General features: G+C 55.8%; 4 protein-coding genes and 2 long non-coding RNA genes across 11 annotated transcripts; 5 read left to right on the forward strand and 1 right to left on the reverse strand.

Annotated features, from left to right (window-relative positions):
• Positions 1 to 20,200: 20,200 nt before the first annotated feature.
• Positions 20,201 to 31,987, forward strand: LOC120384090. Its single transcript, XR_005588626.1, has 3 exons — positions 20,201 to 23,343; positions 29,305 to 29,415; positions 30,850 to 31,987. It is a non-coding gene; the product is annotated as an uncharacterized LOC120384090 (long non-coding RNA).
• Positions 31,988 to 33,801: 1,814 nt separating this feature from the next.
• LOC120382978 lies at positions 33,802 to 38,156 on the reverse strand. The gene is made up of 3 exons (XR_005588304.1): positions 37,972 to 38,156; positions 36,458 to 36,525; positions 33,802 to 34,046 (listed from the first exon to the last, which is right to left on the reverse strand). It is a non-coding gene; the product is annotated as an uncharacterized LOC120382978 (long non-coding RNA).
• A 10,626-nt stretch (positions 38,157 to 48,782) lies between these two features.
• LOC120383487 (protein FAM170B-like) lies at positions 48,783 to 55,252 on the forward strand. The gene is made up of 4 exons (XM_039501650.1): positions 48,783 to 49,215; positions 49,596 to 49,913; positions 54,196 to 54,809; positions 55,196 to 55,252. The coding sequence occupies exons 1-3, from the start codon at positions 48,783 to 48,785 to the stop codon at positions 54,225 to 54,227; spliced, it is 783 nt and encodes a 260-aa protein (XP_039357584.1). The 3' UTR covers positions 54,228 to 54,809; positions 55,196 to 55,252.
• An 11-nt stretch (positions 55,253 to 55,263) lies between these two features.
• LOC120383518 (maestro heat-like repeat-containing protein family member 2A) lies at positions 55,264 to 67,300 on the forward strand. 4 transcript variants are annotated; one of them, XR_005588484.1, is made up of 17 exons: positions 55,264 to 55,320; positions 55,674 to 55,805; positions 56,160 to 56,239; positions 57,094 to 57,189; positions 57,917 to 58,059; positions 58,802 to 58,930; positions 60,141 to 60,303; positions 60,419 to 60,517; positions 61,449 to 61,600; positions 61,951 to 62,094; positions 63,216 to 63,305; positions 63,779 to 63,857; positions 64,008 to 64,121; positions 64,600 to 64,673; positions 65,141 to 65,287; positions 66,226 to 66,412; positions 67,248 to 67,300. XR_005588484.1 is itself a non-coding variant. In XM_039501686.1 (16 exons), the coding sequence occupies exons 5-15, from the start codon at positions 57,991 to 57,993 to the stop codon at positions 65,240 to 65,242; spliced, it is 1,215 nt and encodes a 404-aa protein (XP_039357620.1). In that variant the 5' UTR covers positions 55,264 to 55,320; positions 55,674 to 55,805; positions 56,160 to 56,239; positions 57,094 to 57,189; positions 57,917 to 57,990; the 3' UTR covers positions 65,243 to 65,287; positions 66,226 to 66,486. The 4 variants fall into 4 exon arrangements, 1 of the variants encoding a protein (XP_039357620.1); XR_005588486.1 differs by lacking the exon at positions 64,008 to 64,121; XR_005588485.1 differs by lacking the exon at positions 56,160 to 56,239.
• A 1,245-nt stretch (positions 67,301 to 68,545) lies between these two features.
• On the forward strand, positions 68,546 to 89,247 carry LOC120382974 (maestro heat-like repeat-containing protein family member 7). Of its 3 annotated transcripts, none has more exons than XM_039500487.1 (13): positions 68,546 to 68,771; positions 70,837 to 70,973; positions 71,978 to 72,075; positions 75,667 to 75,762; positions 77,008 to 77,087; positions 78,486 to 78,609; positions 79,239 to 79,325; positions 81,536 to 81,640; positions 82,797 to 82,932; positions 86,342 to 86,442; positions 87,486 to 87,635; positions 88,268 to 88,422; positions 88,802 to 89,247. In XM_039500487.1, the coding sequence occupies exons 2-13, from the start codon at positions 70,838 to 70,840 to the stop codon at positions 89,061 to 89,063; spliced, it is 1,530 nt and encodes a 509-aa protein (XP_039356421.1). In that variant the 5' UTR covers positions 68,546 to 68,771; position 70,837; the 3' UTR covers positions 89,064 to 89,247. The 3 variants fall into 3 exon arrangements, with proteins under 3 accessions (XP_039356421.1, XP_039356424.1, XP_039356423.1); XM_039500490.1 differs by lacking the exon at positions 68,546 to 68,771 and adding an exon at positions 68,817 to 69,606; XM_039500489.1 differs by lacking the exon at positions 68,546 to 68,771 and having other exon boundaries at positions 70,532 to 70,973.
• A 5,238-nt stretch (positions 89,248 to 94,485) lies between these two features.
• Positions 94,486 to 118,434, forward strand: LOC120383488 (maestro heat-like repeat-containing protein family member 7). The gene is made up of 12 exons (XM_039501651.1): positions 94,486 to 94,619; positions 94,796 to 94,933; positions 95,665 to 95,779; positions 97,052 to 97,192; positions 98,979 to 99,200; positions 101,646 to 101,801; positions 102,640 to 102,741; positions 103,012 to 103,114; positions 103,563 to 103,622; positions 104,629 to 104,925; positions 114,515 to 114,647; positions 117,782 to 118,434. Exons 1-10 carry the CDS (start codon positions 94,486 to 94,488, stop codon positions 104,811 to 104,813), a joined length of 1,356 nt encoding a protein of 451 aa, XP_039357585.1. The 3' UTR covers positions 104,814 to 104,925; positions 114,515 to 114,647; positions 117,782 to 118,434.
• Positions 118,435 to 138,272: the final 19,838 nt, after the last annotated feature.

A 138,272-nucleotide genomic window follows, 5' to 3' on the forward strand; every position in this document is an offset into this window, starting at 1 on the left:
TACACGTGACAGGTGCACCCGAACTGGAATTCCAGTGACCCGGGCTGCTGAAGGAGTTACTAAGAGAACCGGGTGAGGCCCAGTCCAGGCTGGTTCAAAGGTTCGTTTTCTATAGGCTTTCACCATCACCTGGTCACCAGGCTGCACCTCACATATGTCCTCTTTGCAGCCTTTGAGTCTGGTTCAGTTCGGGGGTCCTGTGAGACACACTGCGATAACAATTTGCAATATTCAACAGGCTGGTCACCCATGACATACAATTCCCCCCCTGCAGTGCACAGATTTCCTGGCGTCCTCATCGCCCGCCCTGCCAGCATTTCAAAAGGAGATAAGGAATGTGGATTAGTAGGAAGCATGGAAGTCCCCGTCGGGGAATTATTTCAGTCATCAATAGTTTAACTACATCAGATGCAGTGGTCTTGGCCACTGGGGAAGCTTCTACCCACTTAGTAAAGTGATCCATGATCACCAGAACATATTCTTTCCCTCTGCACCTTGGCAGGGGACCAATTCCATCTATTTGTAACTGCGTGAAGGGCTGTGTTGGTCTTGGCTGATGCTGCATTTTCATTTTCACTGTGGGAGCAGAATTATATTGAGCACACGTTACACGCCTTCTCACATAATCATGCACGTCTGCATTAAGCTTAGGATGCCACCAGGTGTTTGACATACGGTGGATCACCCTCCGTGCTCCATCATGTCCCAACATGTGATACACTTGTATCATAGTTCCCATTAGCACATTTGGTAACACTAATGTGTTCCCTGGACCTCTCCAAGTGTTATCGTCACACAGATTGCCCCCATTATCCATCCATAACCACTTCTCTGCCCCTGGGGCAGTGGGCTGAATGTCCTGTAATTCAAAAAAGTTTGGGGGTTTTATGAGAGGCTGTGTTGCAGCAACCAATTGGGTCTCTTTACCTTCCACTGTTGCTTGTTTAGCTAGTTCATCTGCCCTTCGGTTCCCCTCCCTTCTGTGTGGGCCTTCACTTTTAACACTGCTATGTCAGTAGGTTTCTGCACGGCTGCATGACGTTTCTGCACTATCCCCCCCATTTTGTATTGGGATCCTGTACTTGTCAGGAATCCCCGATTTACCCACGAGTTAATGTAATTATCTACAACCCCAAACACACATCTAGAATTAGTAGCTATGTTTATAGCATGACCTTCCGCGGCTTCACATGCGCAACTAACACCTGCAGTTCTGTTACTTGTGCTGATGCCCCAAGTAAACTGCCAGGTGTCACCAGCTGCCCATCTTGCGTACAAACGGCCCATCCTGTGTGTCGCTTGCCATCCATGTAGGAGGAAGAACCATCCACGTATAGGCAAGGGGCACCAGGTATTGCAGTTTCTTTTACCAATGGAAGGTCCATGGGCTCTTCCTTAAGGCAACACCGATGCGGGTGTCCCTCATCTGGGCTAGGCGTGAGGGTGGCAGGGTTTAGCGATGACGCTCGTTGCAGACGTACTGAAGGCATTAGCAAGCTCATTTCCCATCGAGTCCATCTTGCCACCTGGACTGCCGAAGATTTCTTTCCTGATAAAATAGCAAGGACAGCGTGAGGCACGACAATAATTACATCCTGCACACCAATTAGTGGTGAGGCTTGATTGAGGGCCATAGAAGCTCCTTCCACCGCCTGGAGGCACGGTGGCATTGCTTGAGTGACAGCATCTAGTTTAGAAGAGTAGTGTGCTACTGGGCACTGTTTGTCCCCATGTTTTTGCATGAGCACTGCTGTCATATGTCCCTCTCTGACATGCGTGTACAATGTAAAAGGCATTAATGGATTAGGAAGTCCCAATCCTAGGGCAGTACTTAGCCTCTGTTTCAATGTGGTAAATGGCTGTTCACATTCAAATGTCCATTCAATTTCATCATGTGGTCCACCAGCACCCGTCAGGAGATTATTAAGGGGCTGGACAATCCTTGAATAATTTGGGATTTGAGTTCGGCAGAAATTAAATAGCCCCAACTCTTTCCTAACTCCCCTGACCGTAATTGGTCGTGGGCATGCATTAATAGCCTCAATGCGGTCAACAGTTAAACACTTGTACCCCTTGGATATGAGATACCCCAGATAGGATACTTCCTCCTTTGCGATCTGAGCCTTTCTAGCATTACATTTACCCCACTGTCTGCCAAGTGCTGCAGGATCACTTCTAAGCCTTTCATGTGCGTTTGGCCATCTGGTGAGGAGACAAGAAGATCATGAACATACTGTACAACACAAGAAGCCACGTCTGGCAGCTTTGCCAGCACATCAGCTAACACTCTATGAAACAAAGTAGGTGAGTTATAGAAACCCTGGCTGAGGCGAGTGAAGGTATATTGCTTCCCTTTAACAGTGAATGCAAACCAAAACTGACTGTCAGGGTGCCCAGGAATAGACCAAAAGCCATTGCTAATGTCCAAGGCTGAAAACACTATGTGATCATCAATACCTAACTTGATTAGACGTGAGCCCCACTCTTACCACAATGAACTGTCATTCCTGCTACAGACAAATTTTAACCCAGTCCCTATTATTAGATTTCAGTAATGGCATTTACAACTGATCCAGTGGCTCCTCCCCAGGGGTCTCTGCCGGAAACCCTGGTACTGAGGACACAGCGGAGGAGGGGGTCTCTGCCCCTGCTGGCCCCAGGGACCCAAGCCAGCACCGCTCCGTGGCCACATCCGTCACCAACCACTGCTCAACCCGCGGCGTGGAACCTGTGGCCTTCAACCGCCTGTGTGCGCAGCCGCCATGTGAGCCCCCTGGCGCGGGCGTGAAGAGAAAGCGCTCGGCACGTGGCAGAGAGGCCGAGGAGGAGGCAGAAAAAAAGTGCCTTTACTATATGAAGGTCCAAGCCTTGAACGGTATCTCGGTGGGCTGGGAGACCAGGGCCGGCTTTGGAGCCATTCGGAAGCGGCCTCGCATCTTTAAGGCCAAGTACAGCGGAGGAGAAAGCTTTGCCGGCTCAGACCTGAGCAGCTCCCACACCAAGTCCGAGCTGGGGCACGTGGACCCAGAGGCAGAGTGCGGCACTGGGTCAGCGGCAGAGGAGGCGCCGCAGCAGCCGACGGGAGCGCCCCCAGAGTGGCTCCTCACCATAGAGGAGGGCGCGCGGTGCCTGGCCTGCTGCCGAGTCTTTCCCAGCCTGGAGGCCCTGACCCAACATGTAAAGCAGGGGCTGCGCGAAGGCTTCAGCTGCCGCGTCTGCTACCGGGTGCTGGGGCAGCTGAGGGCGAGAGGGAGGTCCCAGAGGAGAAGAGTCCTGTGCCCTTGGGGTGAGGAGCCTAAGCCAGGGGCCTTGGAGATGGGCACAGCCCGGTCGCAGGCTGCCAGGGTGACAGATGTCAGGGCTGAGGCAGCCCAGTGGGGCAGAGTGTCCATCCCCCCAGGCCAGGGCAGCATGGGCACCGACAGGACGTTGTCTAGGGCTCTGTCCAGCCTAGTTTCCAGTGTGCCCAGCGAGGGGGCTCTGGCCCTTCCCTGGGGCAGCGTGTCGGACCCCTGACCGGGCGCTCCCCTGATAGTCGCACTCAGTGAGTCCCCTTCCCCACCCCCTCCCCCTGCCTGCGGGGGGCCCCTTTGGGCCTGGGACACAGGGCTGGGAGCGGGTGGGGGACTCACCGCAGGGGGCGATGGCCGCAGGACCTGGGCTTTCATTCTGCTTTCAGAGTCGCAGAGATCAAGGGAGTCGCCCCCTCATCAGGGGGTCTCTGCCGGGAGCCAGGTTCCTGAGGACACAGCGGAGGAGGGGGTCTCTGCCCTTGCTGGCCCCAGGGACCCAAGCCAGCACCCCTCTGCGGCCATATCCGTCAACAACCACTCCTCCACCCGCGGCGTGGAAACCGTGGCCTCCAACTGCCTGTGTGCACAGCCGCCATGTGAGTCTCCCGGCTCAGGCGTGAAGAGAAAGCGCTCGGCACGTGGCAGAGAGGCCGAGGAGGAGGCAGACGAAAAGTCCCTTTACTATATGAAGGTCCAGGCCGTGAACGGCGTCTCGGTGGCCTGGGAAACCGGGGCCGGCTTTGGAGCCATTCGGAAGCGGCCTTGGACCTTTAAGGCCAAGTACAGCGGAGGAGAAAGCTTTGCCGGCTCGGACCTGAGCAGCTCCCACACCAAGTCCGAGCTGGGGGACGTGGACTCAGAGGCAGAGTGCGGCGTTGAGGGGCCGGCAGAGGAGGCGCCGCAGCAGCCGACGGGAGCGCCCCCGGAGTGGCTCCTAACCATCGAGCAGGGCCTGCGGTGCCTGGCCTGCTGCCGAGTCTTTCCCAGCCTGGAGGCCCTGACCCAGCATGTGAAGCAGGGGCTGCGCGGAGGCTTCAGCTGCCGCGTCTACTACCGGGTGCTGGGGCAGCTGAGGGCGACAGAGAGGTCCCAGAGGCAGGGCTGGCTCTAGCTTTTTTGCCACCCGAAGCAAAAAAAAAAACCTGTGTGGGGGGCGGAGCGGCGAAGGGGCGGGGGAGAACAGCCAGCCTGGACAGGAAGGGGAGGGGCAGGTAGCCAACCTGCTGGCCGGCCGGAGCAGCAAAGGGCGAGGAGGGAAGGAAACGTGCCAGCCAGTCGGAGAGACGACGGGGACGGGGGTGTGAAACAAACCTGCCGGCCAGAGCAGCAAGGAGGGGGGCGGCCGTGAAACAAACCTGCCGGCCAGAGCGGCAACGGGAAGAAAAAACAAAACAAAAAAAGTACCTGCGAGGCGGCGGAAGCGCGGGTGCAGGGAGACTCCCAGCCCTGCAGACCCCGGCAGCGGAGTGCACACCCCAGCTAGCCGGGGAGAGAAAGAGAGAAGGAGGGTGGCCAGGGCTTCCTTAAGCGGGACGCTCACCATGCGGCCCCTCCTGCCGCGCCGCCTGCCGGGAGGGCTCCGCGCTGCTCCGGGGGGCAGGCAGGGAGGGACGCGGGCTGCTGTGCCGGGCTTGCTGCAGACCTGGCACTGCTCCGAGCAGCTCCCATCCTCTGTGCCACCGCCCCCTACAGGGCAGCAGGAGCAGCAAACCAAAAAGAAAAAACCCTGCAAGGGCGGCGCAAAAAAAAAAAAGGATTTGGCGGGATGCCGCCCCTTGGAATCTGCCGCCCCAAGCACCAGCTTGTTCGGCTGGTGCCTGGAGCCAGCCCTGCCCAGAGGAGAAGAGTCCTGTGCCCTTGGGGTAAGGAGCCTAAGCCAGGGGCCTTGGAGATGAGCACAGCCCGGTCGCAGGCTGCTGGGTTGACAGATGTCAGGGCTGAGGCAGCCCAATGGGGCAGAGTGTCCATCCCCCCAGGCCAGGGCAGCATGGGCACTGACAGGACGTTGTCTAGGGCTCTGTCCAGCCTAGTTTCCAGTGTGCCCAGCGAGGGGGCTCTGGCCCTTCCCTGGGGGCAGCGTGTCGGACCCCTGACCGGGCGCTCCCCTGATAGTCCCCTTCCCCACCCCCTCCCCCTGCCCGCGGGGGGCCCCTTTGGGCCTGGGACACAGGGCTGGGAGCGGGTGGGGCACTCACCGCAGGGGGCGATGGCCGCAGGACCTGGGCTTTCATTCTGCTTTCAGAGTCGCAGAGATCAAGGGAGTCGCCCCCTCATCAGGGCGTCTCTGCCGGGAGCCCTGGTCCTGAGAAAACAGCGGAGCAGGGGGTCTCTGCCGCAAGCCCAGTTCATGAGGAAACATCAGAGGAGGGGGTCTCTGCCGGAAAGCCTGGTCCTGAGAAAACAGCGGAGGAGGTGGGCTCTGCCCCTGCTGGCCCCAGGAACCAAAGCCAGCACACCTCTGTGATCACATCTGTCACCAGCCACTCCTCCATCCACGGCGTGGAACCCGTGGCCTCCAACCTCCCGTGTGCGCAGCTGCCATGTGACCCCCCGGCTCGGGCGTGAAGAGAAAGCGCTCGGCACATGGCAGAGAGACCAAGGGGGAGGCAGAAGAAAAGGCCCTTTACAACATGAAGGTCCAGGCTGTGAACGGCGTCTCAGTGGCCTGGGAGACCGGGGCCAGCTTTGGAGCCATTAGGAAGCGGCCTCGCATCTTTAAGACCAAGTACATCGGCGGAGAAAGCTTTGCCGGCTCGGACCTGAGCAGCTCCCACACCAAGTCCGAGCTGGGGGACGTGGACTCGGAGGCAGAGTGCGGCGTTGAGGGGCCGGCAGAGGAGACGCCGCAGCAGCCAACGGGAGCGCCCCCGGAGTGGCTCCTCACCATGGAGCAGGGCCTGCGGTGCCTGGCCTGCTGCCGGGTCTTTCCCAGCCTGGAGGCCCTGACCCACCATGTTAAGCAGGGGATGCGCCAAGGCTTCAGCTGCCGCGTCTGCTACCGGGTGCTGAGGCAGCTGAGGGCGAGAGGGAGGTCCCAGAGGAGAAGAGTCCTGTGCCCTTGGGGTGAGGAGCCTAAGCCAGGGGCCTTGGAGATAGGCACAGCCCGGTCGCAGGCTGCCAGGGTGACAGATGTCAGGGCTGAGGCAGCCCAGTGGGGCAGAGTGTCCATCCCCCCAGGCCAGGGCAGCATGGGCACCGACAGGACGTTGTCTAGGGCTCTGTCCAGCCTAGTTTCCAGTGTGCCCAGCGAGGGGGCTCTGGCCCTTCCCTGGGGGCAGCGTGTTGGACCCCTGACCGGGCGCTCCCCTGATAGTCGCACTCAGTGAGTCCCCTTCCCCACCCCCTCCCCCTGCCTGCGGGGGGGCCCTTTGGCCCTGGGACACAGGGCTGGGAGCGGGTGGGGGACTCACCGCAGGGGGCGATGGCCGCAGGACCTGGGCTTTCATTCTGCTTTCAGAGTCGCAGAGATCAAGGGAGTCGCCCCCTCATCAGGGGGTCTCTGCCAGGAGCCAGGTTCCTCAGGACACAGCAGAGGAGGGGGTCTCTGCCAGGAGCCCTGGTCCTCAGGACACAGCGGAGGAGGGGGTCTCTGCTGGGAGCCAGGTTCCTGAGGACACAGCGGAGGAGGGGGTCTCTGCCGGGAGCCCTGGTCCTCAGGACACAGCGGAGGAGGGGGTCTCTGCTGGGAGCCAGGTTCCTGAGGACACAGCAGCAGACGGGGTCTCTGCTGGGAGTCAGGTTCCTCAGGACACAGCGGAGGAGGGGGTCTCTGCCCTTGCTGGCCCCAGGGACCCAAGCCAGCACCCCTCTGTGGCCATATCCGTCACTAGCCACTCCTCCACCCACGGCATGGAACTTGTGGCCTCTAAGCACTTGTGTGCGCAGACGCCATGTGAGCCCCCCGGCGCGGGTGTGAAGAGAAAGTGCTCGGCACGTTGTTGGTGTCACTAGGCATAACTGGGTAGCTCGGGGGGGTGGAAGACCACGAGTTTCAATGGAGCCCCCCTGCTCTAGGCCAAAGTGAACCAAAGCTCCTCCATGCTGAACTTTAACCAACCTAAACTGCCAGCAACTGCAGAACAGAATGTGTAACAGTCAGCTATCAACTGCAACACAGCTCAAACTGGGCTAAAGCAGTAGTGATAAGGGGGGGCCTACGTACCGCTAGCTCAGGGACAAAATAACTTGTAGAAGGAAAATTTACTAACAAGCTACAAATTGCAGCAGCCAAGGTTGCTAGGGGAAGGAAGGGGGGAGGGGAGAAAGGGGGAAACTAAGGTGAAGTAAACAACTTGGGTATAAAAAGGGAAAGCTGCTTGTATCAGCGCGCTTGATCTGAGACATGCTGGTCTCCTAGTGCCTTTTCTGAGATCTCGAATAAACTTTTGTCTCTCACCGGCCTTTGCTTCCCGTTTGCCATGTTCCTGTGCAGAACTAATCCTTGGCTGTGAAGCAGCTGTTGGGTGTCGCTGTGTTTATCAGCTGCTGGCGGCTTCCCAGGGGGAGTCTATAGACGGGGCCAAACCTGCTGGAGCTGCTGAGGGGAACAATGGTGCTGTGGGCTGGAGAGCCAGGGTCACAGTGGGGTGGAAGGCGAGATTCCCTCACACAGAAGTGCCTGCGCCGGCTCATCGCTGGGAAGGGAGCCCCCGGAGCAGGGGCGGCTCTAGCACCAGCAAAGCAAGCACCTGCTTGGGGCAGCCCATTTGCAGGGGCAGCAGGGATCCAGCATGGGAGCTGAGAACCAACAGGGGGCTCTGGGAGCTGTAGTTCCTTGGTTAGCTCCCTGCCTATACAGCCAGCCCTGGAGCAGGGAAAGAACTACAATTCCCAGCATTCCCTTGGCCACTACCAACTGGAAAGGAAGGAGGGGACCTCAGGAGGCAGCGTGCTGCGAGTGCTGTGGATGGCAGGGAGACCAGATTTGAACATTCACAAAACAGGACACTCCAGGGGGAGGGAAACCCCACTGTTGGTGTCACTAGGCATAAATCTAGGTAACTCGGGGGGGTGGAGGACCACGAGTGTCAATGAAGCCCCCCTGCTCTGGGTCTACGTGAGCCAAAGCAACTCCATCTTGTGAACTTCAACCAATGTGTTAACAGCCTAAAAGCAAAATGTGTAACAGTCAGCATTTCTAGCAAACAGCTAACAGCTGTAGCTTCACTCAAACTAGCAAAAGCGCTAGTGATAGAAAGGGGGAAAGTCTACGTGCGCCTGGGCCAACAAGGCCAAAGATAAGCATGCAAATGGGAACTTTTCTAACACGCTAAAATGTAATGTTTAACGTAACTGCTGTTGGGAAAGGAGGGGTGAGGGGGAAAACAAAACAAAAGGCTTACACAAACAGCTTAAGATATAAATATTGTAAATACCTTGCAATGCTGGCTACAAAAGTGGCATGCGAACATCTGTTCTCACTTTCAGGTGACACTGTAAACAAGAAGCGGGCAGCATCATCTCCCATAAACGTAAATAACTTGTTTGTCTGAGCGACTGGCTGAACAAGAAGTAGGACTGAGTGGACTTTCTAGGCTCTAAAGTTTTACATTGTTTTATGTTTGTGTCCAGTTACATAGCAAAAAAAAAAAATCTACATTTGTAAGTTGCACTTTCACAGTAAAGAGATTGCGCTATGGTACTTGAATGAGGTGAACTGAAAAATATTATTTCTTTTATCATTTTTACAGTGCCAAGATTTGTAATAAAAATAAGATCAAGTGAGTACTTTACACTTTGTATCCTGTGTTGTAATTGAAATCAATATATTGAAAATGTAGAAAAACATCCAAAATATTGAATACATTTCAATTGGTTTCTATTGTTTAACAATCTGATTAAGCATGATTAATTTTTTTAATCACAATTAATTTTTTTGAGTTAATTGTGTGAGTTCACTGCAATTACTTGACAGCCCCAGTGATTCGTTTTCAAATGATACCTCCTGAGGCGTGTTTTGTACGAACATGATCACAGTAGCGGGGCAGGTCTGAATACAAGGCTGCATTCAGGCACAAAGAGCCTCCCATGGGAAGTCCCATATCCAATGCAGAGGGCAAAATGTAACCGCTGCCAATCGCGCCAGCAGCAACAAGGGCCGGGTCCTTATTTTAGGGGACTCCCTACGATTTCTTCATTTTTTGGCTCAAGACCCCACCCCATAATGCGGGAACCTATAAGCCAGGTGCCTTTGCTAGGCAAATCCGTCCCCTCTTGCAAGCACAGAGGTTTAAACAAACAAACTTTATGGAGGGAGAGCGGAGAAAAGGGACAGGCCAGGCTGACCTGAGACAAATAGTTACACTTTAACCAGTGATGAGCTGCCAAAATCTTAACAACGGGTTCCCTATAAAAAGTTCTGATTTAACAACGGGTTCCCTATAAAAAGTTCTGATTTAAGGGATGTGCGACAGCATGTATTTTTTGTACCAATAGGGTTACCATACGTCCATATTTTCCCAGGAGGTGATTAAGAACCAAAAAGCCTGACATGTCCAGGAAAATACAGATGTATTTTAACCCTACCTAAAGTTCTTTTTTAAAAAGATGGGGCTGAACTAGAAATGAGCTCCGTTTCACATGTGTGGGTGGTGATCAGGGACAGTCTCAATTTTTGGGTCTTTTTCTTATATAGGCTCCTATTACCCCTCACCCCCGTCCCGATTTTTCACACTTGCTGTCTGGTCACTCTAGGGTGTGCACATGTGTGGGTCCCAGCTGCTCCCTGCCCCCCCCCTCATTAAAGCAGGTGTGCAGGGTTACTGCCCTGGGAACTGCAGGGCACCAGTGGATGTGGGGCTGGCTGCAGATAGGGGCGTGGGGCAGGGCTAGCTGGAGGCAGGGAGTGACACGGGCTGGCTGTGGGCAGGTGATGCAGACGGGCGGGCTGCGGGCAGCTGTGGGCAGGGGGTGGCTGCGGGCAGAGGCTGGCTGCGGGTGGCTGGGGGCAGAGGGCGGCTGTGGGCAGGGGCTGGCTGCGGGTGGCTGGGGGCAGGGGGTGGGGCAGGGGCAGGGGCTGGCTGTGGGCAGGGGTGGCTGCGGGCGGCTGTGGGCAGGGGCTGGCTGGGGCGGCTGTGGGCAGGGGCTGGCTGGGGGTGGCTGGGGTGGCTGGGGCAGGGGTGGCTGCGGGCAGGGAAGGCGGGGGAGGGGCTGGCAGGGGGTGGCTGTGGCAGGGAAGGCGGGGGAGGGGCGCAGACACTCACACGGGGCGGGGGGGCTGGGAGCAGCCGGGGACTCACCAGGCAGCAGCAGGAGCCCCAGGGCCAGAGGTCCGAGGAGCAGGAGCAGCAACAGGGCCAGGAGGCAGCTCACGTGGCTCTCGCAGCGCAGCGCAGCGCCCCCCGGCGGCCGGGAGGAGGAGTTACAGGCTTCCCAGGCAGAGCCCATCAAAGCTTCCCTCGCAGGGAAGCTAGTTAACAAGCGGTTCTAAAACCGCTTCTAAATTTAACGGGTTCGTGCGAACCGGCTCCAGCTCACCCCTGACTTTAACGCCTCGCACCCCCGGTTACCTCACGGTGCACAAGTCACAGAACCAAACAATTGGACCCTGAGTGGTTGGTGCCGTTTTTGGCCTCCCCCTCTCAGTTCAGGGCCCCCCGATTTCCTCACTCACAGTCTGGGCTCCCAAGAGTCCAGGACAACCAGGGGCCGGTTTGGTAGCCAGCTGGGGCTCCACCCCCTGCCCTGCTATAATGATGTCGGCGGCTAGGCCAGGGAGGCCTCACCATACTCACTAGGCTGATGTAGCCGGTCGCTGTGAATTCCTCTGCTCCCGCTGGCGGCACCCACCTGCCTCACTCTGACGCACCGTCTGCCGGAGGCGGTGGCCTGAGGCTGAATCCAACTGCGCTTTGTGCTGCCTTCTGGGGGCTGTGGCTGGGCCTAGGGCTGCCTGGCTCTGCCTGCTGCTCAGGGGAGCAGAACTGCCAGACACCTGGCCCCTCTGGTGAGCTCTGCCCGCATGCAGCAGGGACAGCTCATGGCTCAGATCTCTCAGATAATGGGCTCAGTGGCCTGGGGAACCCATCAGGGTCCCTGTCCCCCCCAGAGAGGTGTTCCCAGCAACAAGCCTCTCTCCCCCTCCCTATACTTCTCGCCCTGTTATTTTATCCCTTCCTTTCCCTTTCCCTCTTCTCCCCTCTCTTCCACTCCACTCTCCTTGTCTGAGCGTCTGTGTGCGACAGTTATGGGTGCTCCCAAGATCCCTCAGATCCCCTCCCTTCAGCCAGGGCGGAGGCCTTGTGGCCAAGGTGCTCAGCTGGACTCGAGGAATCTATTTAGCTCCCTGAAGAGAGGAGTTAAGTGGCCACTTGATCTCGGTCTATAAGTACCTACAGAGGGAGGAGGTACTTGACCCTACGGGGAGGCTTTTTAGTCTAGCAGACCAAGGCAGAATGAGATCCGATGGCTGAAGGAAGCTAACATGGGGCCAATATTTTAAAAGAGTTAACAGGCTGACCCGGGTAATTATAGGCCTGTCAGTCTGACATTGATCCCAGGCAAGATAACGGAGCTTTTTCACCACGATGCTCGTGGCTGACCTGCACTGGCCAGGCAGACTAAACTGCAACACCTTGCCAGCAGGAACTGCCCTGAAAGCCAGCTCAGTTCACGTGGTTTAATTTCTGGTGTGATGGGCCCGGGCAAGCCTGGCCTGCTGGGCCTGGGGCCGGCAGAGAGAAGAAGCACAAAGATCTCAATGGTTCTGCATGGCACAGAAATGGGGTGGGAGAAGGGGGAGCCGGGGGGTGGGGAAGAGCCCCCAGATCAAGACATGACAGCCCTGGGCTCCTGTGTGCATCTCCGGGGGCTTGGGGCAGGAGGGTGACACAGGCAGGATGTGGTAGTTTCTGATCGCTCAGAGGAACCGCAAGAGAGGAGCCGAGAGCAGAATCGCTCCTTTGATCTTGGAAACCCACAAATAGAAAAGACACCAGAGTGAGACTCCCCCACCCCAACCCCTCAGGGTGCGAGAAGGGGGTGGTTGATTCACTCGTTCTACCACAGGTGACCTTTGGCAAGTCACACAGGATATGACGACTCTGCACACAAACACTCACAGCTGGCCCCTGCCAGCTGACTTGGGCTCGTGGGGCTTGGGTTTAATTGTGGGGTCCTAGACCCCCATGTCTACAGTGCAGTTAAATAGCCCCTTAGCCCGAGCCCAAGTCAGCTGTCAGGGGGCGGCCGCAGGTGTCTACCTGCACAGTAGAGATACCCTCAGCTGCTCCGTGCCTCAGTTTCCCATCTGTAAAGTGGAGATAATGGCACAGCCATACTTCAGGAAGGGGGAAATTCATTAATGACAGAGAATTGCTATGGCGATGGGGCCCACAGATGGAGCTAGGAGGTTGCACGGCTAGTCTATGAGGATACAGGAACGGGGGCTGCTGCTCCGTCCGGAGCTCAGTATCCCAGCACATACGGCCAGTCCCTGCTCCTGCTCAGCGACCCAGCAGTACGGCCAGCTAAGGACGGGGAGTATTGTTACATGTGTGTACGCAGTGCTGTAAATGCGCACAGCCCTCTGCCAGACACAGCCCCTGCCCCAGAGAGCTCAGATTATAAAGCCCCAGGCCAGTTCCCAGGGCTCTTCCAGACTATCCAGCCTCGCAGTGTTGGGTTCCCTAATTCCTAGGAAGGCAGGTTTGCCGGATCAGCACAGATCTGCTCTGCGGCTGGTCTGGCATCCCAGCTCCTGCTGTACACAACACTCCACTGGCCATCACCGCCTTCTCTGACAGCACCGCAGGCTCCCGGTCTCACCAGCCCACTATCATCCCTCCTCAGAGCCCAGGGACAGCTGCAGGCCCCAGGAGAGATCAGGGCCCCGTGTGCCTGGTGCTGCACGTACACGAGGAGAGGCAGCCCCTGCTCTGAAGAGCTTCACTCTAAGCGATCAGGCAAGGAGTGAGGGGAAAGGACGTGTTATTAATGCCATTTCACAGCAGGGACCTGAGGCCAGAGAGACTAAGGGACTGGCCCAAGGTCATGGAGGGAGTCGCTGGCAGAGCAGGGAATTCACCCACAGCGCAGGGCTCCCACTCCAGAACTTCCATCTCCAGCTCCTGCTGTACCCAGATAGGCCCATATCCCCCTGCTACCGACCCAGCTGATACTAGCCCAGGCGCAGAAGAGATTGATCCTGCTCGTCCGGCATCCACTGATCCAGAACCGCACAGGGGCCGACAGCCCCAGGAGTGTTCCTTGGGCTGGTGTGTCTGCGATGCTGTTCTCAGCTTGACACGCAGGGGGCTGGGCGAAGAGATGCAGCACAGAGTTCACAGCCCAGGGGATGGGGAGGAGGGGGCTTTACGCCACCTTTGCACCCTCCCCAGCCTCAGCTGCTCCACAGGCTGGGGCAGCCCTTGCTTTACCAGCCAGCCCTGGGCGCCTGGCTAAGTTACAGCAGCCTCCTGGGGTGCCCTAAGGGTCACAGAACTGCTCAGAATCTGCCCCGAGACATGCCCGTCCCACCCCATCCTTCCCCCAACACACCCCCTACAAGCGTGCAGCGAGCGTTGGCTGCCCCCATGGCTGTGTAGGAGGAATCGGCTCCGGCTGGATGTGGGGCTTCACACCGCTCCAGCCCTCTCGTGAAACGGGAAGGGGCTCCGGGGAGGGGGGGAAGCAGGGGAGAATCTCCCCCTTGATCCTTTTTTGAGACCTCTCAGGCCCTTTGCCTCAATAATTGCTAGTGGCAGTGAGTTCCACGGTTTGTTCTGGGTTGTGTACCAAGGTGCTTCCTCTTGCCTGCTTTAAATAAGTTGCCTTTTAATGTCCTTGGGGCATCTCTTGTTCTCGAACTGTGGGAAAGGGGAAATTGGCCACCACTGCACCTACCCTTCAGAAATTGTACCCAGCCATCACCTGACACTTCTCCTTTCCAGACGAAACAGTCCCAGATCTTAACTCTCTTCTCTCAGGGGAGTTCCCCACCCTGACTGTCTGGGGCCATGATTCATTTCCCTCCCTCTTCTCTGACCCACTGACATCCTGGCAGCAGATGCACTTCTCTCCCTTCCAGCCGCTGCCGTTACTCAGAACTCCTTCGCTTGTGGCGGTGGTCAGAGCGGGCGGCGAGATCAGGACGGCCAGCCCCCAGCGGTCCAAACTCAGGAGCCGGCCCCAACATCATGAGATTGCCCTATAAACACGGAGATCTCTTTAATGTATAAACGTTGATGTGAGGGGGTGTAGAGATGACACTCTGAGCAGGAAGGGGTTAATGGAAGCCTGTGCCCCTATCAGCCCCCCCCCATTACACCTGTATAAGGTGTCAAGTTTGTAGGGAAGGTTTAAAAGAGGGAAAACCCAGTTCTGCTTCCTACAGAGGCTCTGGGCAGTGTCCCCTTACGAGCCCACCTACGATGGAGGCCTGAGAACCCCAGAGCCAAGGACTGGAAGCAGGGGCGGCTCTAGCACCAGCAAAGCAAGCACCTGCTTGGGGCAGCCCATTTGCAGGGGCGGCATGGGATCTGAGAACCAACAGGGGGCCCTGGGAGCTGTAGTTCCCTGGTGAGCTCCCTGCCTATAGAGCCAGCCCTGGAGCAGGGAAAGAACTACATTTCCCAGCATTCCCTTGGCCACTACCAACTGGAAAGGAAGGAGGGGGGCCTCATGCGGCAGCGTGCTGCAAGTGCTGTGGATGGCAGGGAGACCAGATTGGAACATTCACAGAACAGGACACTCCAGGGGGAGGGACGCCCCACCCTGCACCATCCACTCCCTCGGACTGGGTGGGGTTGGGTGCAGGTGGCAGTGACACGGCACTGGTTGGGGTGTGTCCCTTTGAACAGACAGCACTGAACCTTGGCATGAGTTCAGCCTTGAGAGGCCTTGGTTGATTTGGGGTCTCCTTGGGGGGCAGCTAGATCCTGGTGGGGGTCTGAGAGGCCTCCAGGGGGAGGAAGAAAAGCAGCCAGGAGCCACCACTGGACACTCCTGAGCAGGGGACACGTGCCCCCCATCTCCCCCTCCCCACCTGGAGCCTGCAGCGCTAGTTGTGGGGTCAGGGTGGGGTGAACGGCAGCACAGCGAGCAGGCCTGCCTGGGGCCCGTGGGCAGAGGGGAGTGGTGGTTTGGGGAATTAGAACGGGGGCGGGGGGAGGCATCTCAAAGGAGCTCTGTGCTGGGGCCGCTGCCGACAGTGTCTGTTTCTGTTTGTCCATTTAGACTGGCAGCTCATCGGGAGAGGGACCGTCTCTCACTCTGGCCTGGGCAGCGCCCGGCAATGGCCCTGGTCCTGACTGGGCCTCTCGGCACCACCGTAACCCAAATCAACACTAATATGAATGGTCCTGCTCTTCGGTCTGTGCCAGCGCAAAGCCAGAGGCTGATATGGCTCCACCCTCCCTGATCGGAGCCCGGATGGGCCCTCCCGGGGCTTGTGCAGCATAGACCCAGCTGAGTGGTTTGGCTGGGACGTCATGAACTCGGCCCTCCCTGGATGGGACTCGAGGAGGCTCTGCCGGACCCAAGAGCAGGTGGCCCGGAACTCGGCGTTGTCATCCCAGCTGGCAATGACCTCACCCAGCTCAGAACTTCTGAGCCATTCGGACCCAAACAGCCGGACGCCGTTTGGAGCAGAACATTCCAGGGCTATTCAGACCACAACATTCTGGTGCCCCTTGGATCAAACCGTTGGCTCAGGTCAGTCGTGCTCCTGTCTCTGCTGCCTGCACTGGGAGAGTTGGAGATTTAGCTGGAGAATTGGACCAGAACCACCATCCCTTCCCCCGCAGAGACCCGGACTTTCTGGCTAGTGCTGGGACAGGGACCCCAGCAGGTTTCGAGGACTGTGACAAGCACCAGCCTTGGCCCGAGTCCCCAGAGCCAGGACCATGGTGCACAACCAAGGGCTTCCTGCCGAGGCCCCAGAGACGAACCTTGGAGCTGCCCAGGACGGGTCAGGTGAGCAGGACATTCCCTGGGCCCACAGGACACTCGGGGTCCCCGGTCAAGGAGGAACTCGAACTCTCTCTGCCTCCCCAGGGAGGTAAGGGGGGGGGGGGAAAGAAACAGAGACCCCCCCCCACCAGGGCACAGTGGGGGAAACAGACTCCCCATGTGAGGAGAGACAGAGCCCTCGAAATGGTTCAGTGGAAAAGAGGAAGAGGGACACACACACACACACACACACACACACACACACACACAGGAGATCATATCTGGGGGCACGAAATGGCTCTTCCATGTAGAAACGCCAGTGCAAAGAGTCCTGTGCCCTTGGGGTGAGGAGCCTAAGCCAGGGGCCTTGGAGATGGGCACAGCCCGGTCGCAGGCTGCCAGGGTGACAGATGTCAGGGCTGAGGCAGCCCAGTGGGGCAGAGTGTCCATCCCCCCAGGCCAGGGCAGCATGGGCACCGACAGGACGTTCTCTAGGGCTCTGTCCAGCCTAGTTTCCAGTGTGCCCAGCGAGGGGGCTCTGGCCCTTCCCTGGGGGCAGCGTGTCGGACCCCTGACCGGGCGCTCCCCTGATAGTCGCACTCAGTGAGTCCCCTTCCCCACCCCCTCCCCCTGCCCGTGGGGGGCCCCTTTGGGCCTGGGACACACGGCTGGGAGCGGGTGGGGGACTCACCGCAGGGGGCGATGGCCGCAGGACCTGGGCTTTCATTCTGCTTTCAGAGTCGCAGAGATCAAGGGAGTCGCCCCCTCATCAGGGCGTCTCTGCCGGGAGCCCTGGTCCTGATGAAACAGCGGAGCAGGGGGTCTCTGCCGGAAAGCCTGGTCCTGAGAAAACAGCAGAGGAGGGGGGCTCTGCTCCTGCTGGCCCCAGGGACCAAAGCCAGCATCCCTCTGTGGTCACATCTGTCACCAGCCACTCCTCCAACCGTGGCGTGGAACCCGTGGCCTCCAACCTCCCGTGTGCGCAGCCGCCATGTGAGTCTCCCGGCTCAGGCGAGAAGAGAAAGCGCTCGGCAGGTGGCAGAGAGGCCGAGGAGGAGGCAGAAGAAAAGGCCCTTTATTATATGAAGGTCCAGGCCGTGAACGGCGTCTCGGTGGCCTGGGAGACCGGGGCCGGCTTTGAAGCCATTCGGAAGCGGCCTCGGATCTTTAAGACCAAGTACATCGGCGGGGAAAGCTTTGCCGGCTCGGACCTGAGCAGCTCCCACACCAAGTCGGAGCTGGGGGACGTGGACTCGGAGGCAGAGTGCGGCGTTGAGGGGCCGGCGGAGGAGGCGCCGCAGCAGCCGACGGGAGCGCCCCCGGAGTGGCTCCTCACCATTGAGCAGGGCGTGCGGTGCCTGGCCTGCTGCCGAGTCTTTCCCAGCCTGGAGGCCCTGACCCACCATGTTAAGCAGGGGCTGCGCGAAGGCTTCAGCTGCCGCGTGTACTACCGGGTGCTGGGGCAGCTGAGGGCGAGAGACAGGTCCCAGGGGAGACGGCAACGCGGGGGCCGGGGACGCCAGCCACGCGTCCGGGAGTGCAGCAAGTGTGGGGGACAGATACGGCGCCCACGCAAGGCTGCCAAATAGGCCTGGCTAGGCCGTGCCGGGGGGTGCCCAGCTGCTGGCTGAGACCGGAAACGACTCTGCCAGAGGACCCCTGAAGCCACAGGGTGGCGAGTGCCGCCAGCAGCGGGTCCGGGGCACACACGCCAGTCGCTGCCCCCGGCTAGGAAGCCCTGCCCGCTCCCGGCTTGCCAGCCAGACCCGATCTCCACCTGAGGCCAGGACAACGAGCTCTGGGCCTCGCCGTGATACGCCCGGGTCCCTGCTTGGGAAAGACCAGCGCTATGAGCATCAGGGCTGAGAACTGGCAGCTCCAGCAGCGCCAGGCCAACTGCATCCCAGCCCAGCACTCCAGACCCGCCCCGGGCTCCCCCGCCCCGGGGCCAACAGGCCGAACCGGAGCTGCCGGACTCCCTCCCCTCCACCAGCCCGGCCGGAAGAGCAACCCGCAGCTCCCGCAGCAAGGCCCTGCGGATGCCAGCAGAGCCCCAGACAGCAACGCCGGGCCCCACCCCTCCATAGGGCTCTGGCCGACCCGGACCAGCCACCAGCGACGGGGAAAGAACTGAGGACATCAGCCAGCCCTCTCCCTGCCAGGACCCAGCCTAAAGCCTTGGCCGCCGGCTGCCCAGAGGGATGGAGGGTCGGTAGCAGATCCACGTCCTTAGAGACGCACACGGACTCCAGCCCATCGACGGGAGGAAGGTGATGGGAAGACGTCTCTCTGCAGCATCCCCAGAGATGGACACACAGGGCGGCTACAACACACAGCCCCTGAAGGCTGAGCCCTGGCCTCTGCCCCACAGAGCAGAGAGCTGGGAGGCGCCGCCGGCACAGACATCAGCTAAGTGACTTACTTTGGGGGTTCCCGTCGGGGCGGGGGGATGCCCTGGGGTCACGGAGCATCTCAGGGGCTTGTGAGCTGGGCAGGGAGCTACATGGTCTGGGCAAGGGGCTGGAGGTCAGGAAGGCGAATGTGGGCAAGGGCTGGGTGGGAGGAAGGGGTGTGGGCAGAGGGCTGGAAGGGGGTGTGGGTGGGGACAGGGGCTGGATGGGAGGAAGGGGATGGGTGGGGTTCAGGGGCTGGATGGGAGGAAGGGGGTGTGGGTGGGGTTCAGGGGCTGGATGGGAGGAAGGGGGTGTGGGTGGGGTTCAGGGGCTGGATGGGAGGAAGGGGATGGGTGGGGTTCAGGGGCTGGATGGGAGGAAGGGGGTGGGGTGGGGTTCAGGGGCTGGATGGGTGGAAGGGGGTGTGGCTGGGGTCAGGGGCTGGATGGGAGGAAGGGGGTGTGGGTGTGGGTGGGGTCAGGGGGCTGGATGGGAGGAAGGGGATGGGTGGGGTTCAGGGGCTGGATGGAAGGAAGGGGGTGGGGTCAGGGGCTGGATGGGAGGAAGGGGTGTGGGTGGGGTTCAGGGGCTGGATGGGTGGAAGGGGATGGGTGGGGTTCAGGGGCTGGATGGGAGGAAGGGGGTGGGGTGGGGGTCAGGGGCTGGATGGGAGGAAGGGGGTGGGGTGGGGTTCAGGGGCTGGATGGAAGGAAGGGGATGGGTGGGGTCAGGGGCTGGATGGGAGGAAGGGGTGTGGGTGGGGTTCAGGGGCTGGATGGGAGGAAGGGGGATGGGTGGGGTTCAGGGGCTGGATGGGAGGAAGGGGGTGTGGGTGGGGTTCCAGGGGCTGGATGGGAGGAAGGGGATGGGTGGGGTTCAGGGGCTGGATGGGAGGAAGGGGTGATGGGTGGGGTTCAGGGGCTGGATGGGAGGAAGGGGTGTGGGTGGGGTTCAGGGGCTGGATGGGAGGAAGGGCTGTGGGTGGGGTCAGGGGCTGGATGGGAGGAAGGGGATGGGTGGGGTTCAGGGGCTGGATGGGAGGAAGGGGTGTGGGTGGGGTTCAGGGGCTGGATGGGAGGAAGGGGGATGGGTGGGGTTCAGGGGCTGGATGGGAGGAAGGGGTGTGGGTGGGGTTCAGGGGCTGGATGGGAGGAAGGGGATGGGTGGGGTTCAGGGGCTGGATGGGAGGAAGGGGGTGTGGGTGCGGTCCAGGGGGCTGGATGGGAGGAAGGGGTGATGGGTGGGGTTCAGGGGGTTGGATGGGAGGAAGGGGGCTGTGGGTGGGGGTCAGGGGGCTGGATGGGAGGAAGGGGGATGGGTGGGGTTCAGGGGCTGGATGGGTGGAATGGGGTGTGGGTGGTGACTGGATGGACCCAGCCCATCCCCACCCTACAGAATTCACTTCCTCTCCCTGCCATTACCCCTCCCCCCTCCCTTCTCCCCACCACACAATCAACGTCCTCAGCCTCCCCACAGCCCCCCCTCGCTCCTCTAGCCCCATCTGGCTCTCACTACCTGCCCCCCCCCCCTCCACCTCCTCCCCAGTCCCCCCCCCTCTCCCCTTCACTGTGCCACAGAGCCCAGCTCCTGCTCTGCTCTCACCCCCCCGCCCTTCCTCCTCTCCCCACAGCTCCGCTCCTCTTCCCCCACCCGTTTCCTCTGCACCCCACCCGTGGGCTGGATTCACCTGTCCCAGGTCCGGCCTTGGCTTCTGGCCACACCACAACTCCACCAGCCACAATGGAGCTAAAGCTCTGACCTGCATCTTCACTAGGAGCAGGTTGAGCTGAGCCACATTAGATCCACCTGACCTTAACCCCAGCCCGTGTCTTAGTCCAGGCAAAGGGCCCGTGTCCTCCTCAGCGCCTGGCCCAGCTCGGTCAGGTGCTCAATTGAGCGAGAGGGACATAAAAATCTGCTAGGCAGCTTTGACATGCTCAGATCCCAGCTGTAGAGCAGGGAAAACATTCCCCACCGTGCACCACACGCCACAGCCGCCCGCCCTTCAGCTGAGGGGACGAAAGGCTTTCACCAACATTCATTAATGCAGCTTCACGCCCCTTGGCAGGAGAGGTAGCAGGTAGTAATTCACTCGCTAGTATTCATCACCATGCAATTTTGACAGGTTTCCACGCCCCTTTTAGGGCTCATGTCCCACCTTCCCACCCCGTTTCCGTTGGCGCCAGAGTGTGGCGCCATTGGCCATTTTGAAAAAGTGTGTGTGTGTGTTTGACTAGGGGAAGTGTTGTGTTTGTTTGTGCTTGGGTACATGGAGAGAAAAAGGTTGAAAGAAGAGTGTGAGAGAGTGTGAAGAGGAAAAAAGAAAGTGAGTGAGGTTTAGTGGAAAAAAGGAAATTTGAAAGAAGAGAGGTAAGTTATTGAAGAAAAGAGGCTGGTTATGAAAGAATAGAAGGATTTTTGTTTTAGTTTGAAAGAAGAGAGATTTTTAGTGAGTTTGAGTAAGGAGAGATGATGGTAAAGGCTGAGTTTGGAGAATAGAAAATTTGGAGATAAATGTAAAAGGTGTATGAAATGTCAGGGTGGGTTAAGAAAAAATTAAATAATATTGTAAACTAGGTTTAAAAAGGGAAAGGCAGAGCCTGTTTGGTAAGCACAGGGTAAAAAAGTGAATAAAAAAAGCATTTAAACTATTCAATACCAGTGTAGGTTAAAAAAAAAGAGAGAGGTTAAAAGAAAGAACAGGAGAAGAAAAGAGAGCCCTCTGTGCAAAGAGCAAAGATAGAGCACATGGTGAAATCAGAATGAGAGAGAGAGAAGCAGGCAGAGCCCGTTTGGTGAGCACAGGGTAAGAAAGTAACTAGAAAAGCATTCAGTATCAGGGTAGGTTAAGAAAAAAAGAGAGAGGTTAAAAGAAAGAAGAGGGCAAGAAAGAGAGCTCCCTCTGCAAAGGGCAAAGCTAGAGAGCACATGGTGGAATCAGAAAGAGAGCGAGAATACTCACCTTTGAAGTCTTTCTGTAGAATGAGGCAACTCTTCTGGTTCAGACCCTCTCAGACTCGTTATCACCACCTTTGGATCGGCCCAGTCAGAGGTGGTTTTACAGCAGCGTCATAGAATTCATTTTCCTGAACCAATCCTAGAGTCCCAAGATTTTAAACAAGAGCCAACTCCCACCTTTCCCCCTCCCCTTTAACTGTTTTATTCTTATCTAAAGAAACGGACCCCCCCCCTGCATTTTCCCACCATGTAGCCCTTTTACAGAGGAGTGTTTATAGAAGTTAAAACCATAAGCTTTTAGTAACACACCATTTTAAACAGTTTTTTCCCTAGGTTTTAGACTAACAGGTGTTATTTTTTAGTAAGCACAATGTGAAGCTGCAGCAAAGCTCCTGTTAGCAAGGCAGCCTCTGTGAGTCAGTGGATCAGAGATAAGAAGGCTGCTTCTTTCTCAACATTTTTAACAAACACAGGTTAAAGTTACATTAAGTTTTGCAAAGGGAGAATGACTTGAAAAGACAAACCTAAGACACATCCCTTTTGTAGGTGTTGTAATAAAAAAAGAACAGTAAGAAGCACCCCTGGCTTAAAACCCCAGGTTTTTAGTAACAGACAGTTTATAAACCCCTTATTTTGTAAACCATTGAATTAGAAAGAAGATTGCTTCTTCCCCCACTTTTTACCAAAGAGAGGTGAAAGGCTTTCAAGGGAATAAGCACTTGAAAAGACATGCCTAAAGGAAGACACTTTTTTTTATTTAACCCCCTTGGCATAAGTGTTTCAATGAAAAAGAACAGGCAGAAACACCTTAGGTTTAAAACCCCAGGTTTTTAGTAACAGACAGTTTATAGACCCCTTATTTTGTAAACCAGTGGATTAGAAAGACAAAGAAGCAAAGCTCCTCTTAGCAAAGTAGCCTCTGTGAGTCAGTGGATCAGAGATAAGAAGGCTGCTTCTTTCCCAAACTTTTTAATAAACACAAGTTAAAGTTACTTTGAAAAGACAAACCTAAGACACATCCCTTTTGTAGGTGTTGTAATAAATAAATATGCAGAAGCACCCTAGGTTTAAAACCCCAGGTTTTTAGTGACAGTTTATATTCCCCTTATTTTGTAATCCAGTGGATCAGAGATAAGAAGATTGTGTCTTTTAACAAAAGAGGGAGGAAAGGCTTGTAAAGGAATAAACACTTGAAAAGACCAGCCTATTTGAAGACCCATAACCTTCATTTAGCCCCTTAGGCATAGATGTTTCAATAACATGCAAGTCCGCAGAAACAACCCAGGCTTAAAAACACACAAAGCCTGTTTATAAACGTTTTTCCCTAGGTTTAGGCTCGCACTGGTCATAGGTGTTTTAATAAAAAAAAGAGCATGCAGGAACAGTCTAGGGTTATAAAAGTAATGAATAGTGACAACCCCCCCCCCCCCCCCAGGTTTTAGACTAGCTCTGGCTATTTTAGAGTAAAAACTGTGAAGGTGCAGCAAAGCCCTGCTCTGCTCTTATGTAAACAACCAGGACCCTGTAACAACCCCCCCCCTCTTTTTAACGTATTAAATAAACACATGAATAACAAACCTACCTGAAGACACATTCCTTTATTTGTAGGGGTGTTTCAATAAAAAAAAGAGCATGCAGAAGCACCCCAGAGCTAAACCCACAAAACCCTTACTAAGAATAAGTTTCCCCCCAAGGTTTTTAGTGAGAACCACTTGAAACAGCCGTTTGAAAGTCGAGGATTAGAAAAGAAGACGACCCCTTTGAAAAACAGGCTCCCTGAAGACACTTGTTTTTTATTTAGCCCCCTTGGCGTAAGTGTTTCATTGAAATGTAACAGAGCAGGCAGAAGCACCCCAGGTTTGTAGGAACAGACGGTTTATATTCCCCTTCTTTTGTTAACCATTGGATTAGAGAGGAGAAGTTTGTTTCTTTTCCCACTTTTTAACAGAGAGAGGTGAAAGGCTTGGAAAGGAATAAACACTTGAAAAGACCAGCCTACCTGAAGAACCATAACCTTCATTTACCCCTTAGGCATAGATGTTTCAATAACATGCAAGTCCGCAGAAACAACCCAGGCTTAAAAACACAGAAAGCCTGTTTATAAACGTTTTTCCCTAGGTTTAGGCTCGCACTGGTCATTTTCTTAGCAGGCTTTTGCGGCAAAGCAGCTGTCAGCAAAAACAGCCTCTGTAAACCAGTGGGTCAGAGATAAGAAGGCTGCTTCTTTGCCTGCTTTTTAACACATACAAGTGAAAGTTATCAAGTTTTGTAGAGGAATAAACACTTTAAAAGACAAGGCTATATGAATACAGAGCTCTTTATTTAACATTTTACATGAATGTTTTAATTAAAATAAGAGAGCACGCAGAAAACACGCCACAGTGAAAGCCACAGAACCTTAGTAAGAGCTAGTTTATATCCCCCTGATTTTGTAATCCAGTGGATTAGAGAGAAGTTTTTTTCCCCTCCCCATATATTTGAAGCATTTTGGTTTTTTTAAAGTTTATTTTGAAAAAGCAGTATTGCCTGAGCTGTAACAAAACAAGGCCCCTCTCAGGGATATTTTGTCGAAGTTTAGTGAACTAAAAAGGCTTTAGATACTAGCCTGTTCTTTTAAAAATAGTGTTTTTAAAGTACCAAAACAACAACTGGGTAAGAATATAAAAACTGGCAATTGAGGGGTGTTTACATATGTATTTTAATTTAAAAAACCCCAATATTGCTTTTTAAAGTTCGGATTTATACAAAAAAACACAAGAAAGAATAGCTTCTGTAAAAAAAGTTAACTGTTTTTTACAGGACCGGCTCTCGGTTTTTTGCCGCCCCAAGCAAAAAAATTTTTAGCTGCCCCCCATCCCAGCCATGGGCTCCCCCACGCACCCCCATGCTGCCACAGCCCTGGGCTCTCCCACCCACACCCCCTGCCGCCCCAGCGCTGGTCTTCCCCCTTTCCCCCCTACCTGTGTCCTCCCCCCACCCCGCTGCCGCACCAGCCCTGGGCTCCCCCTTTCCCCCCACCAGTGCCCCACACACACACCTCCTGCCACCCCAGCCCTGGGCTCTTCCCTCCCCCCGCACCCTCCTTCCGCTGCAGCCCTGGGTCACTGGTAACTCGCTCCCAGGGCGGGTCATTCAGCAGGAATTTTGGATGTGCACAAAACACTGACAGGTTTGGTTTCCATATGGTTACAGAGCTGCAGTAAAGTGGAACAATTTTCAGCTGGTGTGATTGGAGGATATCTGGATGCATATTATAAGACTCTCCTCCATAAATGAGGAAAAGTTGAGCTGCCTTTATTATTCTTTTGTTCCACTCTTTCTTTCTATGGGGAATTTGCCAATGCAATATCACTGTCTTCCTTTTAAACAAACAAACAAACAAACAAAAGTCAATGGCTGTTGAAAATAGCAATTCCAGTCCTGATAACCACTGGGAAGCATTTCTTGCTCAATTTTATCCTACTTTTTCTACAGCAAGTTACAGTGGATCAGTATATTTGAATTGGGAGAAATGAAGTAAGAGCTGCCCAAACTGAGCGGGAGCACTCCTGAATTTTGAGGTGTTCAAATCTGGAGGGCAGGTGCTGGGGTGGGGGTGGGGCTGTGGGCTCCGTGGGGGAGCACGGCAGGATGTATGCAGCAGCGTGTCTGGAGCTGCACGGAGCCAGACACGCTGGTCTGAGTGGCACGGTAAGGGGGCTGGGGGATTGGAGAAGGGGTAGGAGGTTCCAGGAGGGCAGTCAAGGGACAGGGAAGGTTGGATGGGGCAGAGGTTCAGGGGGGCAGTCAGCGGCAGGGAGGGGGAGTTAGATGGGTCAGGGGTGTGGGGGAGCAGTCAGGGGACAGGGAGCGGTTGGACAGGCATGGGAGTCCCAGGGGTGCATCAGGGGACAGGTAGGGGGTGGGGTTCTGGGGGGCAGTTAGAGGCAGGGGTCCCAGGAGGGGGTGATCAGGGAGCGGGGGGGAGTTGGATGGGTTGGGGTTTCTGTGGGGGGCAGTCAGAGGAAGTGGATGGTGGCAGGGTGGGGCTACCCTCCCCCTGGAGTGTCCTGTTCTGTGAATGTTCAAATCTGGTCTCCCTCCCATCCACAGCACTCGCAGCACGCTGCCGCATGAGGTCCCCCTCCTTCCTTTCCAGTTGGTAGTGGCCAAGGGAATGCTGGGAAATGTAGTTCTTTCCCTGCTCCAGGGCTGGCTCTATAGGCAGGGAGCTAACCAGGGAACTACAGCACCCAGGGCCCCCTGTTGGTTCTCAGCTCCCATGCCGCCCCTGCAAATGGGCTGCCCCAAGCAGGTGTTTGCTTTGCTGGTGCCTAGAGCCACCCCTGGTTTTTTACCAGAAATATGGAGCCTTCCTCACCCCCGCTCAACCTACACACATGCACACACACACTTTTCTCCCCTTTCTTCCCTCTTTTTATTCTTCTTCTTTTAAAATGTTTTTTTTTAAATCTAAACCAAGGACAAACATTTTTTTAAAAAGCCAGAGCCACAGAGATCAGGCCATGGGGGTAAGAAAGCTGTCCCGAGTTTTAGGGGGCATGTTGTTAACTCTTTTAGTGAAACGGTTTGTAGGCAGCCTGGCTGTGTACGTTGTTATGCTTTAGCATGGGCAAGCGTTTATTATTTGAAAACACTTTTCCATTTTATGAGGTATTATCTCCCCCCATCTTACGATCTATTAACAAAAACAAGCTAAAAGATACATTGTAGCAAGGACTGCAAAGGAATAGTTACAGTATTGATGATTATTACCTTGTCTAAGCGCCTAGAGAATGTATTTTGTTTTGTTTTTATAAAACACTTTTATGCAAACTGTAACCCTGAAATCAGAGGGACTATGATTAAGTCCCAATGCAGAGGGCCTTGGGGTGGAAAATGAAAAGGTACAGCCAAAGGGGAAGATGGTATGATTTAAGAGGGGTTCTGGGGCTGCTTTGCAATGGTGCATAGGGAGCCTATAACCCTCATGCACAAACACCAGTTAGAGGGTGTTTTGGGAATAAAATAGGCCGTGGTGTAAAATAAAATGTCAGTTGAAAATAACTGTGTAAAGTGTGTTTTTATGGAGTTCCAGGGATGTGGGGTTTGTCAAAAGGGCGGTAGGTTGCCCCCGTAGTATACGCGCAGTTATCTTACAGTTTGTCAACAACAACAACAAAAGGTGTACGAAAGGCCTCTTCCTCTAACAAAGGCCCAACCACCTCACCCAGCCCTGGTGTTTGTGCATGAGGGTTATAGGCTCCCTATGCACCCATTGCAAAGCAGCCCCAGAACCCCTCTTAAATCATACCATCTTCCGCTTCGGCTGTACCTTTTCATCTTCCACCCCAAGGCCCTCTGCATTGGGACTTAATCATAACCCCTCTGATTTCAACAATGTCTCAGGCCTCTCATCCACTGTTTCATATTATTTAATGCTGTACATCACCTAGGGTTACAGTTTGCATAAAAGTCTTTTATAAAAACAAAACAAAATACATTCTCCAGGCGCTTAGACAAGGTAATAATCAGCAATATTGTAACTATTCCTTTGCAGTCCTTGCTACAATGTATCTTTTAGCTTGTTTTTGTTAATTTTTCTGATAGGTCGTAAGATGGGGGGAGAGAATACCTCATAAAATGGAAAAGTGTTTTCAAATAATAAACGCTTGCCCATGCTAAAGCATAACAACTTACACAGCCAGGCTGCCTACAAACCGTTTCACTAAAAGAGTTAGCAACATGCCCCCTAAAACTCGGGACAGCTTTCTTACCCCATGGCCTGATCTCTGTGGCTCTGGCTTTTTTAAAAAAAGTTTGTCCTTGGTTTAGATTTTTAAAAACATTTTAAAAAAAGAAGAAAAAAAAGAGGGAAGGAGGGGAGAAAAGTGTGTGTGTGTGTGTGTGTGTGTGTAGGTAGTGCAGGGGTGAGGAAGGTTCCATATTTCTGGTAAAAAAAACCATGAGGCAGCTCTAGGCACCAGCAAAGCAAGCACCTGCTTGGGGCAGCCCATTTGCAGGGGCGGCATGGGAGCTGAGAACCAACAGGGGGCCCTGGGTGCTGTAGTTCTTTGGTTAGCTCCCTGCCTATAGAGCCAGCCCTGGCGCAGGGAAAGAACTACAATTCCCAGCGTTCCCTTGGCCACTACCAACTGGAAAGGAAGGAGGGGACCTCATGCGGCAGCGTGCTGCGAGTGCTGTGGATGGCAGGGAGACCAGATTTGAACATTCACAAAACAGGACACTCCAGGGGGAGGGAAGCCCCATCCTGCCACCATCCACTCCCTCCGACTGCCCCGCACAGAAACCCCAACCCATCCAACTCCAACCCCCGCTCCCTGATCACCCCCTCCCGGGACCCCTGCCCCTAACTGCCCCCCAGTACCCCAACCCCTACCTGTCCCCTGACACACCCCTGGGACTCCCATGCCTGTCCAACCACTGCCTGTCCCCTGACTGCTCCCCCGCACTTCTGACCCATCTAACTCCCCCTCCCTGCGGCTAACTGTGGCCCCGAACCTCTGCCCCATCCCACCCCCCCGGCTACCTGTCCCTTGACTGCCCCCCCGGAACCTCCTACCCCCTCTCCAAGCCCCCAGTCCCCTTACCGTGCCACTCAGACCAGCGTGTCTGGCTCCGTGCAGCTCCAGACACGCTGCTGCACACATCCTGCCGTGCTCCCCCACGGCGCCCACAGCCCCGCCCCCACCCCAGCACCTGCCCTCCAGATTTGAACACCTCAAAATTCAGGAGTGCTCCCGCTCAGTTTGGGCAGCTCTTACTTCATTTCTCCCAAATCAAATATACTGATCCACTGTAACTTGCTGTAGAAAAAGTAGGATAAAATTGAGCAAGAAATGCTTCCCAGTGGTTATCAGGACTGGAATTGCTATTTTCAACAGCCATTGCCTTTTGTTTGTTTGTTTATTTAAAAGGAAGACAGTGATATTGCATTGGCAAATTCCCCATAGAAAGAAAGAGTGGAACAAAAGAATAATAAAGGCACCTCAACTTTTCCTCTTTTATGGAGGAGAGTCTTATAATATGCATCCAGATATCCTCCAATCACACCAGCTGAAAATTGTTCCACTTTACTGCAGCTCTGTAACTATATGGAAACCAAACCTGTCAGTGTTTTGTGCACATCCAAAATTCCTGCTGAATGACCCGCCCTGGGAGCGAGTTACCAGTGACCCAGGGCTGCAGCGGAAGGAGGGTGCGGGGGGAGGGAAGAGCCCAGTGCTGGGGTGGCAGGAGGTGTGTGGGGCACTGGTGGGGAAAGGGGAGCCCAGGGCTGGTGCAGCAGCGGGGTGGGGAGGACACAGGTAGGGGAAGGGGAAGACCAGCGCTGGGGCAGCAGGGGTGTGGGTGGGAGAGCCCAGCGCTGGGGCGGCAGGGGGGTGCGTCGGGGAGCCCAGGGCTGGGACGGGGGGCAGCCAAAATTTTTTTTGCTTGGGGCGGCAAAAAACCGAGAGCCGGTCCTGATATGTTCTTTTGATATGTTCAGTTCCATGCAGCTATCCATTGTTATCGAGGGCACTATGCCCTGTTGGAGGCAGTGTGACCTAGTGGATACAGCCCTGGACTAAGCTGCAGGAGACCTGGGTTCTAGTCCTGGCGCTAGCCAGCTGTGTGACTTTGGGCAAGTCACTTCACTGCTGTGTGCCTTAGTTTCCCTGTTTGTACAAAGGGGATTCTGATCTCCACGATAAAGCGCTTAGCGATCTGGGGCTGAAACGTGCCATATCACAGCGAGGTGTTAGTATTCATTCCCTTTCTCTTCCTCCCAGCCGGGAGCCGCAACTACTGCCATAAAGACCACTGTGTTCCAGAAACAACGTCAACCCAATGCTTCCGAAGTGACCTACTCAGGGTGCCGCTTGCCCCCATCCGGCCAGGAGGTAAATATCCATGTGACCGATGTAGCAGGTGACCAAAACCATCGCTTGCCGTTATTCCACAAGCCTGATGATTCTCAGACCCAGTTTTTCATCTCCACCAACCCTCCCGCTTGGGAACAGAGTTTTAGTAGCAGAGGCTGTAGTGAGGACTCGCAGGGCTAAGATCATACTAAAAATGCTGTGGAGCATTCCTATATCAAGCTAAAGGAGCAGCGTGCATTGCGGGATATGGTGTTCTCACCAGGGCCGGCTCCAGGCACCAGCTTAGCAAGCAGGTGCTTGGGGCAGCCACTCCGGAGCGGGGCGGCAGGTCCAGCTATTCGGCGGCAATTCAGCGGAGGGTCCCTCACTCCTGATCGGAGCGAAGGACCTCCCGCTGAAATGCCGCAGATCGCAATTGTGGCTTTTGCTGGGGGGGGCTGCTTGGGGCGGCAAAATCCCTGGAGCCGGCCCTGGTTCTCACCTATCTTTATCATGTGTGCAACTTGCTGGGGGATAGGGTGACCAGACAGCAAATGTGAAAAATCAGGATGGGGTTGGGGGGGTAATAGGAGCCTATATAAGAAAAAGACCCCACAATCGGGACTGTCCCTATAAAATCAGGACATCTGGTCACCCCACTGGGGGAGGGAGCAAGGGTTGTTTCAGGGCTGCCGTGGGGGGGGGGCGGGCAAGTGGGGCAATTTGCCCCGGGCCCCACAGGGGCCCCCATGGAATACAGTATTCTATAGTATTGCAACTTTTTTTATGGAAGGGGCCCCTGAAATTGCTTTGCCCCAGGCCCCCTGAGTCCTCTGGGCAGCCCTGGGTTGTTTGCAAATGAGCAAATAACCAAACAATCGTCGCTCCCCGAATGAAGGAGGTTTGGCTGGACAGTTACTAAGGGGCAGCTGGCGCTAGGTGGCGCTGTTGGCTAATGGCAATATCTGTTTCTGCCCATCCACAGCGCTGGGCGAGCAGGGACTGGGCCCTGCAGGCAGGTGCTTTGGCAGAGCTGGGGCAGGGAGCAGAACGGGACTGGCAGGGGATACTCCAGCCTAGGGCAGCAGTGCATTGGCAGAGCGGGTGGGAGCTGTGCTGGGGTAGCTGGGAGCACGGCAGGCCAAGATCGTGGTGTATTGACCGGGCTGCATGGGGAGGCCACAGATTGCAATAGCACAGGATGTTGCAGGTCCGGATCGAGGTGTGTGTCAAAGCTGGGGGAGGCAGGTGCCCACAGCAGCAGCCCCACAGCACCGTGCCTGGGCCCGGGCAGCTCTGTCAGCCTCCTGCGTTGAAGAGAACCGGTTCCACTCCAAAGAGGAGGCATTTTCGGGACAAGCGCCTTCGCTCACAGTAACTGCCCTGGCCGCATGGCTGCCGGCCGCGATCAGCGGCTGTGTGTGACGTTGCGTTTCTCAAGGGAACCTGGCTCACAGCTCTCTCTGTTCACAGGGGAGGTCGTTGGTACGGTTTGCATCCAGACTGCGGGGCAGACCCAGCAGTAGCTGACCACATCCCCGTTCCTACAGCATCGCTGGGTCCTTTGTTAAGGGCAGACGGCAGCAGCGGAAAAGGAGCTTTACATCTTGTGCCACAAGAATCTCATTCAAGCAGGAGGACCACGGAAGGCAGAAGGCAAACGCTGAGCCCCCTCTGAACTCTCCCTGGCGCTCTGAAGCAAAGCAGTCACGCTGAAGGCAACTATTCTCCAGTCTTCACTAGGGGCCCGATCCTGGGACGTGCTGAGGTCACTTAACGGCACTCGGGACCCTTCCAGGATCAGGCCCCATAATTCCATATGCCAGGCTATTATTATCACGTCGCATTTATACTGCACTGGTGCCTAGACGCCAGCCAGGCCTGGGGCCAGCTGTGCTGGGGACTCCAGCAGACAGAGCTCGTGTCTTCCTGTATGCAAACCACACATGCCATGTGCTGAAATCAGAGCACGGGGAAAAGCTAACCTTAGCGTGGTATCAACGCACCACGCCAGCTGTCAGAGACACGGTGTCTGGTGCCCCTTTGTGACACGCTGCAGGCACAGAAGGGTCTGTGGGACTGTGAAGAACAGAGGAGACATGGGGATTTTTTTCAGGAATTGTCTCTCTGATTGCAATCGTGCCGCCTGCCCCAGGCTGCAAAGGGTTAACTCAGTCCTCGGTGGCTTTGTTCTGCGGGAACTGGCGTCAGGGCTCTAGACAGCCCCAGCCCCAGTGCGTAACACACAGGACAGGGGCCAGGACCTGGGACGTGTGGGCTCCATCCAAACTGGACACCACGTGCTGGTGGCTTGTGGCAAGAAGTGGGGCAGTGGGTGGATGCAGCCCAAAGGGCCTGGCTGGTTTTAGAGACGCTCCCTGCAGCTCCCAGAGAAGCAGGGTCTGCAGAGAAAGAGCCTGTCAGCTGCCCCAGAAGAGCAGGGGGACCAGGGCGCAGTCGGGCCTAGCTAATTCTGGAGAGAAATTCTAAACGTAGCTCAGACAGTGTGTGTGCTGGGAGGGGGAGGGGGAGACCTTTTGCCACTTGAACCCCTTTGCCATGGGTGGCAAGTTCATAGAAATTTTGGTGGTGCCCCCCCAAACTCCACCCCCACCTGCCTAAGGCTCTGGGAGGGAGGTTGGGGGGAGGTCTGGGGTGCAGGAGGGGGTGAGGGGTGCAGGCTTTGGGACGGAGTTTGGGTGCAGGCTCTCGGCTGGGGGTGGGGGTGTAGGAGTGGGTGAGGGGTGCAGACTCTGGAAGGGAGTTTGGGGGTGGGAAGGGGTGTGTGGGAAGGGGAGGGGGTGCATGCTCTGGGAGGGGGTGGGATAGGAGGGAGTGCAGGGGTGAGGGTTGTTGGGCTGAGGATGAGGGGTTCATGTTGCAGGGGGGGGCTCAGGGCTGGAGCAGAGGATTAGGGTGCGGGGGGATGAGGGTTGGGGCTGAGGATGAGGGGTTCATGATGCAGGAGGGGGCTCAGGGCTGGAGCAGAGGATTAGGGTGCAGGGGGATGAGGGTTGGGGCTGAGGATGAGGGGTTCATGATGCAGGAGGGGGCTCCCGGCTGGAGCAGAGGATTAGGGTGCGGGGGGATGAGGGCTCTGGCTGGGGCTGAGGGGTTTGGGGCGTTGGAGAGGCTCAGGGCTACGGTGGAAGGGCAGGGTAAGGGCAGCCTGCCTCGCCATTAGGGGATGGGGGGTGCTAGGACCCTGGGGCAGCAGACAGCAGTTCTGCCGGGAGCCGCTCGGCATAGGAATGTGCTACACCGGCAGCACAAGCAGGCCCGGGAGAGGCAGGCGCCGCTTTCTTTCAGGCAGGGAATTGGCGGGGCGGGGGGAGACCCGCGGGGGCCGGGGCCCAATCCAGGCAGGGCCGGGGAACAGACCCAGCTCCAAATATTGCTGGAGCAGGGCCCCCAGCCCTGAATATTCCTGGTGCTCGGGCACCTCGAGCCCATATGACCTGCCGCCTGTGCCCTTCGCTTCCCGTTTGCCATGTTCCTGTGCAGAACTAATCCTTGGCTGTGACGCAGCTGTTGGGTGTCGCTGTGTTTATCAGCTGCTGGCAGCTTCCCAGGGGGAGTCTATAGACGGGGCCGAACCTGCTGGAGCTGCTGAGGGGAACAATGGTGCTGTGGGCTGGGGAGCCAGGGTCACAGTGGGGTGGAAGGCGAGATTCCCTCGCACAGAAGTGCCGGCGCCGGCTCATCGCTGGGAAGGGAGCCCCGGAGAGACGGACGTTTTGTCTCCCTGGTACGTTCGTGCGCAGCAAGTTCGCATGCGACAGCTTCACCCCCTGGCTTGCTGTGCACTAACTCGCCCTGTGGACAAGCCCTGAGAGAGGTGCAGCTCAGCCCTGACCTGCGACAGGAACAGAGTTTGGTTACAGAAACTATCAACTTCCACCCTTTCAGGTAACCAACGCTGCTCCAACATTTTCCAGTGCAAGATTATTTTGGGTTTCCAGCAACTGAGAGCTCAACATTTTGGGAGTTTGGCAGTTCCTGTTTTTCAACAAAAGCCCCTGAAAACATCAAAGAAAGCAAAAAAAAAAAGTTTGTCTACGTTGTTGCCATTTCCTGAGCAGCTCTACAGATTAATCTTTGCTCTGAATGTCCTGGGTTTCTTAATGGGAGGTTTCCTGTTTAACTTTACCGCTCCTGGAGGTAACATACCCATTGCTGCAGGCCTGCAATCTAACATCACCTGTAGGTACCCCACTGTCATCAGGTGATGACCTAGTAACCCCCCTTGGACACCCCACTGTCATCACTCAAGTGCGAATTTGGTGAAGGATACACAAGACCCCAGCTCCCCTCCTATGGGCACCTTGGCTCTGTAACAGGCAGTACAACAGGGTTTTAGACGCCTCGCAGCCGTGCCGCGGATCCACGCAGGACACTGAGCTGTGCAGCATTGACAGACACGTCTCAGAAGAAAACTGTACTTGGATCTAATTTTCCGTGGGGGTTTCTCTGCTGCTATGGACTGCACAGACCTACAATGCCCAACAGCCATGAAATCCCTGGGGAGCTGGTCTTCCGGCAAAATAGCGATTTGTATCCATTCTGTGTGTTCTGGGGGGCAACCCCTTGCTCCGGCAGGGCTGGGATGTTACGGAGAGGAGCAGCAGCAGGGAAACCCCGGGGGTCCACAGCTCTTCCCAGCACTGGTGCTGTGAAAGAAAAGAGAGAGAAATTGCAGCGAACCCCCCAGGGAGCGTTCTCACCCAGCGTTATCTGCTTCCCCAGGGGATTCCATTTGCAGACAAGGCTGAGGGGGGCAGGCCATGTCTGCTACGGCCCTGCACACGTTTTCTCATCCCAGCTCTGGCTTCTCTTGGGAGCCTGCTGCTCTCGGCAGGTGCCGCGTGAGACTGTGACGCTGGCAGAGCAGGTGCCCGCTCATGCCAAGGTCCCTGTCTCCGCTGAACACTGCCAAATACAGAGCTGGAAACAGTCTTACTCCCTTGTGTATTAGTGTTGTTAAAATAGGTATTTGAATTATAAGAATGTGTTTAGCGTTTAGACTGCATTAAATGCATGTGAGTTGCTGCAGCTTTAATCTAATGTAAATCTCTGTATACTATCTGGCAAAGTAGTATTTGGGCAGTTATAGTGTAAGCCTCTGTAATTGTATAAATCACCCGACTGGAGAGAGAGATTAACTAGTGTGACGTATGGATCTGCAACGTCCTGCTTAGCAGGACAGGCCCATCGACACCAGATGGACGATTGTGGAACGTTAAAAAGGACAAAAGACTTGGTTGCTCTGCTCCCCCCCCCAAAGAAGATGCATCCTGCAATTGGATTCCTCACCTCCCTTGAGTTTGCAGCTCAGCGCACATGAGAGGAGGGGGATAAAACCCCTAACAAGGAGGCACTGATTATCTTTGTGCTGCTTGGAGTCTGGGAGGGGGAGGGGGGCAAGATTTGTTAGGCATAAGCAAGAGATCCCCAGTTGCTTAGTCTTAAAAGACACATAGAGCTTGTTTATTATAGACTTCTGTTACCTTCTGAAACTTAAGATTGTAACTCATTTGTGTGTGTATGTTCACCTGCTTTAACCATGTCAATACCGCTCTAGTTTCTTTTTCCTGTTAATAAATCCCTATCGAGTTTATTGTAGGATTGTCTACAAACATTGTCTTTGGTGTGAGATTTAAGGTGCCATTGACCTGGGGTAAGTGACTGGTCCTTTGGGACTGGGAATAACCTGAATCTTGCCGTGACTCTTGGTGTAAGGGACCATCCACCAGAGTTGTAGCTCCCCTGGGTGGCGAGACAGATCGGAGTATCCACAGGGACTGGCTGTGCCTCCGTGGTTAGGCTCTTTTATTGCCTGAGGAGTTTGCACTGGATGATTGGTTGGTGAAATCTAAGTGTAGAACTTACAGCCAGTGTGGGGTTTGTGCCCTGGGGTTGGTACACACGCTCCTGGGTCCCGCCAGGCAGCGGGACAGAGATTAGCTGTAGGGGTAACAGTTTGCAGAGGTGCCCAGACAGGGTTTTTTAACCTTAGCAGTAGATGGGGCTGTGGCCACAGCATTGCTCAGCCCAGGCATTCCAGGACCACTAGTCAGCCTGGCTTCAAAACCCTGAGCTTTTTTTCTTAAAGTTACCCCAGTCTCCCATCCCCGTAGTGTTTGGGCATCCCCCAGTCAGCACCTCGTGAGACAGGGCTGTTATCCCCACCGGGCAGCTGGGGAGATGAGGCTGAGAGAGACTAAGGCCCAGAACCTCAAAGGTGTCAGACTCAGTGGAAGTTAGGTCACACAGGGAGCCTCCGGCAATGCGGGGCCTGAAGCCAGACTCCTGTGTCCCGGGCTAGAGAGCCGACCTTCTGGTGTTTGAACCTCGAGGGGTCACGCTTCAAAGAAAAACGAAAGCCGGGAGTCCCCTGGGATCACAGGAGTCTGGGAGCTGGGGCTTTAAGCAAAAACACCAAAATCATGAGCTGCCCGTGCTGTGACACTGGGTTTGTAACGAATAGACCCTCTGGTGACGTCTGCATAAGGACCACAAAGGCACCAGGCCCGGAAAGAATTTGTACCACTGGTGTCAGAGGTCATTGCACCTGGGAGGCAGCAGTGCCCGCAGACGTGCTGTATTTACACGTGCAGTCACTAGAGGGCGCTGGCGCCACTGTATTGGTGCCTTGCACCTGTTGCCCAAGCACCTTAGGCTTAGGCTGAGATTCATTTCTCCATTGCCACAGGCTGGGTCCTGCCATCTGGGCCCTGCGCTGCGTCGGGGCTGTGATGATTGTGATGCTGGAAGCAAACCCCTCCCAAGCAGCCTGGCACGCAGCACGCTCCCTGCACCACCCAGCTGCCCACCCTGCCCCTCTGCAGACCAGCGGGTACAGCCAGGACCCGGTCCCTTCCCCACGCTGGCTGGGGGCTGTCTGCTTGGTCCATGTGCCTCTAGCCGAACAATCTGCTGCCCTAAGCCATCGTTCCTGGCAGCCTCCTCCTCTCCCTCCCCCCCGGGGGCAGACCCCAATCCAGCCCCTAATTAGCAGCCATAAATCAGACAGCTCCACTGGTGCTCCCCGGGGGGGTCTGCGGCACACCGAGGGGATCACCTGAGCGGGCGACGCTGTTCTCACTCCTGCTGGCGTCGCTCACGCTGGGAGAGCTCGTGGGGACATTTCTGTAACACACAACAGCCCATCCGTTAGTCCAGTAGCAACCCACGGGAAGCTAACGCCGCCGGGCCGCTCTTCAGCCCCAAAGATTTGAAAGGGACGTCCCGAACCCTTGAAAACCGCCACTGGGACTGGGTCGCCTTAACCAACCGCTGGCAAAAGGCCAGTGAGAGGAACCGCGGGGAAGCTGGATTACATACGAATCAGCATGTCTGGCTGGGGCATCCCGGCATGTTTAGAGATTAGCTACTGACTTTATCAACCCAATGGCACGTGGCTTTGAAAAGCCAGAGGGGAAGTGAAGTCCTAGAGCTTGTCTGCAGGGGGAGATTTACTGGATCAGGATGTGAATTGAACTAAACTTGAATTAAGGCCAATTTTATTCCAAATTACAGTGTGAACATAGGGGATTAATCCAGTTTAACTAATCCAGTTTTAATTCACACCTTTACTGGATCCAGATTAATTTTCCTGTGTAGACGAGGCCCAAGATAGAAGCAAATGAGCTGCCACTCTTCAAATACAGTAATGAGAGATCCTTAAAGTCCCTCCTGGAAAATCTAGCTTTGATTTCGAGTAAGGTAATGGCAGAAATAATGCGTGGAGGCATCAGCGATGATGGGACCGTGAGCAAAGAACAGTGCTGGGGGTTAGGTGAGGCAGGCTGTGTCCGCAGCTGAGGAGATGGTCAAGATTTCCTACAGTGACGAGTGATTTTGAGGGCCTATCTTCAGACACATGCAAGAGGCCTTATTTTCAGTGCTTATTCTCACCCTCTGAAAATCGGGCCTCTTTAAACTGTGTCGAGTTGGGGCCCAAAAATCGAGGGACCCAAAATCGCTGGGCACTTTTGAAAGTCTTGGCTGGGTGCCTGAGCCAGTCGTGCCCAGGGCTCTCGTCCCTGCACTAAGGGTGCCACAGCAGGGCGTGGCATCGAGGGAACCTCTGAACCGCGGGGAAGTGCCACATTGTGACTTGCTCTCCCTCTCAGACACCAGTGGCAACATTAACCATCCCGAGCGAGTTCACAGTGTTCTATAGGGATGTGTATTGTCCAGCGTCGGGGCCCATCTCTTTCACCTCCCCCAGTGACACAGCGCAGGGGATAAACGGCAGGACACCACAGCAGCAGCGGGCGCCAAGCTGGGAGTGCTGGGGAGCCCCAGGGAGGAGAGAGAGCGGAAGGAGAGCTGGAGCCATGGGCAGAGAACTGAGATCCCGCCTGAGACAGTGAGCTCCGGCCAGCAGGGAATGCAGGGCGCGCTCTCAGGAGCTGCCCTGTCTCTCGAGGGACATCCACGCCTTGGCACCTGTACAGCCACCTTCTGCCAAAGCAGGTGAGCCGGCGGGTGCCAGGGAGAGCCCGGACGGCAGAGGTGGGAGAGGTGAGTGTGGTGGGGGAGGGGGGGTTGCATTGCAATAAACCACCAGAGAATGACGGGCTCACAGACCTGTAGGTAGCAGAGCCAGGGACCGGGGCAGCGAAGGGTCTTCACTTGCGGGGACGGGAAAGTCTGGCTCTCGGGGTGAGTGTGGTAGGTCCTGGCCTCCTGCCTCTGGCAGATGCACCGGAGCTGCCCCTGGTTCCACACGCAGCCTGACTGGTTGCTGGTCTCCCTGGGGCGGAGAGCTGGCGGGATGCTGGAATCAGAGGCAGATGGGTGACCGTCACCACCGTGCAGTCCCCAGCGGAGCCCAGGAAAGGCAGCAGTGCCCGGCACTAGGGCAGGAGAGGCCAGTGGGCAGCTAGTGGCCCTGTGCTGGAGGAGCTGAGCTGAGCCGCAGCGTGGCAAACGCCCGATGGCTGGCCAGTCGCGGCAATGCTGCGGAGAGGCAGCGATGGGGCTCTCAGAGTCTGCTGCTCTGCCAGTCAGTCTCTCCAGGGGAGCAGAGCCGTGGATTGGGGACCTGGGTGGCACTTTCTGGCCAACATTGGGTCAGTCACACCCCCCACTTCTCCACAGGGGCAGGCACCTCTGTGCATGGGGTTTGCCCTCCCCCGTGCAGCGCTATCTTCCCACAAACCCCTGTAAAGGGGCGCTGAAGACAGGCTTCTGTGGCAGTGGGAGCGCAGAGCCCAAAGCAGGTGCCCCAGTGTCCCACAGGTGCCCATGACCTGCGGGGACTGTCCCATGGAGGTGCTAACCCCGCCCCGACAGAGCAGGGCAGGAGCTGTTCCTCATGGGTGTGGTGCTGGGCTGTCTCCCCTCGGGGAGCGGGGTGATCCAGCCCAGCACTGCCCACTCCCCATGGCCACGTTTCTAACTGGACCCCTCAGGCGGGCGGCCGGGCACGTGTGTGCCCAGGTCTGTGCACACGCCATCTCCAGGCTGGCCGACAGCAATCGACAGAACAGCCAATGGGCCCCTAGAAAGGGACGGCTGAGGTTTCTGGCGGTGCTGCCGGCTGCGCTGCTGGGCGTGTTCTTCCGGCTCGGCCAGGGCATCCCCGTGCCGCCCGGCTGCCTTCGCCGCAGCCAGCACCGCCCAGTGCGCGCCTGGGAGCCCTGCGGCCCCCCCACGCCATTTCAAAGGGCCCAGGGCCATGGGCGGTGGGTCTCAACGGCAGGGGGAGGATGGACCTCCCCAAACAGCCTTGCGTGGCCCTGCCCACACTCAGGCCCCTTCCTGCTTCCTGGGCTGCGCTGCTGGGGGCTCTTCCCCCCAGGCTGGGGGCTAATGGGGGCCAGCCTGTGCTCCGGGGAGGGGGGTGGGGCGCGTCTCTCACTCACCCTCCCTCCCGGCGTTCCGGGGCTGGCGGCACTTGGGTGGCCTGGGGGTGTGTATGGGGGGCTGGCTGCCACGCCGGGGGGGGAGCTCTGGCGGTTAAGGAGGGGCCTCAGGCAGAACGGGGGGTCTTGGCCGAGGGCGGCCTCCCCAAACCCGGGGTTCACCGGCCCCCATCCCAGGGGGCCCCCGGGCCCTTGGGCAATTCCCCCTTTACCACCCCCTGTTGGTGGGCCTGGGGCCAGTCCCACGCTCCCAGGGGTTACAGAGCCCCCCACGGGGGAGGCGGCTCAGGGCCGGCCCAGGATTTAGCCCTTAGGAGCCAGCGTCCAGCCAGGAATCTCGCCGGCCCCGATCCCAAGGCCAGTGACGGACTCCCCTCGACTGCAATGGGCCTTGGGCCAGGCCCTCCCAGCACAGCGCCTTCTCCTCCCCGATGCCCAGCGAGGGAAACGGCCACAGTCGTCAGCCCTGAGCTCCCACCAGACAAACCCAGGGCCCAGCACTTCCTTCCGTTCCAGAGGCGCCTTACCCGCCCCTGCGGGCTCCGCGCAGTCCTCACACTGCCACGGGCCCCTGGTGGCCCCCAGCGAGGAGCAGCAGCGGTGGGTCCCCTGGGAGCCACACAAGCTGCACAGCAGCAGCTGCCATGGGCTGGGAAAGCAAAGAGGTCGGTGTCGGCACCTCCCAGCTGGAGGGCCGGGAACGGCCCAAGCGAAGGTGGGATGGTGGCCCAGATCCTCTGAGGTTCCCCAGGCTCCTAACTCCCTTGGGTTTCAGTGGCTGTTAGGAGCCTAAATACATCTGAGGATCTGGGCTGCAGCCCCGGCTCCTCCCTGCAATGAGATGGCAAAGACCAGAACAAAGGCACCCGCCTCCCTTCACGCCAGCGGGCCGGCACACCCCATCCGCCAATAGCCGGCCATTGCCGTGCAACGCCTGCTGGGCTACGGCTGAGCTGCCAATGGCCAGCAAGGGGCGGGACCTAGACTGAATCCAACCCCACCCCCTCCCCGGCGCAGCATGGACCATGCGCCCGGGGCAAAGCCCTGGGAGGTTAACTGCCTACCCATCGTCTGCGGATTGCTCTCTGCCGCCCACGTACAGGCAGCAGCCGGCATCACAGCGGCTGTGTCTGTGATACTGGTCGCTGAACGCGCCGTCTTCCTCCCAGGCGGTGTCCCTGAGGGAGCAATGGGGGGAATTAGCGTTCCTCTAGCAGGCATCCACAGGGTGCTGGCACTTCAAATGCTGGGTACCAGGCTGCAAGCTCCCTGGGGCAAGGACCATGTCTTTCATCTGTCTTTGTACAGCACCTAGCGTAATGGACTCCCGGTCCAGGACTGGGGCTCTGATGCTGGAAGCAGGGGCGGCTCTAGAAATTCCACCGCCCCAAGCAGGACAGCACGCCGCAGGAGCGCGCTGCCAGTCGCTGGTCCCGCGGCTCCGGGGGACCTCTTGCAGACGTGCCTGCGGAGGGTCCGCTGGTCCCGTGCCTGCGGGAGATCCACCCGAGCCGCGGGACCAACGGACCCTCCGCAGTCATGCCTGCGGAAGGTCCGCCGGAGCCGCCTGCTGCCCTTCAGGCAAAATGCCGCCCCACACGCGCGCTTGGCGCGCTGGGGTCTGGAGCCGGCCCTGGCTGGCAAGCCAGGTGCCAGTTCATGCCAGGTCCCCGTGTCCCAGCTGGGCACTGACAGTTACAGAGCTGGAATCTGTCTGGCTCACTTGTGGGTTAAAGTTGATAAAATAGGTATAAGAACGGCCAGACTGGGTCAGACCAAAGGTCCATCTAGCCCAGTATCCTGTCTTCTGATAGTGGCCAATGCCAGGTGCCTCAGAGGAAATGAACAGAACAGGGAATCACCAAGTGATCCATCCCCTGTCGCCCATTCCCAGCTTCTGGCAAACAGAGGCCGGGGACACCATCCCTGCCCAGCCTGGCTAATAGCCATTGATGGACCTGTCCTCCAAGAACTTATCTAGTTTGAACGATAAGAAAGCGGTTAGTGTTCGGAGTCTTTCGGATGCTTGTGCGTTGCTGCCTGCATTAATCTGACTTGTGAGATCTGCGTTCCACACTGCAGTGTAACATTTGAGCGGGTGTCGTGTGAGCCTCTGCGAGTGTCTGAATCGCTAGACACAGGGCCGGCTCCAGACCCCAGCGCGCCAAGCGCATGCTTGGGGTGGCGTGCTGCGGGAGGGCGGCAGACGGCTCCGGTGGACCTCCCGCAGGCATGACTGCGGAGGGTCCGCTGGTCCCGCGGCTCTCGTGGAGCATCCGCAGGCATGCCTGTGGGAGGTCCACCAGAGCCGCGGGACCAGCGGACCCTCTGCAGGCATGTCTGCAGGAGGTCCACCGGAGCCGCGGGACTGGTGACCGCCAGAGCGCCCCCTGCAGTGCGCCGCCCTGCTTGGGGCGGCGCAATTCCTAGAGCCGCCCCTGGCTAGACAGGAGAGGGACACTAAGTAGACTGGAGAACTGCTCTTCTACAGAAATTGTTACACGTCTCCCAAAAGAAGAGACCCATCCGTCCCACAACACCCCACTGCATCAGTCTCTCATGTTTCAAACTTGTAAGTAATAGCCAGGCAAGGCGTGTTAGTCTTATTTTTGTTTTCTCAGCTTGTAAATGTTCCTTTTGGCTGAGAGGATTTGACCTCTGTTTGCTGTAACTGTGAACCTAAGGCTAGAGGGGGTTCTCTGGGCTATATGAATCTGCTTACCCTGTGTTGGGATTCTGTGCTTCCCAGTGAGTCTGATGCTGGGTAGAATCAAGGGACTTCGATTCCATGTGATTCAATTCAACAAGGCTTTATTCAATATGTGCACAAGGAGAGCCCCTGGGACAAAGAATCAGGCAGAGTCCCTCCAGCCAGGAGCCCCTCCCCTAGCTAGTGTATAGCACATGGCACTTATAGAACAAGTTATAGAACAACTTACAGAACATGAAGCTCTAACCAATCACAGTTAAACAAACCCATATAGGGGTTTGTTTATCACATGCTCATAGTGCTCCATGCCACATGCTGAGCTCACCCCCTCCCCCTGGCTTTCTCTAGAATGTTCCGAGGCTGGTGAGCCACAGTGGGCTTCCCTAGGCACAAGTACCCTGCAAAGCACATTGTAGCCAGAATGAACACAAGCATCCCCTTCAGCTCCCCCATTTGGTTTTGGGGTAAGAACAATTCTTAGACCCCACTAACACCACTTCCTTGTATTTATTAGGAGCAATAATTAACTTTATCAATAATTAACTATGATTTTGAGAACAGAATGAAATAATACATAATCATATTTACAATCAAAATAATCATTTCCCATCGAGTCCATCTTGCCACCTGGACTGCCGGAGATTTCTTTCCTGATAAAATAGCAAGGACAGCGTGAGGCACGACAATAATTACATCCTGCACACCAATTAGTGGTGAGGCTTGATTGAGGGCCATAGAAGCTCCTTCCACCGCCTGGAGGCACGGTGGCATTGCTTGAGTGACAGCATCTAGTTTAGAGGAGTAGTGTGCTACTGGGCACTGTTTGTCCCCATGTTTTTGCATGAACACTGCTGTCATATGTCCCTCTCTGACATGCGTGTACAATGTAAAAGGCATTAATGGATTAGGAAGTCCCAACCCTAGGGCAGTACTTAGCCTCTGTTTCAGTGTGGTAAATGCCTGTTCACATTCAAATGTCCATTCAATTTCATCATGTGGTCCACCAGCACCCGTCAGGAGATTATTAAGGGGCTGGACAATCCTTGAATAATTTGGGATTTGAGTTTGGCAGAAATTAAATAGCCCCAACTCTTTCCTAACTCCCCTGACCGTAATTGGTCGTGGGCAGGCATTAATAGCCTCAATGCGGTCAACAGTTAAACACTTGTACCCCTTGGATATGAGATACCCCAGATAGGATACTTCCTCCTTTGCGATCTGAGCCTTTCTAGCATTACATTTACCCCACTGTCTGCCAAGTGCTGCAGGATCACTTCTAAGCCTTTCATGTGCGTTTGGCCATCTGGTGAGGAGACAAGAAGATCATGAACATACTGCACAACACAAGAAGCCACGTCTGGCAGCTTTGCCAGCACATCAGCTAACACTCTATGAAACAAAGTAGGTGAGTTATAGAAACCCTGGCTGAGGCGAGTGAAGGTATATTGCTTCCCTTTAACAGTGAATGCAAACCAAAACTGACTGTCAGGGTGCCCAGGAATAGACCAAAAGCCATTGCTAATGTCCAAGGCTGAAAACACTATGTGATCATCAAAAGCATGTAAGCCTCCCTCTACCATCCACTCCTGTACCTTTTCCCAGAAGGGTAGGTTTGGGTTATTAAGCTGCAAAGATGACAATTCTTTTAACATGCTCCGCAAGTCAGAGGGACTTATAGGAGTGTGCTCTAGGCGACTAACAGTAGCAGGGCCCCCTTCCCCTGGGTTAGGATTAGGGACAGTGGGCACTCTCACCGGAGCCATGAAACTAGACTGATATCCCCATGTTACACATGTAGGGTCCAAAGGTGCTGAGGGACAAGATTTCTTTCCCTGCAAGTATGCTTCTTTATACTTTTTTTGCTTCTGCTTGCAGTTTTCCCACCTCTGCTTCTAACTCCCCCACCCTTCCTTTTAGCACATCACTCTTTCTAACCAGCTGTTTATAATCAACAATTGAACACATACCAGCCATTTTGTCCTTCTTTATTTCAATCATACAGCCAAAATATTTTCACCAGAAAACTAATAAACTTACTGCTACAAGTTATAAAAACACTAATCATACACTCTTCATATTGTGGATTATTATATCCCTTCATCTTTCCCTTTTTTTAACCTAAATATCCTCCAATCTCCAAATTTTTAAACACAATTCTGTTTGCAGACTAATAACAATGTATTCAAATCAAACACCCCAGACTAAAATGACCAATCAGCAGATTAATCTTTTTTCCGATTTATTTGATCTGCACAATTACAATGTCCAATTGGGAGATTGGGGCCAGCCAAAACATTAGCTAGAGGTACTTAGGGATATACCTGCCCCTACACTAACTATTGCTCCTTACAGCCTCTTTGATTTCCCACTTCAACAGCACTTAGGGTATGGCTACACTGGCGAGTTGCAGCACTGGAAAGCCTCCACCAGCGCTGCAATTAGTAAGTGGCCACACCTGCAGGGCACTTCCAGCGCTGCAACTCCCTGGCTGCAGCGCTGGCCGTACACCTCACTCAGCATGGGGAATAAGGATTCCAGTGCTGGTGCTGCAGCGCTGGTCATCAAGTGTGGCCACACACCAGCGCTGTGATTGGCCTCCAGGGTATAAGGATGTATCCCAGAATGCTTTTATAAATTACTCTCTTTGTTTTGTTATGAACGAGCTCCACGCGGAGCTCCGTTGCCGCTGCTGCTTATCTAAAAAACAAACAGAGCTCCTGTTTGCTGTGATCATCTGTACCTGGCTGTAAACAATCAGATGAGAGGCAGGCAGGGAGTGAATGAAACTGCGGGGAGTCGTGTTGGCTGCAGCCTGTTTGCAATTAAGAGTTAAGACTAAGGGGTCGGAAACATGTTCTGATTTTTCAAGGCAGGAAGCTAAACACACAGTGTTGGCTCCAAAAATCCCCTCTCTCTCTCCCCCCGCTCCCTGTCACACTAGACCCCACTCCACCCACCTCTTTTGAAAAGCACGTTGTGGCCACTTGAATGCTGGGATAGCTGCCCATAATGCACCACTCCCAACAGTGCTGCAAATGTGGCCACACACTAGCGCTGGCCCTGCACAGCTTGATGACCAGCGCTGCAAACCCTAAGTGTAGCCATACCCTTAGTCAGAGGAACTTACAGCTTAGCCAGCCCCCACACTAAGTGCAATATCTTAAGACTGCAACAAACTCCCTGAATTCCCCAGCACCAAGACTTGCTTACCACAAAAGGTATGAGAGTCACCAGTCAGGTCAGAGACACACAACCAAATAAAAATGAACAAACTCACCCTCTAATTTGATTGTAGGTCGTGATCCAGAAGGATATTTCTCACCCTGCTCGCTGCGCCAAGAAACTGGTGGGATTCTGTGGTTCCCAGTGAGTCTGATGCTGGGTAGAATCAAGGGACTTCGATTCCATGCGATTCAATTCAACAAGGCTTTATTCAATATGTGCACAAGGAGAGCCCCTGGGACAAAGAATCGGGCAGAGTCCCTCCAGCCAGGAGCCCCTCCCCTAGCTAGTGTATAGCACATGGCACTTATAGAACAAGTTATAGAACAGGAAGCTCTAACCAATCACAGTTAAACAAACCCATGTTTATCACATGCTCATAGTGCTCCATGCCACAGGCTGAGCTCACCCCCCCCCCACCCCCCTGGCTTTCTCTAGAATGTTCCGAGGCTGGTGAGCCACAGCGGGCTTCCCTAGGCACAAGTACCCTGCAAAGCACATTGTAGCCAGGGGTGAGCTGGAGCCGGTTCGCACGAACCCGTTGTTAAATTTAGAAGCGGTTTTAGAACCGCTTGTTAACTGGCTTCCCTGCGAGGGAAGCTTTGATGGGCTCTGCCTGGGAAGCCTGTAACTCCTCCTCCCGGCCGCCGGGGGGCGCTGCGCTGAGAGAGCCACGTGAGCTGCCGCCTGGCCCTGTTGCTGCTCCTGCTCCTCTGGCCCTGGGGCTCCTGCTGCTGCCTGGGGAGTCCCCGGCTGCTCCCAGCCCCCCCCCCCGTGTGAGTATCTGCGCCCCTCCCCCGCTCCCCCCGCCAGCACCCCTCCCCCGCCTTCCCTGCCCACAGCCACCCGCAGCCACCAGCCAGCCCCACCCCCGCCCCTGCCCCAGCCACCCCAGCCAGCCCCTGCCCCACCCCTGCCAGCCCCAGCCCCAGCCAGCCCCTGCCCCTGCCCCGCCAGCCCCAGCCACCCTCTGCCCGCAGCCAGCCCCTACCCCTGCCCCGCCAGCCCCAGCCACCCTCTGCCCGCAGCCAGCCCCTGCCCCTGCCCCGCCACCCCAGCCAGCCCCTGCCAGCCCCTGCCCCCAGCCAGCCCCTGCCCCAGCCCCTGCCCCACCCCAGCCACCCGCAGCCACCCCAGCCAGCCCCAGCCAGCCCCGCCCCTGCCCCAGCCACCCCTGCCCCTGCCCACAGCTACCCCAGCCAGCCCCTGCCCCACCCCTGCGCCAGCCCCTGCCCCAGCCAGCCCCAGCCACTCCTGCCCCACCCGCAGCCAGCCCCTGCCCCAGCCACCCCTGCCCCTGCCCACAGCTACCCCAGCCAGCCCCTGCCCCACCTCCTGCCAGCCCCAGCCACCCCATGCCCCACCCGCAGCCACCCCTGCCCCAGCCACCCGCAGCCACCCCTGCCCCAGCCAGCCCCTGCCCCAGCCACCCCAGCCAGCCCCTGCCCCAGCCAGCCCCTGCCCCACCCCTGCCAGCCCCAGCCATCTCCTGCCCCACCTGCAGCCAGCCCCTGCCCCAGCCACCCGCAGCCACCCCAGCCAGCCCCAGCCACCCCTGCCCCAGCCACCCCTGCCCCTGCCCACAGCTACCCCCAGCCAGCCCCTGCCCCACCCCTACCCCAGCCTGCCCCAGCCCCTGCCTGCCACCCAGCCAGCCCCTGCCCCAGCCACCCGCAGTCACCCCTGCCCCAGCCACCTCCTGCCCCACCCACAGCCAGCCCCTGCCCCAGCCACCCGCAGCCACCCCAGCCCCAAGCCAGCCCCAGCCAGCCGCCCCTGCCCCAGCCACCCCTGCCCGTGCCTACAGCTACCCCCAGCCAGCCCCTGCCCCACCCCTGCCAGCCCCAGCCACCCCTGCCCCACCCGCAGCCACCCCTGCCCCCAGCCACCCCTGCCCCTGCCCACAGCTACCCCCAGCCAGCCCCTGCCCCAGCCCCTGCCCCACCCCTGCGCCAACCCCTGCCCCTGCCACCCCCAGCCAGCCCCTGCCCCACCCCTGCCAGCCCCAGCCACCCCTGCCCCACCCGCAGCCACCCCTGCCCCCAGCCAGCCCCTGCCCCACCCCCTGCCAGCCCCAGCCACCCCCTGCCCCACCCGCAGCCAGCCCCTGCCCCAGCCACCCGCAGCCACCCCAGCCCCAGCCAGCCCCTGCCCCAGCCACCCCCTGCCCCACCCCCTGCCAGCCCCAGCCACCCCATGCCCCACCCGCAGCCACCCCCTGCCCCCAGCCACCCGCAGCCACCCCCTGCCCCCAGCCAGCCCCTGCCCCAGCCACCCCCAGCCAGCCCCTGCCCCCAGCCAGCCCCTGCCCCACCCAGCCAGCCCCTGCCCGCAGCCACCCCAGCCACCCCGCCCCTGCCCCCAGCCACCCCAGCCAGCCCCTGCCCATAGCTACCCCAGCCAGCCCTGCCCCTGCCCCTGCCAGCCCCAGCCACCCCTGCCCCAGCTGCCCCAGCCAGCCCCACCCCTGCCCCTGCCAGCCCCAGCCACCCCTGCCCCAGCCAGCCCCAGCCAGCCCCACCCCTGCCCCCAGCCACCCCAGCCAACCCCTGCCCCCAGCCAGCCCCAGCCCTCCCCGCCTTCCCTGCCACAGCCACCCCTGCCAGCCCCTCCCCTGCCCCCAGCCACCCCTGCCCCAGCCACCCGCAGCCCCAGCCAGCCCCACCCCTGCCCTCTGCCCCAGCCAGCCCCTGCCAACCCCTGCCCACAGCTACCCCAGCCAGCCCCTGCCCCTGCCCCAGCCACCCCTGCCCCAGCCAGCCCCTGCCCCACCCCTGCCAGCCCCAGCCACCCCTGCCCCCAGCCACCCCCAGCCCCCAGCCAGCCCCACCCCTGCCCCTGCCCCAGCCACCCCTGCCCCTGCCACCCCAGCCAACCCCTGCCCACAGCTACCCCCAGCCAGCCCCTGTCCCCGCCCCAGCCCCTGTCCCCAGCCAGCCCCTGCCCCTGCCAGCCCCTGCCCCCAGCCAGCCCCTGCCCCACCCCTGCCCACAGCCACCCGCAGCCAGCCCCTGCCCCAGCCGCCCCAGCCAGCCCCAGCCACCCCTGCCCCAGCCAGCCCCAGCCACCCCTGCCCACAGCCAGCCCCTGCCCCACCCCTGCCCACAGCCACCCGCAGCCACCCCTGCCCCAGCCAGCCCCTGCCCCACCCCTGCCAGCCCCAGCCACCCCTGCCCCACCCGCAGCCAGCCCCAGCCACCCGCAGCCACCCCTGCCCCCAGCCACCCCAGCCAACCCCTGCCCATAGCTACCCCCAGCCAGCCCCTGCCCTGCCCCTGCCCCCAGCCAGCCCCTGCCCCAGCCACCCCAGCCCCCAGCCCCCTGCCCCTGCCCCAGCCAGCCCCTGCCCCTGCCAGCCCCAGCCACCCCTGCCCCAGCCGCCCCAGCCAGCCCCAGCCAGCCCCACCCCCCTGCCAGCCCCAGCCACCTGCGGCCACATCTGTCACCAGCCACTCCTCCAACCGTGGCGTGGAACCCGTGGCCTCCAACCTCCCGTGTGCGCAGCCGCCATGTGAGCCCCCGGCTCGGGCGTGAAGAGAAAGCGCTCGGCACGTGGCAGAGAGGCCAAGGGGCAGGCAGAAGAAAAGTGCCTTTATTATATGAAGGTCCAGGCTGTGAACGGCGTCTCGGTGGCCTGGGAGACTGGGGCCGGCTTTGGAGCCATTAGGAAGCGACCTCCGATCTTTAAGGCCAAGTACATCGGCGGAGAAAGCTTTGCCGGCTCGGACCTGAGCAGCTCCCACACCAAGTCCGAGCTGGGGGACGTGGACTCGGAGGCAGAGTGCGGCGTTGAGGGGCCGGCAGAGGAGGCGCCGCAGCAGCCGACGGGAGCACCCCCGGAGTGGCTCCTCACCATCGAGCAGGGCCTGCGGTGCCTGGCCTGCTGCCGAGTCCTTCCCAGCCTGGAGGCCCTGACCCACCATGTGAAGCAGGGGCTGCGCCAAGGCTTCAGCTGCCGCGTGTACTACCGGGTGCTGGGGCAGCTGAGGGCGAGAGGGAGGTCCCAGAGGAGAAGAGTCCTGTGCCCTTGGGGTAAGGAGCCTAAGCCAGGGGCCTTGGAGATGGGCACAGCCCGGTCGCAGGCTGCCAGGGTGACAGATGTCAGGGCTGAGGCAGCCCAGTGGGGCAGAGTGTCCATCCCCCCAGGCCAGGGCAGCATGGGCACCGACAGGACGTTGTCTAGGGCTCTGTCCAGCCTAGTTTCCAGTGTGCCCAGCGAGGGGGCTCTGGCCCTTCCCTGGGGGCAGCGTGTCGGACCCCTGACCGGGCGCTCCCCTGATAGTCCCCTTCCCCACCCCCTCCCCCTGCCCGCGGGGGGGCCCTTTGGGCCTGGGACACAGGGCTGGGAGCGGGTGGGGGACTCACCGCAGGGGGCGATGGCCGCAGGACCTGGGCTTTCATTCTGCTTTCAGAGTCGCAGAGATCAAGGGAGTCGCCCCCTCATCAGGGGGTCTCTGCCGGGAGCCCTGAGGACACAGTGGAGGAGGGGGTCTCTGCCCCTGCTGGCCCCAGGGACCCAAGCCAGCATCCCTCTGCGGCCACATCCATCACCAGTCACTCCTCCACCCGCGGCGTGGAACCTGTGGCCTCCAACCGCCTGTGTGCACAGCCGCCATGTGAGCCCCCCAGCGCGGGCGTGAAGAGAAAGCGCTCGGCACGTGGCAGAGAGGCCGAGGAGGAGGCAGAAGAAAAGTGGATTTGTTTCAAAGATATTGTCATCTGTGTAGAAGGTAAGAAAAGATATAGGCTCTAAATACAAGATAGGGGACTCTAGCCTAGCAGATTCAAAGGCATCACCACCCTCCTAGTGAAAAAGTTTTTCCTAATATCCAAGCCTTCCACACTGCAACTTGAGAGCATTGCTCCTTGTTCTGTCATCTGCCAGCGCTAAGATTTCATGAGAATCAATCTTTCAATAGGAAAATAATTCAAAAATGCAACTTCAAAAAACTTGGAGTGAAATCAACCCATCCTGATCTTTAGTGTCTGGGGTGTGGGCCTTGGGGGCCAGACTGAGACCCTCATGGGCTAGTAACACCCAGGAAGCCAGTAAAATAATTTCAGTTCTCTTAGCATCCAAGCCTCCCTAATCCAAGGAACAGCTGAGGGCTGCGGGAGACAGAGGGGTGCTGAGAAGGTCTAACTCATGACTGAAAATACAGAGAGGTGTTATAGGCTTTGGTTGGGGGACAAGTAACAAATCTGTTGGGATTCTTACCCCAAACAAGGATCGCCCATTGTCCTTTAGAGCACGAGGGCCCTAACACGCCTGACTTGCTCAAATCTCTCTCCTGCTAGGCCTGAGAGAATTTTCTCCATCCCCCATGATACCGAGGGAAAGAGAAAAGAAGTGATCTCTCTGTGGTCACACAGCAAGGCCATGCCAGAGCTAGAAAGAGAAGCATAAGAAAGAAGTTGTATCCAAATGTTTTGCATTTCAAACTAACTGATTTTTAAACAAAGGCAATTTGCTGCGTGGTTAGTGAAGTGAAATGATACATTCTTGTCTCCAGGTGTTTCTAGATTGATGAACCAGTAGATCTATCCCCTAGTTTTTATCCATAGATTGAGGGAGGAAAACAAGTTTGCCTGTTTTGTGAATTCCCAATGGCTTTCTTGAATTTCAGCAAACTAGTCGATGGAACTGAACTATTTGACTAAACTGAAAGGAAGACAATATTTTCTGCACCTTTCAAGGAAGCTACTGCTGCCCAAAGCTGGGTTAGCATTTCAGCTCACTTTGCTTCCAGGGCCTTAGCTCTCACATCAGTGGTGCGACTGTCTGAAAAACTTGGCAGTGAACCTGTTCTACTTGATGTTATTTTTTCTCTTCTGTTTAAATTATTTAAAAGATTGTCATACATTTGGCCCTTATCAGAGGTTGTCAATTTCAAATGTAATTATGCCAGTGAGGGAGACTAGCCACTGGAACAAATTACCCAGGGGAGAGGCGGAGTCTCTGTTTCCTGGTGTCCTCATGTCACAACTGCCTGTCATTCTGGAAGGTGCCTTTTAGTGACTTACAAGCAATTGGGCTTCATATGGTGCAAAGTGTGTGAAATTTTATAGCCGGTGAAATAGAGGCCACATTAGGAGACTGAATTGTTTCACAACCGATGCCTCTATGAAAAGCTCAGCGTGGGGTGAGGCTGGAGCCGCAACCGCGGGGTCAGGCCGGGCCGGGCCCGAGACTGAAACCGGCGCCGTGGGGCCGGAGCCACAACTGCGTGGTCAGGCTGGGCCGGGACCAGCACCGCGGGGCCGGAGCCGCAACCGTGGGCCCAGGCCGGGACCGGCACTGGAGCTGCGGGGCGGGAGCCACAATCGCGGGGTTGGGCCGTGCTGGGCCGGGGCCAGCGCCACGGGACCGGAGACGCAACCGCGGGGCCGAAGCCGCAACTGGGCTGTGACCGGCACTGGCGCCTGTGCCGCAACCGCGGGCCCAGGACTGGACCGGCACCAGCACTGCAGGGCCAGAGCCGCGGGCCAGGGCTGGGACCAGCACCGGCGCCACGATGCCGGAGCCACAGCGCCGGAGCTGGAACTGCAACTGCAGGCCTGGGCTGGGACTAGCGCCAGTGCCATGGGGGCCGGGACCGGCTCCAGAGCCGTGGGGGCCAGGCCCAGCACCGGCGCTGAGGGGGGCTGGGCTGGAGCCGTGGGGTCGAAGCTGGGGACCCTGAGCTGGGGCCGGGACAGGACAGGGCTTGGGGCGCTTGGCCGGACCATGAGCTGGGCTGGAGGGAGCCGCTGAGCCGGCCGCACCTCCCCTCTCCCCGTGCCCCAGCTTACCTTCCTGCCTGCTGCTTGTTTCAGGCTTCCCGTGAACATCTGATTCGTGGGAAGCAGGGGAGGAGAAGGGGGCGGAGCATTCAGGAAAAGAGGGGGAAGTGAGCTGGGGCCGGTTCAGAGTGCGGGAGCTTTTGATAAATAAAGCCCTTATAGAACTGGATGTCCCAGAAGAACCGGTTCTAAAAGGCCTTCTCAATTTAACAACTGGTTCCTGCGAACTGGTGCGAACCGCTCCAGCTCACCACTGGCTCTGTGTATGAGATAGGGGACTCTGTCCTAGCAGATCCTCAGGGAGAGGTAGAGAGGTTCCATATCTCTGTACTGGGCACTGGGGCAACAACGCCTGGAATATTGTGTCCATTTCTGGTGTCCGCAATTTGAGACGGATGCCGATAAATCAGAGCGGGTTCACAGAAGAGCCACAAGACTGAGGAAATAAGGCCCAACAAATTACTGATAGGATGAATTTTGCTGCCTCCTCTCCTTGAATAGAATTCAAGCAGCTACTGATTCTCTCAGATGAAGTAGTTCTTATAAAATCAAGGACAAGACCAATGAATGTCTTTTTCACAACCCAAAACCTCGAAAGAAATTTTTGTTTATTTAAACTGAGTTTTTAAAATTTAAATTGAAAAAGTTTTTTTTTTTTAAACCTATCAAGTATAAAATGTGAAACTATGACAAGCGATGTTAAGGCCTTTAGTTGCTCCAGCCTATTAAAGTAATTTAAATAAACACATATATGAAGAAGTCCATGTTTGCTGCCAAGTGTCAGAGGAAGTCAAAGCACTGAACTGTTGGAAATCACTGCCTAAGCACCTGGGGGCCCAGAAGTTATTGAAACACTCAGCCAGACTTTGGCAGCACTAGCCTCTTCTGCAGGTGCAGAAAGAATATTTTCTTCATTTCCGTTGATGCAGCTACTTCATTCAAATGTAAGAAACTGACTGGGAGTTGAAAAAGGATGAAGGCTTCTTTTCCCCTTGTAATCTATGAATAAAGGGGCTAGAGAGGAGGAGATGTGAGCTACTACTTCTAAAATCTGGAAGGACATTATGAGCAGGAACAATCAGTTCACTGCACGAACTGGAGATAGTTCTTGACCTCAGTTTGTTTGAAATGAAAACAAATGGTTCAGTCAACCTTTTTGTTTGTATGTATCCTGCAAAACCAGCAAGTCAACATGTTTGAATGGATCCTTGTTCCTAGAATCATAGAAGACTAGGGCTGGAACAGACCTCAGGAGGTATCTAGTCCACCCCCCTGCTCAAAGCAGGACCAACCCCAACTTCATCATCCCAGCCAGGGCTTTGTCAAGCTGACCTTTAAAAACTTGTAAGGATGGAGATTCCACCACCTCCCTAGGAAACCCATTCCAGGGCTTCACCCCCCTCCTAGTGAACTAGTGTTTCCTAATAGCCAAGCTAAGCCTTCCACAGTGCAACTTGAGACCATTGCTCTGCGTTCTGTCATCGGCCACCACTAAGAATTTCATGAGAATCAATCTCTCATTAGGAAAATAACTCATAAATAGAACTACAAAACATTTGGAATGAAATCAATCCACCCTGACTTGTAGTGTCTGGGGGTGTGGGCCTCTGATGCTAGACTGAGACTCTCATTGGCTAGAACCACCCAGTGAGCCAGTAACAAATTCCAGTCCTGTTCCCGTCCAAGCCACCGTAATGCAAGGAACAGCTGAGGGCTGCGGGAGACAGAGGGGTGCTGAGAAGGTCTAACTCATGCTTGCCAACCCAGAGATGTGTTATTGGCTTGGGATGGGGGACAAGGAGCAAATCCATCAGTCACTACAACAGGTCACACTTGGAGCCAGGGAGACTGGGAATAGAGTCCTGCTGGCACTTCCCAGCTCTGGAAGGGAGTGTTCCGCTAGTGGCATTGTATTGTTTTCACAGCCACTTTCGATCTCCTGGTTTCAACCCTTGCCCTGCTGGCCGGGCATTGTGCGGCACCCTTTGCAGGCCACCTGGGTGCAGGAGATGGAGGAGAAGGGTGAAGGAAGCCAGGAATATCCCACCACTAGGGCACCCAGCCCGTCCCTTGTCAGGGTTTGTTCCCCAGGTTGAGGGTTCCTGTGCCCTGGGGTGGGATGTGTCGGGAGGAGAAATTGCCTCAGCAGAGGGGAGGTGGGCAGGGGAGCAGGCAGGCTCGTTAATGAGAGGCTGCTTTGAAGCCAGACTCATGCTGCTCCCCACTTAGTTCCAGGATGGAGCGAATCAGGCAGATGCTGAGGAGTAAGGCCGGGCAGGTGGCTCCAGAGTCGGCAGCAAACATCAGCCAGGCTGCCCAGGAGGAGAGCAGCCCCTCTGTCCCCGCGGGCGGGGAAGAGGCTTGTGGCCAGTGGAAAGAGAGGAGCTGCATCGCCTGCTGGAGGGGGAGGAAGACAACAGCTCCCCTAGCTGACCCTGAGGCACCTTCTGGGACGAAATGGAGGTGGCCCCGGGTACAGCTGTGGAGGAGAGAGCCAGGGGAGGGCAGGAGCCGGGGAAGGCAGCTCTGGGGCTTCCTTCGCAGGAAGCCAAGGAGCCAGGAGCTGCGCCCCAGGGCCCAGCAGGAGCCGCCAACCACCATGGCAACTGAGGGGCCCTGCGCCAGCCCGACCCTGGCCCCCGAGGAGCCTCCCGCCAGCCCCACCCTGGCCACGGAAGAGCCTCCCGCCAGCCCCACCCTGGCCACGGAGGAGCCTCCTGCCAGCCCAGAACAGGAGTTGAGCGACGGCACAACAAACACCAGCAGCTCCGCGTACTCCTGCGGGGCCAGCAGCTCCTCCGTGGGGTCTGGCAGCCCAGAGTTTCTAGGCTCCCTCTTTGGAGGTGAGAGGAGACCCAGGGGAAAGGGAGGAGGACTGGGGCGGTGGGGGACTAGTAACACGCTGTGCCCATCGGCTTGCCAAGGCGCCGGGATTGACCCACGTGAGCCCCACTGACACCAGTGGGGGTGGCACAGCCACGCCCCATGGCAGGGGATGCTGGGCGGAGTCGGGGAGCTCCAGCCTCCCCTGATCATGTTGGGGGGGGGGGCTGACTGCCATGGGGCCCTGAGGCTGATGGGGCTGAGGGCGTCTCTGGGAGGGGAAGGGTGGGGCCCTCGCTGCCATGGGGCTCCTTACAGAGAAAGGGGAAACATGGAGCCTTCTCTGTCCACTGCATCCCCCCAGCAGCAGAAGGGATTGAATTTTCTCCTTCCCTCCCTGGTGCAGACACCCCCAGTGCCCAGGTGTCGTGGCCTGAGGAGGAGGAGGAGCAGGAGGAGGAGGAAGAAGAGGAGGAGGAGGGTTCGTCCCCCATCACGGTGATCCAGCAGCACCTCCAGGGCAGAGCTGAGGTACAAAAATCCCCCAGCTGCGCTGCCCCCCAGTCTGTCCTGCTCCTTGTTCCATCCCCACCCAGGCAGGGGGGCTTGTCCCAGAGAATCCCTCACCCCCAATGGGGGGACACAGCTCCTCTGTTATCTGGCACCCCAAAGTGGGGACATTTGTCCCACACAGGCCAAGGTTTCCGCTCCCCGCAGACACTATCCCAGTCCCAACCCCATGTCTGTGCAGGGCGACACTGGTTTCGGGAAGGGGGCGGCTTTCCCTGTCCAGCCCCATGGAGGTCCTGAGCCCTGGAGCTGGTTTGGGTTGGGCGGGGAGGTCCCTATGTAACAGGCTCTCTCTCCCCCGACCCCACTCCTAGCTGGTGGCGGACAGGGCCAAACAGCTCCGCTTCCTCCAGGCTGTGCCGCGTCTCTGCTTCTCGGCACAGAAGCAGGGGCGGGACACCCTGGAGCCCCCGGTCTCCAAAGCGGCCCTCGTGGAGAGCACTGCGGTGAGTGGGTCCCCGTGCCCGGCCCTGGGGCGAGGGAGCCAGACATGGGAGGAAGCGTCAGTGGGGCCGGAGCGGGACGCAGAAGACAGGGGGTCCCGGGGCGGAGGGCTGGGGAGCAGGGAAGGGGAGAATTGTGACACAGATGGGGAGCTGGCAGTGGGGGAGGGGAGGGTGGAGTTGGGGGAAGAGGGGAAGGAAGTTTGATGGACAGGAGGAATGGGGGGGGCAGCTGGTTGGGGGTGGGGGTGACACTGGCTGTTTCTGCAGAGCACTTTGGGCTCCTCCCGGGGAAGTGCCAGTGCGTCTGCAGGGCCTGAGTCTCACATGCAGTTTTGTTTCCTTGGGGTCTCCCAGGAGCTGATTGAAAATCTCCCTGGTGCGTCAGAGCCGAGCTCCATCATGCCCAGCTCCATGGCCGCAGTTTGCAGCCTCAGGTACCAGGACCCTCCCGTCCAGCTGCCCTAACCCTGGTGCTGACTGGGCCCAGAGCCGGGAGTCACAGCTCCTCCCCCGCCTAGGTTCCCCCCGGTTGTGGCTGTTCCCATCCCCCAGCAGAGGAGGCGGGAGCGTCCCCTCTTTCCTCGCCGGGGGGATGATTTCACTCCAGGAAAGTAGGGAGGGGATCACTGCGGGGGAGGGGGTCATGGCCATGGCAGTGCCAGCGCCACGCTGGTGCTGCAAAGTGTAACACGGGCTCCTCTCCAGCAAACTGAAGCCACCGCTCGCCCTGGAGCTAGAATCTCGCCTCCTGCGGGCTCTTCTGAGCAGGAAGAGCAGGGCAGGACACCACACACTGCCGGGTAGGTCCTGATCCTACTTCTCTGGCCCAGGAGCAGGAGCAGGCTCTGGTCCCTGCTCCCTCGCTTTGATGGAGCTGCTGAGAATAGGGGAGGGGTGGGCAGAGCTGGGAACAGGCCCGGGACAAACTGGCAGGGGCCCTTCCTCCAGAGGGGATTGCGTTACCCTCCCTGGCTGATCCCAGCCTTCCTCCTCTCCTCATTCTCTGATCTCCTGCCTGGACTCTCCCGCGATCCTACCTCCCACCCATTGCAGTTTGGCTGGTCCATACTCTGCTGGGTACCAGGCCCTGCACAGAGAACTGCTAAGAACAAGGATTGACGAGGCAGCAGGCATCCGGCCATGAACTCTTGCTAAGTGTCCCTGGAGTGATGTGAATGGGAGAGGCCAGGATGTGCCTTTGAGTCTTGCCAGGGCTCCTGGAGAATCCTCCGAATTGTCCCCTGACTGGTGTAGCCCCATGACTGATGGGTGCTTCCTCTTCTTGCAGGCTCTGTACAACACCTATTCCCAGAGCCTGGACATCCTGCTCAGGGGCCTGCTGACGGAGACCCCCACCATGGAGAAGCTGCAGCACCTCCTGGAGGTGAGTAGAATGGGACGGTCTGGGGTGGAATTGCCCCTGAACCCCGTGGAAGGGCAGCAAAGGAGAGACTAGAAGAGCCACTTTTCCATTGTGTCCTCCCAGCTTGGACCCAGCCGGCCACACTTTCCCAGAGCTGCCAGTGCAGGGGGAAGGAGCTGGGACTGTCAGCCACAGCTCTGCACGGTTGCATTAAGCACTAACAGTGAGCACCAGGCCTGGCTGGGGCCTGAGAGACTGAAACGTCTGTGAGATGTAGGACATGGGCCTCAGAGAAAAGTCACTGGCTCCTCTCTAGGGAGATCCTGAGATACAGGAGGAGCGTCAGGGAATCAGCTCTCATGTCCTAGGGACACTGCTGTTCCCGGAGGGATTGTCCTCATGGCCGTTCCATCCATCCTGCATGTGCCTTGATCCTGACGTGCTGTTCATGGATCAGGGGTTCAGAGCAAATAGACCAGCCCCAAGACTGACCATTATCCCAGCTGTTTGGGGGGAACCGAGCCCATTCCGAGTGCAGGGTCAGTTGGATTGAGGTTCCATTTCACCCAGAGCTGGGGGTGTCTGAGGGCAGGTCACTGTCCAGGCCTATCTCTAGCTGAGAGCCTGAGTGATGCTGAGCTGAGATCTCACTCAGGTCCTGCCCGTTAGATACCAGGGGAATGCTGGCCCCTTCCCAGCCCCAGGCAGCTCCAGGGTGGGGGGTAATAACCAGCTGCTTGCTCTGCAGGTGTGCCCCATCAGATCTCCAACCTCCTGCGGCTGGCAGATGAGGGAGGCCACAAGGACATCGTGGCAGGCATCATGCAGGCAGCCAGGGTCCAGCCAGCTGCTGTGGCCTCCCGCCTAGTCCAGATCCTCCAGCAGGATGAGGTAAGGCAGCTCCTTTAGTCACACACCGGTCTGTCTGTCTCCAGGTGGCCGGCCAGCTGACCTACAGCAAAGGATAATGCCCCCAAGCACTGTGTCTCGCCAGGACACTTCCTGTTCTGCCTTGTGTTGTTGTGAGCAGTTAAACAGTGCTTGTCCTCCCAGAGGTGGCCGCACTTCAGTGGCGGGTGAAGTGACCCCTACAGAGGAGGACCAAACGCTGCTCCCAGCCCTGCTGCCAGCCGTGCAGTTGGAGCCAGTGGGCTGCTGGTGTCAGAAGAGTCGGGATTGTCCCTGTGTTTGTAAATCACTTCGAGTCTCCCCCATGGAAGGAGCTTTAGAAACAAAAGGCCACATCCTGCTCCGGGTTCCAGCCGCTCAATCTGGAGTGACTCCATGCACTCCAGTGGGGCTACTCCAGATTCACACCAGCGGCACAGGCAGCAGGCAGTGGCCAAAGGGGTTAATTTGAATGTGGGTGCATTATCCCCCGAGCTCCTCATGGCCCAGAGCCAGGTGTTGGGCAGTCAGGGCCCGACCCTGATCCCCGTAATTCAGGGGTGTCCGCAGGGAGTCCCCAGAGGTCCCTGGAGTAAGTGGGAGCTGAATCCAGCCCAGCTTCACACATGCCACCATTTCCTGGCCTGACTGGAGCCCTGCGGGCGTCCCTGGGAGCTGGCTCCGTGTCCCAAGCCACAGGCCACTTTCCACTGACCTCCCCCCACCTCTCGGCTCTCCGCCCCAGGTGTCTGTCGGGCAGAAGGTGGCGGCATACGAGGACCTCAGGACCGTGCCGCTGGAGCAGGGGATGGAGGCAGGACTTATCGGCAGCCTCATTGCTGTGGCCTCCCAGCAGATGAGGGCGGCTCCAGAGGTGAGTGACTCTCCCAGGGCAGCTACAGGGGACGCCCGCGGTGAAACCTTCCCTCCGTGGGTCTGGGGGAGCTGAGCCCCAGGCCCCGCGTGGGATACAGGCCTCTGGAGAGGGCTCCCAGCTCCCTCAGTGAGAGCCGCCCCTGGGTCCGTATGGATCCTACCAGGAGATGCACCATCCTAGGCACAGAAGCCAGAAGAGGGGGCGGCCCACAGCTCCCCCGAGAACCTCCCCCGAGCCAGAGGCTCCTTCAGGAGACAGAGTGAGCGGGTGCAGCGCCAGTAGGGTTGTGCCAGGCTCCCATCTGGGTGCGTAGGTGCAGTGCCAGTGGGGTCAGTGGGGTTGTGCCAGGCTCCCATCTGGGGTGCGTGGGTGCAGTGCCAGTGAGGTCAGGGGTTGTGCCAGGTTCCCATCTGGGGTGTGCGGGTGCAGTGCCAGTGGGGTCAGTGGGGTTGTGCCAGGTTCCCATCTGGGGTGAGCGGGTGCAGTGCCAGTGGGGTTGTGCCAGGCTCCCATCTGGGGTGAGCGGGTGCAGTGCCAGTTTTGTTGTGCCAGGTTCCCATCTGGGGTGAGCGGGTGCAGTGGGGTCAGTGGGGTCCTGTCCCGTTACACCAGCTCTGCTCACCCACAGGATCAGGATCAGGGTAAAGTGCCTCTGCCCAGAGGAAAAGCCCAGGAGTTTGGTTAGAAGAGCCACATCCCCTGCTCCAAAGAGACGTCTGACCAGGACCTCCTGTCTGGGGTGGGGCCTCTCCAGGCACTCTCTGGCCTGGAGCTGAGATTTTCAAAGCCCCCTAGGGGGTTTAGACACAGAAGTCCCACTGGGTTCAGAGGAGCTGTATGTAAATCCCCTTGGTGGCTCTGAGAGTCTTGGCCTGAGACGGTGCGCAGATCCCAAGGGTGGCTTCAGTCAGGCTGGAAGAGGGGCACTTACAGGGCTGCATGTCGGGGTGCTCTGGCCTGGTGGGCCAGCTTCACTGAAGGGAGAAGGCAAGGTGGGAGGTCACCCAGGAAGAGAAGGAGACCCATCCTAGGCAGGGGCCAGGCCAAATATTCTCTGCCTTGCGGGGTCAGTGTTCGGTGAGTGCCCCCTCTAGTACCTGAATCCCTGCCCCCTCAGCCGGGCATGTTACCCCCCTTGGGGCTGGTGCCCTTATGCCCCCCCCCCACGGCTCTGGATCACTAATGGGCTCTGCCGTTCCTTCTGCAGGAGGCCTCGAGCGAGCTCCAGGCGGCTGCCAGTGATACCTTGGCCGCCCTCGCTGGCAGCTACTTCGGGCCGGTGATGCGGGAGCTCCAGAAACACCTGAGGCCCTTTGTGCTGCCAGCGGAGTTCACCCTCCTCACCCTGGGCAAGGTCATGGCGGCCAGCGGTACGGTACCACCCCATCCCCCGCGTGGGCCCATTGCTTCGGGGATGCTTGCACCCTGCAGTGTCCCTGGGCCTGCAGTTGCCTGAGAGCCGGTCCCGTCCATCTCTCTGTGCAGTGTACAGGGGCGTCCCTTTCCTGGGCATCACCCTGACCACCACGCAGACCGTGATGCGAGGGATAGATGACAGCAGGAGACGAGGGGCCTTCTGCACCGGTGAGGGGACCACTTGGGCCAAGCCTTTGTTCTAGATGGTGGGTCGAGATGGAGCTGGATCGGCCCCAGATCCCGGCACCCCATGACCCTGGGATCTGAACAGCCCTGGACTCTGAGTGTGTAACCCTGATCCAGACCCCAGCGTTGCCTCTTGGCCCCGTCTCTAGTCTGTGGAGGTGGAGGAAGGGGAGGGACAGTATGGTCTGGACCCCTGGGTTCTTCTCCCTGCCGGGGGAAGGTGGGGCTGGCAGGTTAATTCATTGGGCAGGGATGCGCTCCAGTTACTCTGATGGTGGGAGCCGTAGAAACACCTGTACATGGAAGGCACTTTTTAGCGGAGGTCTTGGTTCCCTCCCATGTCTTGGGGAAAGGGTGTGTAGGTGCTGGATCTCGGCACACTGACAGGTGTGTCATCATTGGCTCCATGGCATCAGGGCCCGGCCTTGTCTCTGTCACGCCTGCTGACTGCAGGGACTCATGTCATGCCCCGAGGACCCTCACTTAGGGTTGCCAGTTTGATTGAATGTATTCCTGGAGGTTTCATCACATGACATAATCTTTAATGAAAGATTCAGCTTTGATTGCTGGAGATCCGGGGCAATCCTGGAGGGTTGGCAATCCTACGTCACTGTCTGCCCGCTGGAGGCTGCGGCATGAACCCTGGGAAGGAGGGGCCGGAGAGTGCAGCATGAACCCCAGGGGGCAGAGTCTGCAGCATGAACCCCAGAGGGCAGGGGGCAGAGGCTGCAGCATGAACCCCAGAGGGCAGGGGGCAGAGTCTGCAGCATGAACCCTGGCACACAGGGGGCTAGGTGGGAGTAGACCCCTGCAGAGACTGAAGTTCCTGAGAGTGGCAGAGTTTGAGCTGCTCTGTAATGAACCATGTCTCAGCCCTGGACTCAGCTGCCCTTTGCCCCCTGCCCCCCAACAGCCCTGGAGTGCACGTGTGGGGCAATCAGCACTTACCTGAGGAGCTGGGAGAGGAGCACCTATCCACAAATCACGCTCCAGCGCTTCTCTGCACACCTGCTCCCCACGTACCGGTACCTCCTCAGCGCCTGGCTGCCCAGCGAGGACACAGAGGTGAGGGGCTCGCACAGGCACTGTGGCCACGGGGCGCTCGCTCTGCATCTCCCCACAAGCCCTTTCGCCCCTGGCCCCTTTGTAAGGAGCAGACCCGGGTGGAAATCTCTCCTGTCTTGGGGTGGATAATGTCACCGGATGCTGGGGGCTGTGGAGGTGGAGGGCTAAGAGCCAGGATTCCTTGGCCAATGTCCTCCTGCAGCATAGAGGCCAAACTGGTCTCCCTGCATCTCAGGCTGGTCCCTACTGCTCTCGGTGCCTGAGCCAGTGCTGGAAGGAGAAGTACTGGATCCAGTGACTGAGCCGCAGGGGACCAAGCCAGCAGTCACCCCGTACCCATCTCTCGACAGGTCAGACTGGCTGTCCTCAAGGCCCTGGGGCCAGTGCTGAACATCCTGCTGCCCAGGAAGGATCTGCAAAACCAGATCTATGGGGACATCCCCCTGCTCCTGGCTCTGTACGGGAAGAACATCGAGGCCTTTTACATCACCAAGGTGAGGAGGTGGGGGGCGTTCCCTGCAGGCTCCATGGGCCAGCAAGTGAGCTGTCAGATCAGCTGCAGGATGTTGGATGGGGGTTCCCAGGGCTGGGAAGGGGTCCCAACACCAACCCCCCTCCTAGGGGGTCAGAGTTAACTCCTGGAACAACCATCACACATAACAACAGCACAACACTGTTCTGTGACCCCGGCAAAGGCCGGAGCAGACCCAGGCCAGGATCCCCAATAGGGGTTACACAGCACAGCTTACAGCAAAACAGCTGTGTCCCCCCCCACCCCCGCCTGCACGCCTGGCTCGACACACACAGACTCTGCCCCGTGCCCTGGGGTCAGTCCAGCCGGACCGTGCTCTGGGTGGTGCTGGCGGGCTGGGTGAGCTCAGCATGGTGGGCTGGTTAGTGGTCTCAGCTCCTGTCTGCTGAAGGCTGAGAGTTTACACAAATCCCCTTTTACCAGCAGCCGGCTCTCCTGCCAGCGGCACCCGCCCTGCCCCAGCTCAGGGCTCCTGTCCGGCAGCGTCTTTGTTTTCTTTCCAAATTTCCCAGGCTGCCCCACACCATTCATTCAACCCCCACACCCGCAGGGTCCGAGTTAAGTCTGTGTGTTTGAGTGGCACTTCCCCCAGCCAGTCAGGTTTGTGCAGAGTAGCTGGGAAGGGAGGGAGGAAGGGAAGGAGATCTCTCACCAGCTCCACAAGGGTGCAGAGCATACACCCAGCCAGCATCCAGGCTGCAGAGCGTTCATGGCTCTCACTGTGTGGAGGAGGGCTGCCTGAGAGGCCGACTCTGGACCAGGATCCAGAACTCCAACAGTCCATGTGTCAGGGTTGCTCAGATCTGGGGCTCCAATTCCCAATCCCACCCATGTCAGGCAGGAGTGACTCCATCATGGCCAGTGAGCTGCTGCCCCAGGGTCAGAGCAGAGTCTGGACCTCTGCACTAAGCAGAATTTCCCCCTTCACCACCCTTCCAGGGTGATGAGAACCTCTTTCTCCCCAGAGCCTTCAGCCAGGGGTGAAGCAGACACCTCTGTGGCTGATGAGTTGATGTCAGTGCAGCTGGGACCTGCTGCTCCCCTGTGCCGGCTCTGCCCGACATCTCTCCCTGTCTGTTGCAGGTTCTGGGACAGATCTTGCAGGCCTCTTCCTCCAAGAACCTGATCCCAGAGGTGTATGTGGCGGCCATCTCCCACACGCTGAGCTACCAGGTATGCGGAAGTGGGGCTGGCATGGGTGTGCTGGGGCCAGTAGATCTCGGGGACGCCAGCAGGCATCCGTAGCGTGCACAGTGCTCCCCACCCCCTGTACTGGAGACCTCCCTGTGCCCTCAGCATCCCATACAGCGGGAGTCGCCAGTGCTCAGCACCGCACAGTGTCTGTGGGCCCAGTTCTCCTCTCTTGTGTGGAGTCCAGGGGCGTTTCTCCTGATTTACTCTGGTATAAGTGAGAGCAGGATCAGGCCCTTTAGTCCCTTCTCAGGGCTCTGGCTATGTCATACACAGTCCGTACCGCAGGGTCTGGGATGGTCACATGGCCCAATCCGGTTCTGAATCCTACTCCTAGCCCCATCAGTGTGAATCTGCACTGGAGTCTGAGGAGTTGCAGAATCGGGCCCTGGTCCCTTTGGGAGGTTCCTGTTTGAGCGAGCAGGCTCCTCTGACCTCTTCCCATCTCCCTGCAGGTCACTTCCAAAGCTCAGCGGCCCTATCGGCTCTGCAGGGAGAACCACACAGAGATTCCCCACGTCTTCCTGCAACTCGGTAAGGGGGTGGTGGTGAGAGGCTGCAGCCCAGACGAGCGGTGCATGGGGTGCCTCGAAGCTCCCGCTGCTGGGTCCAGATCCCTGATTCAGCACAGGAGAGGAGAGCTCACTCCTCACTGTCCATCATTCTGTTTCCTATTCCCTGTAGCCCGTTCCCATCCATCACAGCTGTTGGGGATTTTCCATCAAAAACTGTTGATGGGCAGGGGAGATACCCGTGTGGGGATCCTGGCCCTGATGTCATATGTTATTGGTGCTGAAGGTAGGAGCAGGGGAGCAAGAGCTCAGAGACTTCCCCGTATATCATGTCAGTGCGAGCGCCTGGTGCAGCACAGGGCCCGCTTTGCAGCTTCAGGGCCCGTGGGTCTGGCTGCAGGGCGCTGGGTGTGACCTGCTCCCTGTAGCAATGGACAGTCCCCCCCGTGCTCCCATGCTGTGCTGGGCAGACACACCCCAAAGCTCTGCACACTCGGACACTGAGGGTGAACCTGCCTGCACCAGCCATGACTGGGAACAGGTGTGGGTGTGGTGCCCCTGCCTGGGCCCAGCCTGCAAGGGGCACTCAGAGATGGGGAGGAGGGGAGTGAGGATGAGCATGGGAGCCCTCACCAGGTGGCCTTGTTGGTGACACACGGGTACATTGTTACAATGAGGTGGGGGGACTTTGTGATCCTGCCCCAGGCCATGCGGAGCTAGTCTGTGGCTCTGACTTAGTGACGCTGCGTGCCCGTCTCTTCCAGTTCCGGGGCTGGCCAGCCGGAAACACCTGTGCATCAAATCAGTGAAATCAGTTCTTACCAACGGGAGTCCCAAGGTGAGAGAACAACAGTGCCGGGTGTGGGTGAGGCGGGCAGTGCCGGGTGTGGGTGAGGCGGGCAGTGCCGGGCGTGGGTGAGGCGGGCAGTGCCGGGCGTGGGTGAGGCGGGCAGTGCCGGGCGTGGGTGAGGCGGGCAGTGCCGGGTGTGGGTGAGGCGGGCAGTGTGAGGCGGGGGGCGAGGGTGGCTGAGGGGACTCAGGGGAGCGGAGCTGAATCCCCAGCTGGGCTGGGAGGTAGACCAGCTCTCAGGGGGACTGAGAGGAGCGGGGGCAGGAGTTCATTCACAATGGTGGGAGAGGGGATGGAAGTCACCAGAGAAGAGAGAAGATTTCATCTCGGGGGTTGGGCGGGGGAATCCGTCCCTCAGACGTGGGGAGGAAATGTTGCTGGCTCCCGGTGCCGTTAATACCCTTCGTTCTCGTGGGCGTCGGAGTCTCTGATTGATCCTTGTTCCCTTGCAACAGGGGGACATCACAGCCTACATCATGGTCCAACTATTTAACATCAGGGTCTTGGGCCAGGTGCCGGACGCCCTGCAGGGGCTGTGCTCCGTGGGGCAGCCTTGAAGACCACCCCCCGTTCGCATGACCAGCTCCCACCCTCTGCCACAGGTACTGCTCTGTCTCCCTGTGCCTGGGGGGAAGGGCTGGGGGGAGCGGCCATAGAGCCCACAGCACTGAGAGAAACCAAGGCCGAGCACCTCGCTCTGGGCACCCTGCCCCACCCCGACCCCTGGAGCTGGGGCCAGGCCAGATACTGGTTGGGAAGAATCAGGCTGTGGGGCTGGCCCAGAAGTGAGAGCATCCGCAGAGCCAGGGGTTGTGCTCAATAGCCATTGCAGTCTGGGAGGGGTGGCCTGACGTGGAGCCCCTCCCCCGTCGTCACTGCTCAGACCTTCCCATGGCCCCTGTCGCCCCTGACACAGCGAATGTCCGACCAATCCCCAGCCGGGGCCCAATCCACCCACCTGGTATCTGAACCCTTCCCAGCCAGGAATGAAACTCCCCCCGAACACCCTGGGGCAGGGGAGGAGCCTCCCCGTCTGGCAGGTGGGAACTGAGACGCAGAGGAAGGGCTGTGGGCCTGGTCACACAATCCTGGGTGTAGATCTGGGAAGTGGACTGGGTCCCGGCCTAGAGCCTTTCCCCCAGGGGCACCTTCGCTTCTGCCCTTTAGTCTCCCCTCCGGCCAGGGGGTCTGTGCATGTGAAATGAACAGGGAGGGTGACGGGGTCCTGGCACACAGCCTGGATGGGAGCTCCCCTTGGCTTGGTCCCCAGGCTCAGAGACATCTTTGTCATCCCACTGTCCTTCTGTTATTGCTAGGAAGGGAGTCCCCCGATGAGGGGTCTCCAGGGCTCCAGTAAGCAATCCTCATTCCCGCCCGCATGTACCACACTGCCCTGCCCTGCCCTGCCCTCTGGGTTCTCCGCTGTTGACTCTGGCTGGACTCTTGACTCCGGGCTCTGGCTATGACTTTAGCATGACCCTTCTTGGCTCCGGATTTGGGCTATGAACCCCGGCTCAGTATTCTCCTTGCCTTTCTCTAGCCTCGCTGCAGGCCCTCCACCCACCCGCTCCACAGCATTGCCTCCTTCTCCTCCTGATCTTCCCCAACCTCTCCGATTTCGACTACATGGCTTCGACCTTTGCGTGGATATGGACTTTGGCTCGTACTTCCGACCACCCGGCTTCGACCTCTGGCCTGGACATGAACCCTGGCTCCGGTTCTGCCTGGTATGTCACTCAACACCCGTGTCAAAGTTAGACTCAGGTCTCACAGTTTGTCAGACCACTCTGTTTTATTAGCACAGCGCTCTGCTAATAACACCCAGATAATGTGAGCCACATGCAAGACACAAACTATCTTATTTATACAGATAAAAGGGTGAGAACTTAACAAGATAACAAAGGAAGCAGAATCAGATAAGTTTACCTGGGCTACAGGGGCGGCTCTACGAATTCCGCCGCCCGGGTCGCTCTGGTGGTCTCCAGTCCCGCGGCTCCGGGGGACCTCCTGCAGACGTGCCACACGAGCCGCGGGACCAGCTGACCCTCCGCAGTCATGCCTGCGGGAGGTCCACTGCTCCCGGGGCTCCGGTGGACCTCCCGCAGGCATGACTGCGGAAGGTCCGCCGAGCCGCCTGCCGCCTCCTGGTAAAATGCCGCCAAGCGCGTGCTTGGAGCACTGGGCTCTGGAGCCAGCCCTGCTGGGCTAGGCATGCAGATCTTATTTCCTTACTAACTATTACCGATCTTCTGTTAATGTTTCGCCATTAGCACCATTGTTTATGCCTAATGTTTCTTTTCCTGGCACCTGTATTTCAACATTTCTTATTTCTGCTTAAAGGTACATACAACATTTCTTTAATCCATTCTTATTTTTACAATATAATTCATTCTACTTTCACATTAACATACAGGATTTGTTCATCTTTGTTTATGTTCTTGTTACTAAGGAAAATGAAATTAAACATGAAGTTAATTCTTAATTAAAGAATGGGAGATTAATTATGTGATAACCTGAAGGATATTGTAATACTGAATGTCACCTTGTTTTTCTTTCTGTTAGCAATACGGGGAATGATGGCTACTCTGGGACAAGTTTATTTGGTGTAATTTACCCTTTGGACTAAAGAATTCTGAAGTAACACCTCGCTCCAAAGGTTGGGGTGAGGGACTAGGTGAGACTGAGACTGCAGACCTGCTCTAGACGTCAGTTAATTCTATTGCAGATGGGATTTATTCTGACAACCTTTAAAGTCAATTTTCTGTTGAGAGAGAAACGACTTGAAGAAACACCTTGTGTAACCTTTACCCGGCTAGCCTGTAACAGCCACTGACTGCTAGGGTGCTCCCATTCAACAGGAACCTACGGGCATCAGAGCCTCCGCCACTAAAGGGGTCGCCTGACAGCCCCAAACACTGCGCCAGAAGGAGGCCCAGAGTCTGGCTGGGTCCCTGGGGGGGGGAGGGAGGAGACCCCCATGGACGCCGGAGAGGAGTGGTAAATCCCGAACCCTGATGGAACTGAACTGACACCCCACAGCCGCCTGCCGCTCCGGGGGCGTTTCCCAGGGTCCTAGGCCCTGATCCTTGTCACTGGCTGACAGACAGTCGGGGCAGAAATGGAAGGGGCTGGGGGCAAATGTGAGTCTGTGCCACCTTGATGCCCCCTGACCCTGGGCGCAGTGGGCTCCCCGAGGGTGAGAGAGCAGCCACACGGCTGCTGTAACCTGGGGCCCAGCCATGGCCCACCAGGATGGTTGTGGCAGCTGGCACTGGTGGGGCATGGCTGACCCGTGCTCCCTGGATCCCTCCCCTTTGCAGCCCCTGGCCAGAGACTGCTCTGGGTGCCTGGGCTGTCAGATCCCAGCCAGCCACTGGCATTGCCAGACCTCCCTGAGCTATGGTGCTGCTGCTCTCCCTGCTTCTAGGAGTCACTGCCTTCCCTGGGCTGAGACCCCCGCAACAATCATCTCCTGGGGCTGCTGTGGCACGGAGTGGCTAGCAAGGCCTGAGACTCAGTTGGGCGGGGGGGGGGCTGCTCTTAAAGCATGGGCTGGGAGCTGGAGGAGGAGGGAGTTAGGGAACCCCCGTTCTGTACTGTCACGAGGAGGAGGAGCCGGGATGGAAGTGATTCTTCCACTCAGGGATCCATCCGGCAACCTCCTGGCTTCAGCTGCATGGACGCAGGGAGGGGCTCTGGCCTGGGGTCTGCAGGAGCTGGGACTAGACAAGTCCAGCAGTCCCTTCCAGCCGAACGTCTGTGACTGTGGGGAGTGGAAGGTCCCTCCCATGACCCCGGTGGGGAAGGACAGGCTCTTAAACCCTGCGAGGCCAGAACCAGTCTGGGCTGGGGCATCCCATGGCTGGGGAGTCACACACTGGCTGGCTTGTGACTCGCCTGCCCATTGTGACATGCCCCCTGCTGGCTGGCACAGCCTCATCCCCTCACTGCCAGGCTTGGCTCTGGCAGAGCGAGAGCCGGCACGTGCTGCTGAGGAACGCTGAGCCAGCCGTTTCAGCTCTGCCACCGGCAGCAGAAAGTGGGTGGACCATATACACACCGGCTTTTGCCCACCCCTGACTCCAGGTAGGAGAATCTTCTATTGGCCATCTCTGCTCAGCCACTGCCATGATGGGGCCAGGTAAGTGTCCAGACAGGGAGGCAGCTGGTGGCCAACTTGGTCCATGTGGCAGTGATGAAAGGCAAATGGGAAGAAGCATGAGAGGTGAGGGAGCTGGAGAGTCTGTGGGAAGCTCCCTCTCTGGTGAAATCAACCACCCCCAGACGGTGCGGGTCCCTCGCAGGCCTGGGGGTGCTGATCTGGGCTTTGCGCGCTATCCGATGCTCTGATCCTGGCTCATTCCCAGGCAGCTGCGAGCGTGAGTGGTGGAGCTGCCGGCTCTGGGCATCTCCCTTCCAAGCACGAGATTGTCTCTGAGGGAAGCCCACCCCACGATCTGGTGTTTGTTGGTCTCTTCCACAGAGCGCTGGAGTCTCAGCCGCTCCGGATCGGGGGGAGGGGCCAGCTGTGAATTTGGAGCCTGATCTAGGTTTGGATCTGAATCCGCCAGTGTTGCGGAGCATTCAGCTGTGGGGAGCTAGTTCCCGCCCGCGCCACATCACAATGTCCCACTCCTGCCTCCCCAATCTCCTCCCTGGCTCTGCACCTCGCCCCCTGCACCTGGAATGTCATTAGCGAGCTAGGCCTGACCACCTCCATCACCTTTGCTGACCCCATCACTTCCATAGGGAATGGCACTGAGGATGCCAGGGGAACAGGCATTCTCAGGTTGCCAGGAGCCATTGTTCTATTTACCAAGACAGTCCGATGCCAGGACAGTGCCCCTGAGCTCTGGACAGGGCTAGGGCTGCATTAGGACACCTGCCGTGCAGCTGCTGGAGAGTCAGCAGGAGACATTGAGTGAGGAATGGAGCCCCCCAGAGCAGGGGCCATTTAGGAGACCCATCATGGGGGGAATCAGGCCTGGGATGCTTTCCAGCGGCTGCTGCCACCCAGGCCTTGGAGAGATGAGCCGTGAACCCCCCAGAAAGCGTGGCCCCTGGCACACAGCTTTGTAGCACTGGGACCCCAGACACATGAGCCGCCATCCAGCAGGGCCTTGGGCCAGCCCCACCCTCTCCCACTGCCCCACTCTGGGAGGCCAGGGAACAGTTCACAACTTTGCAATGACCAGCTGCAGGGATCCTGGCGGGCCCTGGGATGGTTTTAGCAGCATTTTCAATGTTTGGGAAAAGTGAGATCTGTGCAATAGGCAACGTTGTTCCATCTGGGCACAAGCCAGCTCCTGTGCCCCAGAGAGCTCTCACAGCTCACACTGAACCAGGGACAAAGGGGGCAAGAGGTTGGAAGAGAAGGTGCCAGCCTGGGACCCAGGAGACCCATGGCCATTTCCCAGCTCTGCCAGAGATAGTCTGTAGCCTTGGGCAAGTCCCTTATTCCCTCTGTGCCACAGTTCCCTGTCTGTTCAGTGGGGGGTAGCAGCCAGGCCCTGCCCTGCAGGGGGTGGTCAGGATAAATGCAATTGAGGTTGGGCACGTTGGAAGAGAAGGTACCAGCCTCTCTGCTGCTCTCCCACCTTCTGCTCCTGCCCTTTCACGGGGGGGGGGGGTGTGAGCAACTCCTGCTGCTCATGAGCCTGCCCCAGCTGCCCCACCCCCCTGGCCTCGCCCACCTGGGAACTGCCATGGCCCCAATATTCCTGGGGGAAGGGATTAGGGTAATTTCCCTGGGCAGGAAGAATCCTGAGTGGCTGGATCCAGCCTGTCTGCTGTGCAGCTTGTGAACCAGCAGAAGGAGAGGTGGGAGTGACCCAGGGAGGCCGTTTGGCCTGCGGGATGGGGTGCTGGCTGGGCATAAGGAGACCTGGGTTCTAATCCTGCCTGTCCTGCTGACTGGCTGGGTGACTTTGAGCACATCCCTTCACTTGTTTCCCTGCTGGCTGCCTTGGCTAGTTAGAGTCTGAGCCCTGTGGCCCAGGGATTGTCTGCAGCACCTGGTGCAACAGGGCCCTGATCTCAGCTGGCATGTGTAGGCGCTGGTGGAACAGAAATAATTGGGCTGGCCCTGATGCTGAACGGGGCAGTCGCCTCTCGTCACTCACAAGCAATGCCTTGTCCTGGCTTCTTGCAGGATGGCTGAGGAAGTCCCCAAGGCCCCCTCAAAGCCCATCCGTGCCTGGGAGGAGACGGAACCTCCCCAACGGAAGAGTTGGCGAAAGAGCCCACAGCGGAAGCAGGAGCTGTGTGTGCCTCAGCCCTTCCGTGCCGGTGAGTGGGCGCCTCCTGGGTGGGTGGAGGGGGCTGCAGAAATGGCCGGGGCCATGGCCCTGCATTGCGGTGGGGCTTGGCCCCTCTGGGGGTTGGGTGGCAGGACTAGGGTGTCACTGGGGGGAGAAGGTCCATAGACCTTGTACTGCTCTGGGCTGCCATGAGATGGAGAGACAGGAAAACCCCGGCAGGGGGGAATGGCCCCTCCTGCTGGCAGCAGCTGCAGCCTCTAGAGCTGATTGGGGCATTAGAAACGGCAGCTGAAGCATGGGGTGGAGACTGACTGAATCGCCCACCCTGATCTGTCACGCTGCAGGGTTGGAAGATATTTTCCACCTGTCGAAGGGGCTACTTGGTGCAGGGTGGGTTGTTAAAGCCTAGGATTGCAGGGCACCGGCCAGAGCATAAGATGCCCCCTGGTGTTGCAGCCCCATCTGCTGGCTCCTTTGTTGCATGTCCCAGCACAGGGCATTTGGGGGGCAGTGTTGACGATGGGAGCCCAGTGCCTGCCCAGGTTACACCCGATGGCTCTGGCTGGCTGTTGGTGGCAGGAGAGGCAGTCAGAACAAGCAGAACGGGCAGGCTCTGGGTCCCCATCTCTCACACAGACTGGGCAACTGTTCCCTCTCCTACACGAGGACCAGACCAATTCACTGCCAGTCCCTCTGCCCCCTCCAGCAATGGCCTGGAGAGTTGGGACACCACTCATGGCCTGACATCATCCCTCCTTCCAGATGTGACGCTCCCCAAATCCCCAGACTGAGCCTGCATGCTGGGCGGGGAAGTGGGGTGGCTGTTGGGAACCAGGGCTCTGACTGGATCTTTGCTGGGCTGGGCAGCAAAGAGGTGGGGAATCCAGGAATCGCTGTGCCAGACCCTGCTGTGCATCGGGGCTGCTCCCCTGCTGGGGCGGGAGTGAGGGGTAAGGGTTTTCTCTAAGATCTCTGTCACCCAGCCTGCAGCTTGGCAGACCCAGGTATTACCACCGCTCTGTCTTTGATCAGATTCACCAGCCTACTGTAACGCCTGCTTGAGGAGGCTAGACTGGGAGCACAAAGAGGCCCTGGACTACATCAACGCCTTTCTAACGAGCAATGAACAGGTACTAAGAGCCCTCCTCTGACCTGTCAGCTAGTGCCCTGTCCACATGCACCATCCGCCCTTCTCCGGGAGACGCATGGATTCTAAGGCCAGATGGGACCACTGTGACCTCCTGTAGAACACAGGCCAGAGACCAGCCCCCGAATAATTCCTGTTTAAACTAAAGCATCTTAAAAATGTCCTGCCTTGAGTTACAAAAGGTCACCCACCATGCCACTTACTCAGTTGTTCCAATGGTCTATTACTTTCTCAGTTAAAAACGTACATTTCCAGTTTGAATTTGTCTACTTTCAATTTCCAGCCCCTTTGAGGTGCCACCTGATGTATCGGGATACCACTGAGCCCGCCTGTTCTGCCAGCCTGGGCCCCCTTTACCTTGTCTTGCTGGGCTTGGGCAGGGCCACCCAGAAGGGGGGGAAAAGTGGGGCAATTTGCACCAGGCCCCGGGCCACGCAGAGGCCCCCACGAGAATGCCGGAGGCTCCCTCCGCCTGCCCCCATCCCCCGGCGCCTCAGCGCACCGCCTCCAGGAGTGGCCCTGGACAGAGCTAAAGCAGCGTGGCTTGGGCGGGGCCTGAGCTCCTCCCACTTGGAGCCACGTGGTAAGGGGGCGGGGCCAGAGCGCCTCCCGCTTGAGCTGCATGGTAAGGGGGCGGGGCCTGAGCACCTCCTGCTTGAGCTGTGTGGTAAGGGGGCATGGCCTGAGCACCTCCTGCTTGAGCTGCATGGTAAGGGGGCATGGCCTGAGCACCTCCTGCTTGAGCTGCATGGTAAGGGGGCGGGGCCTGAGCACCTCCTGCTTGAGCTGCATGGTAAGGGGGCGGGGCCTGAGCACCTCCTGCTCAGAGCTGCATGGTAAGGGGGCATGGCCTGAGCACCTCCTGCTCAGAGCTGCATGGTAAGGGGGCGGGGCTGTGAGCTCAGGTCCCGATGGAGCCAGGCTGCTGCAGTGCTGTCCAGGGGCCAGGAAAGCTCCTGGACGCGGCGCGCTCTGAGGCTCTGGGAGAGTGGGGAGGTGGGAGTAAGCAGCATGGTAAGCCCCTCTGAGCTGGACACCCTCCTGACAGGCCCCCCCAACCCTGAGCCCAGCTCCCCACCCAGCCCTGGGCAACAGCAGCGCCACCCCCAGGCAGCGCCGGCCCATTGGCACCAACCATCACCATCACCCAGCGACAGCCCATTATGTAATTGCAAATGTATATATACTGTCAAGGTTCCTTCCCCACTCTGAACTTTAGGGTACAGATGTGGGGACCTGCATGAACACCTCTAAGCTTAACTACCAGCTTAGATCTGGTTTTGCTGCCACCACTCCTAAATACTAACTCCCTTCCCTAGATAGTCTTGAGAAACTTCTTTACCAAGTCCCTGGTGAACACCGATCCAATCCCCTTGGATCTTAAAACAAGGAAAAATCAATCAGGTTCTTAAAAAAAGGCTTTTAATTAAAGAAAGAAAGGTAAAACTCATCTCTGTAAAATCAGGATGGAAAATAACTTTACAGGGTAATCAGATTCATAGAGCCCAGAGGAACCCCCTCTAGCCTTAGGTTCAAAATTACAGCAAACAGAGGTAAATCCTCTTAGCAAAAAGGAACATTTACAAGTTGAGAAAACAAAGTTAAACCTAACACGCCTTGCCTGGCTGTTACTTACAAGTTTGAAATATGAGAGACTTGTTCAGAAAGATTTGGAGAACATGGATTGATGTCCGGTCCCTCTTAGTCCAAAGAGCGAACACCACCAAAACAAAGGGCACAAACAAAAGCCTCCTCCCCGCCCCCAAGATTTGAAAGTATCTTGTCTCCTTATTGGTCCTTTGGGTCAGGTGTCAGCCAGGTTACCTGAGCTTCTTAACCCTTTACAGGTAAAAGGATTTTAGTGTCTCTGCCAAGGAGGGATTTTAGAGTATTGTACACAGGAGGGCAGTTCCCTTCCCTTTATAGTTATGACACACACATTAAAGCATTGAATGTTTTAAAATCATGTATTTCGTGTATACCTCTACCCCGATATAACACTACCCAATATAACACGAATTCGGATGTAACGCGGTAAAGCAGTGCTCTGTGGGGGGTGGGGCTGCGCACTCCAGTGGATCAAAGCAAGTTCGATATAATACGGTTTCACCTATAATGCGGTAAGACTTTTTGGCTCCACAGGACAGCGTTATATCGAGGTAGAGGTGTATTTTCAAATTATTAAAAATTAATTTTTGAATGTATTTCACTGGTTATTTTTTACATTTCCAAATACATGATACTATAGTATTGCAACTATTTTTTTATGGAAGGGGCTCCTGAAATTGCTTTGCCCCAGCCCCCCGAATCCTCTGGGCGGCCCTGGGCTCAGCTCACAAGCCACTTTCAGCCATACACTCAGGCAGGGCCACACCCAGCTGCAGAAAGACACAGACCCTGAGATCAGCTCTGGGAAGACTCAGCTGAAGGGGCTTGTCCCAGTACTCTGGTGCCCACCTCCTTTGGAGTACAGACCCAAAGGTTTTATGAAATTTGCCTCCTCCCTTGATGTGGAGAGAGGCATGCCCAACTCTTTGCCCTCCCCAGTTACTAATTGTACAAACTGGGTTATGGTATAAACAAGAAATAAGATTCTTAACTACAAGAGGTAGATTTTAAGTGGTTCTAAGAGATAGCAAACAGAACAAAGCAGATTACCTTAGTAAATAAACACAACATACAAACTAAGCTTTCCACACTAGATAGATAGGATCTACACTAGCAAATTCGCAGGCTGGCAGATTCTTAAGATTCTTTGCTGTGCAGCTTGGATTTCCCAGGTTTTCTTACACAGGTTAGGAATCTCTCTTCAGCCTGAGACCATCACTTCTCATAGTTCAATCTTTGTCCCTCAGGTGTTTCCAGGTGTCTTATTGCAGGGAGCGTGAGGTTCCCCCGATGTCATTGTTCCCCTTTTATCTCCTCTTCCCACCTGCTGGAAAACTCTTTTGCTGCGACCTGGGTCCAACAGTTCCCACTGTGTAGCGTTATCTCGAAGAGGTTTCTATGTTGTTTGTGTGCATTTCCTCAAGAAGCCATTGTTTGGCATTTTTACTGTTGTATCTGATAGGCTGTTTTGAACCTCACAACGTGTTTCAGGAACACATACATAGCTGAACTTCATAACTGCACATACAGCGATAGGACATACAATCCAACGAGACATTAATGTCTAGCAGATAAAGACTTTTACAATACCTTACAATATGTACTTTGTACAAAACATATCCTAATGACATGACAGTGGCGAATATTGGGGTGTCAGGGTGTCCCACCCAGATGTTCCTCCCACTCTGTCAAGCCCCTGCTAACACTGTCTGGCTGCTTAGCTGCCATGTTGCAGTTCCTCTCTGGACACCTACCCCGTGAGATCTGCTCCCTCTCTGGTCCGGTTTCATACAGAGCTGCCCTGCCCTCCCCAGATAGTCACTCCTGTTGCCGGATGAATGGCCTTCTGCCATTTGGCATATCAAAGCCTGAGCAGCACTGGGGGGAAGCTTTCTGACATCTCTCCCACTGGCAGCTCCTTTCCACGCTAACCTTCCTGTTTGTGTCTAATCTCTGCGGGGCGTAGGACGAGGCCAAGAACCTCAAGTTCTTGGATTCCATCAGCAGCCTCAGAAGCCTGCCTGCTTTTATGGACCAAGTCCTGCTAGTAGAGAAGATAACGGTGAGTAAAACACACACTGGGGCTGTGTTACTTGGCGGGTTTAGTGACTGGCCTGGAGATCTTTGCAGATTTGTCGAACTTCAGCTGCCAATCATTGGATCGAGTCAGACTGAAGAGCCCATTATCCAGTATTTGCTTCCCCTGTAGGTACTTACAGACTGTCATCAAGTCACCCTGTAACTTTCTCTTTGTTAAGCTGAACTGATTGAGCTCCTTGAGTCTCTCACTATCAGGCATGTTTCCCAGTCCTTCAGTCACTCTTGGGGCTGTTCTCTGATCCCCCTCCAATTTATCAACATTCTCCTTGAATTGTGGGCACCGGACCTGGACACAGGATCCCAGCAGCGGTCGCACCAGTGCCAAATACAGAGGGAAAATAACCTCTCTAACAACTGGAGATTGCCCTGTTTGTACATCCTGGGATGGCATTAACCCTTTTGGCCCCAACTTCGCACTGGGCGCTCATGGGCAGCTGATTACCATGACTGCCAAGTCTTTTCCAGAGTCACCGCTTCCCAGGTTAGAGCCCCCCATGCTGTGGGTGAGGCCTGCCGTCTTTGTTCCTAAACATATAACTGTATTGAAATGTAGATTGTTCCCTTGCACCCAGCTTCCCAAGTCACCAGGTCGCTCTGTGTACGCCAGTCTCCCTGCCCAGAGCCCCAACACTCCGCAGTCAGTGCCCACTAGGGAACTAGCAACAAATCTGCTCCGTAGATTTGGAAAGTCTTTGCTCTCCAGCACCTGCAGAAAGCTTTCCAGAGCTAACCTCCCTTCCCTGAACGTGGGACAGCGTGGGCTGGTGGGTGGTCCAGTGGGCTGGGCTCAGCACACCGGGGTTCTACTCCCAGTTCTGCAGTAAGACCTTGGGCAAGTCACTTCCCCCTCTGTGCCTCAATTTCCCTCCCATGCCTTGTCTCGTCTAGTTAGCTTGTGAGCGAACTGGGGCAGGGACTGGTTCTCACTGTGTGTGTGCAGCACCGGGCACAAGGGGGCCTGATCTCAGGTGGAGTCCTTGGGTGATAATGCTGATGGAGCCTTTGCAGAGCACTGGCGCGTGACACTGGGACACTGAGCACAGGCCCTGCACTGCGCTCCCTGGCTGGAGCCCTGCACACCATCAAGCCGGCAGTAGGACGACCTGGCTGCTGAGCCCACGTGTTGCAGGCCCTGCGCTTTGCTCCCCTGTCGGAGCCTTGCAGGAGCTTGGAGCCCAGCTGGCATTTCCCCACATTGTCTCCTCAGGAGCTGATTGATCACGAGTCCGTCGACTCCCTGACCGGCGTGATGCGTCAGCAAGCAATGCTCGCCATCATGAAGCTGAGGTACCCAGCCTGCCCGGCCCAGCCCCAGCCAGTGCTACATGCAGCCAGACATGCCAGCCACTTGGCATGGCCAGTTTTCCAGGGCATTCCCCCCTCTGCTCCTCCCCCATCTTCTGATTCCCCCAGGAAATGTGGCACCAGATGATGGTGCTGGTGCATGTGGACTGGCACCAGTGGGTAGGTGGTGGAGGATCCTTCGGTGCCTGGTGACCTCTCCACGTGGCCTTATGAAGATATGGGGGAGGGGGCGTGGGAGGCAGGACCAGTCCCCTCTGAGGGGAGAGGGGCAGTTAGGTGCTGCTGGAGCGGAGCGATTGGAGTCAGTGCCAGCTGCGTCACACTGGCAGCTCAGCGACTCCCAGTGGCTGAGAGGCTGGGCAGGCTGAGCCCTGGCACTTGGCACTGCCTGTGCCATGGGGGACTCTCTCTCAGTGCCGCTAGTGCCCTGCTCTGAGCTTCCCAGAAGCCTGCCCATCAGGCGTCTGGAAGGTGATGGATGCTGCGGGCTGGAGCTGGGCTCTCGCTGTTGGCTCAATTAGTTCCCCAGGAATGGGAAGGGGAGGTGGGGCAGGAGCTGGAGCAACTCTCCCCACTGAGCACTGGCTTCCTGACAACGGGGCAGGCAACGGCATTGGCCATGATTGCGTCTCTGCGGGGGGGTGAGAGGGGGCGGGATTTGCGTCAGCACTGGGCGTAGCTGTTCCTCACTGGCTGCCGCCTGCCACGAGGGGCGCGGCTCTGTCCTGCAGGGGCAGCTCAAGTAGTCACCTGGCACCTCATTGCATGTGCTGGGGCCATGCTCTGGCAGTGGGGGTGAAGAGGTTAATGCTGTCTGGGCTGTCCCCACCTTCCTGCCCCCCTGCACACAGCTGTGTGCCCTGTCCAGCAGGCTGAGAGCAATGGGCAGGGGCAGAGCTTAGATCCCTGCTTCGGTTCTGCCCGGCAGCGGGCTGATGCAGCATCTCTGTGCTCACCTGGACTGTGCAGCTGCAGTGCAGACGGCTGTGGTGGGAGGGTCTCTTGCCCCCAGCGGGGCAGGACTGGCAGGCTCCTCTGCACTGTGGCCGCTGGGTTCAGAGGCGCTTTGGTGCCAGCAGGCTCTAGTCTCCCGTCCATGCCATTTGCAGGATGTTGTTTCTCGGTGAAGCGCAGCGATCTCTGCCCCAGCCGGTGAGTGCTGGTGGGGTCACAGCAGACAGCTGCAGGCTACACTAAGTCCCTGCCTGCTGGTATGGGAGAAGGCAGCACCAACTCCTTCCACCACCCCCTGGCCTGTTCTCATCTGCCACCCGCCAGCTGGAGCCCCCGCAGGTGTTTCCATGTCCTGGGAGCCTGAGGGCAATATTAGCACATCAGTCCCGCCTCAGACCCCAAATCCGCATGTGTCTCTTCTCTTAGCAAAGTGAAGCTATCGGTGTGGCTCCTGACACGACCCAGGCTGCTCACCACCTGCTTCTCCAGCATCTTCTCCCTGCCTCCAGCACACACCATGGAGGAGGTGGAGGCTGCTCTCTACACCAAAGTAAGCCCCAAACCGGCCATGTTGAGCCGTCCCAAACCGAGTGGGAATCCTGCCACTCGCTCGTGTACTGTCCCCTGGGTTACCTGGCACTGGCATAAGAGTGTAATGATCACAGCTCCCCGACAGGACTTCAGCGCAGGACCTGCAGCACCAAAGCACAGGCCCCAAAGCACAGGCCCAGATAAAGGAGTAACTCCCTCCTAGGGTAGCAGTAGTAGGCATTTATCCTTCACATGCACCGACAATTAGTGGGGAACAGACACTCCCTTTACAAGCACATTCATCCCCCATGCGTGGCTGGGGGCACAGGCCTGAGATCGGCTGCTTCAGGTGCACATAGGCCAGGGGAGCCGAAGCTTGGCTGGAAATCTGCCCTCCAAATGTGGAGTCCTGTCTGACTCTCCCAGTGGGATAGACTGTGTGCAGTGGGCTTTCTGGGGAGAGCAAAGACAGGTGGGGCCCTGTTGCCAGGAGGAGTTTGTAGTAGGTCCCCTGCGGGTACAAGTGAGTGGTGAGCTGTAATACCAGGGGCTGCTATGACCTGGGGGGGTGTCACACGCCAGGGCATTGGTTCATCACCTGGCTGGGTAACTCCACTTGCTCTGGTTTCTCCTCTGCTCTGCATGCAGACGCTGAAAACCATGGATGAGATGCTGAAGGCCTTGGTGTGTGAGGATAAGGAGCCCAACCTTGTGGTGCTGCAAAACATCGTGAAGGTCTGGAGGCGTGGGGGCAGGAAGGGGACTAGTCCTGTAGCTGGGGTGGGGCTCAGGGACCAAGGCTCTGTTTAATCCCAAGCATGGGACACCCCCGTGCCTTTGGCTCCTCAGAGTACGTTCTCTACAAAGGTTCTTGGGCTGGAGGGCCAAGTGCCCCCACTATATCTGAAAAAGTCTGTATGGGGTGGGGGTGGAGGAGCGCCCACCCCATACGGGATCTGCTGTGTTCTCCACTGAGCCCTCATGTGAACCTGGCATTCCTTTGTGTTCACCATGGGCCCCACCAACCTGGCCAAAGCCCGGAGCTAGATTCCCCCAACATTCTAGTTCTGGGGCCACAGGAAGTAGATTCTGTGGGTGGTTTGTGCTCCCAAAAGAGGGAAATGTCCTTGACAGAGATTCGGTCTCCTCGATCCCAGAACCTGGGAAGAGGGAATCACAGAAGTGCAGGGCTGGAAGGGATCTCAAGAGGTCATCTACTCCACCCCCTGCACTGAGGTAGGGCCAAGCATTCCTAGACTGTCCCTGTTGAGTGTTTGTCCAGCCTGTTTTTTAAAACCTCCATGATGGGGAGTCCACCACTTCCCTAGGTCACCTGTTCCAGTGCTTAGCCACCCTTAGACTTTTTCCTAATATTTAACTTAAATCTCCCTTGCTGCAGATTAAGCTCATTACTTCTTGTCCTACCTCCAGGGGACATGGAGAACAATTTGTCACCATCCTCTGTATAACAGCCCTTAACGTATTTGAAGACTGTTACAGGTGCCCCCTCTGTCTTCTCAAGATGAAACATGCCCAGTTCGTTCAACCTTTCTTCACAGGTCAGGTTTTCTAAACTGCTGATCATTTTTGTCGCTGTCCTCTGGACTGGCCCCAGTTTGTTCACATCTTTCTTAAAGCATGGTGCCTGCAACTGGACACAGAGCTCCAAGCTAACACAATTCAGAATGGCATTTCCCTTTTTCACAACAGCATCACACTGTTGATTCATATTCAGTGTGAGATCCATGATAACCCCCAGATCCTTTTCTGCAGTACTGCCACCTAGCCCGTTATCCCCCACTTTGTTTTTATGCATTTTTCCTTCCTAAGTGTGTTACGTCACTTTTGTTTTGACTGAATTTTATCTTGTTGACTTCAGACCAACTCTCCAATTTAGCAAGCTGATTTTGAATTCTAATCTGTCCTCCAAAGTGCTTGCAACCCCTCCCAGCTTGGTGTCATCCGCAAACTTTACAAGCATCCTCTCTTTTCCGTTAACCAAGTTCTTAATGAAAATATTGATTAGTACTGGACCAGGCACACCCTGGGGACCCCACTTGAGACACCCTCCCAGTTTGCTAGAGAGTCAGTGATAACTCCTCTTTGAGTATGGTCTTTCCATCAGTTGGACGCCCACCTTATAGTAATCTCATCTGGATCAGACTGGCTTAGTTTGCTTATGAGAATGTCTTGTGGGACTGTGTCAAAAGCCTTACTAAACTTCATATACATCATCATATACTGCCTGCCTCCATCCACTAGGCAAGTAACCCTGTCAAAGAAGGAAATTAGATTGGTTTGGCATGGTGCTATTTGTTATTGCCCTATTATCTCCTCTAGATTCTTACAAACTGTTTAATAACTTGTTCAGTATCTTTCTGGGTACCAAAGTTAGGCTGACAGGTCTATAATTCCTTGGGGCCTCCTTGTTCCCCTTCTGAAGACAGGTTCTGTGTCTGCTCTTCTCCAGTCCTTTGGGACCTCAACCCTCCTAAAGGTTCAGCGATTTCTTTGCCTAGCTCCATCTAGGGTGAATATCATGAGGCTCTGCCAACTTGAATACATCTAACTGACCTCAATTGTCTTTTACCTGTTCTCTCCCTAGTCTAGCCTGTATTCCTGTCCCCTTGTTGTTAATATTGTGTTAAGCATCTAGTCGTCATTAACCTTTTTAGTGAAAACTAAAGCAAAAAAGGCATTAAACACCTTGGCTTTGTCTGTGTCATCCATTCTTTGCTCTCCTTCCCTGCTGAGTAGTGGCCCCACACTTTCCTTTGTCTTTCTCTTGCTCCTAATGCATTTATAGAGCTGCTTCTGATTGTCTTTTATGTCCCTTGACAGTTAGAACTCATTTTTGCCTTTGCCTTGCTGATTTTCTCCGTATGTGCTTGGACTATTTTTTTGGTACTTCTCCTTAGCAATTTGTCCCAATTTGTTTCTCTCAGGTCCTGCTCCCCTGGACCACATCCAAGGAGGTACATGAGCGGCTGAGGGCAGTGGGAAGGATCAGGTGGCTGATGGAATTCATGGGGTCTCAGTGCAAATTCCAGGTGAGCAGCCTGTGACCCTGGCCACCTCCTAACTACACTGAACAGCCTCGCGGTGCAGCACGCCCTGGCATGGAAAATGCAGGCCTAGAATAGTGACTCAGCAAGATCCTCAGTAGGAGTCCAATCTAATGAGCCCTGATGTCGATGGGTCTTTCCTCTGACTCCAGTGGGCTTTGGGTCGAGTTCCATCATTCTGTCTCCAAGGACTCTCCCTGCTGTTCCCCTAGCACCAAAGTCTGCTCTGCAGGGTCAATGCATTTACACAGGATTGCCCTGACAGCAGCCTCCGAACCCAGGTGTCTGTTCACCCCCTTTGTCAGATGCCTGTGGGATGATTTGGCATCAGCTCCTGCCAGGCTACCAGATGAACGCCCCTTGCTCTGCATGCTCAGAGCCATTGAGCTGCTCCAGATGCTCCATCCCCCCTGTGGAAGGGCTTCCCCTCTGGCAGCTGGAGGGGTCGCTGGATGATGTGCCCCCAGAGGCTGGGGCAGCAGAACAGAATGAGGGAGGTGGGAGGGGACACAGTGAAAGGGATGGGCGGGGCCAAAGGCGCCAGAGAACTGGGGAGTGGGAGTGGGGAGGCTGTGCAGACCCCGGGAGAGGAGGGCAAGGGGCTTGGTGCCAGGTGGGGAAGAGCAGGGAGCCAGTGCAGGGGCTGCAGGAGGGGGAGACGAGAGGACAAGGCTGCAGGAGAGAGCCGGCAGGAGAGAGCAGGCAGGCTGGGGATGGCGCGGAAAGGAGGGCTCTGGGAGCTCCAGGATGGAGTGAGAGAGGCAGGATGCAGAGCAGAGGAGTCCAAGGTGACCCCAAGCTCCTGGGCCTGAGGTCAAAGAAGGGAGGGGGATGGCAGAAGGGGCTGGGATTAGGAACTTGCCCTTGAGATGGAGACTGGACGCTAGTTCATTTGTTACCTGGGTCCCCACTCGGGGGTAACGTTTGCTGACTTTGCTGCCCAGATTTCTCCGTCCCTGCTGAGCTTTCCTCAGCCCCTGGTGATGGGCCCCACAGCTCCTCCTGCTCTCATTGTCTCCAGTCTCTCTGCGGTGGCCTCTGCCTCCCCCTGTTCTAACCCATTGCTAGGGCAATGCCCGGGGGACTCGCTGCGCTAGGTCTGCAGGGGTGAGTGACTCCCTTTGCTCCCTCTCTCCGTCAGGAAGTGGAGGAGTTCAGCGTCCTGGGCCAGCTGGTGGGGTGTCTCACTCTGTGCCGTGCGGAGCAGGAGCAGGAGATCTGCCAATCGGCTGTGGAGGGACTTCGCCACCTCTACTCCTTCATGCTGCACCTAAAATGTAAGAGCACTGGAGACCCTTGTCCTTCCTAAATACACTGACATGGGGTTTCCAACATGAAAACCATATTTATTAAACACTTCCACCTTTTCTGCAACCTTTTAAACAGTCTCCATCTAGTAATGAGCCTACTCCACTGCTACGATTTCTTTTGTTCCTAATACACTTTTTTTAAAGAAATCCTCCTTATTATCCTTAGTCCTGCAAGCCATGGAGTTTACCCTGATGTTTACCCTCTATCCATATTCTACTCTTCATAACTCACATAAGAATGGACATACTGAGTCAGACCAATGTTTCATCTAGCCCAGTATTGTGTCTTCAGATAGTGGCCAGTGCCTCATGTTTCAGAGGGAATGAACTGAACAGGGAAATTCTGAGTGATCCATCCCCTGACATGCAGTCCCAGCTTCTGGTAGTCAGAGGTTTAGGGACATGCAGAGTATGAGGTTACATGCCCTGATTATCTTGAACCCAATTATACTTTTAGCCTTCACAACATCCCACGGCAACAATTTCCACAGGTTGCCTGTGCATTGTGTGCACAGATACCTTCTTTTGTTTGTTTTTAACTTGCTGCCTCTTCATTTCATAAAGTGACCCCTAGTTCTCCTGTTATGTGCAAGAGTAAATAAAACATACCTAGTCACTTTCTTCATACCAGTCATGATTTTATAGACCTCTATCTTATCCCCCCTTAGTCATCTCTTGTCTAAACGAAATAGTCCCAGGTCTCTACTACAGACCTATATTGTTATAACTATATTGCTCAGGGGTGTGAAAAATCCACACCCCTGTCGGCAGGAGCACCTCTCCCATTCACCTAGCCAGCGCCTCTCAGGGAGGTGGATTAAGAGCTTGTTTGCATAGGAGCATCTTCACGTAAACTCTACAGCGCCAGTGCAGCTATGGCGATACAGTGTTTGAAGTGTAGACTTGCCCCCCATCTTTTTTATCTCTCCTCATATGGAAGCTGTTCCATCCCCCTAATCATTTTTGTTGCCCTTCTCTGCACCTTTTACAATTCTGGTATATCTGTTTTGAGATGGGGCGACCAGAACTGCACGCAGTATTCAAGGTTTCGGCGCATCATAGATTTATATAGAACCAGTGATGAGCTGCCAAAATCTTAACAACCGGTTCCCTATAAAAAGTTCTGATTTAAGGGAGGGAAGCAGAGGAGGGTCCGGGGTCCCCTGCAGGGCCTGGGGCAAATTGCCCCACTTGCCCTCCCCCCCGCGGCCCTGGAGCTTGCAGCCTCCCTCGTACCTTACCTTGCCAGCAGCTCAAAGCAGCAGGACGACTCAGGAGCTCAGCTGAGCTGCCCAGCTGCTGGCCATGCTGCGGCTCTGCGGGGTGGGGGAAGCGGGGGAGAGCCCGGGGGAGACATCCTCGTGGGGCTGGGGGCCCCTGCAGGGCCTGGGCCAATTGCCCCACTTGTTCCTTCCTCCTCTGGCCAGCCCTGGAGGTTGCAGCAGCCCCTTCCCCCACACTGGCCGGGCTACTCAAAAGCGGCAGCAGGACGACTCCTGAGCTCAGCTGAGCTGCCCAGCTGGTGCCGGTGGCTGGCCACGCTGCAGCTGGTGGGAAGCGGGGGAGGGGCCAGGGGAACCTCAGCCTCCCCAGCTGGGAATCCTGGGAGCAACAGGATGGTCCAGCCCGCGGACCGGAGTTCTTTGCCCACCTCCTGGCCCTTTAACAACCGGTTTTCCACGGAGGTCTAATTTTAGCAACCGGTTCTAGGGAACCTGTGGGAAACGGCTCCAGCTCACCACTGTATAGAACCATTATGATATTTTTCTGTTTTATTATCTATCCTTTTCCTAATGGTTCCCAACATTCTGTTTGCATTTTTAACTGCCGCTGCATTGACTGGATGTTTTCAGAGAACTATTTACGATAACTCCAAAATCTCTTTCTTGAGTGCTAACTTAAACCCCATAATTTTGTATGTATAGTTGGGATTATGATTTCCAATGTGCGTTACTTTGCATTTATCAATATTGAATTTCATCTGCCATTTTCTTGCCCAGTCCCTCTTTTTTTTTAGATCCTTTGTAGCTCTTCGCAGGCTGCTTTGGATTTAACTATCTTGAGTTATTTTGTATCATCTGCAAATTTTGCCACCTCACTGGTTACCCCTTTTTCTGGATCATTTATGACTATGTTGAACTACACTGGTCTCAACACAGATCCTTGGGGGACCACGCTTTACCTCTCTCCACTGTGAAAACTGGCCATTTATTCCTGTCCTTTGCTTCCTATCTTTTAACCACTGACTCATGAGAGAACCTCCCCTCTTATCCCATGACAGCTTCCTTTGGTTAAGAGCCTTTGGTGAGGGACCCTGTCAAAGGCTTTCTGACAGTCCAAGTACACTATATCCATTGGATCACCCTTCTCCACATCCTTGTTGACCCCTTCAAAGAATTCTAGTAGACTGGTGAGGCATGATTTCCCTTTATAAAAGGCATGTTGGCTCTGCCTCAACAAATTGTGTTCACCGACGTGTCTGATAATTCTGTTCTTTCCTATAATTTCAACAATTTGCCTGGTACTGAAGTCAGGCTTACCAGGGATCACATCTGGAGACTTTTTTAAAATTCACTCTCACATTAGCTATCTCATACAGAGGCTGATTTAAACGCTAGGCTACATACCACAGCACTGCACATAAGTCTGTCTGGATGTCTCGTGATAGCTGCAACCTTTGCACCAGGCAGGCAATTTACCATGCGGTTCTCCCAGTCATCACAAACCCAACTGTTTATATGTCTATTGATTGAATCCCCCATTACTATTTCCTGGCTTCTCTTTGTAAGTGGGATTCCCGCCTTAGGAGGGGTAGCCTCAGTGTGAGAGGACATCATGACTTCATCTGGAAGGTGGGTCCCAACTATGGGATCGTCTCCCTCTGCCCCAGCTCGATGTTCTCCTTCCCTGAAACTTTCACCCTCCTCAGCAGCACAGAGGCTGTCAGACTGGGGGTGGGACTACTCTACTGCATCCCTAAAAGTCTCCTCTATGTACCTCACTGTCTCCCTTGGCTCCACCAGTTCAGCCCCTCTGGTCTCCTGGTCTCCGATGGCCAGTAGCTCCTTGGGCCAAATGCCCACATATGCTACCTGCCCACAGGGCTGGTAATCGTACATGCTGCATTCAGTGCAATCAACTGGAGAGCCCCACGCTGCTGCTGCCCTTCTGCCTGGTTTATTTTTACTCTTCCAGGGGGTTTAGTTTGTTTAGTTTGGGGGAGGGATGGGGGAACAGGTTATTGGCCTGAGTTTACAGTATGTTTGTTAGATGTACTTGTCTCTCACACACCCTCTCTAAACTTCCTTGCAAAACTCCCGTTTGCTAACCGAAGGTCTGATTTATATTGCCTGTTGTCTGTTTCCTCCTGGGTCAGCTGAAAGTCTGAGGAAGCTCGGTGCAGAGTATCGGCAGATCCTCAAGAACAGTCAAGTTGAGACAGCCTTCTGGGTCACCAACACCAGAAATATCACATTGGTAACTACAGTCAGTGCTTCCTGGGATTGTTGTGCCCAGAGTTATCAGGAGTCAGAAATTAACACCCTAGGAGTCAGGGGGAAGGGACAGACTAACCCCATCCAGCTGGGACAGAGACCTGCCTATGGCCCACTCCACCTCATAGAATAATAGACCTCAGGAAATTATCTAGTCCAACCCCTTACTCAAAGCAGGACCAACCCAACTAAATCATCCCAGCCAGGGCTTTGTCAAGCCAGGCCTTAAAAACCTCTGAGGATGGAAATTCCACCACCTCCCTAAGTAACCCATTCCAGTGCTTCACCCCCTCCTAGTGAAATAGTGTTTCCTAATATCCAACCTAAACCTCCCCCACTGCAACTTGAGACCATTTCTCCTTGTTCTCTCATCTGCCACCACTGAGAACAGCCGAGCTCCATCCTCTTTGGAACCCCCCTGCAGGTAGTGAAGGCTGCTATCAAGTCATGTGCCCCAGCCCCCGCATCATTTTCATTGCCCTCTGCTGGACTCTCTCTGATTTGTCCACATCCTTTCTCTTGTGCGGGGCCCAAAACTGGACGCAATACTCCATGTGTGACCTCACCAGTGCCGAATAGAGGGGAATAATCACTTCCCTCCATCTGCAGGCAGTGCTTCTACTAATGCAGCCCAATATGCCTCCTTACATGACACATCCCAAGATGCAATGGGGCTCATCCAAACCTGATCCCAGCTCCTTGTCAGGTTTCTGGGAGCTTCCTCAGAGATTAATGCAATAAAAGGCATCATTGCATCTGCGCATGAGCGCCAGCCCCTGCTGAGCACTAGACAGTGTATCCGTGCTGCGCAGTATTGTGCCCCCGTGCACTGCCACGCTGGCCTCTGCCATGCATGACAGCTTCCGATTGCTGGCTGGGTACTGTGCTGCCCAGGTGCAGTAAGCCAGGCCTGTCCCGGAAGAGTGGGGTTTGCCTGCACTCCTGGCCGGGCCAGTCCTGGCTGCTAGGCCACTGACCGGATCCGCGCTGGGCAGCAAAGGGGTTTCACTGCGCAGTTTGTTTCAGATTTTTGGGAAGTACTTGGAGCCGTCTGAAGGCATGGACTTTCTCCTCACTGCTATCGACGGCATGAGAGACTCCAGCGTCCATGACGCAGTGACGGCCAGGAACATGCTGCGTACGATCCTGGAGGTTCCCGGCCTCCGCTGGTGGAGGGTAAGAGCTGCAGTGAGAACACTGTGCTGGGGGAGCCCATCTGTGGGAGACTCTGTCTCTGGATGCTAGGCATTATTGGGGGGCAGTTCTCTGGCCTGTGAAATGCAGGGGGTCAGTCTAGGTCAGGGGTCAGCAACCTTTCAGAAGTGGTGTGCCAAGTCTTCATTTATTCACTCTAATTTAAGGTTTCACGTGTCAGTCATACATTTTAATGTTTGTAGAAAATCTCTTTCTATAAGTCTATAATAAATAACTAAATATTGTTGTATATAAAGTAAATACATTTTTTAAAATCTTTAAGAAGCTTCATTTAAAATGAAATTAAAATGCAGATCTCCCTGGACCGGTGGCCAGGCCCCGGCAGTGTGAGTGCCACTGAAAATCAGCTTGCGTGCCACCTTCAGCACACGTGCCATAGGTTGCCTACCCCTGGTCTAGGTGATCACCATGACCGCTTGTGGCCTTGCAGTCTATGAATCGATAGGCTGGGAACTAGTGCTGTGTTCTAGGCCTGGGGCTGGTGAAGAGGTTCTGGGAGGGCAGATGGCTCTCAGGTGCAGCAGGTCCTTGGCTCCCCAGATCAATAGCCGTGCGAGGAAGCCAAGGCCCCCAACTCCCCATTTCCCTTCCAGATGTCAGAGGCTGTGAGGAGCATTCATAAGCACCTGGACTCCATCAGCGAGCCACTTGCCCGGCAGGAGCTGCGCAGGGCCCTTCTCCTGCTGGGCTACCGGTTCAGCGAGGAGGTGGTCGGAACCCTGCTGGGCTGCTCACGGTCATGTGACAGGTACGGGGCTGCGGCTACCACCACTTGCACTCTGGGTCCCCCGGACTGGTCCCGCTGCCAGAGACAGGGGAGTGCAGAACCCTCCAGAGATCTCCTGCTCCCTGCAGAGCTGCTGCTTCTCCTGGAGGGTTTTGCAGGCTGGCTTGCCCTGGACACAGGCCAATTTGCAAAACCCTGTACGGCATCCCTCGGCCTCTCCTGTGGCTGACACTCAGACCTGGCCCCATGTAACCTGCACCAGCCAACGGGGTCCTTGCAGGAGCAGGAGGGCAACAAAGGGCCGGCCGGTGAGGGGAGACCCAGCAGGCGTGCCAGTACCGAGGGGTGCAGGAGGCTGGCAGGGCTCTGATCGGGTGCCGCTGGCTCTCTCCCTTTGCAGTGTTGCTGCGGAGATGTGGAAGATGCTGACATCCCAGCCCAACACCACAAGAAAGATCCTTGGGGAGCTGGTCAGCAGGCTGCAGGAGCCGGCTCGGCGACGGTATCAGCTCTCTGAGAGACCGGCTGGCTTCCCCCCCTTGGCCGTAAGTACCAGCCCCTGCAGCAAGGGAAGGAGTGCCGTGTGTCCCCATCATGGCCTGAGGGGGTCTCTCAGTCTCCCACGGGGTATAGTCATTGGGCCAAAGAGAGAGAGAGTGTGACTTTAGCCAGTGCTATATTCGAGCCGGAACACGCCGAAACGCTCTCCTGGTGCTATTCAGCAGCACTCATAGAATCACAGGGTGAGAAGGGATCGCAAAGTCAGCTCGTCCAGCCCCCTGCAACAATGCAGGACTTCTTGTTTCTAACCCACCCTGGACAGATGGCTCCAGCCTCCTTCTGAAAACCTCCAGCGAAAGAGTTTCCACAAGCTCCCTAGGCATCTTTCCCATCGTCCTACTCTTCTTACAGTTAGGAAGTTTTTCCTGAGGCTTAATCTATATCTGCTGTGCTGTAGTTTGACCCCATCGCCTCTTGTCCTGCCCTCTGTGGCAAGAGAGAACAACTTTTCTCTATCTTTTTTTATGGCAGCCTTCCAAGTATCTGAAGACCATTATCTAGTCCCCCCTTAATCTCCTCCTTTCCAAACAAAACATAGCCAGTTCCTTCAGCCTTTTTTTCTTATGGCTTGTGTTCCATCCCTCTGATCACCTTTGTCACTCGCCTCTGGATCCTTTCCAGTTTCTCCACATCCTTTCTAGACATTGGTGACCAAAACTGGACATCGTACTCCAGCTGAAGCCTAACTAGCACTGAGTAGAGTGGTACTATCGCCTCCCATGACTTGCATGCTATACCCAGGGGCGGCTCTAGTAATTTTGCCGCCCCAAGCAGGGCGGCACACCACGGGGGGTGCTCTGGCGGTCGCTGGTCCGCGGTTCCAGTGGACCTGCTGCAGACATTCCTGCGGAGGGTCCACTGGTCCCGCAGCTCCAGTGGAGCATCCGCAGCCATGCCTGCGGGAGGTCCACCGGAGCCGCAGGACCAGAGGACCCTCCGCAGGCACTCCTGTGGGAGGTCCGCCGGAACCACCTGCTGCCCTCCCGGCGACAGGCAGCACGCCCCCTGCGGCTCTCATTGCCGCCCTAAGCGCGCGCTTGGCACGCTGGCGTCTGGAGCCGGCCCTGGCTATACCTCTGTTAATGCAACTTAAAATTGCATTTGCTTTTTTTGCAACAGCATCGCATTGCTGACTCATGCTGAGGTTGTGATCCACCACAGCTCCCAGATCCTTCTCAGCTGGTTATCCTCCATTCTGTATCTGTGCATTTGCTTTTTCTTCTCTAAATGTAGCACCTCACATTTGTCTTTGGTGAATTTCATTTTGTTATCTATAGCCCTGTGACGCTGTAGGGAGAGGGATGGATTGACCTGGAAATGGTGTTTAGTTTTACTGGGACTGTCTGCATGGGGGATGGGAGAGCAGGGGATGACTTTAGGTGAGGGTCAGTACCTGAGGCTGTAACCTGAGCCAGAAAGGGGGGTGGGATGAGTCGATACTGCGTACTAAGGTTATTCCCTGTTTACACTGGTGCCCCAGCGCAGCAGCAGCAGCAGCAGCGCAATACTCTTTATTCCTCTCGAGGAGGTGGAGTACAAGCAGCGCTGTAGCCAGGGAGATACAGCGCTGTATATGCCTTGCCAGTGTGGACGGGGAGTGAGTTACAGCGCTGTTGGTGGCTTTATTGTGCTGTAACTCTCAAGTGTAGCCAAGGCCTAAATCCACGTTCACACTCAGGGCTCTATACTTACCATCTGGGTCGACGCGTGAGTTTGACTTCTCGAAACTATCAGCGCCTGATCTAGATGCGATAGTTTGAACTCGGCACGCCGTCACTCCCGCACCACCAACGTGGTGGAGGAGTCGGGAGGGAAGGGAGAGCCAGGAGCCACGGCCGCTGCCTGACACGGGTGGTAGTTGATTAGTAGTTTCAATTCAGCACGCTATCACCACGTAGCTGAATTATGCACCAGTCTCGAACCCCTTGTAGTGTAGACCAGGCTTCAGCCATGCTGCATGAAATCACACGCGTGGAGCTGAGCAGTGGTTTCAGCTCAGCTGGCACTTCTGACCAGTATAATCAAGAGAGTCATGCTAGGCATTGACAATTCCTGTCAGTGACAGACCAGATTGGTTACACAGCTGCCCTACCTCCTTTTCACTTTATCTAAGGCCTTGGCCACACTTGAGAATTACAGCGCAATAAAGCCACCAACAGCGCTGTAACTCACTCCCGTCCACACTGGCAAGGCACATACAGCGCTGTATCTCCTGGCTACAGCGCTTCTTGTACTCCACCTCAACGAGAGGAATAACCAGTATTGTGCTGCTGCTGCTGCTGCAGCTGCTGCTGCGCTGGGGCACCAGTGTAAACAGGGAATAATCTTAGTATGCAGTGACTGATCTCTGGAAGCTTCCCATAACCCTTTTAAGTGAAGGTTCCGCTCTTTGTTTTGTTGTAAACTCTGGGCTCCGGGAGCTGCTTATCAAAAAAACAAACCCAGCTCCTGTTTGCTGTAAATGAGCAGAGGCAGAGGGCTCCCTTTGGAAGGCCCACAGCTAGTGTTTGCTTGAATAGAGGGGGAGGGAGGAGGGTCCGTTTCGGCGAGCGGCTGCTTATCTGGTCTGTGAGGAAAAAACAAAGAGGTGCTGTTCACTTTCAGTGAGTCAGAGAGGGCTAGGGGAGGGGGTTGGAACTTGCAAGGCAGCTGCTGACACAGTGTTGGCTCCAAAAATCCACTCTCTCTCTCCCCCACGCTCCCTGTCACACTCCACCCCCCCTTTTGAAAAGCACGTTGCAGCCACTTGGAACGCTGGGATAGCTGCCCATAATGCACTGCTCCCAATGCCGCTGCAGATGCTGCAAATGTGGCCACAACAGCGCGCTGGCAACTGTCAGTGTGGACAGACTGCAGTGCTTTCCCTACTCAGCTGTACGAAGACAGCTTTAACTCCCAGTGCTGTACAGCTGCAAGTGTAGCCATACCCTCAGCCACATGACTATGATTGTGAATGGAAATGTAGCAAGGGGCTTATTCCGCATACGTCATCACTCACGTTTAGCAAGCTACATGGCCCTTCATTTTCCATGTGGCATCCTCTCAGCTGTGCCAGAACTTGGCTCAGACATCCTTGTTCTCCCTCTGATTCACAGACACAGAAAATACAATATGGAGAAAGACGCTTTGTGGAAATATTTGTAAAAATTAGATCAATGCATTACAGCAGGCCTTTGCTACTCCAGCCCGTTATGCCTTGATGGATTTTGTGTTACTTGTGTAGCCTACTAGCTACATTTAAAATAAACTTTTATTATTTCAGCCTGATACAGTAATGTCTGTAGTGCAGCAGCATGATTTATTTTCTATTTTCATTAGCCTATAGGCTAAAGTAAAAAGAAAACTTGCTACGCATTCATTGGGTTTTTACCACTGTACTGTACACTACTGTCTAGAGTTATATCTTTTACATATTCTATTGTAGACACAGTAATGGCATTTCTATTGTATTCTATTGCATACACAGTAATGGCATTTCAGCACAATGATTTCAACATTTAAAATAAATTGAATAGCTACTATGGGGGGGGTGTACAATTAAAAAAAAATCCAATACCTTGTTATTTTGGACAGCTGGCCTGTCTCCAGCCATGCCTGGTTTAGCCCAGGATTACTGTACCAGAAATTCAGTAGACAAATAAAATGTGAATTTCTATAATTCATATTGAAGAAAATCAGTATTTTAGTGGCATTCCAGGACCTTCATATTTTCGACTACACCACTGTCTCTAGCCCAGTGGTTAGGGTACCCAACTGGGAGACCTGGGGTCAAAACTCTGCTCCAATGACTATTTAAGTGTTCCCAAGTAGAGATAGATACCAAATTCCCTTTAGGGGTGGGGCTTAGGCCACATCCCTCTCCTCCGCATTTCCTATTGGTTGGTTTAGGCAGCTCCTCACTCTTAGCTTCATAGAGTTCAAGGCCAGAAGGGACCTCTGCGATCATCTAGTCAGATCCCTGCCTGACACAAGCCAGAGAACTGCCCCAGATCATTCCTAGAGCAGGTCTTTGAAGAAAAACATCCCATCGTGGTTCAAAACAGTCAGTGATGGAGAATCTATCACCACCCTGGGTAAATTCTTCCAATGATTAATTACTCTCACTGTGATGTTTATGCCTTATTTCCAGTCTGAATGTCCACCTTCAACTTCCAGCCACTGGATCATGTTAGACCTTTCTCTGCAAGACTGAAAAGCCAATTACTAAATATTTGTTTCCCAGGAGATACCTATAGACAGTAATCAAGTCACCCCTCAACCCTCTCTTTGTTAAGATGAATAGATCGAGCTTCTTGAGTCTCTCACTATATCTCTCACCAGAGGTCCTGATTTTTATAGGGACAGTCCTGATTTTAGGTCTTTTCCTTATATAGGCTCCTATTACCCCCAACCCCTGTCCTGTCTGGTCACCCAATCACTATAAGACATGGTTTCTAGTCCTTTAATCATTCTCATGGATCTTCTCTGAACCCTCTGCAATTCATCAACATTCATTTTGCATTGGGGCACCGGATCTGGACCCAGGATCCCAGCAGTTGTCACACCAGTGCCAAATACTCCCACTCTAGATTCTTCTGTTTATTTATCCCAGGATCACATGAGCTGATTATCCACCAGGACTCCCAAGTCCTTTACAGAGTCTCTGCTTCCCAGGATAGAGTCCTCGTCCTGTTCCTAGATGTATTCATTTACAATGAGCCATATTAAAACACATACTGTTTGATTGCTCCCCAGTTTACCAAGTGATTCAGATCGCTCTGTATCAGTGACTTATCCTCTTCATTATTTACCACTCACCCAATTCTTGTGTCATCTGCAAACTTTATCAGTGATGATTTGATGTTTTCTTCCAGGTCATTGATGAAAATGTTAAATCGCGTAGGGCCAAGACCCGATCCCTGCAAGGACCATCCTGAAACACACCTGTGCAATGCTGATTCCCAGTTTACAATTACATTTTGAGACCTATCAGCCACTTTATAATCCAATTCAAGTGTGCCACGTTACTTTTGTATCTTCTAGGTTTCTGATCAAACTGGAGTGCAGCGCCAACTCAAGCGCCTTACAGAAGTATACATTCATTATGTCAATACCATTTCCTTTATCTACCAAACTTGTAATCTCATCGAAATATTGTTGATTTGCATTAAATAAATTATCCTCTTTAATTCTTTATTAATTGAATCTTATACCAGCTGCTCCATTATCTTGCCTGGGATCGATGTCAGGCTGACAGGCCTGAAATTACCCAGCCCATCCCTTTCACCCGCTTTAACAATTGGCCCAACTGACTCTCTCTCTGGAGCATATACGGAGCCTGGGCACTTAACCCAGGGCTGTGAGTCCACTGGGCAGCAGGGCACATGAAGCTGGGCATGGCCACGCTGGGCCGAAGTCCCTGGTGTGGTTCTAGCCAAGGTCTCACAGGCTAGGAATTGAACCCAGCATCCCAGGCCTTAGCCCCAGCCCACCCCACCCCTCTAGGTGCCCTGGGAGCGTGGGAAGGACAAAATCCCTGCAGCGATGTCTGTCTCCTGTTCTTATCTGCAGGCCACAAGAGCCCTATATGTGATCCTGCAGGAGCAGGCCTGCAGGCAGGAAGTGAAGGAGCTCTTCCTCAGCTCTACGTCGCGCTGCTCTTCCACGCCACCCACACAGTGCAGCACACTGCTTCGCAGGAGAGGAGCATAACCAGGAGGACACGGCCGCACCCTCAGCCCCATCAGGTACCGCCAGCCCGACACCCAGCCTGGGTTCTGCAGCGCCGCCCGCAGGCACGCAGCAGGGCCTGGCCTGGGCTCACTCAGTAACAAGAGTCACGCTCTTCACACAGGTACGCGGTGAAGGCCATGGAAGCTTTGCTTCTATGCGCTGGCTACAAGGAGCAGGCCACCTTCATGATTAAGCATGGCCGCTGGGACCTGCTCATTAGCTCAGACACGCACCACAAAGGTGTCTGCCTGCTTGCCCGGTGAGTGCTGCCCAGAACCGATCACAGCAGCAGCTCCTCCTGGCCCAGGACATGGCCACATTGCCTTCCCTGCTGGGTGAGACGCGGCTCCCAATCGCCTGCATGGAACAGGCCGCAGCCTCTGTGCTGTTGGCCAAGGGGTCAGTCGACTACTTCTCCACCCTGCGCTGCCTGGCGTAAACCGCTTCCTGCGTGGCTCTGGCAGGCATGGCTGGGCAAAGACAACCTCCGCCATGTCTTTCCGCAGCGTTGGTGTAGCCCTGTCAGGCCCAGCACATGAGAGAGACAAGGTGGGGGAGGGAATGTCTTTGGTTGGCCCAGTGACTGTGGGTGAGAGAGAAGCTAACACAGAAAGCTCCAGCGCTTGTCTTGGGTGAATCTAAGATATTCTCTCACCCACCCTTCTGTCTCTCATCACCCAATATCTGGGCACATGAGGAAGACCACCAACCCCACTGACACCCTTCCTTGTCTGCAGTTCTCTTGCAGCCCCAGCACTACGTGCTCAGAGCTGGCCTCATGGAAGGGCTCCCTGTCGAGTGATTAAGGGTTTGGGTCTCTAGCACATAAGCCGCTGGGCATTTTAAGCCAGCAGGAACTAGTCCGTGCCAGCTGCGCGTGACTAGTCGCCCGGGATCCCCTGTCCTGTGGCACTGGTCTGGTTAGATTCGTAAATGGAGGACCAGTCCTTGCCCACCTTGATGATGTGGTGTTTGTGTTTCCTATGCCAGGGCCATGGTTTCGCTCAATTTCCAGGAGCGAAACTGGATTTTCCACCATCTCATGGCCATCCTCAACGATCGGGACGATAGGCGGTACGTCCCGGCCGTGGCGCTCTTCATTCAGGTGAGCCTCACCAGCGGGTGAGGGTCGTGAGAAGCGCCCCGGCCCAGCGGTGACTGGGGCATGGGGCTGACCTATGGCCAGGGCCGGCAGAGTTGTCGAAATTTTGGTGGTGCTCAGCAGAACCTGCCCTCCAAACTCTGCCCCTAAACTCTGCCCCCACCTGCCTAAGTCTCTGGGAGGAGTTTGGGTGGGGAGGGGGCCTGTGGTGCAGGCTCTTGGATGGCTCAGAGGGTGGGCTTCCAGGAGAGGGTGGGGATGCAGGCTCTGGGAGGAGTTTGGGGACAGGAGGGGTGTGGAGGGAGGGGGTGCAGGCTCTGGGAAGGAGTTTGGGGGCCAGAGTGGGGTGCGGGAAACGGGGTGGGGGGGCAGGCTCTGGAAGGAGTTGGGAGGGTGCAGCGCTATCTGGGGCTCCTAGGCAGGGCGGCCGGGGCCCTCCATGTGCTGCTACCCGAGGCACTGCCCCACAGCTTCCTACTGGCTGCAGGGGCACGCCCACCCCACCCAGGGGCCACAGGAGGGGCTGGCAGCCATGGGAGCAAGCAGGCAGGAGGCCGCCAGCTCTGCTGCGCTGCCAGTGGTGGTGGGGGCCCCAGGCTATTTTAAATGGCCTGGGAGACGTGGGGGGAAAGGTGGGGCTGAGGCCGATGGTGCCCAGGCACCATGGGCCAATGGAACTTGCCGCTCATGCCTATGGCCAGGAGAGGGGTGGCCCTGAAGGCCCTGGGGGTGGGTGGGTGAGCAGGGGCAGGGAAAGCTCCTACAACCCTAGGGGTGGAGTCACTCAGTCTGGGCATTGTTACCTGTCCCAGCTGGTGTCACGGGGCTGGAGCAAGGCCCAGGGTCAGGTGTCTCTTGTTCCCCAAGGCTCAGTTCCATAGAATGGTCCCTTGTGTGACCTCGGCTCTCGAGCCCCCTCTGACATCCGTGTGCCATGCGCAGGCCGGGCAGCCACCTGCCCATTCATGGCCAGTTCACCTGCCCCCCGCAGACCGGGCGACCCTTTGGAGCACAAGGCTGCAGACCCGCCCCACACCACTGCTCCGTGTGCAGCTGAGCCTTAGTGAGGGAGCAGGGCAGGCCTTGATCTCAGCTGGAGCCTCGAGGGGCCGTCGCGCTAGAAGCGTTTCAGTGGGGCCCACACGGTGACCAATCGCGATGCCCTGCATGCAGCCCATGCCGGGCCTTGGCCAGTGGAGCTAAGGGCCCCGTGGCAGAGATGAGTCGCAAGAGGCCAGCCCCGTTCTCTAGCTTGATTTGCTGTTGGTGTGTTAGCTCCTCAAGTGCCCTGACCTTGGCAGCAAGCTGGAAGACGCCATCGTGGAGGAGATGAGCAGGCTGCTGAGAGACCCCAAGACCGTGGTGCGCTGGTTGGCACTCAAAGGCCTCCTCAATCTGGCCCTTCGCCCAGAGAAGGTGAGAGGAGAGGAGGGCTGGGGGATAAACCCAGAACCGCAGGGAGCTGCTGCAGGGCTGGGGTCATTGAAACCTTCCCAGGGGGTATGGCCCTGGCCTGGAGTCAGGAGCCCTGGCTTCTATTCCTGGCTCTGCCACTGACCTGCGGGGTGCCCTTGGGCAAGCCCCTGCCTGGCCTTTGTCTGCTGTTCTGCAGGGCAGGGCCTGGCTCCTGCAGGGTGCGTCTCTAGGTGTGTGGAGCATCTGGCACAGCTGGGCCTGATTGTGTCTGGGGTCTCTGTGATCCAAAGAACCCTAGCACTAGAGTAGCAGCAGAGCTGCAGACTCTAGACCCCCAGGGAATGCTGGCGACCCCAGTGATCAGGGACGCTTGGATAGAGCCATTTCACTACAATTAGGAACCATTTTTTCCTACAAATCCCCTTTTAAGCCTCATAGGTTTTAACTGTTGACGTCACGGCTCTGTCCCGCAGCACTCGCTCCTCTGAAGAGCTCTGGAAGGGCCTTTTGCTGCTAAGATCTCATAACAAGTTTGGTACCCACAATATAGTGAAGGCAGAGAAAGCCCTTGGGGCTTAAATACACAGATCTGACAGCCTGGTAAAGAGGAGACAATCTGAATGCAACTCGTTAATGATAATTTACTTCGCCTGAGAATAGGGGGTCAGTCCGGTTTATTAAACCCGGACTATGACTAGATCAGACATGGAGAGGGCGGGACTGTAATTCTCTTTGTTATACACCATTCCCATCATTCCATGCACTTCAGCCTGGTTTTCACTTGCTCGTGGTTCATTTTCCTTTCCGGAACCGGTTAGCCTGTATATGACCTATTTTTTCCCTGATGCCGGTTGAGATTTTGTGGGGCTGTCTTTGAAAGGTTGAAAAACCAAATACAGAAATGACTGAATCTGGCTTTTAGTAACAGCCTAACCCTAGAACTAGTGTGCAAAATCGACTCCCTCCCCTAGGCTGGGCTGTAAGGACCAGGATTCAGGAGAACCCAGGTTCGGTTCCTGGCTCTGCCAGACTCCCTAAGTGACTGTGGGCGAGTCACGTAACCTCTCTGTGCCCGAGTTCCATGTCTGTACAATAGGGATAGAAATCCTGTCTTCGTGTGTCTAGCCTGTAAGCTCCAGGGCAGGGACCGTCTCTTCCAGTGCCTGGAAAGCCCCCAGCACAAGCCCTCATTGAAGACAGGCCCTCGAGGTGCTATTCGAACAATAATACACTTGATTTTTTTGGGGTCAACGTGTTGTGTAGAGAACTTCCCACGGATGATATCTGCTAATAAAAACCATCCCCTGAGATCTGGAGTACAAGGAAGCAGCTGCTTATGTTGCAGGTTGCCGGACCCACTGCCCGTGATCTTAGCTGGCTGTGCAAAGGCTTTGAGGCTGTAATATGTCTCTGGAGGCAGGGGCGCTGGAAGACTTTTTATAGTGGAGGTGCTGCACACACACCCCCTTACCCCTGTCCACACACCCCTCTACCACTAGAGCTTTGGTCAGGAGCAGGGCCATGGCTCCAGGAGGTGGGGGCGGGGGGTGGATGGGGCAAGGGGACCAAGGCTGGGGCCATAGCTGGGGGTTGGCACAGGGCCGGCAGCTGGGACCCTGTGTGTGGGGCCAGGAGCAGAGCCCTGCGTAAAACCTGGGAGTGCTGCAGCACCCCCAGCACCCCTAGCTCCCGTGCCTCTGTCTGCAGGGGAGGCAGACATTGTTTTGGAAATGGCTTGTTGGGTCACTGGGGGGTGTTTCGTAAAGCAGCTCCTTGTTTCACACAGGTGGGGAAACTCCAGCATCTGCTGCCAGATGTCCTGGAGCGACTCCAGGAGGCAGACAGAGACCTCATCCGCAAGGCCATCGCCGCGCTGAAACACCTCCTCGCCGGCATGGACAGGCAGAGCACCAGCCGCGCGGCTGTGAAAGTGGCTGCGCAACTCCTGCCGTTGTTTGATGATGTAAGGCCTGGCAGCTCACAGGAGATCCCATCAAACTGCAGACATGTGAGTGGGGGCTAGGGGGTGGGCTAGCAGGGCCTGTGCTATGGTCCTAGCCAGAAAACGGATTGTCATAAATCATGAGCTCATTCCCACCTTCCTCTCACTCTCCATGAGAGCACATGGCAGAAAGGATGGGAACCCTGGTGTCCCGCAGGCCTACTGACAAGGATGAGGGCAGCCTGGGGACGAGGCTCCCCTTGGGGAAGGACGTGCATTCCTGAGCCTGCATGCAGCGAGGGGGCCTCTGCAGCACAGGGTGCTGCAATGCTCTTGCTGGCTTCCAGGGTGACAAGTGATGGTACCTTGGTGAAAATCTGCCCCTCCTTTCCCTGGGCAGGAATCCTACAGCTGGCCTGTCAGCGCCATAAGGAAATGGCTCTGTCTGTAGGTTCTGCAGCTACCGCCCTTTCCTCTCCCCTTCGTTCTCATGGTAGGGCAGCGTCAAAGGAGGGGAAAGTTCTCCTCAGATCTTTGTACCCACAACCAGCCCCGCTGGCGCATTCACCAGACTGATGTTCAGTCCCACACTGGGTGGCGAGATCCAGCAAGCGGGCAGGAGAAAGGGGCCCATCCATTACTGCCTTCCAGGGTAATGCCCCAGTGGGGCTCCTGGAGGACTCCCAGCCTCATAACGGTAAATCCTACTCTCAGCCCTCCCGAATTCTGCTGGGACCCTGCCGCTCTTATTTAGTAGTGGCACAGGCCTGGCTAAAGCTGTTCCCAGGGTCTCCTGGATCCCCAGCTGGCCAAAGGGACAGGGCAGCCTGGACCAAGGATGCAGGATCTCGCCCTGGGTGAGCCCTTTAAACCAAACCCCTCTCAGGCCCGGGGAACAGAACAGGTTCTTTATGGGGCAGGGGTTATATCCAAATAGTGTTAATGAACACAACGCCCATTGTTGTCAGAAGTGTGTTGTCAGAGTGCTACCGTGTGGTGCTCTGCTTTCTCCTTGTTGATATCACTGGCTGCGTGCGTGTGTTCCTCTGTGTGCTACCCCAGCTCTGCAGATAGCTGACACAGCAGACCCGACGAGAACCCCCAATAACCACAGAGTCCAGTAAGATGCAAAGCCACGTCGGCTAGGTTTATTGCGACCTCGGACACAATTGCAGTTCCCTGTAGGTTTCTTAGCCTAATTCAGGGCATACTACGAGAAAGTGCCTCTTGGCAATGGACCCGGCTCAGTGGCGGACTTTCCACTGCCCCCTCGGCCGGACAAAGGCACCGCCCCAGGGATGCATTCTTATACACAGATACAAACAAGTTACACATCACACCTGACGTATGAGGTACAACCCCTCCACGTAGCACGGTACAACCTTTCTACGTATTTAGGTGCCGCCTTCTACCTTGTACATGTTGGTTCGATCAAAACAACTCTATCCATCATTTACCCTTTTGCCATTGGGATGGGCCAGCCTGTTCTTTGTTATCTGTGTGGAATGTGCAAGTATGTGAATGTTCAGTACCTTTTAGGTACGTATCAGCCCTTTCCTTGCCAGCTTCTGTGAGCAGGGCCTGCCTCTGGCTCACAGCTTACCTTTGCTTTATGTTAGCAAAGTCTTGTTCATTACTTTAGTTCAGGCCTCAGGCCTCATACTGGGCCTTTATCATGGCCTGCACTTACTACACCCATCACCAGGGAAAGGCAAACAGGCCTCAACAACTGGAGGGAAGACCAGAGAGGTGCCAGTCCAACATCTGCCTGTGCCCACTGCAGTGCAGCTCTGATGCCCCCATACCCCTCCCACGTGTTTTGTATAGAGCCTGCCCAGCTGTTCTGAGCTGACCCCTCACCCCACCCCAAACCCCTGGAGGCTGGGTGGCTTCCAGTCATGGCTTCCAAGGCCCCCTATCTGGGAGCTCCTGCACATTTACCACCCCTTGGCCCTGGTTAAATTCACCCCAGGTTCCTGAGCATGGCCCAAACAAACACCAATGTAGGAATTTGCCCCCTGTGCCTGGCCCCCTTGGCCCGGCTAGAGGGCTGCTGTGGGTCAACACCAGTGTGAGCTGGGCCTGCAAAGCGGGTGGACAAACTACACCCCCCCTTCGCTCTTTGAATCTTTCCTCATCACTCCCTCTCTGCCGCCCCTGTCCTGGCACTGCTCCACCCTGAATGTTTCCCCTTGGCTGACACAGGTGGATGCTGATGTCAGTGCACCCAGAGCTGGCTGTGAGAGCCCAGGGGCAGTCTCACCCCAGCTTACTGCTCTCCCTGGCCAAGAAGTTACCAGGCCAGCCCCTCAGCTGGTGGAAATCTGCATCTCTATTGCCTTCAATGGCGCTATGCCCATGAGACTCTGGCCCCAGCTGTGGCTGTATGGCTGGGGGTGAGTTACCAATACCCCCTGCAGGGCAGACATCTCTGGCACAGTGTGCGCTTGCCCCGCTGGATGAGAATGACTGTCACAGTGTCTCCTCCCCTCCCTATATCATCTCTTGCAGGTGACCAGCAAGCTCCAAGTGCTCTCCATCACCCTTTTTAAAGACCTGCTGGAGCTTGTAAGGGGGCCCAACCGGAGGCAGATGAAGGAGCATGTGCTCCAGAGCCTGGTCCCACTGCTCCTCCTTGTGCATGATGAGCGTCCCAACGTGTCCCAGGTGAGGCCACGAATTGGAGTCTGCGGCTGAGATAGTTACAGAGCGACCATTTGTTTGGGGGGGCAACATGTGACACCCCCCTTTAAAGGGTCTGGCCGGTAGAGGGCAGGTGCTCAGTGCTGTGACAATCAGGCACTCAAAATCACTTGAATGTTGAGTCCAGTAGTGCCATGACCATGGCACCCCACCCAACTGCTGAGTCTTCTCTGCATCCTCTGAGCTCAACACCCCACTGCAGCCAGGCTGAGAGATTGGGTGGGGCGAGTGGTCGCTTCACCACTCTTACAGCCACTGGCCTCCGCACACTCCCCTGGCTGTGCTGGTGGGAAGAGCACAACCCTGGCCATATCCCTACCAGGAGCAGGGCTACTCAGCCTCCAGATGGTACACAGGACCCAATGTGCCCTTAGCCAAGCGGCCCGGACAGCCCGTACTAGCCATGACATGCCCAAGCCCCTCCCCCCCATGCCTGTGCACATGCTAGTGCTCATGGCCCCCATCACTTGGGACACAAATGCCACCAGCACTAATGAATTCACCCCATGAGGTGGGGAACTGAGGCGCAGCCTCAAAAATATTGAACCCCCCCATGGGCATTAGGCATCTAAATCCCTTTGCAGCCCTGGGCCTAAGCAACTTGCCTGAGTTCTTGCAGGGAGAGCTGGGAATTGAGTCAGGTCTCCAGCCATTGCCTTAGCCACACCGCCGCCCTTCCGCGAGCAGCCAGGGCAGGGAAGCGTTCAGCACGCACGGCCTCCCTGGCCTCCGGGTAACTAGGCTAGTGGCTTCCAGCTCCCGTAACTGTGTCCTGCTCGCCCCGGCCCCTCTTGTTTTGCAGGTGTGTTGGGACACCCTCAGCAGTGCCGCCCAATTCCTGAGGTGGCACCAGCTCAGTGGCCTCATCCAGCACAAGGAAACCTGGCGAAGCTGTGACTGCCTGGTGAGGGAGCCCTCTGGCTATTCACTACACAGCCCTCGCTGGCAGAAGTGGAGGAATCAGTGGATAGGGCACCCCCGATTGCCTGGCTCTGTGCCCACACTGAGCCCCAGCCCCGGGACCACACCTGGCCCTGGGTGTGGTCCCTCTGTGTGATCCTCCCAGCACAGGAAGGAGGGGCAAAAACAGGATGTGCGCTCCACACACCTGGAAGCTGGCCTGTGGGACGGAAAGGCCTTTAATAATCTTGTGCTCCCTTGTTCTGGCTCCTAGGTGATCCACTACAAGGAGAGAGCTGATGACTTCCTGGGCCAGACCATGGCCTTCCTGCAGAACCCACAGACTCCAGTTAGGGAAGCAGCCATCAGGTTCCTAGGTAACCACAGAGCAGAGGGGTCCCTTTAGCAGAGGGGTTGGCTCTGGTCCCAGGCTCTCCTCAGTCCCTGCCAGCAGCGAGAAGTGATCCCTGGGCTCCTGATTCTCTAATGAAGGCGAAGGGGTGTCAGAAACCCACAGGAGCAAGCTCACCCCAAACTGCCCTGTTCGGCTGATGGGACCCCTCTAAGCCCACTGCTCCTCATGCAGTCCCCATTCTCCACCCCCGCCCCACCATGGGCTCTTGGTAGTGGACCTTCAAGGTGCTGTGCTCTCCTTTGGCAACCAGCCCTGTAGCCATCTCTGGGGACTCACCCTTTCCCCTGGGGATTCAGGAGCGTGTCCTGGCCAGTGAGGGGCGGGGGAAAGCCGCGGTGCTTGGAGGGTGACAGGCTCTTTAACACCCTCGCTGGGGACGCGGGGATGTGATGAGCTGTTTGTGTGTGTAGGGCTCACTGCCCGGCAGCTGGACCAGGGGAGCCAGGACAAGCTGGACACCATCTGCGACAGTGAGTGGTCCCGCTTTGAGTACTGAGCAGTAGGGGGATGAACGGCCCAGGGCTGCAGGGTGGGTTCAATCTCCGACGCCAGCAACGTGGTCACAGGCGAGAGCCTCAAGGGGATGCAAAATGTCAATCCCCAACCCCCTGATCAGCTGCCCCCTCACCCTGTCATGTCTGCTGGTTGGCATGTGCCCAGGCACTTAGCCCTGACCTCAGAGCTGCGGCCTGGTAGATCCCCAAACTGGGCCTGAGCTGGCTGGCCTTCGCAGATGATTGCCCCCCACAAACACAGCCAAAGTGGGGTGCTGCCTCCCCCCTTGCACTCACTAGCCCAGTGTTTGGAGCAGTCACCTCCACGTGGGACACCTGGGGTCAAGCCACTGCTCCAAATGAGGCTGAAGTGACGTCCGGTCACCTACCTCCCTGCTGCGTGTCCAGACTCCTGGGCAGCACAGAGCAGAGCAGCATCTCCACCACATTTGTTCGGGAAAAGGGAAGGGTGGGTGACATAGCTCAGACTCCTCACTCCCAGAGCAGATTCACAGCTGGGCCTCTCAACCGGAGCTAGAGAATGGCTGAGCTCTCTCCTCGGCATTTCCTGGAGGGCAGCAGAGCACCTGAAGTTAGGCGGCGCCTAACAATGCCCAAGCCCCCTTTGTGACTCTCCCCCTCTCTAGGCCTAAGTGCCCATCTGTGCATTGGGGGGGAAGGGGGAGGGTAAATACAGGCAGGGATGAGGCTCTCAGATACTGCAGGGATGAGGCAGTCCTAGAAATAGTGAGTGAATGGGGTTCATTGGGACTTCTTGCCTGTGTCTGGAGACTCCCCCAGCTGTGGAGGGCGGCGGGAATGTTTAGTGAGGGTTGCTGGTTGTTCCCGCTAGTCCCCTGCCTCCTGCCACCTGGCCTGCTGCCTCCTTGTCGTGGGCCGAGAGGTACAGAGCTGGCTTGGCCTGCCGGGGCTCTCCAGAGTGCCATGGCTCTGACCTCCATTTCCTTCCTTTCAATCTTAGACCTCAAAGGCTTGCAGCAGGACAGCGAGTCCTCAGTCCGATGCCTGGCTTCTCAGACCATCTTCATCCTGGAGGCCTTCAAGAACCAGCCTCCAGCCTGCTGCAGCCTATGGACATTGGTCCATAGGATAAGAACAATGTGCACTGCGGAGAGCCAGCTCATTGAAGCTGCCCAGCTGCCCTAGCTCTGGGAAAAGCCAGCCTCCCTTCTCTGGGGGCTTGGTGCATCAGAGCCCACCTGGAGCAAGGTGGAACACATGGCTTCTTCCCAATTGGCTGCCTGCCCTGCCCAGCCATGTGAGTAGTTAACTGCTCGATAGCTTTCATCATCATGTACTTTTTGACAGGTTTCCATGCACCGTGTTGCATTTACGTCCTGCCCTCCGTCCCCATTTCCAGTCGTGTACGTTTTTGATGCCGTCGGCCATTTTGAAAATTTATTTTGTATTATTTTTCAGTGTTTGGCCGGGGGAAGGTTGTGTGCTTGTGTTTTGACATATTTAGAGAAAAAGTACGAATGAGTAGAAAGAGAGGCTGTAAAGGATTTGCAGTCCCCCCCCAGGCCCCACCGTCCGTCCATCTGGGTGGGAGACCACACCCCTTGCTATGATACTTCCAGGTACGTTGGTTCAGGGGAAAATTAGCTCAGTGTTAATGGCTCTAGCCTGCAGTCAGGCCAAGTAACGGTAGAGAGTCTGTTTGCCCGGGGCCCTCAATCAGGGCAGGGCGTCAATCGAGAAGGGGATCTGGCCTACAGTCAGGCAGGCAGAGCAGCAGGAGGTCCATTTGCCTGGCCCTTGATCAGGGTAGGGCAGCAGTCAAGTAGGGGGGCTCTGGCCTACAGTCCGGCAAAGCTGTCGCAGTCTAGGGGAGGTTAGCTCTCTGGTGGGAATGTCAGGACAACCATCTGGCATCTGGATTCAGGTGGGTGCCAGACCAATTCAGGCCTCCTGACAACCAGGGGGGAGGCTGCCACTCCTGACGTTGAGGTGGTAGGGGCAGAGGAACTCAGGTCCTCCCATTCCACTGCATCCCAGCCCAGGACCCTAACAGCGGTGGAGTTGTCCGCCACTGGGTCAGCAGGGAAAGTCCAGCCGCAACACGCTGGCTGGCTCGTAGACAATAACACAGCCAAACCTGATTCGGCTTCCCTGGTCTCCCTCCTGCACACCCATTCCATGTGTACATGGGTTCCAGGGTTGTTGTTCGCTTCGCTGGGATAGACAACTAGTGGCAGCCCCCCCAGCTCCTCGGAGATCCTGGCGTCTGGCAGCTTTGTCAGCACCTCTGGGTCTCTGTCAGGAGAGCGGTCTCCGTTAGGTCTGGGCTCACGCAACGGGGAAGAGACGTCCTGCTCCTCAGGCAGCCCTCCCCCGACTGAGCTGGAGGACCAGCCTTTTATAGTTCCGCTTCCTGTCCCACCCCTCTGCTTCCAGCGGGGAGGCCATGCAAGTCCCCATTCTACCCACCAGGGGGGCGTTCACGGATCCCTCCCTGTCTGTCAGGATAGGAGACTATGCCATCTCTCTACAGAGGCCTTAAAGAAAAGGAGTTTTAAAAAAAGAAAGATTGCTTAGGCTTAGAGGAAAAAAGGAAAGAAAGGTTATCTTAAATAGAAGAAAGAGGGGAAACTAGAGAAAGCAACAAGAGAGAGGAGTTTGTAAGAACGTGGTAAAAGGTTATTTTTGTTGGGACTAAAAAATTGATTAAAAGATTAAAAAAATTGAACTCAATTTAAAAAACCAAAGGCTAATTAAATAGAATAGGAAATATAAAGGAAGGTTGAGAAGGTCGGGTGAAAGAACTCACATGGCAGAATAATTAGCGAGAGATTCTGTGTCAGTGACATAGGGCTGTGTAAACTACAGAAAACAGCAAGAGAGAGAAAGATCCCTTTTTGTTAATAAGCAGAAAACAGAGCTGTGCAAAAGAGAGAAAGATCCTTACCATTTCCCGCCATTGTTCAGCCATCGTCAACCGAGCAGCACAGCTTCCGCTGCAAACTCTGCTCTCCCATTCTTGCATCAGTAGCAAATTTCTCCATGTTGTCGGTGCTGGGCTCCACTGAAAGCTACAGAAGGAAACCATTTCTCGCCTTTTATCAGCCATCTTGAACCGAACAGCTCTCCTACGTTTCATGCCATTTTTCCAGGATTACCCATGCAGGCACCATAGCGCGGCAAGTATGTAGCCCACTCAGATCTCTGCTGTAGTCTTGACCATTGTAAATACCTCATGCATTATCCAGCAGTATGTGAAGTTTCTGCAAAAATGGACGAGGAAGCGACGACAGAGCGATTACTGTACTGATGAGGACATGGACACCTCTGTTCCTAGAAGCACAGCATGCAGCGATTGGGAGATCATGGTGGTGTTGGGCCAGGTTCATGCCGTGGAACGCCAATTTTGGGCCCAGGAAACAAGCACAGACTGGTGGGACCACATAGTTTTGCGGATCTGGGATGATTCCCAGTGGCTGCGAAACTTTCGTATGCGTAGGGCCACTTTCAGGGAACGTTGTTACTTGCTGTCCCCTGCCCTGAAGCACAAAGACAGCAAAATGAGAGCAGCCCTCACAGTTGAGAAGTGCGTGGCCATAGCACTGTGGAAGCTTGCAATGCCCAACAGCTACCAGTCAGTCAGGAATCAGTTTGGAGTGGGCAAATCTACCGTAGGGGCTGCTGAGCTGCAAGTAGCCAATGCAATCATTGACCAGCTGCTATCAAGGGTAGTGACTTTGGAAAATGTGCAGACCATTGTGGATGGCTTTAATGCGCTGGGGTTCCCTAACTGCAGTGTGGCGATAGACAGAACGCATATCCCTATCTTGGCCCCGGCACACCGGGGCGGCCAATATGTAAACTGTAAGGGGTACGTTTCCATGGTGCTGCAAGCACTGGTGGATCACAAAGGACATTTCACTGACATCAAGGTGGGATGGCCGGGAAAGTGCATGACACTCGCATCTTCAGGAACTCTGGTCTGTTGGAACAGCTGCAGGAAGGGACTTACTTCCCAGACAAGAAAATTACTGTTGGGGATGTGGAAATGCCTATAGTTATCCTGGGGGACCCAGCCTACCCCTTAATGCCATGGCTCATGAAGTCGTACACAGGCACCCTGGACAGTAGTAAGGAGCAGTTCAACTATAGGCTAAGCAAATGCAGGATGGTGGTCGAATGTGCTTTTGGACATTTGAAAGCGCGCTGGCGCAGTTTACTGACTTGGTTAGATCTCAGCACAACCAATACTCCAATTGTAATTGCTGCTTGTTGTGTGCTGCTCCACAATATCTGTGAGAGTAAGGGGGAGACGTTTATGGCGGAATGGGAGGTTGAGGCAACTCGCCTGGTGGCCAATTTCGCACAGCCAGAGAACAAGGCGGTTAGAAGAGTGCAGCAGGGTGTGCTGTGCATCAGAGAAGCTTTGAAAGACAGTTTCATGATTGGCCAGGGTACAGTGTGACACTTGTGTTTGTTTATCTTGAAGTTACCCGCCCCCTATATATATGAAAGGAAATAAAGTCACAATTGTTTAAAAACCATTCTTTAGTATTCATTGCACAACACATGGAGAGAAATCAGAAGGTAAATGGGGGGAGGAGGGGTTGGGTTATGGGGGTGGAGAAGAAGGGAAGGAGAAGTCCAGAAACCAAATCAAAAGTTCACATATGCCAACTTTCTGCTGCTTGGGTGAGCCTCTGGGGTTGAGTGTGTGAGTCCCCTTAGCCTCCCCCGTTGTGTTCTTGGGCATCTGGGTGAGGAGGCTATGGAACTTGGGGAGGAGGGAGGGCAGTTATACAGGGGCAGCAGCAGCAATCTGTGATCTTTCTGCCTTTCCTGCATTAGATCCACCATACAGGGCAGCATGTCAGTTTGCTCCCCCATGAGCTCGACCATAGTGTCTTGCCTGCTCTCATCGCGCGCGTCCCTCCTCTCTCTTCGTGTTCCTGTCATGCATTACGTGACTGTGCAATTGTTTACCACCACGCATTCAGCGGGGCCCTATCAGCGCTGGAGGACTGCATGAGCTCGGCGAATATGTCATCCCGAGTTCCTTTTTTCTGCCTTCTAATCTGGACCAGCCTCTTGGATGGAGTAGATTGGGGCTGCGTTGAAACATTTGCACCTGCAGGAGGAGAAAAAGGAAGAGTAGTATTTTAAAAGATACATTTCAGAGAACAAAGGACACACTGTTTCTCAGTGAAACAGGCAATTCATAGTACACAGCACATCACACACAGCCGGGCAACAGAATTCAGCTTGCAGCCAGCCATGGTAAGCCCTAGGGGCACGCAGGGTTCTGTTTCTTCCGCATTCATTTCAATACTTTCAAACTGCTGGGCCCCCTTTCTCATAGCAAGCAATGCCTGGTAGGTTTGCAGTATAAAAGAAGGTCCTGCAGGCTCTCTGGGATGATTGCTTCACACAACACACACACACACACAGACTCGCACCCACTGCGTGGCTCCGATGAGGCTCTGAGCAAGGATGAGCCCTTTAAACTAAATGCAAACAGCCCAACGTGGCTGTGTTTTCCCCACCCTCCACCCCGCCACCGGATGGCTCCGATCAGGCTCACTCGCCAGAAGTACCTTCTCCAGGATCATGGAAGTGGGGGTGGGGGCTATTGGCTCCTGCATTAAGAATAGTTCCTGGCTAGGGATGAAAATGGATTCCCCACTTGCCACCTGTGCACTATCCTCCTCCTCCTCCTCTTCGTCCTCCAATAACTCATCCTTCTCGCTCCATTCAACTTCCTCCTTGGAGATATCCACGGACAGTGGTGGGGTAGTGGTGTCGTCACCCCCATAACTGCATGCAGCTCACAGTAGAAGCGGCATGTGACCCACAGCGCCCATTTGCCTCCCTGGCATTTTGGTACGCTTGCCTGAGCTCCCTGATTTTTGTACAACACTGCTCTGTGTCCCTGGAGTAGCCTCTTTCCGTCATGGCCCTGGAGACTTTAGCGTACATATTTGCGTTCTTTTCTTTTTAACGTAGTTCTGCCATAACAGATTTTTCTCCCCAACATTCGATGAAATCCAGTACCTCCCATTCGGACCATTCTGGAGCTCATCTGCGAATCCGGGACTGCGTGGTCTCTTGTGATGGTGCTCTCTGCATGATTGCCTATGATAGTGGACTGTGCTGCTGGTCACCTGTGCTGCTGGTGACCAAACAGGAAATGAAATTCAAAAGTTCCTGGGGCTTTTCCTGCCCACCTGGCTAGTGCATCAGAGTTGAGAGTCTTGTCTACAGCAGTCACAAGGAAACATTCTGGGATACTTCCCGGAAGCCAATAACTTCGAATTGCATCCACACTACTTTTAATCCGGGATTGCGATCTCGATTTAAGCGCTACTCTACTTGCCGAGGTGGAGTACAGAAATTGGATTAAAGAGCCCTTTAAATCGAAGAAACCAGTTTGGTCATGTGGAAGGAATGATTTTTTTTCCTCCAAATTAACTCGGCTAATTCCAAAATAAATGACTAGTGTAGACCAGGCTTGAGAGAGGGAGAGTATAGAAAACAGCAAGAGATCATTTTTGGTTAGTGAGAGAAGGACAGTATAGAAAGCTGCAGGGAGGGGACACGGGGGAGAGAGAACTTACCCTTGTGGCTGCCTCTGGGAAAAGAGGCTCACAGCCACCAGCATGGTTATCTCCGCCTCTCGGGATAGCTAGATAGATAGATGTGGTGTATGGAGATAGATAGATAGATAGATAGATAGATAGATAGATAGATAGATAACCCTATTGGCTTTACGCCCTTTTACATTTTATGTGATTTTTCTCTAATCTCAGCTCCTTGAACTTTTTCATGGTCCAAAGCGAACAACAACCCTGGAACCCATGCACACATGGAATTGGCGTGTAGGAAGGAGCCCAGGGAAGCTGAACTGGGTTCAGATGTATTATTGACTACAAGCCAGCCAGCGTGTTATGGTTGGACTTTCCCTGCTGACCCAGTGGCGGACCACTCCACCGCTGTTAGGGCCCTGAGCTGGGACGCAGTGGAACGAGAGGGCCTGGGTTCCTCTACCCCTACCACCCCAACGTCAGGAGTGGAAGCCTCCCCACCTGGTTGTCAGGAGGCCTGAATTGGTCTGGCACCCGCCTGAATCCGTATGCCAGACGGTTGTGCTGACTCTCCCACCAGAGAGCTAACCTCTCCTAGACCGTGACAGCTCTGCCGGACTGTAGGCCAGAGCCCCCCTACTTGACTGCTGCCCTACCCTGATCAAGGGCCAGGCAAATGAACCTCCTGCTGCTCTGCCTGCCTGACTGTAGACCAGAGCCCTTTCTTGATTGACGCCCTGCCCTGATTGAGGGCCCCGGGCAAACAGACTCTCTACCGTTACTTGGCCTGACTGCAGGCTAGAGCCATTAACACTGAGCTAATTGTCCCCTGAACCAAGGTACCCCCAGAAGTATCGTAGCGAGGGGCATGGTCAAAGGGGCTGACGGCACCAGAAATGGGGATGGGGTGTGGAAACCTGCCAAAAACTGTATGGTGATGAAAGCTATCAAATGGTTAACTACTCTGTAACGGGCCGGTGTGGCTCCCCTCCTCCCCTGGGAGGGTTGAGCCCCGGACACCGGAAGGGGCGGGGCTACAGAACAGTGAGCCCACCCCTCAGAGGGTCAGGCGACGACCCAGAAGTATAAAAGCCGGCCATCCGAGCTCAGTCAGAGCCCAGCCACCGCCGGGAGCAGACCTGCCCAAGGGAGCTCGTGACTGGGAAGCCACTGGGGCCCAGAGCAGTTGCCCGGACTGGCTGGAGCTTCCCCTCACTCGCTACCGGGAGGACCCGCCGGAGCTTCCCCGTGCCACCTACGACGAGGAGCCACCAGAGATTTCCCCTCTCCGCTGTTGTTACCCCGAGGAACCCCCGGAGCAGCACTGGCCGGATTTCCCTGAGGAACTGCCGGATCTACCCCCCACCCGGGCTGCGAGAAGCCCATGCTGTGGGACTTCCCGGGAGTGGACGCCGCGGACCAGGTAGGCCCAGAGGGAGAAATTGGAAGTGGCCCGGGGGCAGCCGACCCTAGTCAGGCTGCAGATCAACCCATACCCATGTCAGTGTGTTGCGGTGAGGATCCCCACTGACCGTCAGCCGTGGTAGCCGCTGCCTAGGACCCCGGGCCAGGACGCAGTGGAGTGAATGGGCCTGCGTCGGGCCTGCATCCCCCCTGCCACCCCACTGATGGGTGGCAGTTTTCCCCCTCACCCCAGTGCTCAGCCCCTGCCCCAAAGGGCCTGAGCCTCCTAGACTGTTTGCTGCTCAGCCCCTGCCCCAAAGGGCCTGAGCCTCCTAGACTGTTTGCTACCCAGTCCCTGCCCCAAAGGGCCTGAGCCTCCTAGACTGTTTGCTGCTCAGCCCCTGCCCCAAAGGGCCTGAGCCTCCTAGACTGTTTGCTACCCAGCCCCTGCACCAAAGGGTCTGGGCCTGCTGAACTATTTGTACTGTTGCTCAGCCCCTGCAGCAAAGGGCCTGGGCCTTCTTGAACTCTTTGTGTCGCTGCCCCACCCCTGCACCAGAGGGCCTGGGCTTGCTTGAACTCTTTGTGTTGTGGCCCAGCCCCTGCAACAGAGGGTCTGGGCCTCCCCAAACTGTTTTATATTGTTGCTCAGCCTTGCAACAGAAGGCCTGAGCCCTAATTGACTCATGTATTGTTGCTCAGTGTAACGGGCCGGTGTGGCTCCCCTCCTCCCCGGGAGGGTTGAGTCCCGGACACCCACATTTACAGTTGGTACCAGAAGTGGGGAGTCGAACCCTTGCCTCTGTGAGAAGGGGCCGGTAGGTGGGTGGTGATTCACCCCCTTCCTAGCCAGGAACATGGATATGCAACGGCTGTTCCAGCTGCTGGTGGAGAGCCAGGAGCGGCAGCAGGCAGCCCAGCAGCAGCAGCAGCATGCCGCCCAGCTGGAGCAACAGCAGCAAGGAGATGCCGCCCAGCTCCAGCAACAGCAGCAGCAGCACGCAGCTCAGCTGGAGCAGCAGCAGCAGCTAGTACAGCAGCTGGGGAACCAGCTGCAGCACCTCATGGGCCCCGCACCCCACCCCGCCGACTGGCCAGCGGGGGAGGGCACTGGGGGGGGGGCATGTTCGGCTGCCCCCCTGCGCCTGACCAAGATGGGCCCGGACGACGACCCCGAGGCCTTCTTGGTCATGTTTGAGCATGTGGCCCTTGTCGCGGGGTGGGCCCGAGACCAATGGGCCACTCTTTTGGCCCCGTATTTGACTGGGACGGCCCAAGCGGCCTACTGCGGACTGGCGACAGAAGAGGCCAGAGACTACGACCGAGTAAAAGCTGCGGTCCTGGACACTTTGGATGTCAGCCCAGAGACCTTTAGACAGCGGTTCTGGCGCCAGACCTACCCTGCGGGCGCCCGTCCCCGGATGGTGGTCCAGACCTTGAAGTAGGCCTGCCGCCGGTGGCTGCAACCAGAGGTCAGGACGGCGGAGGAGGTCACCGAGCAGGTTGTCTTGGAATAATTTGTCCATACCCTGCCGGCCCGGGGAAGGGCCTGGGTACTCCGACACCGTCTGGAGACCCTGGCTGATGCCGTCTCGCTGATGGAAGGCTTCCTGGCTGCGGAAGCCTCCATAGGACCCACCTTCCGGCCACCTACCTCCGGGCCCGAATGCCCCATAATGAGAAGAAGGCGACCAACCTGCCCAGCCAGCGAGGTCCAGGCCACGGATCAGAATCCCGGCCGGGGTCCCAGACCCAGTGCTCAGACGCGGCTTCCCGGCTGGCAACCCCGGCCTTCAATCAGGGGGCCCCGAGGGCCCGTCGGAGCCCCCCCAAAGTACCCGAGTGGCCCTCCCTCGGAGCGGGTGTCCTGAGCTCGGTCCCTGCTTTGGATGCGGGAAGGCGGGGCACCTACAACGGGACTGCCCTGAAATGGACTGTAGCTTTGGGCAGGTCTATGCAGGAGCCGGCCAGACCCGATTACCACAGGTCCCCAAACTCACGGTCCCGGTGATGGTTGGGGACCAAGCCACGCAGGCTTTGATTGACTCTGGGTGCAGCCAGACTCTGGGACCCCCGGTCGACCCCCGTTTGAAGCCGATCCGTCTGCAGTGCATTCATGGAGACGTCTGGCCCTACCCGAGCGCTCGAGCCCGACTAACAGTGGGTGGTATCACCCGACAATTAGTAGTCAGGCTGCAGATCAACCCATACCCATGTCAGTGTGTTGCGGTCAGGATCCCCACTGACCGTCAGCCGTGGTAGCCGCTGCCTAGGGCCCCGGCCGACGCAGTGGAGTGGATGGGCCTGTGTTCCCCCTGCCACCCCACTGATGGGTGGCAGTTTTCCCCCTCACCCCAGTGCTCAGCCCCTGCCCCAAAGGGCCTGAGCCTCCTAGACTGTTTGCTGCCCAGTCCCTGTACCAAAGGGCCTGGGCCTGCTGAACTATTTGTACTGTTGCTCAGCCCCTGCAGCAAAGGGTCTGGGCCTTCTTGAACTCTTTGTGTCGCTGCCCCGCCCCTGCACCAGAGGGCCTGGGCTTGCTTGAACTCTTTGTGTTGTGGCCCAGCCCCTGCAACAGAGGGCCTGGGCTTCCCTAAACTGTTGCATATTGTTGCTCAGCCTTGCAACAGAAGGCCTGAGCACTAATTGACTCGTGTATTGTTGCTCAGTGTAACGGGCCGGTGTGGCTCCCCTCCTCCCCTGGGAGGGTTGAGCCCCGGACACCCACGTTTACATACTCACATGCAGCCTCCCCCGCCCCCTTGTACATAACAATCCTCTGTTTCATTTTGATGTATTTTGATGTATTTTAATGCTTTTATTCATTTTATTTATTAAATAACTGTGTTTACAGTAATATAGCAAGATATAAAATATATACACATCTTGTCCTGTACACAGAACACAGACCGCTCCACTGGATCCCACAACCCATACAGGGAGAAAGCCGTAGAAAATGCTGACATCTCCAAAATCATATCAGGGCAAGAAAAGGCACTTGCTGTTTGCAACACTTGTACAGGACAGACACAGGGTGAGGGCTAGACTAAGTGGCCACGGTTAGTCCTGCTCCATCTCTACCGTCTCAGTTTCCATCTACAGCTGTTCACACTCAAAATGCAGGACAGGGGTAAGGTTAGCCCATCACCAAAAGAACCTTAATGTAAAGCAGTGTTCCTTCCTGCGCCTGGTGGGGATCACGCAGACAGACAACACCCCAGGCTGGGCATTGTCCCAGGGTAAAGCAGGGCTGTAGCGTAAGGTGGAGTCGTCCCTGGACGAACAGGGTGAGGCATGGGACAATGCAGCTGAGAGTTGCAGGGCTGGGCACCAGAAGAATCGCCGGGTGGAACTTTGGGGTATGGCAGGGAGAGGTGGAACAAGCCCTGCTCTGGTCAGTCCCAGTGCCATTGGCCCACTGCCTTTGAAGAGGCCACCGATGAAGGCCATTTGTCCTACTCCCCTGGGTCCCGCAACCCAGCTCTCCCTGGAGAGAAACTTTGCCTTGAAATCTTAAAGCAAGCGACTTTGTTGTTAGGGCTGAAGGGGGTGGTGGCATGGGAGACACTGACCATGTGATGACACCAGTCAGCTCAGAGAGAAATCTGCCCCTTGTGTTCTTTGGGGGATTGTACCTTAAAAAGGGATCAGCGGGAGGTGGAAGGGCTGAGTGTAAAGGACCAGGAAGGAAGTAGGGTTGTGGGAGAGGGTCAGTGCCAGGACATCCCGTTGCTAATGAGAATCCGCCTTCCAAGTTGCACCGCCCCAGGTCCGTAATCCTTATGCTGGAGAGCATTGCGAAGCGAAGTCTCCCGCTGAGCCACATGGCCCTGCCCAACATAAGGGCTGCAGAGCAGGGCCCTCAGAAGGGTCCTGAGGGGCATGAGGGATGGGACCCCTCAGAACCACAGGCTTCCCCCAAGGCTTTGGGGGCTAAAGGAGTTGGCTTCTGAAGTGGACACTGTGCCCTGTCACCAGGGATTAGAGGGAACGGGCTAGCACTCTGGCTCTGCAGTGCTAACAGCTAATCCAGGGCCTGAAAGGGGTGAGCCGTGGAGTACTAGACCTTAGTTCAGTAGTGTAGCTAGTGGGGTGCAGCCTCAGCACATTTTCAAAAAAGCCATGCCTGAGGCGAGGTTACCATGGCACCAGGGGCAGGGCCCATGCTCCACTCTGAAGCTTGGCCTGCCTGGCTTCTCCCAGCTTGCTGCATACCCCGCCTGCACCCATCAGCTGTGTCTCCCAGCAGGAGGGAGACAGCTGATCCCAGGGCGGGGAGGGGAGGGGAAGAGAAGAACTGAACTCCAGCAAGCTAGGCTCCTGCAGGCAGGCTTTGCTGGCTTCCCCTAGTGTGCTGCATAAACCCTGCTCCCTCCCTGCCTTGCCGATTAGCTGTCTCCCAGCAGGAGGGAGACAAACAGCTAATCAGCTAGGGAATGGGGGGAGAGGGAAAGAACTGAGCTCCAGCAAGCTGGGCTCCTGGGGAGGAGGAGAGGCTGGGGCCTTGGGAAAGAAGGGGGTCAGTCAGGGCATGCCCCCTCTAGGGGGCAGGGGCACCTGCCCACAAGCCATCAGCTGTTCAGCCAGGGCAGGGGCAGTAGGGTAGCTAGCTAGGGGTGTGCGAGTGCTTGCTGATTAGCTGGTTTTTGGCCACCAGCCAATCAGTGAGGGGAACTGCTCCTGGAGCAAGAGGCTGAGCAGCTGAGACACCCCAGCTCCTTCTCCTACCTGCTGCTTGTGGCACTGTGGCAGGTGTGCTTTCTCTGGCTCTGCAGCAGCAGCTCCTAACCTCTTACCCAACTAAAGGCAGCCTGTAGCAGCAGCTGGTAAGTGTATTTCAAAGGGGGTCTTTCTTGTGGTGAGGCTGGCTTGGGGGCGGGGGACTGGAAACCCTCCAGGTGGCTGTGAGAGCCAGCACCTGGCTGCTGGTGGGATGGCTGTCTGCCTTATACTGGGATTGGGAATTAGTGCCCTGACATGCAACTCCTCCTATTGTGCCAGTGTAGATCCTGCTGTTAGTACAGCTATTTGCAGGTGCCCTGTGTTTAACTGAAACTTTGGACTTAGTTTAGTGGGGATGGACTCAGACTGAGAGCTAAACTGACACTACTATCCTGCTGTGTGGATCCCAGTGTGCTTGTACTGTGAATGTTTGGCATGCACATGTGGCTATATTTATCTCATTGTGCAGATGTGCTTGGTGTGATGATGACATTATGCTAAGATGAATCGTGAAAATAGTGTCCTGGTGTGATGGTGGTCACTCTGTGCTGTTCATGTGAATCTTGCATTTTTGTATGCTGGGTTGGTGTAGCCCTGTTGTTCCCAGGAAATTAGAGCCACAAGGTGGGTCAGGTAATATCTTTTATTAGAGCAACTTTTGTTGGTGAGAGGGAGAGAGCGAAGCTTTGGAGCTTTCATGGAGTTTTCTTCTTCCTGAAGAAGAGTTCTGTGAAAGCTCAAAAGCTTGTCTCTCTCACCAACAGAAGCTGGTCCAATAAAAGATATTACCTCACCCACCTTGATATATATTCCCCTCCGCCCCCCGCCATATTACCTCATCCAGCTTTCCGGGAGTGAGTTTTCATCATGACATGGGAAGTGCTCTGACTTGTCCTGACTTCTCTGTATCAGCCCCTCTAACTTGCACTGCAGCCCAGTACTTGGGGGCTGGGTGCCTGCAGTGCTGAGATCTGTGAGATCAGGGACTCACAGACCCAGCTGGGAGGGGAAGGGCACTCCTTGTTGGCCTCTCTCTCTCTTGCTGCCTCCTTTTTTCCGAGTGCCTCATGATGCATAGAGTCAGCGTGGCTAGATGCTGCATTGGAGAGCCTCCCAGTGCAGCCCCCAACCCCCTCTGCCCCATGCGAACCCCCAACAGACCCTGCCCACCTCTGTCCGATTGTCTCTCTTATGTGGGGGACTGTGCCCCCATCCCCCCGTATCCTGTGTGTTGCCTGCTTCCAGGGGCCACAGATTGCAGAACAGCCCCCTCAGGAAAGATGAGAGGGGCTGTCCCACCAGGTGCGTGCACAGCCCTCCGGAGCACTGCTTTGTCCCGTTATATCCGAATTCGTGTTATATCGGGTCGTGTTATATCGAGGTAGAGGTGTAATTTAATATGTCGTGTGACACCTTTTTTTATGTGTTGGCTCCCCCTGATTTTAGAACCTGGCTATGCCACTGCCTTAGTCAGCCCTGCCGCTGCAGCACACATGGTAGCAGATGAGACAGAATGAGTCCCAGCTCCAGGAGGGTACCACAGCCAGTGCTGCGAAGGGAGCTGCATGGCCTGTACGGCTGGGAGAGGACAAGGGTGGTCATGGGGGAGAAGAGAGCCTGGCAGAGACAAAATACCGCGAATTATGCAGAAACAGGGCTGAGCAAAATTGTCTCCAGTGTCTGTTAGGGTGGATTTCCCTGCACCCAGCCACCCAGAAGCAGGTAAGGGAACAGGGCCCCTGGGTGCCACGCTAGGGGTACATGCAGTGCCCACAGCCATTCCAGGGAGGCAGCTCAGATATGTAACTTACATCCCCACTGGTCAATTTCACCATCGTTCTGCAGGAGGCGCCATTGCTGCAGAAGCCCTGAAGGCTACCTGCATTGAACCGTCCCTCCCAATGAAGGCCAGGGCCTGGAGCCACTCCCTGAATTAAACCCCCTTCTTGTGCAGTGGGTAGGTGAAGGCAGCCAATGGCCTTTCAAGTCTTGGATGGTTTCAGGGCCAGAAAGGGGGATGGAGAGAGAGGAGGTCGGGGAGAGGTTACATCCACCCTGGACTCCTCTCTGCATTTCACCCCAAGTTACTAAGCTACAGCCTCCCCCCGCCTCTGGTGCCAATGATGAGGAGACTCTTGGGGGGTGAATTGGTCTCCTGCACCCCTCACTATCCTTCTCTGTTACCTGTTTCCCACAATAGACAGACACAGTTAAACTCTCCCAGTGTCACAGTTACTGTCACTCACTGCCCCTGCACAGAGGCATTTGTTCCCTGTCTTCCCAACTTACATGGTACCATGGGGATGACTGCACCCAAAAGAACCTCTCGATTTGTGCTGTCCTTTCGCCTGTGTTGCCCCCTGAAAGCACAATCACATGCAACCACTAGGAGGCAGATTTTGAAGACAAGAAACCAATATAACTCCATAGTTCTAAGAGGCGAACGCCCCCAGCTACAGACAATAGCAGGGGTACGCCAGGGGGTGTGCTATGAGTTACTGTCCCGCAGAAGGGGTGCGGCATATATACTTTATGGGAATGTGCTTCCCCTTTGATTGTACATTACAAGGCTGCCCCTTATTCCTGTGATTAAGTGGCATTGTGCTTTCAGCCAGGGCTGTTCCAGGATTTGCACCTTCGCATGAGGCACATCGGTGGGGGGTGCGGTCTGGACCGGGCATCTGGAATTCCAGTCTCCACGGCTGGCGAGCTGCCCAGCAGTATGGCTGCAGGCTACGAGTCCTGGGGGGCTCGTGGCATTTCTCACACTGGGTGGCATATGCAGATGTGCTCAGCACTGGCCTCCTTCTGCTCCCACTGAGGTCAACAGAACGGCGCCTTCCCTCCCGCTCGCCATGGGAGCAGAGTTAGGCTGACGCTGAGTGCTCTGGACTACCCCATCCAGAGCGTCCCCTCCTCGCCAGGTTTTTGGCAGGCAGCAAGCCCCTGGAGCTGGCACGTACAGGAGAGCGGAAGTACAAAAGGTGGCTGGAGAACTCAGCTGGGAGGCAGCCACCAGAGGAGCCAGATGCCTCCTGTGAGCTCCCAAGCTGGAAGGCTGCTGCTGACCCCAAGGGAGCCGAGGACTGGCCAGGGCCATTTACAGACCCAAGCAGGGAGGAGCTGCAAGCTGTGAAAGTAGAATGAATTATATTGTAAAAATAAGAATGGATTAAAGAAATGTTGTATGTACCTTTAAGCAGAAATAAGAAATGTTGAAATACAGGTGCCAGGAAAAGAAACATTAGGCATAAACAATGGTGCTAATGGCGAAACATTAACAGAAGATCGGTAATAGTTAATAAGAAAATAAGATATGCATGCCTAGCCCAGGTAAACTTATCTGATTCTGCTTCCTTTGTTATCTTGTTAAGTTCTCACCCTTTTATCTGTATAAATAAGATAGCTGGTGTCTTGCATGGGGCTCACATTATCTGGGTGTTATTAGTAGAGCGCTGTGCTAATAAAACAGAGTGGTCTGACAAACTGAGTCCTGAGTCTAACTTTGACAATTTGGAGGTTCCACCGAGATGGCAACCGTCTTCACTGGGGCTATGTGATTCCTGACTGTTTTTTGTAGGACGACCGTGGCAGCCGGCACCTGGGCATTTGGCCCGAGCGGTCCTCCACCAGAACGGAAAGGCGCACAACCACAGTGAAGTCTACGCCATTGAACCTGTTGGTTCCCTCTCTGTTCTGGTAGGGATCCTGGGATCTGACATCAGGAATCTGGTCAGGTAATTATTTCTGTGTTTTGTGCGGACTGAGGACTGTCCTGTCTCCGTGTCTATCCATCCTCCTGTGGAGTGTTTGAGTCTGGGTGCCATCTCTGTCCAAGGATCGGCCAACCAAGGGGTTCCTGTCCCTGCGGTCTGAGTGAGTGGAATCTGCACAATTGCAGCTGCACCGCACTTTGGGTAAAACCCCTGGTGTGAAAGCAAGGGCGATTGAGGCAGTAGCCTGTGGGCTCCTTTTGTATGTTGCACCGGGCATCACTCTGAAGAACCCAAATTTCCTTCTTGTGCGATTGGTGTGTGAAGTCCTCCTGTATGGGTAACCAGACGTCTAAGTCAGGACAGTTCCCTAAACGAACGCTGGCTCATTTTATATATTTAGGATGGGTCCGGACTCCTGTAAATTTCTGGAAAAATGGTCTAGGCTAACTCAGGGGGATCCCAAAACTCAGTGGCCACTGTTAAAATCTTGGAACAAAGACCGAGTGGACGTCTTAAAGAACAAACTCGGCCAACCTAAAACTAAATTGGCTAAAGAAGAGGTTAATTGTTTCATTCAGTGGTGGGAAGAGGCAAATCGTAGCTGGACAAAATCAAAACTCACCTCTCTCAAATAATCAAATAATAAGTTAAAATCTTTATTAAAAGCCTCCTCTCCCACCACCAGACTGAGCGCTCCCCTTTACCCCGTTCTCAAAAAACCTCCACCCCGGATCGATCCAACCCCTTTAATACTCCCGTCTCATTGTAAAAAGGACAAAAAGCTCCTTGTTCTGTTCCCCTTTGTTGTCTGCTTCAAAAACTGATTCTTTAGTGTTCCACTACCAATTCAGCAAAGAGGGTGAGCTCCTCAACTAGCCCCCACCCTTCCTGGTCCCTTTCCTTAAACATTTCTTTCAAAATTGTGAAGTGACCACAGTATCACTCACAAATGGTTCATTGGGAAAAAAAAGCAGGATCGGGCCCAGAAAAGCAGGCAAGCAACAGATAAAGAAACTGAAAAACAGGTTGGAAGCCCTAAGGGCATAGTGTTGGCAGTAAGAAAAGCAGTAAGTGCAGGCATGAACCCCTGGAACAATACTTAAAATGGTGAAATCTGAGGTGATAAAGGTGTCATTTTGGGAGATCCAGTGATTTAAGGAAAGAGAGTGAAAAGTTAACTCTACAGAGGCTGGAGAGAATTAAGCAATTAAACTTTGTGAAAATGTTAAAGGACCATGTTAAAGAGAGAGAATTCTTGGTTTCTTTGCAGCCATTCTGAAGGGAAAATGGGCCCTTTTCCAGAAGAATGCCTGTAAATAATCCAAATATATATATACAGGTATGTAAAAACAAAGCAGTGTAAAGGAATGTTAAGGACAAGAAAATGTGTATGTATCTATTTGTCTGTGAAAATATGTAATGTTCTAAGAATCTAAACCAGCACATCTGGTTTGTAAAACTCCTGTTTTGTAGGTGTAAGATAAACTGGTTTTGTTTTTGTTTTTAATGACACTAAAAATTCATTTGACTCTTAATTTAAAGTTTCAAAACAGATAAACCTTTTTGCAAGACACAGGTAATTAGTGTTGTTTGGCTTTGGGATTTAGCATTTAACCCTTAAGGGGTAACTTGATTCTTTATAAAATTTAAAATGTTTTTAAATAAAGACCAAATCATGGCTGCAATAGGGCAGTCAAAATCAGGAGAATAGGGAGAGATTCTGGAGTCTTTTTGTTTGTTTGGATGGGTTTTTTTTTTGTAACAATAACAGATAAGAGCTGTAGTGAAAGAATAAGAAATTAACAGTGACCCTCTGAAGCAACAGCAGAGGTGAGGTGCACACAGGGCCGGCTCCAGACCCCAGCGCGCCAAGCAGGCGCATGGGGCGGCATTGTCGGGGCAGGGCGGCATTTGGCTCGGGCGGACCTTCCTCTGTCATGCCTGAGGGAGGTCCACTGGAGCCCCGGGACGAGCGGACCTGCCGCAGGCATGACTGCGGAGGGTCCACTCTTCCCGCGGCTCCGCTTGAGCTCCCGCAGGCATGACTGCGGCGGCTGCGCTGGTCCCGCGGCTCGGACGGAGCTCCCGCAGGCATGCCTGCGGATGTTCCACCGGAGCTGCGGGACCAGTGCACCCGCCGTAGACACTTCTGCCCCGGCCGCGGGACCGGGGAAGGGCGGCGAGCGCGCCGCTCTGCTTGGGGCGGTGTAATTTCTAGAGCCGCCCCTGGTGCACAAAACAAAAAGAAGCAACGTTAAAAACACTGAGCCTTAAAATGGCTCTGTGTAATCAGACTGTCACTTTGATAAGGGTACATGAAAACTCTGTAAAAACAAACAGTTACACCTTATGTAAAAATTGATATGGCTAATGTTTAAAAAAAAAAGTTGTAGTATAGAAGGAATGCGCTTTTTTCCTAGGACATATGCAGTGTATATTGTAGAAAGGGGTAAAAGAAATGCAAATGAAACGTGCTGCTGAATTAAAATCCTATTAGGGCTCCAAAAAGAGCCGCAATAGACTGTGTTTTCTTTTTCAGATCTCTGTGTGTTTTGCAAGCAGGAGTTGAAAGTGGAAAGAAATCAAAATTCTGGTGGAAGTTGATTGTGTCCCTTTTAAGACAGAGTCTCTGAGCCCTGCTGATGGCTTTGAATCCAAAAGCCAAGCCTGTGTTGATGCAAATGACCTAACTGATAAAGTAAGGTGAAAACTGCCAGCACAAAAGAAATTGCCTAAATAAAAGACATGGTATAACAAGATATCTTTAATAGATATGACGCTAATGTTATTGTTAATATTAAACATTGAAATAAATGTAATGTTAGTAAGCACCCCTGTAACAACGTATAGTGTGTATGATTTTTGGGAAAATCCTTTAAGGTAATATGGTAATGATGCTTCTCAGCTATTACCTGTGAATAAACTTAAAGTTTAACACAGCAGGAAAAACATTACAAACTTGGTCTGCTATATAAGAAGAAAAACTTGAGGTATACCACCTCATGGATTTAATAACTAAACAATGGAATAATTTCCCCATAACCCTTAAAAAGTAGAAGCCATTAAAACCTGGCCTGCCTATAGAACAAAAATGCACAGGAAAATATGGGGGTAATTCCTCTGTTTTGTCTGCAATCAGCAAGGGTATTTGTAAAAGAAAGGAATCTTTTAAGCGATAATCAATGCCAGCCTGAAAGGGGTAGAAAAATGTTATTTTTGTCTTTCAGAAAATCAGAAAAAGCTAATACCAGCTACAGAACAACCTATTACAAAAACAAATAAAAGTTAAAAAACATACTGCAATAGCTATGGAATGTACTGAAATGCAGATATTTAGAACATAAGATGTTTTGGGTAATATCAGAGAATATTAAGGTTTTGATACATCTGTTAAAGCAAAGAAAAAGATAATTGTTTAATACCTATCAATATAACTGGATGCAGTATGTCTCCAGTATGGTAAAACAAAACTTGTTAAGTGAAGTATCAGAGGGGTAGCCGTGTTAGTCTGGTTCTGTAGAAGCAGCAAAGAATCCTGTGGCACCTTATAGACTAACAGATGTTTTGCAGCATGAGCTTTCGTGGGTGAATACCCACTTCTTCGGATGCAAGCAGTGGAAATTTCCAGGGGCAGGTGTGTATATATAAGCAAGCAAGAAGCAGGCTAGAGATAAAGAGGTTAGATCAATCAGGGAGGATGGGGCCCAGTTCCAGCAGCTGAGGTGTGAAAACCAAGGGAGGAGAAACTGGTTCTGTAATTGGCAAGCCATTCACAGTCTTTGTTTAGTCCTAAACTGATGGTGTTAAATTTGCAGATGAATTGGAGCTCAGCAGTTTCTCTCTGGAGTCTGGTCCTAAAGTTTTTTTGCTGGAGGATGGCCACCTTAAAATCTGCTATTGTGTGGCCAGGGAGGTTGAAGTGTTCGCCTACAGGTTTTTGTATATTGCCATTCCTAATGTCTGATTTGTGTCCATTTATCCTTTTCCTTAGAGACTGTCCAGTTTGGCCGATGTACATAGCAGAGGGGCATTGCTGGCATATGATGGCATATATTACATTGGTGGACGTGCAGGTGAATGAACCGGTGATGGTGTGGCTGATCTGGTTAGGTCCTGTGATGGTGTTGCTGGTGTAGATATGTGGGCAGAGTTGGCATCGAGGTTTGTTGCATGGGTTGGTTCCTGAGCTAGAGTTACTATGGTGCGGTGTGCAGTTGCTGGTGAGAATATGCTTCAGGTTGGCAGGTTGTCTGTGGGCGAGGACTGGCCTGCCACCCAAGGCCTGTGAAAGTGTGGGATCATTGTCCAGGATGGGTTGTAGATCCCTGATGATGCGGTGGAGGGGTTTGAGCTGGGGACTGTATGTGATGGCCAGTGGAGTCCTGTTGTTAAGTGAAGAAATTGTTGTTAAAAATCGCACACCAACAGGCTCTGGAAGCAAAGATATGGAAAGTTAGCCCACTCCACCGATTGCACCTGGGATCCTTCTGGCTACCCCAGATCTCAAGCCAGTGGGCTGGGGAGGAAGGGAAACTATTGGACACTAGAGGTTGTACCAAGTGGACTCCTCAAAAGTGAGTATGCTTATCCATGCCTGTTGCTCCAAAGCCCTGTAGTAAAGACATCTCACTAGGATCCTGTATGTGGGATAAAATTAATAATTAGACCAAAGTATTGTATAACGGGCAATGTGTGTGTTAATTCTTGGAAAGAAGTGTTTTAAAAGGATAAAAGTGTTAGCAACCCACCAGTAGACAAATGTACATGTAATGTAAGTACTGTGTTTACCAATAATCACATTTACTATTTGCCACAACCAAAAAGTCTCAGCTTACTGTGCGCACTGATTTTGCTGAGTTCTCTATCAATCTTGGCATTGAATGGCAAACAGTTACCAATCATCTGTTTAAAAAAAGGTAAAAAGGGAACATAGTTCCTAAAAACAAACAAACAAAACAATGTGGGAAACAGAACCATTCATATTATACACGCAAATGGGGACATGTTAAGAATTGCCACTGCAGAAAAACATAACAGCTTACCATTGGTATAACATATTTTCTGGATGGTCTCCCACAACTACTGGCATACTAATGTTACTACCCCTAATTGTTTTTGGTTTTAAATTGTATGTGTTTAATTAAAATGTTTAAAATGTGCTGGTGGATAAAACAAAGCTAAAGCCACAGGCCCAAATCACCTCCCACTATTTTCTATTACATGGACTAAATAAGAAGTGACACTGGCGATTAATAATCTTAGTGTCAAAAGGGGGATATGTAGGAGCAGGATTTTATAATGTCCCTGTAATCTGGCGAGTCGGGGCTCAACCCTCCTGCAGACCCGGAGGGGAACCACACCGACTCGCTCCTTGTCCCCTCTAAAGGTGGGCGACAAGAATCCGGGGTTAGCTCAACCCTACGCCTCGGGCCCTCTGGAGCAGGGGCCGGGCGGCAATCAGTCTCGCGAAGGTTGCAGGGGTCAGACCCTCAGGCAGGGGCTGACCTCAAGGCACACAGTCAATAAGTATACGCCCCGGCCCTCAGTCAGGGCGGGCAGCAGGACAACCGTCCTTGGGCCCAGACCCTTCTAGCAGGGGCTGGGCAATAGCAAGGGCAATGTAAGCCCCGGCCTCTGGAGCAGGGGCGGGGCGACAGCAGAGGCAATACAGGCCCCGGCCTCTGGAGCAGGGGCGGGGCGACAGCAGAGGCAATACAGGCCCCGGCCTCTGGAGCAGGGGTGGGGCGACAGCAGAGGCAATACAGGCCCCGGCCTCTGGAGCAGGGGCGGGGCAGCAGCAAACAGAGGGCTCAGACCCTTAGGCAGGGCTGAGCAGTAGTTCAGTTTATAAGCCCAGGCCCTAGTTCAGGGCGGGGCAGCAACAAACAGAGGGCTCAGACCCTTAGGCAGGGCTGAGCAGTAGTTCTGGTAAGCCTAAGCCTGAGCGCTGGGGTGAGGGGGAGACTGCCACCCGTGAATGGGGTGGCAGGGGGAACACAGTCCCGCCCACTCCACTGTGTTCCAGCCCGGGGCCCTATTAGGGGCTCTCACGGCCGCTGGTCGGTGGGGTCCTGACCGAAACACACCGACATGGGCACCTCAATGTCCGTAGCCTGACAGGGGTCGGCTATCCCTGGGCTACACTCCATATCCCCCTCGGGGCCTACCTGCACACTTGTACCCGGTTCGGGCCAGCCAAAGGTCCTCGGCTCCTCCGGGTCCGGGCTTGGGGGGAGGTCTGGTAGTGCCTCCGGAAAGTCCGGCCAGGCCTGCTCCGGCGGTTCCTCCGGGAAGCAGGGCCGGGGAAGCCCCGGCGGCTCCTCTTTGGGGGGGGGGGCGCAGGGGCGGTCCGGCGGGTGGTCCCAGTACCTGTCACGGGGCGGCTCTGGCGGCTCCTCCTTGTAGTGGGCGCGGGGAAGCGGAGGCCAGTCTGGGCAGCTGCCTTGGTTCCTAGAAGGCTCCCGGGCAGGAGCTCCCGCCGGCACATCTGCTCCCGGCGGCTGCTGGCTCCTGACTGAGCTCTGGCGTCTTCCTTTTATACTTCCTGTCCCGCCCCTTGACTTCCGGGGGGCGGAGACAGGAAGTGGTGTCTCAGCCCACTTGGGCGTCTGGCAAGGAGCTCCCTCTGCTGGACCAGAGGGGAACCATACCGACTCGCTACACACACCCCCCTCAAGTCTGGCTCCCGCCGATCGGGGCCAGGCCCTTCCATTCCCCCAATACGGGACATGAAGTCGGCGTTCGCATGGTCCTTGCCAGCCCGGTGCAGAATAGTGAACGCATACGGCTGCAAGGCCAAGTACCACCTCATGATGCGGGCATTCTTGTCTTTCATCCGCGTTAGCCAGGTGAGGGGGGCATGGTCCGTGACCAGAGTGAACGGCGCCCCCAAGAGGTAGAAACGGAGGGCTTCGCAGGCCCACTTTATGGCCAGCGCCTCCTTTTCCACCACCGCGTAATTCTGCTCACGGGGGAACAGCTTACGGCTTAAGTACAGCACGGGGTGGTCCTGCCCCCTCCACCTCCTGGGACAGGACGGCCCCCAGTCCTACCTCGGAGGCGTCGGTCTGTAGGACGAACCGTCGATCGAAGTCCGGGCTATACAGGACCGGTTCCCGACAGAGGCATCCCTGGAGGCGTCGGAAGGCTGACTCGCATTCTGGGGTCCATTTCAGTTGCCGGGGGCTGTCCTTCCTTAGCAGACCGGTGAGGGGTGCTGCTATGGAGGCAAACTGTGGCATAAACCTCCTGTAATACCCGACCAGGCCTAAGAACTGCCGGACCTGCCGTTTGGTGGTCGGGGTCGGGCATTCCATTAGGGCCTGGACCTTTCCCACCAGGGGTTTTACCTGCCCCCTGCCAACAGTGTACCCCAGGTATGTAGTCTCCTGCCAGGCGACCCGACACTTCTTGGGGTTAGCCGTCAACCCTGCCTGTCTTAGGGACCTCAGGACGGCCGCGACCCGGGGCAGATGGTCTTCCCACCGACGACTATAGACGACCACATCGTCCAGATACGCGGCAGCATAGTCGTGATGGGTTTGAAGCAGGCGGTCCATCAGCCTCTGGAAGGTTGCTGGGGCCCCGTGAAGACCGAAGGGCATCCGGGTGAACTGGTACAGTCCCGTCGGGGTGGCAAAGGCGGTCTTCTCTTTAGAGGTCTCCTCAAGGGGGATTTGCCAATACCCCTTGCTGAGGTCCAGGGTGGTAATAAATCGGGCTTCTCCCAGTCGGTCCAATAGCTCGTCCACTCGGGGCATCGGGTAGGCATCGAAACGGGAGATGGCATTCACCCCCCGGAAGTCGATGCAGAACCGACGGGTGCCATCGGGCTTGGGCACCAGGACTATGGGACTACACCACTCGCTGAGGGAGGGCTCGATGACCCCCAGGGCCAGCATCGCTTGTACCTCTTCCTCGACCGCTTCCCGCATCCTGTAGGGCAGCGGCCGGGTTGTCTCTCGGACCACCTTTCCGGGCTCCGTTTGGATTGAATGGCAGACCAGCGTAGTGTACCCCGGGACGGCGGTAAAGGTCTTTTGGAAGGCCCGCAGGAGACACTTGGCTTGTTTGAGCTGGTCCTCGGAAAGTGACTCCCCAAGCAGGGGAGTCGGGGGGTCGTCTGGTTCGGGCACTCGGGGGCCCAGTTCCGGCTCGGGCGGGTACGGGTTGATTAAGAGGCCCTCCCGGTCAGACCATGGTTTTAGTAGATTTACGTGGTACCGTTGAGTCACGTTGCGTCTATCGGGTCGGCGTACCTCGTAATTGACCGCTCCCACCCTCCGGACAACCTCATATGGTTCCTGCCAGCGAGCCAATAACTTGGACTCGCTGGACGGGAGGAGGAGTAGGACTCGGTCCCCCGGCTTAAACTCCCGGTCTCGAGCCCCTTGGTTATAGGCTCGCTCTTGTTGCTCCTGGGCCTTCTTTAAATTCTCCCGTGCGAGGGTCCCGGCTTGGGACAAGTACCCCTGTAACTGTAGGACATATTCCAGGAGGCCCTGGGCCGGGGAGGCCGACTGCTCCCAGGTCTCCCGCATCAGGTCTAGGAGGCCCCGTGGCCGGCGTCCATACAGGAGTTCAAATGGGGAGAACCTCGTCGAAGACTGGGGGACTTCCCGGATGGCCAACAGCAGGGCTGGTAGGAACTGGTCCCAGTAGCGGAGCTCCTCTGGTGGGAACTTCCGCATCATCCCCTGGAGGGTGCGATTGAAACGCTCCACCAGTCCGTCCGTTTGCGGATGGTATACCGACGTGCGGAGCTGTTTTACCCCCAAGATGGCGCATACTTGTCTCAACAGCCTAGAGGTGAAATTGGTTCCCTGGTCCGTCAAAATCTCCCGGGGGAGTCCAACTCGTGCGAATATTTTTACCAGCTCTTTGGAAATAGCCCGGGCGGTCGTACTTCGTAGCGGGACGGCCTCCGGGAACCGGGTGGCGTAGTCGACAAGGACCAAAACGTACCGGAACCCGGCCGTGCTTTTCGGCAGGGGCCCCACAAGGTCCATGGCAACCCGCTCAAAGGGTGTCTCCATGAGTGGCATAGGGACCAGGGGTGCTCGAGGCACTCCTGGTGGAGCGGCGAGTTGGCATTGTGGGCATGAGCTACAGTACTTCTGGACGTCGGGATAGATCCCTGGCCAGAAGAACCGCCCCAGGATCCTTGCCAAAGTCTTTTCCTGCCCCAGATGCCCGGCGGCCGGCACATCGTGGGCCAACTTCAGTACGGCCCGCCGGTGACACTGGGGGACTAATAGCTGAACCTGTGGTTCGCGAGTGCGGGAATCTCGGTCTATCCGATAGAGTCGGTCGCGGCGTAGCTCGAAGTGTGGCCATTGGGCTGCCCGTTGGGGGTCCAGGATGGCCCCATCCACCGCCGCGAGCTGCTCGTAACAGTGGCCGAGCGTAGGGTCGGCTCGCTGGTCGCGGCAGAAATCGGTGTAGAGGTGGGGGTCCCGGGTGGGTCCCGTTGGCCTCTCCGCGTCATCTGTAGCTGCGGGCTCTCCCTCAACGGCGTCCCCGGTGGACTCGGGTAGGGGCTCCCGGGGTTCCGCTTCTAGGGTCGGTGTAGCTCGAAGCACTTCCTCGAAGGCGGGCCAGTCCCGACCGAGGACAACGGGATACGCCAAGTGGGGAGCAAGGCCAACGGTTAAGCTCCGGGTGACCCCCGCGACCGTCAGGGAGACTCGGGCGCTGGGATACGGCCGGACATCGCCGTGAATACACTGCAAGTGTATCGGTTGCAGACTGGGGTCTGCTCGGGGTCCCAAGCCCTGGCGGACTAGTGTCTGGCCACAGCCGGAGTCGATCAGGGCCTCGACGCTCCGGCCCCCAACAACCGCGTTGACGGTGAGTTTGGGATGCAGGGCCGGCCGGGCCCGGTTGTGTCCCGCCCAAACCTGTCCGTAGCTACAGTCCATGTTGGGGCAATCCCTCTGGAGGTGCCCCAACTTCCCGCAACCAAAGCACGGACCGAGCTCAGGCCGGTGACTCCGAACGGCCCTTTGGCTTGGACTCCGGGGCGGGCTTCACCGGGCCCCCGGGGCTCCGGAACTGGGGCAGGCCGGTCTTGCTCGGGGTCCGGCTTCCCGCCACCGGGTTCGAGGCTCCGGGAGCGAGGCGAGCGTGCGGCCAGAAGGTCGCACGGCGCTCGCGGGGCTCCCCCTTTTCTCTGGGCGGGCGACCTCGGGCTTAGCGCTGGGCCGCGGAAGGGTTGGCCCCGTCGCCGTCTCGGCGGCAAGGAAGTCTTCCATAAGTGACACCGCCACCGCGAGCGTCGCCGGGCGATGGCGGAGCACCCAGGCCCTTCCTCAGGCGGGCAGGATGCTAACAAACTGTTCTAAAATGACTTGTTCGGTTACTTGTTCCGCGGTCCGGTGTTCGGGGAGGAGCCAGCGGCGGCCGGCCTCCCTTAACATCTGTGCCACCGCCCGCGGCCGGGCGCCGGATGGGTACGTCTGGCCTCGGAATCGTTGCCGGAACGTCTCAGGGCTGATGTCCAGTGCGTCTAGGATAGCCGCTTTTACCTGGTCATAGTCGCGCGCGTCCTCCGTCGCTAAGTCCCGGTATGCCGTCTGGGCCGCCCCGGTCAGGTACGGGGCCAGCAGTGTGGCCCAATGCTCCCGGGCCCACCCTGCGACTAGGGCCACGCGCTCAAAAGTGACCAGAAAGGCTTCGGGGTCATCATCCGGGCCCATCTTAGTCAAGCGGAGGGGAGCCGCCATCCGGGGGTTCCCTGCCCCCTCGCCAACCGGTCCTCCCGTGGGGCGAGGGGGGTTAACCAGGAGCTGTTGGAGCTGGGTCCCCAGCTGTTGTAGCAGCTGCTGCTGCTGCTCCATCTGGGCCGCGTGTAGCTCCTGGGTGAGCCGGAGGTGGGCGGCATCCCGCTGCTGTTGTTGCTCAAGCTGTGCGGCCTGCTGGTGCTGTTGCTGCTGCATCTGAGCAGCCTGCTGCCGCTCTTGGCCTTCCACAAGGCGCTGAATTAGGCGCTCCATATCCATGCTTGGTCCTCGGGGGGGGGGGGAGGTAACCCTCTCCCCTCCTGCTTTGTTACCCTTACTCACAGGGTAGGAGTTCGTCAGTGGTCCTCAGAGAAGGCACCAGTGTAATCTGGCGAGTCGGGGCTCAACCCTCCTGCAGACCCGGAGGGGAACCACACCGACTCGCTCCTTGTCCCCTCTAAAGGTGGGCGACAAGAATCCGGGGTTAGCTCAACCCTACACCTTGGGCCCTCTGGAGCAGGGGCCGGGCAGCAATCAGTCTCGCGAAGGTTGCAGGGGTCAGACCCTCAGGCAGGGGCTGACCTCAAGGCACACAGTCAATAAGTATACACCCCGGCCCTCAGTCAGGGCAGGCAGCAGGACAACCGTCCTTGGGCCCAGACCCTTCTAGCAGGGGCTGGGCAATAGCAAGGGCAATGTAAGCCCCGGCCTCTGGAGCAGGGGCGGGGCAACAGCAAAGTCAATATAAGCCCAGGCCTCTGGAGCAGGGGCTGGGCAACCGCAGAGTCAATATAAGCCCAGGCCTCTGGAGCAGGGGCTGGGCAACCGCAGAGTCAATATAGGCCCAGGCCTCTGGAGCAGGGGCTGGGCAACAGCAGAGTCAATATAAGCCCAGGCCTCTGGAGCAGGGGCTGGGCAACAGCAGAGTCAATATAAGCCCAGGCCTCTGGAGCAGGGGCTGGGCAACAGCAGAGTCAATATAGGCCCAGGCCTCTGGAGCAGGGGCTGGGCGACAGCAAAGTCAATACAGGCCCAGGCCTCCGGAGCAGGGGCTGGGCGACAGCAAAGTCAATATAAGCCCAGGCCTCTGGAGCAGGGGCTGGGCGACAGCAAAGGCAATACAGGCCCAGGCCTCTGGAGCAGGGGCTGGGCGACAGCAAAGGCAATACAGGCCCAGGCCTCTGGAGCAGGGGCTGGGCGACAGCAAAGGCAATACAGGCCCAGGCCTCTGGAGCAGGGGCTGGGCGACAGCAAAGGCAATACAGGCCCAGGCCTCTGGAGCAGGGGCTGGGCGACAGCAAAGGCAATATAGGCCCAGGCCTCTGGAGCAGGGGCTGGGCGACAGCAAAGTCAATATAGGCCCAGGCCTCTGGAGCAGGGGCTGGGCGACAGCAAAGGCAATATAGGCCCAGGCCTCTGGAGCAGGGGCTGGGCGACAGCAAAGTCAATATAGGCCCAGGCCTCTGGAGCAGGGGCTGGGCAGCAGCAAAGTCAATATAGGCCCAGGCCTCTGGAGCAGGGGCTGGGCAGCAGCAAAGTCAATATAGGCCCAGGCCTCTGGAGCAGGGGCTGGGCAGCAGCAAACAGAGGGCTCAGACCCTTAGGCAGGGCTGAGCAGTAGTTCAGTTTATAAGCCCAGGCCCTAGTTCAGGGCAGGGCAGCAACAAACAGAGGGCTCAGACCCTTAGGCAGGGCTGAGCAGTAGTTCAGGTAAGCCTAAGCCTGAGCGCTGGGGTGAGGGGGAGACTGCCACCCGTGAATGGGGTGGCAGGGGGAACACAGTCCCGCCCACTCCACTGTGTTCCAGCCCGGGGCCCTATTAGCGGCTCTCACGGCCGCTGGTCGGTGGGGTCCTGACCGAAACACACCGACATGGGCACCTCAATATCCGTAGCCTGACAGGGGTCGGCTATCCCCGGGCTACACTCCATATCCCCCTCGGGGCCTACCTGCACACTTGTACCCGGTTCGGGCCAGCCAAAGGTCCTCGGCTCCTCCGGGTCCGGGCTTGGGGGGAGGTCTGGTAGTGCCTCCGGAAAGTCCGGCCAGGCCTGCTCCGGCGGTTCCTCCGGGAAGCAGGGCCGGGGAAGCCCCGGCGGCTCCTCTTCGGGGGGGGGCGCAGGGGCGGTCCGGCGGGTGGTCCCAGTACCTGTCACGGGGCGGCTCTGGCGGCTCCTCCTTGTAGTGGGCGCGGGGAAGCGGAGGCCAGTCTGGGCAGCTGCCTTGGTTCCTAGAAGGCTCCCGGGCAGGAGCTCCCGCCGGCACGTCTGCTCCCGGCGGCTGCTGGCTCCTGACTGAGCTCTGGCGTCTTCCTTTTATACTTCCTGTCCCGCCCCTTGACTTCCGGGGGGCGGAGACAGGAAGTGGTGTCTCAGCCCACTTGGGCGTCTGGCAAGGAGCTCCCTCTGCTGGACCGGAGGGGAACCACACCGACTCGCTACAGTCCCATAAGAATTAAAGTATAATTTGATTTCATCCTGCTAGCCATCCTTTTTAAATAGCAGAAAGAAATGACCCTCTGGGACTATAAGATTCTGTTTTCCCATATGCATTACAAATTGGGCCCTCTCTAACTCTTTGTTTTAAGATTTAGGTAGTAAGAGACAGGATTCTCTATTGTGTCTATGGGTAGGTCCATACTTACCATGCGGGTCGATGCGGTGAGTTCGACTTCTCGGAGTTTGAACTATTGCGTCTAATCAAGACGCGATAGTTCGAACTCCCCACGAGCTCCGGTCGACTCCGGAACTCCACCACCGCGAACAGCAGTGGTGGAGTCGACCTTGGAGCCACGGAGTTCGACCCCGCTGCGTCTGGACGGGTAAGTCAGTAGAACTAAGGTAGTTCGACTTCAGCTACGCTATTCGCGTAGCTGAAGTTGCGTACCTTAGTTCAACACCCCCCCCCCCGTAGTGTAGACCAGACCTATGTTTAAGTAAATTAGAGAAACATTGAAGGCCTTGGTCTCAGTGTAAATGGTCTTGGTTATTAACTGTAAAACTTAGCAAGGTTTAATGTGCAATGCCTTTTTGTTGGATATAAAATACTACTGTTTGTATTCTCAGTCTGTTTGTGTGAATGAGGAATGTCTGCATCAGGAAAAGATAAGGCCATGGTTATAGCCAGAGTCAAGGAAGAAGTAGTAAAGAGACTTAAAGAACATCAGAGAATCATCAGGCACTGCTTACTAGCCAGACAGCTGTTAAACTGTCTGGCATTGCAGAGTGGATACATGCTTTGCAGTGGAAGAATGCACCACCCCCAGCGAACCAATCATCACCTCGGGACCACGCAGAGTCAATTTTGACTCCAGAAGAAGATGTAGAGGAACAGCCTGCAATACCTTACAATCTACACTCTCGTAAGGGTTGCCAGAAGCAGACGACGACCTAAAGCAAGGCCCAAGAAGAAGCAGTAGTGAGCCTAGCGCCTGCTGCCTGGTGGACGTAAAACCGTGACTGCGGTTCCCTCAGTTGAGTTTATCAGAACCAGAAGGGCCCTGCCTCCAACATGCGCCTTTGGTGGCGCCTGTTCCTCAGCTGCTGGTGTCTTAAGGTCTGGGGAATCCACAGTGACAATTCTTTTATCCAGCAGCAAGTGTGGATAGCTCAGACCCTTAATATTTCTAAATGCTGGGTCTGCAGCCACATCCCAGTCCACTCTCAGACTGGTGTTCCTGCCCTGGCTACCCTACTCAATTCCCCAGACCTCACTGGAGGACCTCGTCCGTTTAACACAATATGGAACAGCAATGATAGTCTGGGAAGAGACTATTGGCAGTTCCTTTATCCCACTTGGGGGAGTAATACACCAGGCAAAAAGGCTCCTGAGGTTACAAGCAGTAGTTAAAATAATGGCAAATATAACTGGAGAAAGTTTAAGAGCCCTGGCCAAAGGAACAGGGGCGATCCGACAGGTGGCCCTCCAAAACCATCAGGCATTGTACATAGTGCTGGCGGCCAAAGGAGGGACCCGTGCTCTCATTGGAAAACAATGTTGTGTGTTTATACCTGACGATACCAATGAGGTAATAGATCACGCTAGCCACTTAGAACAAATCGCATATCTTCCCCATGAAGAGCCAAGTTCTTTATGGAAATGGCTAAGTAACCTGTTCAATTTCTCTGGCATAGGAAACTGGTTGCTTCAGGGAGCCCTGACTATCTTGTTTGGAATCCTAATAATTTTTGTATGTTTTCAGTTAGTCTCCTATTGTACCCAAAATCGTATAAGGCATGCCACCCAGGTGACTGCCCCCAAACAGAGTGCTAATATGATGATTTTGAATATTGCTGATGAACAAACAGATAAAGAATGGTTAATATGTGGAACCCAGTAAAACGTTGGTCATGGCGTGAGCTTGACCAAAAGGAGGGATTGTGAAAGTAGAATGAATTATATTGTAAAAATAAGAATGGATTAAAGAAATGTTGTATGTACCTTTAAGCAGAAATAAGAAATGTTGAAATACAGGTGCCAGGAAAAGAAAAATTAGGCATAAACAATGGTGCTAATGGCGAAACATTAACAGAAGATAGGTAATAGTTAGTAAGAAAATAAGATATGCATGTAAACTTATCTGATTCTGCTTCCTTTGTTATCTTAAGTTCTCACTCTTTTATCTGTATAAATAAGATAGTTTGTGTCTTGCATGGGGCTCACATTATCTGGCTGTTATTAGCAGAGCGCTGTGCTAGTAACAGCCAGATAATGTGAGCCCCATGCAAGACTCAAACTGAGTGGTCTGACAAACTGTGAGTCCTGAGTCTAACTTTGACAAAGCTGACAGGGGCCTTCATCCCCGAGGACCAGGATGACCCTCTCCAGAGCCAGGTACACCCTGAGGGGGAGCTGGGAAGTGGCCCAGGGGTAGCCGACCCCTGTCTGGCTGCAACGCTGCCAGCGAGTGAGTCAGCGTGTTACGGTCAGGATCCCTGCTGATCCAGTGGCAGACCACTCCGCCGCTGCTAGGGCCCTGGGCTGGGACGCAGTGGAGTGGGTGTGCCTGCGTCACCCTGCCACCCCAAGCCATGGGTGGCAGCCTCCCCCTCCCTTAGGCAACACGCCTGCGTTTGTTGGCCCCGCACCAGAGCTAGGAGGCCCGACCTTTTGCTGCCTAGGCTGAGTGCAGGCCTGAGCCAGAGACTCTTTGCTGCCCCACTCCAACCAGGGGCTGGGGCTCCGTAACTGTTTGTTGTTCAGCCCTGACCACGGGCCCGAGCTCATGTCTCCCGTCGCCCCCCCCCCCCCCGATTCCCCACGTCAGGCGGCCCCTGGAGACACAGTGGGGCAGATTGGCTGCCCACAGACCCAGAGGGGGAGGAGCCACTCCCCCCAACGGACTGCAGCAAGATAACTCATGTAAGGTATCATTGGAAAGATCACGTTTTACTGAATATGGTTATCCTATTTGTATGCACGTAACAGCCTTGCACCTGAAGTTAAGACTATTATTTATCTGTATTTCAAACTTTGCTACCTTGGGTGACACCCCCTGCTAACACTTCAGGCATAACAATGGAGAAGCCAGGCAGCGCTGAGGACAATAGCCGGTGAAAAGGCCTAGCCTTCCTGTGGACTTGCCTGGGCTCAGGGACTCTGTGATGCTATAGGGTCAGGTGGTCTGGTCACCTGATACTGGACTCCATCTTGGAATACCAAACTTTTCCACTGGGAGGTGGGAGGAACCAAACAAAGAGTTCCCACTTTATGCCAACTCTATTTAAGGTGGGGAAGGAAAGAAATCAGGGTTTTCAGTTCTTCCTCCCTTACCTCCCACCCAAAGAGACACTGGAAAACATCTGGGAACAAAAAACTGGACTGAGGGAGGAAACAGCTGCTGACCCAGGCTGGAAAGATCTTTCTGGCCTGTGACAGAATCTGCCTGGAACAATATTTAGGGTGAGAAATATTAGTTGTAGCCATTTCTGTAGTGTACTAAGGATAGCAAGCGTGTTTTGTTTATTTACTGAAGTATCTTCTTTGTTCTGCTTGTTACCACTTATAACCACTTAAAATCTACCTTCTCTTAGATAAGACACTTTTCTTGTTTATGCTATAAGCCAGTTTGTGCAATTAATATATCTGGGTAGGGGCAAGGAGCTGTGCACATCTCTCTCCACATGGAGGGGAGGGCGACTTTCATAAAACCTTTGGATCTGCACCCCTTAAAGGGAGAAGGCATCTGGGTGCTGTAATAAGCCCTAACGCTGGTCTCTGTCTGTGCAGCTGGGTGTGGCCCTGCCTGTGTGCTTGTCTGGGAGAGATTTGTGAGCCTGACCCAGGAAGATCAGGTAATAGGGAGCCTAGGTTGGCAGAAAATGGGGGAACTCAGTCATTTCCCAGCACATCAGGTGACTCCCCAAAGGGTGCAGCTTATTACAGTGGTGACCTTGGGCTGTGGGGCCTCAACCCAGAGCACCCTGGGGATACCACGTCCCTGGGCACCATGGGCCGTGATCCCAGCCTCGGGTTAGGGGTGGCTATCTGGGCTCAGGAGCAGTGTCAGAGGGGCTCAGCGCACCAGCCAGTCACCCCAAGGGCTGCAGTGCTGGCGCTGCAGCAGCCAGGGAGAATCAGGAGGGGGAGCTGGAGCCATCGTAGGAATTTCCTTTGATTTCTGACCCCGAATCAGCTGGATCCACTCACAACTTATTTGTGATCCGAGGTGAAAAAACTGTGCCTGCCAAATCCTGACTGGCCCTGTGTGCCCTCTTTGTACTTGCCTTCAGCCACTGATGCCCTGGCAGCATCCACCAGTATTCAGCCGTTAACCTGTGCAGCAGCTGTGCAAGAAACAAGGCTGGGGAATTCCTCCCAGTACTGGAAGACCAGGAAGGTTCCCGGGTCAGTCCCCTTGCAACTAATCCTGCTGGGGGCCTGCCAGATTCCCAAGGTTAACCCTTCGGCAGCTACAGATCTCAAGCGCTCCATCCTCCTCCTAAATGCTCACAAGGTTCGCAATCCGGACTGAGCCAGGGTTCATTTCAAGGAAGGGCTAGAAAGTCTCCCTCTCCCTTCCAATGCAGAAGAGAGGAATGTGGGGCTGGAGCTACAGGAGATCCCAGACTTAAAGGACCAGCCTGCAATCAGCACAGCTTGGAATGCACCTACACACAACCCATAACCCTGCAAACTGTGTCAGTAGGGTTTTATGCGGGTAGAAAGGCATTCCTACCCCACTCCAACATTGTATCTATCCTCCAGCTGATGACAAATGGGTAGATATCTACATCTGTCTCCTGTCTATCCTTCTCTTTCCTTTCTTCTGCAATCTCTCCCACATTCGCCTTCCCTTTCTCTTCCATCCTCACGCCTTCTCTGCCAGTGACTGCAGGCTCACATCCCCATCCCAGTGATCCAGCCCATCCTCTACACTGGAGCTAATGCTCATCAACAGCAAATCCCAATCTATGCCGGTGAGCAGAGAGGCCGTCCAGGAGACTCTGCTTCCCACAGCTATCACCACTGCCCACCTCCCACTTTGTTCTGATAGGTCTC

Source organism: Mauremys reevesii, linkage group 15 (genome assembly GCF_016161935.1).
Source record: "Mauremys reevesii isolate NIE-2019 linkage group 15, ASM1616193v1, whole genome shotgun sequence".
Taxonomy (NCBI): Eukaryota; Metazoa; Chordata; order Testudines; family Geoemydidae; genus Mauremys; species Mauremys reevesii.

Excerpts from the sequence above, each read along its gene's own strand:
- LOC120383487 (XM_039501650.1), top strand. The coding sequence starts at position 48,783 with ATGAAGGTCCAGGCTGTGAACGGCGTCTCGGTGGCCTGGGAGACTGGG. Across the intron at positions 49,216-49,595 it reads AAGAGTCCTGTGCCCTTGGG|AGTCGCAGAGATCAAGGGAG; the intron begins GTAAGGAGCCTA and ends TTCTGCTTTCAG. Across the intron at positions 49,914-54,195 it reads TATTGTCATCTGTGTAGAAG|TTCCAGGATGGAGCGAATCA; the intron begins GTAAGAAAAGAT and ends CTCCCCACTTAG.
- LOC120383518 (XM_039501686.1), top strand. The coding sequence starts at position 57,991 with ATGCAGGCAGCCAGGGTCCAGCCAGCTGCTGTGGCCTCCCGCCTAGTC. Across the intron at positions 60,304-60,418 it reads CAAGGTCATGGCGGCCAGCG|TGTACAGGGGCGTCCCTTTC; the intron begins GTACGGTACCAC and ends CTCTCTGTGCAG. Across the intron at positions 64,122-64,599 it reads ATATGTTATTGGTGCTGAAG|TTCCGGGGCTGGCCAGCCGG; the intron begins GTAGGAGCAGGG and ends CGTCTCTTCCAG.
- LOC120382974 (XM_039500487.1), top strand. The coding sequence starts at position 70,838 with ATGGCTGAGGAAGTCCCCAAGGCCCCCTCAAAGCCCATCCGTGCCTGG. Across the intron at positions 70,974-71,977 it reads GCCTCAGCCCTTCCGTGCCG|ATTCACCAGCCTACTGTAAC; the intron begins GTGAGTGGGCGC and ends GTCTTTGATCAG. Across the intron at positions 87,636-88,267 it reads CCGGCCTCCGCTGGTGGAGG|ATGTCAGAGGCTGTGAGGAG; the intron begins GTAAGAGCTGCA and ends TTTCCCTTCCAG.
- LOC120383488 (XM_039501651.1), top strand. The coding sequence starts at position 94,486 with ATGTCTGTCTCCTGTTCTTATCTGCAGGCCACAAGAGCCCTATATGTG. Across the intron at positions 94,934-95,664 it reads GGTGTCTGCCTGCTTGCCCG|GGCCATGGTTTCGCTCAATT; the intron begins GTGAGTGCTGCC and ends TTCCTATGCCAG. Across the intron at positions 97,193-98,978 it reads TGGCCCTTCGCCCAGAGAAG|GTGGGGAAACTCCAGCATCT; the intron begins GTGAGAGGAGAG and ends TGTTTCACACAG.